General features: G+C 41.2%; 2 protein-coding genes and 1 long non-coding RNA gene across 7 annotated transcripts in view; all 3 read right to left on the reverse strand.

The window, feature by feature from the left end:
- Nucleotides 1–4,647: 4,647 nt before the first annotated feature.
- Nucleotides 4,648–16,316, reverse strand: NPY2R (neuropeptide Y receptor Y2). Of its 5 annotated transcripts, none has more exons than XM_048510104.1 (5): nucleotides 16,183–16,316; nucleotides 15,088–15,188; nucleotides 14,009–14,132; nucleotides 5,826–6,985; nucleotides 4,648–5,476 (listed from the first exon to the last, which is right to left on the reverse strand). In XM_048510104.1, the coding sequence occupies exons 4-5, from the start codon at nucleotides 6,978–6,980 to the stop codon at nucleotides 5,471–5,473; spliced, it is 1,161 nt and encodes a 386-aa protein (XP_048366061.1). In that variant the 5' UTR covers nucleotides 6,981–6,985; nucleotides 14,009–14,132; nucleotides 15,088–15,188; nucleotides 16,183–16,316; the 3' UTR covers nucleotides 4,648–5,470. The 5 variants fall into 5 exon arrangements, with proteins under 5 accessions (XP_048366061.1, XP_048366059.1, XP_048366060.1 ...); XM_048510102.1 differs by having other exon boundaries at nucleotides 15,084–15,188; XM_048510103.1 differs by lacking the exon at nucleotides 16,183–16,316 and adding an exon at nucleotides 15,271–15,383 and having other exon boundaries at nucleotides 15,084–15,188.
- Nucleotides 16,317–41,628: 25,312 nt separating this feature from the next.
- Nucleotides 41,629–58,037, reverse strand: LOC125439780. The gene is made up of 3 exons (XR_007245581.1): nucleotides 57,928–58,037; nucleotides 47,819–47,823; nucleotides 41,629–41,639 (listed from the first exon to the last, which is right to left on the reverse strand). It is a non-coding gene; the product is annotated as an uncharacterized LOC125439780 (long non-coding RNA).
- Nucleotides 58,038–133,671: 75,634 nt separating this feature from the next.
- RBM46 (RNA binding motif protein 46) overlaps nucleotides 133,672–144,179 on the reverse strand; it is an 11,987-nt gene continuing 1,479 nt past the window's right edge. Inside the window, exons 3-4 of the mRNA XM_048509854.1 lie at nucleotides 140,872–141,654; nucleotides 133,672–133,940 (exon numbers count right to left, since the gene is read on the reverse strand). Coding sequence (XP_048365811.1) covers nucleotides 133,741–133,940; nucleotides 140,872–141,654 — 983 coding nt within the window. The 3' untranslated portion in view covers nucleotides 133,672–133,740. The remainder of the gene's footprint in view (nucleotides 133,941–140,871; nucleotides 141,655–144,179) is intronic.

Genomic DNA, 144,179 nt, shown 5'->3' on the forward strand with positions numbered 1-144,179 from the left:
AGCTTCCTTTTTTCAGATGCTGCAGCTTAAAGAGGAAAGCTTTTTCCTCACATTTTTTTTCTGGCTGGAGATTGTGCATTGGGGGCACGAATGAATTCATTATTCATGCTTGGATATTCTGGAATTAGAAACATATGGATTGCTTCGGATGTTCCATGACAGGGATTGCTCTGAGTATATCTGCTCTAGGAAGGAAGGGGGAAAACTACATCTTCAGAATCTAACCTGCATTCTGTGTGTATAAGACTGGGTGTCAAATAGTCACTGAGTTTCTTCAGCTTCCTAAAATACATGGGTGCTGTGTGGTTTCCGGGCTGTATGGCCGTGTTCTAGCAGCATTCTCTCCTGACGTTTCGCCTGCGTCTGTGGCTGGCATCTTCAGAGGATCCTCTGAAGGAGAGAATGCTGCTAGAACACGGCCATACAGCCCGGAAACCACACAGCACCCAAGTGATTCCGGCCGTGAAAGCCTTCGACAATACATTCCTAAAATACAGTTTAACAATTCCACACCAAGTTGTTCTGAGCTTTAAGAATTTGGGTTCTTTTGTCAATTAACATCTTATAGTTCGTCATAGGAGACTAAGGGCTTCCCTCCCGCACTCCCACAATATATGCAACCTGTCTTTTAAGCACCACCTGTGGATAAATGAATGGAAAAATGACTACCACCTCTTCAGAATATCCATCTTCATATGAAGGTGTGTCGTCATTTTTAGTTTGTTAACCCGAGAACACACAGCAGAGATTGGAATATCTAATTGCTGTTCTGTGTGGCTGTGAAGACTGATAGTATAAGGGTGAAAACACATAGGCCCTTTCCACACGGGCGGTTAATGGCGCCCTGGGGACGGCAAAAACGCTGTTCCCAGGGAGCCATTCACACAGGGGGCGCAGCTGCTGCGCAGCCGCGCTGCCCTCGCGCTGCCTGACCGGCGCGAAGCCGGCATTTCCCAATCTCGCTTGGCAAGTGAGGTTGTTGGGAAACGCCAGCTTCCAGGCGCCTTCCCTCCCCCCCGACCGGGCGACTCACCTGTCCTGTGGCCCTCCGGCGCGTCGCTGAGGCCTGGGGACACGCCCCCTTTGCCCTTCAACCCTGGAGTGGTCGCGCAAAGCAGGGGGGCGTGTCCCCTGGCTTCGGCGCCGCACCGCAGGGCCGCAGGACAGGTGAGTCGCTCTGACGACAGCACAGCTCTGCGCCGTCGTCCCTGCAGTTTCTGGGACCGTCCATGCGAACGGTCCCAGAGGGGTCGGGTCGGCGTGGATTGCGCTGACCCGACCCCTTCCGCCTCCGTGCGAAAACGGCCATAGTCTCTGCCCCTGAAAACTACCACTTCAAAATGCAGTGAAAGTGCACTCAGTCTGTTTGCAGCTCACTTCAAAAATTATATCTTATCTCTAGCCTGAATTTTTCAGCCATCAGGATGCAGAAACAGAGATATTTTCCCAGCTAATTAGGAAAGGCATTATTTTCTGAGCCCACGTCCACAACTGACAATTGTAACAAAGCTTACCAACTTCAATTAGAGGGCTGGTGAAGTAGGATGCAAGTGTGGCTTCACGGAGGCCTTTATGGGAAGCTTCCATGCTTTTTTTCTTGTGTCTAGAAAAGGTCAGTGTCCCAAGCACCAGAGAGACTAGGAAACATTCTTCCACAGCTCCTTGTGACAGGGATACTAGCGCAAGAAACCCTGGGACATGTGCTTTCCAGGGCACCTTACATCCATAACATGGACTTAGTCACTGTGGACCAGTCTGCTTCCTAGTCTCCCTGGCATGTAGGGTGCTCCCATTACAGCATTCTAGATATATTGGAGAAAGAATGGAAAGAAGATGAAGTTTTCATGGAGGCTTCCATTGAACCTCACCACCTCCACAACTATCAGGGTATAAGTGAGAAGAGAAAAGGGTGGCTGTACAGTTGGGGTGATGGTACCAGTGGGCTTTGTACAAACAGCCTAGAACTTCTTTTGATTCACGGCACACTCATAAAAAGCTAGGAGGGGAATTGGCCGCTTTCCTTTATAAGGTCTTCTTTTTTTTTCCAAATTGCAGCACCACCACTGTAAAAGAGAGGAACTGCCCTATGACCCAAAGCTCAGGGCAACCTTGAGATCTTTCAGCAACATTATGGATCATCAATAGAATCCATGGAACAATCAAGAAGAGAATATCTCTGGACATGAGATTTGTGCAAAGGAAGTAATAGAAGAAGAAGAGTTTAGATTTATACCCCACTTTTCTCAAGACTGCTTACAAACTCCTTCCCTTCTTCTGTCAACAGCGGACACCTTGTGAGGAAGGTGGGACTGAGAGAGTTCTGAGACAACTGTAATTAGCTCAATGTTACCCGGATTACTGTTTATGGAGAAGTGGGGGGAATCAAACCCAGTTCACCAGATAAAAATCCACCGGCTGTTAACCGCTACACCATGCTGCCCCCATACTTGTGATGAAAATGAATGGCTTCTTTGCCACCCAGCCCTGAGCCCCAGCATCTCACATTTCAGAAATGAATCTTGGGGGGGGGGGGGAATCATACGACTGCTTCAAAGGATTCTGTGCATAGCCCACATATGGCCCTACATTGTGGTGTACTTACTGGGTTATGTGAATGGCTTCTTAAGGTGCTACTAGATGCAGCAGCAGCCTTTCTGAATTACTGACCCACCAATCATATCTCAGCTGCCTTATTTCTTCAGCAACTTTTCCACAGCCAGGCTCATCTGGCATCAGTGTCCAGTCAAGGCACAGATTACAGGGAGGGGACTTTTTGGAAACTCTTGTTTCTATATGCCAATAAAGGCTTGTGTTGTTGTTGAAACTCTTGTTTTCGGGGGTCTTTTTAAGTGGGCAAGCCTGCATCTTGCCTGGGTGGGCAACAAAAAAAAACTGGCCATGAATCTTTGTTTTGTTAACTTTAATTATTTCACTGGGGGCATGTCAAGCAGAAACACTGAAAAACTGTGCATTGACATTTACAGCTGTGCATTTACCAAAGAGCTAAGCCGATACCTGAGCAAAAGGAACATCATCACTATTAGCAACACACATGCCAATGTGCTAGAGTACGGAAACAGAGCTGTTGTCTAGTTTATATTCTGTTCAGAGGTTTGCCATCACAGGGAGTGCGACGATAGGCATAGACCCAAGGCGAGACGTGTGACATAAAAGCACAAACTGCAAAAAAGCACATCACAGTTGTTGAGCGGCATTTCCATAGGATGCAAGCCTGTTCCATTTTCTGAGTGAGCAGTAAAGCAGGAATGGTTTCAAGCTTGATGAGTCAATGAAACTACAGCTCAGCCTGCAGCCCATTTAAGATAAATCCATTTCAGATGGAGCTGAGTCAACATAGTGCCACTGGGAATAAGATGGATTGAACTCTAACTGCTGAAGTGTGGATCAGGCTGTAAGATACCTAAAAGTTCAAGCGCACACACCCTATTTCTCCACTCCAACAAGTACATGAGCCGTGTCTTGTGGCTAAAAGCATTTGCATTCCTTGAATTTCCATTAAGCTCCGCTCCCGGCTCTCCCCATGTTAATCTGTGAGCATTCTTCTACTCAGGGGAACTGGAGCTCAGTCTCTTAATCTATCTAAAAGAGATGAAGCATTGGTCCCACCACACACTAGGCACAACCAACTGCAATTAAGATGGCATTCTGGAGAAAAGGAAGGGGATGAGAAACTTAAGTAAGAATAAGAAAGTGTTGGTCTCTGACGTTGTGAAATAAGTAGGTTTTGCTTCTTCTGAAATAATCAGGAGGAAAATGTCACACAAACTCTGTAAGGGGAGAGACTATTTTTGGTTACAAGTAGGGTTGCCAGCTCTTGGTTGGGAAATACCTGAAGATCTGGGGGTAGAGCCTGGGGAGGGTGGGATTTAGGATAGACAGATCTCAATAGTATATAATGGCCAACAGTCCCACCCTCCAAAGCAGCTGTTTTCTCCAAAGGAACTTATCTTGGTTGTCTAGAGATCAACTGTAATAGCTGGAGATCTCCAGGTGCCCCTGGAGGGGGGCAACACCAGTTATGAAGGAGGAAGTGGGCTGATGGCCAGAAAGAGGCTCCTGTCCAAACCCATGGCAGGAAATTTTAGACCATGAGGTATCTATCAGCTTTTGTGCAGAGTTCTCTCCGCTTTTCCCTTCCAGGACAGAACTGGCAGACATGATGCTAACAAGGGGCGTTTCCCCACTTACCTTTGCTGCCCTTTGCTGCGCACTACTCTCAGCGCGCGGCATCTCTGGTGCGCGCTGGGCATCCCCATGATCCCGCACTCTTTGCTGGGTCATCAAAAAGCGCCGTTTCGAGGAGCGCCAGGGATGCCACGCGCTGAGGGGGCACGAGAGCAGCAGCGTCGGGGCAGCTGCGTTGTCACCGCCCCTGTAGTGGGGAATGCCGGAGGACCCCGCGCTACTTTAGGAGAGTAGCGCGGGGCTTAAGGTAAGTGGGGAAAGGGCCAAGGTTGAACAAATTGGTCAGCATGGAAACCACTTTAACTATCTTTCTAGGCAGTCCCCTGGGCAAGCACTTGGTCATTACTGACCCATGGGATGATGTCACATCATGATGTTTACTAGGAAGACTACGGTATATTTACAGGGTGGTTTGCCATTGCCTTTCTCAGCCATCTACACTTTACCCTTAGCAAGCTAGGTACTCATTTTCCCAACTTAGGAAGGCCGGAAGGCTAAGTCAACCCTGAGCTGGCTGCTTGAAACTGACTTCCATTGGGACTGAACTCCAGTGGTGAGCAGAGCTTACAAAATTTTACCATGGGTAGTTTCTGAGTTTGGTTTTCCATCCTGTGAACTTAGAATAGCTTCTGGAGGAAGTTTGTCTTTGGCCCCTTCTGCATATGCAGAATAATGCACATTCAATCCACTTTCACAATTGTTTAAAAGTGGATTTTGCTATTCCACACAGTAAAATCCAGCTTCAAAGTGCATTGAAAGTGGATTGAAAGTGCATTATTCTGCATGTGCGGAAGGGGCTTTTGTTTACATCAAGAAAAAACAAATAATGTTCACTGTCTGGAGGACACCCTCTTCTTATATGAAAGAGAGAGAGAGAGAGAGAGAGAGAGAGAGAGAGAGAGAGAGAGAGAGAGAGAGAGAGAGAGAGAATAGGGTGCCTGAGTTTCAACAGCAATTTCCATCTTTGTCACCAGAGGGCACTTTGACCACTGACTGTAACTGTATACAAGCAGTCAGTGTTTATTAGTAGCTGAATGCATTCATCTTTCCTTCTCCCCATCCCATTTTTTGTCAACAATGGTAAGACTTCAGTCTCTGCAGTGCTAATTTCTCTATGCATATACCAACAAATGGCCACTTCCTTTGGAAATATAAGAGATACTTTTCCAGCTGTTCAGTCTGTAAGTTTAGGACATACGTGCATCAACAATACATCTCCATCAAATTATTCTGCCTCTTTCTTTGTCCGGCTTTACTTTTTTGCTTAGACATTAAAACTCAGGTCTTGCAACTTTGTTGTTCCAACCCGCAATGTTCCAGGATACTAAACGAATTTGGGAAGGGAAATTGGCATCGAGGGGCTGGCGTCAGTCCAGTTCTATAAGTTTCTCCAGGGATTTGTTGGCATCTAAAAAAACGCAACAGTTATTTGTAGCACTGGATCTGGAGTCTCCATTATTGTGCACTTCAATGATCTCCGTTCCTTCTATATCTCCATCTGGTGAAGATCTAATTGCCGAAGAAGCTGAGGGGTGAGGTTTCTCCATCAGTTCGCTCAGCTCTTGGGCCCAGGTTTTTCCCTTTGTATCCTGTTGAGATCCCAATTGCAAGGCTTAGACATTAGTAGGCTGTGAGAATGGGGACCCATTGCAATTTTTCTCTTTCACTTCCAGATTCTTCTTGGTTTTAAATGCAGGTGATGATTCAGGATGGATAGAATCCAGCCGCTGTTCACACTGGAAAGCTGTCAGAAAAACTGTTCTGTAGTTGGTGTTCATCCAGCCATAGAGGATGGGATTGGCAAAAGTTGAGCACATCGCAATAACATGAAAGAGCGTGTAGATCAGTTTGTACTCATCAAGATCCAACACTTTGCTGTAAATGTCACTGACAAGTTGAAAGAGGTGAAAAGGCAACCAGCAGAGCGCAAACACCAGCACCACACAGACCAGCATCTTGGTCGTCTTCTGACGTCTCTGATGGTAGTGATCATTCCCTGCTCCAGGACTGACATGATTTTTTAGCTTACTCCAAATGCGGATATAGGCATAACTGATGATGACCAAAGGCAAGACATATTGGATCAGGAGCATTGAGACACTGTAGATCGTGCCATAATTTATCTTCCCTTCTCTCTGCCACCCTTCTGCACAGACAATCATCTTGACATCCTGACTGATGTCAATGGAGAAATATTCCCGGAAGATGGCCAAGGGGCTTGCCAGCAGAGCACTGCCAACCCAGATCACCCCAATGATAACGAAGCTGATTTGCTTAGAGATTTTGCTTTCCAAGTGATACACAATGCACCGGTGCCTATCCAAGGCTATCACAGTCAAAGTAACTACAGATACCTGCACGGCAAGACCTTGGGCATAAGGCACTAGGTGACATAGCACTGGACCAAGCTTCCATTCTCCCTGTAATGTATAAATTAAGGTAAAAGGTAGGCAGAGTGTGTTCACTAGCAGATCAGCCACAGCCAAGTTGGCAATGAAGAAGTTAGTCACAGTGCGCATATTCTTGAACTTGATGACTACGTGAATCACCAATGTGTTGCCCAGCAAACCTAGCAAGATAATAGTACTATAGGCACAGATGAGGATGATCTGTACCTCCATCATCTTGGTGCTGTCCTTCAGTCCTCTTTCAGAGTCCGCGGACAGATCACTGTAAGGTATGGTGAAGTCCAACGAGTTCATTCTCGCATATAGCTCCATTTTAGATAGGTTTGTTTGGTTCCCTTTGGTCTTGGCTCCATCCATTGGCCCCATGTTCCCTGTAACATAGTTAAGAACATGTGTTAAAGATTTCCCTTCAAGGAACACCAAGATATAAAATCAATATGCTTACTAAAAAGGCTTTGTCAAAAAAACTGTAAATAAAAATAGTAACTAAAATGCAAATTGGGCATTTACATAATCAGGTGAATTCCTTCCAAGGTAATTTATTTTTTGCTTAAACATTGCATATTGCTTTTTAGTAAAAATAATCCTCTAAAGGTATTTACAGTAAAAGTGTAATTAAAAATAAAAAACAGAAATAACTGAACATGTGATATATGTGTTAGGTGAGACAAATTATTCAAGGTACTTCAGGAGAGGTTTTTCTGCATCTCTTAGCTACATTAAGAGAGGCTATCAAATGTTAATTACGGTGTACATGCCAGTTCTTAGATGCTTTCAAATGTTGACTGTTGTGTGTAAAGAACTATTAAATGTAGACTGCAAAATAACTGAATGTCAAATGCTGATTTGTAATGCAGAATATATCTGCAGAATATTTGGAGAACGTTTTCCTAAAATAATAGGAAATCTCTGAAGACTGGAGAAATCTCAGTTCACAGAGGAAATCTCTGAAGACTGGGGAAGCCAAATCATTTCAGGTCTGGCTGAAACCATGTGGAAATATGTTTGGACTGGTTAAGGCAACCCGGTTTCACATCAGCACCACTGTTCCTCAACTGAACAATGCTATATTGCCTGGGAAAATACAATTGTCTGAATCCATCCTTGAATTTCTACAAATAACATCCTTTCTTCCAAAAGCATGTACACAAGAAACCAGGTAAACACAGAAATCTAAGCTCTTTAATTTTGGGCTCTGACCCAGTTAATGCTTCATGTATTCACAGAAATCTGCCCAACTGCCATGCTTAGGTAGGGATTCTTTCAGAAATGACCTTTCATTTAAACCAAAGGTCTAGGAATAAAAGGGTGATTCAATATGGGCTCTTTCCCCACAGACACTTTAAAATCTGGCAGAAAAACATTTCTCCATGGAGTTCCACATTTTCCCCCAAAAACGTTTTATTTGCAGCCTCAAAACCTTTTAAATGAATCCCTCTTGAAAATGATTATCTGGCTGAAAAGTTTTAAAATGGCTTCATTTGCCTGTGTGGTCCTTTTAAGACATTTCCCTCACCTCTCTGCCTTCCTTGCAGTTTCTCATTGGCGCCTTTTTGTGAGCTCACTCTTTGCCCTTCGCCTGTTTTTGGAACATTTTGGAGCATTTGAGCAGAGTTTGTTCAGTTTTAGGAGGGAATGTAGAAGGCACAGAGAATTCACCCTGCTGCAAAACACTGTAACAGCGATTCTACATTAAGAACTCAAAATATAAGGCAAAAATCATAGAATTGCAGCCAGGAATTGTTTGGAGGGGGTAAATGCAGACATAAATGGTTGTAAAGCAAGGGAGGATTTAACATGTTTAAAAACATTTTCAGGGATTTGTGCAGAAAGGGTCATAGCATGGGTTAACTGAAACAACTAAGACATCATGAATTTTAAGTCCACGTAACTGTATATCTTGCATTCATTCTTGGTTATATTTTATTTTCCTCCCTACCCTTCCCCTCAGGATGGTTGGGGGGCCTTGATCAGATGACAGTCATGTACCCCTCCCTCCCCTTCCCCTCAGGGTGGATGTGCCATGACAAGATGTCGATCCCTATCCCTAACCCTGACCTTCCTGCCTCCCCCCCCCCCCCGGTTGGGTGGGCCATGACCAGGTGACAAGCCCCCTCTCCTCTCTCCCCCCTTCCCCCAGGGTGGGTGGACTACGACTAGATGTTACCTTTTTCTTTGTTAGCCCTTTCTTTTTCCTAACATTCTTTCTTTCCTTGGTTCTGTTGCCCACTTTGTAACTGAAATTGCAAGCTCAGCAAAAAAAAATTGTGCTCTGTAAATTACTGTGCACCATTTTGATTGCATGGAAAACAAGAGTATTAAATAATATGGATCCATAACATTAGTATTTATCAGCATATAGAAACAAAAGCATGCTGCTCTGTACTGTACATTAAACAATTTAAACCACATATTTATTTATACTTTCCCAGTTTGCTCATTCATTCACACAAAAATTTCCATGATAAAGCATTATGATTTGAGAACACCCATTTGTCATAAATGTTTAGCCGTGTTGGTATTGATATTTGCAAAGAACAGCTACAAAAGTAAATTGGGGAGTTTATGTTTAGATCAACGGCACAAAACTTAAGAGTTCAATTGTCTTCCAGCCTGTCATGGAAACAGTGATGCAGGATTAGACATCATGTTCAATAGGCTATAAAGCACAGACAGCTTAATTGTGGTTCCTAATGATAGTCATTATTTCTTGAAGGTGGCTTGAAGAATTTTGCTTTCCAGATTTCCAACAGCTGCTAGTTATATTCCTCAGATATCCTTCATTTTGAGAGACATCTTTCACATCTGGTTTTATCTGACAACAAGTTTCCATTCCTAAGTGGTATGTGGCATGTCTCTCTTCTCAATTCACTCAAGGTGAAACTTCCCTCTCTTCAACAGGCCAGTCCTGAGTCTAAAAATGTGAAAGTGACTTCCTAGCAATTGTAAAACTTTTAGAAGTCAATAGAAGAGGTAATTACTTTTGATTTTTATTTAACACTACATGTAGAATTTGGTTTCGTCTCTTAATCTTTGGAACTAACTGTAATTATGATTTGATTCCAGTTTTTTCTTTTCTGTTTTGTTAATTCCTACCTATAAACACATAAAATATAAATATAAAATAAAAAAAAGAAATTGGACACAGCTCTGCTTCAGCACTTATTCCTCTAGCTGACTCTTGGAAACAAACAGACTGTGATCTGACAAAGTTACATCTATTGCCATCCAAGAAATCTAAAAAAATCCAAAACATAAAACTATTATAATCCAGTAGCAATATGTGGAGTTTTATTCCTTTGAAGGCCAGAATAAGGAACCAGCCATTTGCAACAGCACAAACGGCACCTTAAGATAAACATTAAAAGAGAAGAAATCATATTTAAAGCTGTTGGATGTTTCTGTAATGTTAATTTTGAAATCAAATCAAAAAACCATTTAAAAATAACTGGAGGTGTTGTTCCTTTGGCTTTGCAGTGAACTGAAAGTGTTGAGTGGAGGAGGGGAAATTGCCTTTTCAGTTTGGACATTTGGAATAAACAGAATTTTTCAAGGAATGGCACAACAGAAGTAACAGTCAGATCCTTCTTCATGGAATTTTCTGCTTTTTTCATTGAATAAAGACAGTAATTGAGTGAGTGCTGTAAGAAAACGTGAGACGTTTATAAGTCCTGTCAAATATTTTACTGAAATGATCCAGCTTAATTATTTAACATTCAGGATTTAAGCTTAATAGAATGCCCTGAAAGATAGCAGTGGAAGAGGGTACCATACTCTTTGCTCATGGCTGGCAAGCAAGATTTGAGCTGAACCAACTGGTACTTGAATATGTCTACTAGTTAAGACAGCAGAAATAGAACAAGACATTGTCTAGTTTAGACAGTAGACATAGAACAAAAAGCATTTTAACGTATGGTGTTAATATGGTACACGAAAAGGTGGTTTTGTTAACAATTCCTCTGGTTTTCACTTGTGGCAAGTGATTCTGAGTGTCAAAGACCTGGAATAGCTAAGTACTAATTGTGTACTAGCCAAAAACTTAACACATTTCTTCTGAGAATGTTTCCACAAAACCAGAGAAAAGTAGAAATGAAGTTTCCTGTATGGAAGTTTGGGATTGCCATTAGTTATTGAATACAAATGGATATCTCTCTGTAGTTAGAACTGCCATTGTTTTTAAACCATTGCCATAAGGTTATCAACCAGCTGTTTATGACAACAGTGTGTTGATTCTATGAACTGCTGTAAACTGTAAGCAGAGCATGTTCAAGCAGACTGAAATGTAGCATCGTAGGTTAACTCCACAACCATGTACCTAGCTATACCTAGTTATAGTCAGAAGCTATATGGGGAAGCTGACCTCAACAGGGCTTTGCCACCCTCATATGTCTGCAAGGGAGCCAACAAGATCTAGGCCAGGGGTAGGGAACCTGCGGCTCTCCAGATGTTCAGGAACTACAATTCCCATCAGCCCCTACCATGGCCAATTGGCCATGCTGACAGAGGCTGATGGGAATTGTAGTTCCTGAACATCTGGAGAGCCGCAGGTTCCCTACCCTTGATCTAGGCCAAGCTTTACCACATGGTTTGTCACTGCAGCTAACAAGTTGATGGCACACTTCATAGAGTGAGATTACAAATAACCACTATGTGTTACTATGATCCCTGGATCCACCCTTTGGGTCAGATGAACACCTCTTCCAAACAGTTTCTCTAAATGCTTCAGATGCTCCTGGCACTTTCTAGCCCATGCACTCATCTGTTCATGAGTGCCTGCTCATTCTGCTAGCAGTGTGAGAATGGGGGACAGCATCTTTTCTATGAAAGCATCCAGGACAGCACTTTAAGCAAGTTCTGAATGGAGCCATTTTGATTCAACAAGATCAATAAATCAATTATACCTCCCCCCAGGCGAAATCAAATGTCCTGGTGCTCTCCTCTGCTTGCTATGGAAAGCATAAATATTTTAGCTTGAAAATCTATACAGCCTTTCGAACTAAAGTGCCAAGCAACTCTGCTGCCTGTGGAACAGATGCACAGATTGCGGAGGATTGTAGATATTCTGTATACACAAACTCAGGCATTGATTAGCCTGCTTTAGAACAGGCATGGCATACTGAGACATTGTCTTTCTTCCCTACCTTCCCTCACACCAAGGCCCTGCCAAAGTTTAATAAAGGCATTCTAAGAACATTGCCACCCATTTCATTAAAAAGGACAATTAAATTTTTGGAAAGGTTCTGCTCATTACATATTATTTCTCTAATAATTATCTCTCTCTTTTGGTTGTACTTTTACTGCATAATTGTAAGTCAAACTACCAGTTTCACATAGCTGAGCGTATTTTCCCCTTTTCTTTCTCTTAAAAGTCAAATGACTCTCCAGAGGTTACACATTTCAGGGGAGAACCAGCAGAAAGGAGAACGTCTACTCAGCCTTTCTTCCATCCTCCTTGCTTAAAATACCTCTGTCCCTGAAGCCATTTTCTCATCCATTTGAGAAGTACAGAGTCTTCATATTTTGCTCTCCTTGGGAGAAAAAGCAGCAGCAGTGATTTTAAGCAGAACAAATGTCAAGAAGTGAAAGGGTTAAGAATCCTCCTCTTCCCCACCCATATTATGCATCCACTCCTGATTTTCAGCCTTGTAGTGGGTTGATTTTTTAAAAAAACTTGCGTGACTGCGCAACTCTCCAAAGAAATGTCTAATTTGTGAAGTTGGATGTCACTGAATCTATTACTGACTCGGATTAAGCATGAAGGGGCAATTCCCTCCCCCAGAAACTGTATGGAGAATGACATAGCCTCCAAAATTCCAAAAGGCAGCCACCCTTGCCTTAAAACATATATATCAGAGCTGTGACACTTTTGCACTTAGTCAATGAACTGAACTGATTAAACCAGGAAACAGCTGTCTGTTGATTAAAAAGAGGCCTGTATCTAATGGGGAATCACTCTTCCTCAAGGCAACTAATAGGTAAGAGTGGGACTACTCTGTGTTGGGAACCGTGTTTGTGGCTCTCCTGTGCTTCATTACCAAGACCTGTCTGGCAGAAAATAAAGCCAGACTGGCTGAGATGCTCTAGAATAGCAAGCTTCTTCTCTAGTTTCTCCTTTGTGGGGAAGACTAGGAGACTATTCATTCTAGAGAAGAACAGCATCTCTGCCCCTCTCCCTCTCTTACATACAGGACTCCAGCCTCTGTGTGTATACTTTTCCTGGAAGAGAATCACAAAGAGTCACAGGGTAAAATCCTAGTATGGAATAAAACTGATTAACATGCATCTGAGTATGGCCATTAGTTGAACCCACTTTCTTCCCTTGCTGTGCCTTGCCTTATAAGAGCAGCATGGATTCCCTGGCACAAGCGTCTCTTACTTTACTGCTGTTGGCAGCATGACCTGAACCACTCCCCTGATCAAAAGCTGATGTGGCACAGCGGCTAAGAAAAACGAGCTGGGACCTAGGAGGTCCACAATTCACATCTCTCATAAAGTCATGAAGCAAATCACTCACATTCATTTCTCATCTTTCCTGCACAAAAAAAAAACCCTAGCCTACCTCACAGGGCTGTTGGAAGAATTACACTATGATAAAAAATATAAAAAACTTTGAACACTGAAAGCATGTTATAAATGTAAGTATTAATATGAAAAAGAGGAGACCTCTTATATAGCACCTCAATCCTTGGAGGCTAGAAATTCCTGGTTTAGGTGGTCTGCCTCTGCAGACATTCAACAGCTATATGTATAAAAGGAATAGCCTTAATGGACTGCAAATTGCAATGCAGTATTTGATACAGAAGATTTAAAGCAGAAGAGCCTGAATACTACTGATGAGAACTATATGTGGCATTACTGCATTCCTGTTATGTCACAGCAACCATTTCATTAATGGGCTAAAAATAAAGGGTTGTTTTTTATCATTGGAACTCTGGGTTTTATGAATGTGCACATTTATTAAAATGTAAACGACGGCTCATGGTTAAGTGGTTGATTTCTTTAAGAGACTGAACATCCTGCTGTTGATACAAGAATTTTTGAAGAGTGGCTGGACCAGCATACAGTGTATGGCCAATCCCCAGTTTGTACATATTCTTTTATTATTATTGTTATTACTCTCAGATTTGGCTTGCTCTGAGCCCATCCCCACTACTAGTAACAGTAACTGTAGCATTGCTTCTGCTTGCCTGGCTAGAATCAGGTTTGTAGGCTATTAAAAAGGATTCCTATTTTGTCCTTCTCCCTATACTTTGGTTTAAATCATAAGCACCATACTAAGAACTCAGAAAGCTATGAGATGAATGCTCCTTCAGAATGTTTTCTCAAGGGACTTGAAAAATGAGCATTCATTTTCTTCTGGTACATCACCCACCACTCCAGCCGATTTATATTACCTTTGTTGAGGCTTTCCAATCTGTACAGCTTACATCTCTGTACACAAAGTGGTACCTCTGTGGCAAAAATGGCAAAAGTCTTTGGGCCAAGAATGCACTTTACATGGACGGTATCTGTTTACACCTGAAACGAAAGCACAGAGTGGTTGAAATGGAGATCTAAATCCACTGTTCCACCTTGTGGAAGTAAAGTGCTGAGCCTCTGAGAACTCAGAAATGTGCTGGTGCCATTCACACCTGCAACCGCGTAACATAAAAGATTCAGTGAAATACCTCTGAAGCCTGATCCAAACCACCTGCACTCAGAATGAAATTCCATTGAAGTGAGGAACCCATATGGGGGAAATGCCTCATGTACAACTGAGGAATCCTAAGCAGAGTAAAGTCAGTGGACTCAGAAGGATGGCACTGTTACAGTGCAATTGAAACAGATGGTGGAGAATCTGTGATCAGAGTTCCCATTTAAAAAAAATACTCAATAACAGCAGCCCCGGGGGGCGGGGGAATTGGGGGTGAATACAATCAGGACTGCAGTGCCAGGAATGCTGGCTTACCACCCCCATCCCTCCACTTGAGGGTCAGAACTGACACTCTGGAAAGGAATTTTCCTCCATACCAGATTGGCCCAGGGATCCTTGAGGTTTTTTGCCTTTCTCTGGGCACAGAGCAGGGGTCACTGGGAACATGGAAGAGGGAGGTAAGTTGTAAATTTCTTGCATTGTGCAGGAGGTTAGACTAGATGACCCTCGAGATCCCTTCCAGGTCTTTTGCCTGCTGTCTCTTCCCCACTGATTTACCAATTTAAATTGCCCTCTGAAGTTGCTTTTCTTCCCCCTGGGAGAAAGAAGGGATGATTCCAAATCAGGAAAATGATAGAAGTAGAAGAATTAAGCCTCCCTCCTCTAGCACTACAGATCCAGGTACACCCGCTCCTCCAGATTCCATTCCCCTGTCCCCCAGGAGTAGGACATCTGATCCTAGATTTCTTGCCTTTACACCCAACTTGAAATGTGACACTTCAGGCCAGCCACTGACACACTGACATGCACACAAACACATAAACACTTTGTCTCACCTACTTCCTAAAGTTGCTGAATTTCATACTTTCACATCAGGAAAGTTAAGAATCCCTCCTCATACACTCTTTGAGGGAAGGCAACCTGCCAGTCAGCACCATAAACTGTTGAGAAAAGAAAGAGTTAATTCAGAAAGGCTACGATTTTTATCTGCAAAACAACCCAATCCATTATTAACAAACCAACCTATTTTAAAAAGGCATTGCATTCAACGGAGATCAGCGGGAGTTCAAATGGGCTTGATGCATGCAAACGCTCTAGTCAAAAATAATCTGTGCCGCTTCCTTGGAAAACCTTCCCATTATAAATTGAAAGCCTTCTTAAAGGGGGAAGCTGAGAGAGACCGGGGGAAGCTGAGAGAGACCGGGGAAGCTGAGAGAGACCGGAAAGATGGCAAGGCAGGCACGCACCTGCAAAAAGGCTGCATGCACTTCATGGAAAGCTTGCGGAAGCTGTCCTGGTCAGTCCCGGAATGAGAGACCTCCTGGGAATTCTTAGGCTGCCTTAAATTCCATCACGGAAGACCGGCTGGGCTATAAATTGAGCAAATAAAAATTAAGGAGCTGCATCCATCAACCCTTTCCCCGATGCAGCCGACAGCAGATTTCCATATAACTCTCCCAGAGTCAATATTCTTTTGACTGCCAGCCGAGGTGCCCACAGCACGAAAGCTCCACCTTTAGGACCTCTCCGCTGAATTCCTTCCGCATCAGATGCTGCTCCGGCGCTCATTTATTAATTCAGGAGCATTAGAGAGAAATGTTGAGTTGCCTTAAAGCTCTTTCCTCCCCTCGTGGCTGGGCAGGAGCGCAACGCTGCTGTCACTGAAGACACGACAGACCCTCGCGGTCTCTTTGCCTCCTACACGAACGGGGCATGAGGTCCAGCAGGGAGTTTGGGCGGCACCTCCCCAGACTGGTGAGCCAGTCGGAAAGAGATGGCCAGAGGGGTTTAAGTTTTCAAGGATGAGCAATGGGAGGAAGAAAACACGCGCGCACCAAAGGCTGATGTCCCGCACGGCCGCACGCACGGATCGGGAACGAGAGGCTCCCGCGAGCATCCCTTCCTCCCCTTGGACCGGATTTCTTCGGGGCTTACCGATTCCCAGGCTGCTCGGTCCCTTCTCTCGCTCCAAGTTGGAAGCGGACCTGGCAGGCAGCACAGAAGTCCGGCGGCCGGCGAGGCAGGGCAGGCAGGGCTGGGCACCTGGCGGAGCGCGCCCTGCTGCGGCTCGACTCTGGGGCTGGCAAGGGCGGCGGGGCAGCCGAGCTCGTGGGGGCGCTCGGGGCGGGGCTTCGGGGGCGGCCACGTGTGATCAGCCCCCCCCCCCGCCCCGGCAGCTGTTCGAAGCAGATTCACGCCTCGCGAATTAAGTCACGATCATCTCTGACCATGGGCAGAGTGCATCTGCGCCGCGGGCTATCCACAGCTATGTCAGCAATGCATGCTCGCTGGAAGACATAGTTGGGTGAGCTGGCTTTCAGAAGGAAACCCCATGAGACCGATTTTGTGGGAGGGAGATCGAGAATCAAGAGAACAACTTGATATTACGCGTGAAGGGCAACCGTTCAGACATCAAAGGGGAACTCGCTCTGCTGAATTTCGAAAAGCCATGTTTTGAAAGCACAAAGTCAATCCACCATCTTTTCTTCTCTGTCTCTCTCAGCCCTGTCAGATCACTTTTTTTAAAGGAATGAATTTTTACTCCATCCATAGCTTTAAATTAGCCTTGGAAGCCAGCGGAGTCACTTGGCTTCCTATTGTTCGTAGCATGCTGCTTTTCTGCATGCAGTGAGCTCCTTTAAAGGGGGGGGGGCACCAAAATAAGCAGGATAATCCCCCTTCTTTCTGAAGTGGCATAGTCCAGCAAAAGCACTTACCACTTCATTCTCCTGGTCCTTACCAGGGATGTAGTCCTTGGGACCCAATCCCATTAAGGAAGAATTCCTCTAAATTATTTCAAGAAGTGCAGGCCAAACGTGCAGTTTAGTACTGTATCTCATGGGAGCACAGGCGGCCCCACTTCTGCCTTTCAAACTTTATTGAATACTACTTTCATGGTTCCCATGAAACCAGCCAAGTGCAGAGCTCTCTCCAACTCACATTAGCCCATCCAGGCTGCTCAGACTGTGCCTTGAACTTTATATCTTCAGTGTGGAAGGAATTTAAAAATCAAAGACACTGACAGATATATGCAAAATGAACTTTGAAGGTCTTCACAGGTTCTGAGGCTAGAAGGGCAGCCAAACCAAGCGGCAAGAGAAACCAAGCTATCCTTGCTGATTTCCACAAATGTCAGCTTTTCAGCTAACCCAAAGAAAAAATTTAAATGAATTGTTGTTCACAGCAGTTGCTTTTTGAAAAGAAATACTGAAAAGTGAAGGTAAATCTATGAATCTATAAATATATCTCTGCTATGCTACTATTGTTATTTTCAACAGGGGAGAGGAAATGAGCCTTAATTTTTGCCCATATAATATCATAAAGAACCAATACTTTTCATGCTAGTACTCAGGTGTCCTTTTATCCTGTCAGACAAGACAGAAGACTCTCCCTTTTTTCCCCTTGCGCACTCAGCATGGGAAGGTAAAGAATCTTCATCTCTTTAAAGCTTTCCCCATAAATACAATGATTTATGTAAATAATAAGTATACATCTTCGCAAAGAATTTTGGCCAATGAACACAGGTTTCTCTATTCTTGGCTGAATTCTGGTGTTCTAGCCTGTGAAGCCACATATATCTGTTCCAACTTCTCCCCTTCTTACCAAAATTAAAAATTTATATTTCTTACCTCATATCACTTCCCCCAACCTTTTGCCTCTCACCTTACATCACTTGTAAGCTTCTATATGCAAGTGACCTATATGTCAAACTAACACTTTGAATCTAAAATGCTGTGCTGTTATAACTCACTGCTATCCAGTTATGTTATGCTCACCTCTTTAAATCTGTTTTTTTTTGTCTCAGTGTTAAGGAGAAAGATTACTCTGAAGACCCATAGAAGCACACCAACCACCCCAGGACCTTATTGTCCCCTAGATTATCTGGCATGACATAGACCCCTTCCGCACATGCAAAATAATGCATTTTCAAACCACTTTCACAACTGTATTGTCGAAGGCTTTCACGGCCGGAATCACTTGGGTGCTGTGTGTTTTCCAGGCTGTATGGCCGTGTTCTAGCAGCATTCTCTCCTGAAGTTTCGCCTGCATTTGTGGCTGGCATCTTCAGAGGATCAACTGTTTGCAAGTTGATTTTGCGATTCCGCACAGCTTCAAAGAGCACTGAAAGCAGTTTGAAAGTGCATTATTCTGCATGTGCAGAATGAGCCATAGAGTCTGAAGCTGTTGTTTCTTTCAGGAGAGCTGATCTCTGTTGCGTGGAGATGAGTTGTAATTCCAGAAGAACTCCAGACCCCACCTGGAGGTTGTTAACCTATGCTAAAAAGGATTATGCCCTTCTGAGCCCATTGACTTCAACAGAACTAATTCCAATTAGGCTTGCATTAGCTGCCCCTAGAACTCAGGGGAACTTCAGAAGTATGGCACCTGCCTAATAGTTGCTGTCGGAAGGAAACAAAAGCCCAGTTCTGAAGCAGCATCATGGTCAATATGTTAGTTTGTCTGGAGTTGCAAAAATATTTTGTACTTATTTTTCGTAAGCATTTGTATAAAAAGCCTTTAAGTACAATACTACTTTTGCAGGTCATTTTGTTTGCAGATATTTTATTCTTTTTTCATAATTGCAAACATTTTTGGTCGCACATACAGAATTTTACAGACTTCAAAAGAGAGCCATTCAACAAAGTAGCCAGAATGCAAGTGATTCATAATGGGGAAAAACAGGTATTTTTGATCATGCAATGCAACATAATCTTCAAACAATTATCTGAGAAAATTACTTCAAAGAATAGAGCTTATTCTGTTGCTGCCTTAAATGCCTTTTGCAAATAAATACTCTTTAATTAAAGTAAATCTAAAACATGCTGTTATGAAGACACTTAGTGCTGATGCAGAAAGCCCTTTAACTGACTTTTGCCTCATGTTTTGGGGGAAAAATAAGCTTGGGTCATATGTCTTTCTGTCTTTTCTGGAAATAATAAAACATCAGATCTGTCATGTCATGAATTTTTTTTCCTTGGGTCTGCCCTTATCTCATGGATACAGCAGGAAAAGGGGTTACAATTTACATTTTTTCATTCATTCATTATCCTTTATTAGCATAAAATAATACAAAAAACAGAATATATGTAACAATTTGCAATGTCCAACGCTGTGGGAGTCCTTTGGAAGATTGAATCCGGGCAAAAGAATGTTAGAATGGTTACTGGGTGAGTTGACTAAAATGAAGTCAATGGCATGTCTCATTATGAGGCTCAGGGCTAGGAAGGTAGCCACAGTAACCATTGTTTCATGGTTCCTATCAGTTTGTAAGAAACAAGTTATTGGTTGTAATTTTGCAATGACCTTACAGAAATCAGGGAGTTCAGTAATCATGTTCGTAAGTCTGTGCAAAGTGGACAGTTCAAAAGAATATATGAAAGACAATCTGGTATATTGTTCCCACATATGTAAATTCTTCCATGGAAGGGGATTTTCCTACATTGTCTGTGAGATACCAGAATGTAAAACAAATGGTACAGAACAAAACTATTACTTTAACCTATGTGGAAAGTGAGGTTAACCAAGCTGACATGTTTACTAAAGCTATACCTGAATTGAAATTTGAAAGGATGTAACCATTGTTAGGAATTGTAAAAATAACTGAGTGAATTGTATGTGTATGTCTGCTAACTAGAATATGAGAAGGGGTGTCATGATATATAAAAAAATAAAGGTTCACAAAAGGGTCATTTTCTAGTCAGCAGAAGTTTGCCCAACTCAAAGGCCAGAGACAGTCAGTCTAGGGACAAGAAGTAACAACAGTTGACCTTTTAGACCAATGGCAGGGCGGGGGAAAGTATCTGGTTGAATGTATAAGAACCATTGCATTGTATATGCTAAGTTCTGAGAAAGTCTAAGTTCAGTGTGTGTTCAACTTTGTTCTTGCTGAAGAGTTCTGTATAGCTTTATAGTCTTGTATAGTATAGACTTGTGAAACCTTGCAACTGCTAAAGTAAAACCTTCCTATGGAAAGAACATCTTGAGTGGAGAGTATTCTTTTCCAAGGTGCTAGGAGGCTGCAGTGAGTGCAAGAAGACTACTAGACCTTCTCATCTTACCAGAGTAGCTCCGCTTTAAACTCTGCTGATATCTTCCATCAGTAACTGAGGAAGGAAAGATGCTGAGATGAGCCAACATGAAAGCTCTTTGTTGCTGCTGTGTTATTGGAATGGTAAAATGTTTGGCCTTAATCCATAAGAGGTGTATATTCCCAAAGTTCTCACATTTGTAAGCAGCAGAGCTGAAGCAGAGGCAGTGTAGGATGGGAAGGCCTAAAGCTAACAGTAGTCTGAAGCTTGTGCAGAATCCAGCTGGGTGTAAGTGTCTTGGATGAAAGGCTGTTGGTGGGTGTGGCAGGCATCTTGAGGGACTAGCCACCACCCCACAAACAAGGTTTCAACTCCAGTCACAATTTTAGTTCCTGCCTATACAACTCTGCTGGGATTTCCAGCAGGAAACCAAAAAGAAGACTGGAAACCCAAAAGACTTGGACTGGGTTTAAGGGGACAGGATCCAGGCCTTAGGGTAAATCCACTAAAGCCTGGAAAAATCACAATGGTTATATAATCACGCCTACATGTGGGTATTTGGGTTGGTTCTCTATTGGTTCTGGTTTTTCCATGGAAACTGATTGTGGTAAGATGCAGTATTGTAGTCAAAGCTCTTGCTCACAAACTGAGTTCAATCTCGCTGCAAGTCAGTTTCAGGTAGCTAACTCAAGATTGACTCAGTCTTTCAGCCTTCCAAGGTCAGTAAAATGAGTACTGAGCTTGCTAAGGGTAAAGTGTAGCTACCTGGGAAAGGTAATGGCAAACAACTCCATAAACACAGTCTCCCTAGTAAATGTCAAGATGTGATGTCATCCCATGGGTCAGTAATGACATAGTGCGGTACCTTTTTTAGAAATTGTTTTTAAGATCTGTGCTGAAGGCTATGCTGGAAACAACTTGGAAACCAATAGCTCTGAGAGGGTTTCTGTGTAAAATGAATTAGAGCAAAATTTATTTCAAAACGTATGAACTGAGGTGGGAAATGTATGCTGATTAATTTTATTCTGTACATGCCTCAGGGAAACATTGTCTCAGGAAAGTTTATATCCCAGCACCTTGCTGCTACTTAGTTATGCTCTCAACCCAGCAAAATTCTTCTGAGCTACAGCAACACTTCAGTGCACTTAATTCTCTCAATGAGGAAATTTAATCACAGAGCTGAAATCCCATAAAATCTTTAATTTTTACTTGAGAACCAGTAAGGCATAGTGGGTAGGAGCAGGTGGACTCTAATCTGGAGAACTAAGCTTGATTCTCCTCTCCTCCACATGAGTTACAGACTCTTATCTGATGAACTGGATTTGTTTCTTTGCTCTTACGCATGAAGCCTGCTGGGTGACCAAGGGCTAGTCACAGTTCTCTCTGAACTCTCTCAGCCCCACCTACCTCACAAGGTGTCTGTTGTGGTGAGGTAAAGGGAAAAGAGGTATGTAAGCTGCCTTGAATCTCGTTCAGAAGAGAAAGGCAGGGTATAAATCCAAACTACTACTACTACTACTACTACTACTACTACTACTACTACTACTACTACTACTACTACTACTACTACTACTACTACTCCTTTTCTTCTTCTGCTATGAAAAGTTACTCCAACCAGGAGTGCCAACTCCAAACTGGGAAAATCATGAAGATTTGGGAGTTGAACTTTTTCAAAAGTCAAAGTTTTGTTTATTTTTTTTTAAAAAAACCTTTTTACTATTACTTGTCAGCAATCCAAAGCTAATTCATGATGAATACTATTGCAATGTATTCATCAGATGCCAGCAAACATAGTACATCACAGCTTTTTAGTCTACTATCTATGGCCGTTTCCGCACGGCCCATTAATGGCACCCTGGGGACCGGATAAACGCCGTCCCCATTCGCACAGGCGGCGCTACTGCAACGCAGCAGCGCCGACCTGACTCCGCTCCCTCCCCCCCAGGGCGGCATCAAGCCGCCCTGAAAAACAACCCTTTAAAGAGTTGTTTTTCCCCCCACAGCGTGTTCCCGGCGGCGCGGTGCGAACAGCACCGCCGGGAACACGCTGTTTCCCTTCCCCGTTCCACTCACCGTGTCCCCGTCGTCGGCCTGCTGGCCGTCGAAGCCCCGCCCACGCTGTCCTCCGACCCCTGGAGGTCGGAGGGCAGCGTGGGCGGGGCTGCGACGGCCAGCAGGCCGACGACGGGGACACGGTGAGTGGAACGGGGAAGGGGGAAGAGGCGGCTCCATGCGGAGCCGCCTGCCGTCTGCCGGCCTCTCTGGAGGCCGCCCGCATGCTTGCATGCGAACGGCCTCCGCCTCCACGCCGGCAGAATTCTTGCCGGCGTGGAGGCGCCAGGGAGGCCGTGCGGAAACGGCCTATGGAACATTGGGTTCTTTAAATGCTTGCAATGGATTTTGTAATTATAAAAAAGGCAGTTAAAAACAGCTTTCCCACCCTTCTGATCCACCATTGCAATATAAATCTCTCTATATAAAAAGCTAACAATGTTTTTGTTAGTGGTAGTATAACTCAGTAACTGCTGGGCCAATTCCTCTGAAAATTCCCAGCCACTATATTCAGCCAGTTGAGAGTGTTTTTAGATGTTCACATACCTGAAATTTCACACCTGGCCCAGGTAAAACACCTTTTTCCTGGCGCGCCATGGTGAAGGACATGCAGCTGCCTGTGTGTAACTGTCACCCTTAGAATGTTCATGCAGCTTAGAATGTTCACTCAGATGGCCAGATATGAGCAGTGAAAACAGTACATAGGCAGTAACTCAAGTGGAAGTGAAACACATACACACACATACACATGAGGGAGAGGGAGAGGGAAGGGAGGGAGAGGGAGGGAGGGGTGGCATGCAAGGGAAGAGAGGGAGGGAGAGGAAAGGGACAGAGGGGGAGGCATGCAAGGGAAGAGAAGTGAGAGTGGGGAGACAGTGAGGGGTGGCATGCATGGGAGGGGAAGCAGGGGGCCCACATCATGATATGACCCATTCACCCTAGTGGAGGGAAAGGGAAGGGAGGGAGGGGGAGAGGTGGCACGCAAGGGAAGAGATGTGAGGGAGGGAAGAGAGTGAGGGGCGACAAGCAAGGGATGGGAGGGAGGGGCCAGGCACCCTAGATTCCCTGAATACTGTGGTTACAGTTAAGAAAACCAGGCACGCATTACTCAGGAGTAAGCTCGGTAAAGCAACCGTGACATACTTTGCATGGCTGCGTTGTGCCCCTCAGAGGGTTTCCTCAGAAGCGACACCCATTGCCACCAACCAAACTTACTCCCAGGTAAAGAATCATGACCAGCCAGTCTAGATGTGTGGGAGAGGTGCCTTTCCATTCCCCTGCACCCCAAGGAATGCGGGCACACACATCAATTACATCGCACAGTATCAGGCTGCGTGTTTGCATGAGCACGTACTGCTGGCCTCTGCAATTGATTTGCTGCTACTGTTCCTTTCCCATTTCACCACAATAAGCCACAGCAACGCGTGGCCGGGCCCCGCTAGTATTATATATTGAGGGGGAAACTAAAAACGTGATCCATGGGTTTAAAAGGTTAATCTAGTATAAACATCCCAAAATCAAAGGAAAGAGGACAGTATCTTTTACCTTTATCTTTATCTTTATCAGTACCTTTATCTTTGAACTCTGTGCATCACTGCGTGAAAGGTCAGGATACTCCCTCCTTTTGAGGCTGGGCAGAAAGTTTGTCCCAGTGGACTAGTGATCCTCTAGTCGCACAGATCTTTCTTCCTCAGCTGTTCTGAAGGCTGGCAAATCTGGTTTCAGTGGGGGAATGAAAGAAAAGGGATCACAGAAGAATGCTAACAATTTCTCTGCAGGTATGACCTGAACACTCTTACACAACAACCTTTTTTGCAGAAAGCTACAGAGACTTGTGCTCAGCAGACACATTAATGAGTGCTGACTTTGCTTAGGACTACACTACATACTAGAATGTCATTCATAAAGAGTTCTGGGTGCAAGATGAGTATGCACATTTGCACTGTTTTTTGCCAGAAGCAATGGAATGGAAACAGCCAAAATTGATATCATTTTCTCCTACTGTCATTTTTTCCCACTAGCCTTTCAGGTGCTGGCAGGAGAAAAGGCGAAGTTTGTAGGAGGTTTGCTGAAAAGCCTAGTCTGAGGCTACGCAAAGAGAAGCTTGCACAGAGAAGGTCACAGGCCTTCCAGCCTCACATTTAAACTTTTAAAAAGCTTTTAAAGCTTTAGCTGTCTTCCCATAGATCTTTTCCCCTCCCTGCCCCCCTCCCCTGCCTCCCCAATCAGCAGGTCCCCAACTGCCCTGCAAAGTAACCCTGCCCTGCTGTGCTCTGGTGAATAAAGTAACCTGAAGAAAGTCTCTTTCTTCCCTGCTAGATGGTAACTTTCTCAGACCTGCCATTCTTTAAAGTCTTGCATAGTCACATTTTCAGCTGTTTCTGTGCAGCATTTCAGAAAGCCAGTGTGGTATAGTGGTTAAAAGCGATGGGCTCTAACCTGGTGAACCGGGTTTGATTCCCAGCTCCTGCTGGGTGACCTTGGGCTCATCACAGTTCTCTCAGTGCTCTCTCAGCCCAACCTACCTCACAAGGTGTCTGTTATGTACGGGGGCAGGGACAGAAGACAATTGTAAGTCATTTTGAGACTCCTTTTGGTAGAGAAAAGCAGGGTATAAATCCACACACTTCTTCAGGCTAAGGCAGGCATATACATAGCCTTCAGTGTTATTCACAGAATTGCAGACACCAAGTTCTTGTGAAGGAGTTCTTTTGCTGGCATTTTTTTTTTTTGCTCCTTTTCTTCTTAGATTTCTTTCCAGTTTTTTCATCTGCGCCTCATCAGAGGAGTGATTGTGTGCTGCTACCAAGGGCCATGCCAGAGTAATCATCATTTTGCTTACTGCTGGGGATTTGTTACTGACTTAGTGTGATTAAGTGTGGCAACATTTTCCTGCAACTATATTAAAATGTTGAGCAAAAAAAGATTTCAGCCCCTTGCTCCCCCAAAAAGAAAGAAGGGAAGAAAATCCTCATAACAACAGCCCACGTCCTGCACAGTCTATAACTGATTTCTGGGATCCTGACAGAATGGCATACGAGTTCAAACCCCCACTGAGGATCAGGGAGTATCCTGAACAAAACTCTCTGTCTTTTTAAAATTCAGTTATCAAGCTCATACGGACCCTTCATACTACAGATTGAAGGCCCTGCGCACTTCATAGTGAAATAAAATTAATGCTGCTGACCCCTTTTACAAAGCTTTTAATATTCTCCGTGGTTCAGTCTTCATACATGAAGCTTGCTGGGCAATTTTGAGCCAGACATTCTCTCTCAGCCTAGCCTACTTACAGTGTTGTTGTGCGAGTAATGTAGAAGAAGGGGAACTAAGTTTGACATCCTAAGTTCTTTGGAGGGTGTCTGGGATAAAAATTATGTGATGTTGCACAAGACTCTGGATCTAACAGAACACAGGAGGCTGTAAGGGGAGAGTCTTTCCTTTAAAAAATAGCAGCAGCAGATCATGTGAATAGCTGCTAGTATGCCCCGGACACAGATCCCCCTCACTCTGCCCCTGCAACAGTGTACTTAACTTAAAGACATTGATACCAGCTGTGACACCACATTTTTTCATTAGCATTTTTAGGGATGCTTTGGCTCCATCACTACTTTAAAAAACTATGAGAACCCCTCTTTCCCTCCCTCCCTCTCTCCCTCATGGGAAACTCCTCTTCCCCTCCCTTATCTGCTAGCTGGCCAGCCCCAGCATTCAGCTCTACTCTACCTGCTGCCTCTGGGACCCACATAGAGTTTGAAGGCAGCTGGAATTTTTCAGGTTTGGGCTTAATAGACTCAAAAAATTTCAAATTCCCAAAAAAATCCAGTATCCAGATGCAGCTTTTTTCAGGTTTTTGGAACATTTCTGGGACTAGGACACCTGAAAAATACCCTCCAAAAATGGCACACCACTAATATGCATCACTATTCCAATATTATAAAGCAATATACTTTTCTCAGCACAGTAGTCATTGTTCAGATAAGAAATCTCAGTCCTGAATGATCTAAGATTTCAAATTTTACACATCCTTCTGTATGCCTTTTATTTTTCTTTCAAAAACGCCTGTAATTATAGAATGACCTCTTGAAAGGGAAAAAAATCTTTCAGATTACTAAAGCTTGATATTTTTGCCCATTTGGTAAAGATTGGAATTAAAATTTTATGACTGCCACACACACAACAGCTGCAGAACAGAATACTTTCTTTGCAGGCATTTCTGCCTCAGACTATAGGTCTTTACTTCTGTAAAACCAATTTAATCAAATGTGTCCCTATTTCCTACCTCTCTGCTCAGTCCTAAGGTTCCCCTTAGTTTTTAGCATTATTTTCATTGTGTATGCTGCTGCATTCCTCGTCTCAGAGGGTTCACTCGAGTCTTAATCCTTTCAGTCAATGTGGTATTTATTAGGTCATATTTTCTCCAAGGGTAACCTTTGTGTAATACCAATTGGCTGTAACAATGGCTTGTTGCGTTTAAGCATTAATGAGGGATAAATTCTGCACTGTAAAGCACAGTAGTGAGTGGAGCAGATTCTTTTCTATCTTTGAGGTTAATGCTGCCTTTGTAAATGTTGAGAAAACACATAGTCACTTCAGCATACCTATTATTGTTATTGCTCTGGAACTATGTTATACATATTGAGCTTCACTGTGGCACCAATGCCACAGGAGCACAAAATGAATCTGATAGTTTCTCTGCATCCCAGTTCCAGTCAGACTCATGAGGCTGAGAAATAATCGGGTGCCCCAGACAAGCAATGAGGCTATGACTAAGTTTCGCCTTCTATTTAGGAGTCTATTTATACAAAATATTTGTGTCAGGTTTTACATCTATGCAATTTTAATGGCTTCTCCCAAAGAAGAAGTGTAGTTTGATGAACATGCTGAGAACTTTCTGATAGATATCCAGGGACTCCTTGAAAGATCAAATTGCTTTAAACCAGTTTAAGTATACAGTGTGGGCATGCCCTACCTTTCCTCACAGCTGATAGCTCTATGGTATCCTCCTAATCAGTTCTGTACTAGAACTATTATTCAGCTGAGGGTCTGTGTAAGGTACAAACCATGTCTCAGCAGGAAAGCACTCATTTTGCATGCAGATGGTCCCAGCTTCAGTCCTGACCTCTTGAGCTAAAAGCACCAGGTAGTAAGTAACATGAAATACCTCTGCCTGAGACCCTGGAACACTATTCCCAGTCAGAGTAGACAACACTAACCTTGAAAGAACAGTGGTGTGACTCAGTCTGAGGCACCTTCCTATGTTAATGCAGATGCTGATTTACTTATATTCAGATAAAAGCAGCATGGTTATGTTTTGCTTTTTTGTTAAGAAATCACTATTGTTGCAGCCCAATTATATTCCATGCTTTGTTTTTGTGGTTAAAGGAATAAAAATAGACCAAGAGGCTTTTTCACAAATTTTGTACATTTGTTAGTAAATCAGGCTGTCACAACAAAATTGTTTTTATGCAAAAATCAATTGTTTAATTGAATCTGCATTCCAGGAGGAATAAAATAAACAAAAATGAAAGTCCTTGTATGCAGCTCTAATTCCTTGACCAAGAACCTTGCTTTGTATTTTACACTGCATCACTAAAAACATGTTTTAAAAAGAACTCTGATTGTCTCTGGCTTATTATACGCAAACTTACACAGTGGGATTTTAATAAAAATTTAGAAGTCCTGGACACCAACTGAAATTTAATTAGAGTTAGGCGTGTTACTGAATTAGCCCTTTTGAAGATCAAATCATTTTATGATTTGAAAACTTTTATATAATACAGGCTCAGGTATGCATTATTTTGCACTATTCATCTTCTCAAGACTCATAGAATGAGTTAGAAAGACACATGTCTTCTTTGACAAAAGCCCCTTCTCTAGATAACTTCTTTTCATAGGAATCCTTAAGCAAATTTTGATGTTGTACAACAGAATCGAGTGCAATGTAACTAATGAATACAACAAGAAAAAAATGCATTGCACTCTGCTGCTTCCCGTCTTTTTAAAAGGGGAAGCACATCCAATGATGTATCTGATATGAATCGGAGATATTCCACAACTTGATCTAAGTCGTTCTGTGGGCAATGTTTAATCATATGAGGATACTCCACAAAAATGCAGGTGCCTCATTACAGGAGAATAATATGTGGCTTACCACATCACTTCCATGTGATGAGGTAGGACTGTCTCTCTAAATACAGCCCCTTCCACGTTCCACCAGAAGCAATCTGCTGGTGATCTGTGGCCCTAGAAGAGTCCACTGTCCTCAACCTCACTGTCTGGCCCTGGATGAGTGGAACACTCTGTCAACTGAGGCCCAAGCTCTGCAGAATTTAGCTCAACTTATGTAAAATAGAGATGTTCCCCCAGCCCTATGGCCTATGACTGAGGCTGTCAAGGACCCGACCTGGCCTTTAGTATGAGAGCAACACCGAGCTGTGGGTCCTGTACTAGAACTCCAAACACAAATGATTTTTTTAAAAAATTATTAAGGAAAGTAGATTAAAGGATAGATTTAAAACAGAACACAGAACACAGAAATCAAGATGCAATTTAGATACACAAATAAAACAACAAACACTAAAGTCTACATACCAGGAAAATTCCTTGCAAGGAAAGGGAACCAGATATCTTCAGCACATGTGCAAAGTTGTCAAGCAAAGTAATAGCAAAGCAGAACAAAGAAAGAGGATAGTAACAGCGAACACTGATAGAACTAATTTATTGTTTTGGCTGGTCATGTCAAGTGATATCCAATCAAAGTCTGCCTTGATGAGAAAGTTCTATATGAAAAGTTGATTGACCCATCCCTCCTGAATCGAAACTTATTCAATTAGCCCTTAGAATAATAGAATCTTACAGCTGGAAGAGACCACAAGGGCCATCAAGTCCAACCCCTGCCATAAATGAATACACAATCAAGGCACTCCTGACAGATGGCCATCCAGCCTCTGTTCAAAAACCTCTGAAGAAGGAGACCCCATCACACTCCAAGGCAGTGTATTCCATTGTCAAGCAGACTTTGCTGTCAGGAAGTTTTTACTGATGTTTAGATGGAATCTCATTTCCTGTACCTTGAATCCATTACTCCTTGTCCTAGTCTCTGGAGGAATAGAAAACAAGCTTGCTCCTTCTTCAACATGACATCCCTTCAAATATTTAAACATGGCTATCGTGTCACCCCTTAACCTTTTATTCTCCAGACTAAACAACATAGACTGCTTCTGGCAGAGGCATGGAATCACCCTACATGACAGCAGGAGATGAAGTGATCCAGAATATCATAAGGATGATGGAACTTTGAGGTGGGGGTTGACATAGGGCTTTTGGGAGCTGCAGCCTGCCAGTGGGGAATCTGGGTTTCTGTGGCGTATCTTTGTCCTTGCATCATCTGCTTAAGACTTTGAGGGGGGGAAACGCTATCCAGTAGCCTTTAAAAAGGTAGTTTAATTTCCAGGCTCATTGTAACACAAAACAGAGGCAGGTGACAGTCCAAAATACCCACTCTTTAAAAAGCCTGGACATAAGATGCCATTGTGTCATGTTCCAGTCCCTGATTTTTGTGCTGATAACAGATCCTGAGGCTCAAAGATCTAATAAAGCACAGCAGTATACCTCCACGCTACACTCAAAATGAAGGACCGTTTTCTTTTTTTTTCGGATCCCTTTGTATAGCTCACCTCTCTTGAGTCCAGCAGAGAGTAGTCTCCAAGGAATAGGGAATGATCATTCTGCTCTAGAAGTGGTCAGATACGGAGTTTATTTATTTATTTATTTATTTATTTATTTATTTATTTATTTATTTATTTATTTATTTATTTATTTATTTATTTATTTATTTATTATATTTGTAGACCGCCCCATCCCCTAAGGGCTCTGGGCGGTGAACAGTAAGCGTCATAGACAATTCAACAATAACAGTTACATTTAAAATCAATAAATACATAAATTACATAAAAATTACAATACTGCCTTCCATGCAAAGTGCCACATGGCGTCAGTATATGAAACCTATCAATAGATAAAAAAAGACCCCTCCTGGAGAGGAGGCAGTGCATAGAAATGCTTATAGGCTCCCAAGATGATAAAGGGAGGACACAGGAAAGCTTACACCATCAACGGCGGGCTTCCCCAAAGGCCCGGTGGAACAATTACGGTCTTACAGGCCCCTGCGGAACCTCTCCAAGATCCCGCAGGGGCCAAATGCAGATAGTGGGAGAGTGTTCCACCAGGCTGGAGCCAGGGTCGTAAAGGCCCTGGCTCAGAGAGTGGAAGTGGCAGTCGTATCATTGAGGGGCTGGGGACCACCACCAGTAGAATTGGCCTCTGCTGAACGCCAGATGAAGGCCATGCACAGGGACATATGGGGTAGGGCGGTCCCGAAGGTACGAGGGCCCCAGGCCGCGCAAAGCCTTTAAAGGTTAATACCCATACCTTGTGGATGATCCGAGATTCCACTGGAAAAGCCAGTGCAGCGCTGGCGCTAAATACACGGAGGCTGGATATGGTCACGATAGAGCACCCACACTCTGTAGTAGTTGGCGGCTGCATGCATGCTGGACCAGCTTCAGCTTCCGGATCCAGGCGCAAGATGGTAGGCCAGCCGATAAAGCGAATTACAAATAAGTTCCTTAATACCTGGAGGTGACCATTGCATGGATCACAGTGGCCAGGTCGAAGCTTGGGAGAGGAAGGGGGCCAGCCGTCCGGGCCTGGACGGAAGATGGAAAAAAGCGCAGCCCAGGTTGTATGGAGCCACCTGGAGTCTCCATTAAAAGAGATCGAATCCAGGTGGAACCAGGCTGCCTGCCGAACAGAGGGGCCGGGTGCCAATGAGGCCCCCCTCCCACCTAATCCGGCGGCTGGAAATCCCCAACCTCGCGCTTCGGGTCTTCAAGCCAGAAGGATCTCCGTCTTCGATGGGTTTAGTTTTAACCTGCTCTGTTGCAGCCAACCAGCTGACCCAGCCTCCAGACAATGCTGTAGGAAGGCTGCAGGGGCGATGTGCGGCTCTCCCCTCCGCATCAGCAGAATGAGCTAAGTGTCATCAGCGTACTGAGGTGACAGAGATCAGCCCAAAGCTCCACGTACCAGCTGAGCAAGGGAGTCGCATATAGATATTAAATAATAGCCCGGAGCATAGAAAGGCACCTGGGGCACACTGCACTGAAGGCGAGGGCACCGTCCGGGAGGACTGATCTCCGCACCACGCACCTTGCTGAGTCCGGTCGGAGAGAAACGAGACAATCCAATTTGAAGGACAGTACCCCGCACTCCGGAAACAGCCGAAGGAAGCGGTGGCCCAAAGGTCGCGTGGTCGAATTCCCGTCAAACGCATTCGCGGTAAGATCTAACAATACTCAAAGCTTGAGCCGCCCGATCCGCTCTCGGTCCAGCTGTATATGGAGCTGTATCCTGTGGACGGCGACAAGAGCGGTCTCCGTCCCATGCCCAAGCATACGGAAGCCGGACTGGAAGGGGTTCAAAGGCCGATGTGTCCTCCAGGAAACCCTGAAGCTGCTCCAGCACCACTCTCTCAATTACCTTCCCCAGAAGCGAGAGAGATTAGAGACGGCAGGCGAGTAATGGTGGCCAGATCTCCAGGATCTAACGGTGAGATGCTTTTTTTAGAGTGGAAGGACCACTGCCTCCTTCAACCCACCTGGAAAGACTCCTTGCTCAAAGGGAGCCATTGATGATATTCAACAGGTGGGGTTAAACGTAGCTCACTCCCGGCAGACTTTTTAACAAGCCAGGAGGGAGCCGCGGATCCAGAAAGGACAGGTAGTAGGTCCTAACAGCAGCCAGGGCCAGCCTGTCAGCTTAGCTGACCTCAGAGAGCAGGGCAAACCGGGCCAAACAAGTGGGCCTGAAGGTGACGGCAAGGGAGCCTCCAGTTCACTAATTGTAGTCCAAAGTAGCCCGGGGAGGTCCTGGCGGAAGTGACGCGACTTTATCTCGCGAAGAAGCTCTCATAAATGCCTCACAGCTTCTATAGCCAATTGATCATTTGCAGACCTCTGAGGTAGTAGAGGTCAAAGAGCCGAATCACACCCAAAACAGTTGTGCCGGGCGAGCTAGCTAGCAGACGCGAGAGAGGAGTGAAAAGAAAACTCTCTTTGCCTCCCTTCATCGCCAACTCATAGGCCTTCATAAGATGTCCTATAAGTGATGTTCGCGCCACTCCGTCACGAAGTTTTCCTCCACTTTTGGCTCTAGACGTCTGAGTTTCCGCTTTCATCCGGGCGTAGCTCCTCGGTATACCAGGGGGCCAGCCGGGAACGTGAGACGCAGAAGGTGCGCCGGGGAGCAAATAACAGCTTACTCACGATGGCATCGGCTAGACGGGAGTTCCAGTCAGCCACCTGCTCATCGAGTGTGACGGCAGGTTCAGATTCCCGTAGAGCAGGGGTAGGGAACCTGCGGCTCTCCAGATGTTCAGGAAGCTTCGCAATTCCCATCAGCCCCTGCCAGCATGGCCAATTGGCCATGCTGACAGGGGCTGATGGGAATTGTAGTTCCTGAACATCTGGAGAGCCGCAGGTTCCCTACCCCTGCCGTAGAGCATTCAGGAAACCAATTGGATCCATAAGTCTCCGCGGGCGGACATAAATCAGTCCGTCGCCTAGACAGGGGCGGTGGGGCATGTCCACCCGAACCTTCAGGGCATAATGGTCGGACCATGGCACTCTATCAATAGAGGATACGGCCATATCAACCCCTGAACCAAAGACCAGATCCAGAGTGTGACTGGCCTCATGAGTGGGGCCAGAGTTCACCAAGGAGAGGCCTAGTGTCGCCATGGATGACACCAGGTCCGCAGCCACTGTACATGAGGCGGTGTCGACATGGACATTGAAGTCCCCCAAAACAATAAGTTTGGGAAACCGCAATGGCCCAGTCGGCCACCACCTCTAGCAGCTGTAGCAGGCTACCTCCCGGTGCGCTAGGCGACCGGTACACCAGGAGGACAGCCAACCTCTCCGAGGCCAACCACTCTAGGCCAACACACTCTATACCACTGATCTCCGGGACAGGGGCAGCCCTGAAGGGTATAGAATCTCGGATGAACATCGCGATACCACCCCCCCGGCCCTGGGTTCGAGACCGGTGGAGGCACGCGAAACCTGGAGGGGCGACCTCGCGCAAGGCAACAGTCTCGCCTTCACGCACCCAGGTTTCGGTGACACAAGCCAGGTCCATCTGCAGCTCTCCAAGGAAATCCCGGAGCACTGCGGTCTTATTATTGATGGACCTGGCATTGATCAACACCAGGGACGAAGCAGGGGATGTCTGAACTCTGCCACCATCGTACATTGGGATAGGACGGAGGTCAGAAGGCGAGCGAGCATAGCCATATCTCGTCTGCCTTCTCTCACATGGCCGCCGCCTACCGTCATACTTACCCCGTCCCACCAACACTGGGATCCTCAGCCCCATAGGTGGCGCCCCCTGTCCTAACCGCCTCCTCTATCTAAAAACCCCACTAAATCCCACTATTAGTGGGCCTATTCTTGCCACTAAACTAACTCTACTCTAATACTAACCATTAAGCAAGATAAATAATTCACTACACCTAGTCTACACCTAATAACTTCACTTAATGTTAAACCATACTCCAAACTACAGTTCAAGGGTAACTCCTATCCTTCTGAAGTAAAAAATCAATAAACAAACCAAATGAAGAGGCTTTAAAGCTTTATATCAGTGCAAATGCACAAACTGAGTTCATATTGTCTGTTCCTTGCCTGTCCACATAGATGATGTCAGAATGCTGGACATCTGCCTGTTCTGTGGGGATAGGGATAAAAGCAGGCTTAAACATGGAGCTACTGGTTAGTCTCTTTTAAACTGTGTATCTTGCTGTGCCTGAGCATCACCTTTTTGATTGACAGGAGGACTGAATTGGAGCGTTGCCCAGCAACAGTGACAGTGTCTCAGCATGTCATGGGCATAGATCCCCTTCCCTCCCTGAGAACTCATCCCCTGTGCCACACACAGACTTTGACAACTGAAAGAGCGCAGGCACAACTGAATGATGTGACAAAAACTGAGATTTGTCATCTTTCTTTTAAGGGGAGGATGAGGTAGGGGTCGAATATTTTGGGAAGGACAATTAATTGAAAGTGCAATGAATTTGGGAAGAGAATTTAGGGGATGAACTGGAAGGGACCTATGTGGAAATTTACTTTGGAACTGAATCTGTTGGAGAAAATATTCTTTGTATGCTTAAGGAGAGTTAATCTGGAGTTATTACTGCATGGGAACCTAAGAAATTCCCTGCTGAATCACATCAAGATTAACATATATTCTTGAGCTAACCTATATTTTGTTTCTGAGTGCTACCCAGTCAGACACCTCTTGGAGAAGAAGTCACTTGGGATAGGACACTGCATGAAAAGTCTACCAATTGTAGAAAGGGGAATTTATTCTGGATAGTTGGTGTTTGGGGCTCAGAGTCCAGCTCAGTGTAGGATGTTCAGCGAGTCAAATCTCTTTTACATCTAACACCCTAACAATTGCCAGCCAAATTCAATTGGAAAACTTACAAGCAATGCATGAAGTCAAGAATATTCCCCTGCTGTTTGTCCCCAGCATCTGGCATTTAAAAATATCCTGCCTCTCAGAACATGAGAGTTTGATTTAGCTATCATAGCTAACTGAACTCTTAGCAGAACTAGGGAGAAGGAGGTGTACATGCACACGTGAAGCTACCTTATACAATCTTCCCTCCCACATCATGGGGGTTAGGGACACAGCAGCCCCCGTGATGTGAGAAACCACATAAAATCCCCCCTTGCTTCCAGTCCAAACCCCACCCCCAGGGCCAGGTTCTTCCCTCTGGCCCTTCCTTTCCCCCTCTGGACTCAATTGGCTCCTGCCAGATCCCACCAGCAGCCCTGCTGCCTCCTCAACCCCTTTCCTGGCCCGGGCCTCCAGGTAAGTATGGCTTTGAAGTTCTGCTATGGGGGTGACTTTCCACCCATGGTCAATCAAAACTGCAAGTCATGATGTGGGAGGGAGAATTGTACTGAATCAGGTTATCAATCCATCAAGGTCAGTATTCTCTATTTAGGCTGACAGTGGCTCTCCAGGGTCTTTCACATCACCTGCTGCCTCATACTTTTTTAAAACTGGAGATGATGGGGATTGAACCTGAAACCTGCTGCATGTCGAACAGGTGCTCTGCTCCTGAGCTATTGCCTCTCCCCAGGGCCAGAGGGAGGGGGAACTGCATTCTGGGCACACATGCACACTGCATCGCTTCCCCATCCCCACCTGCCCCATCACGTCATGCCACACCCAGAACGCCCCGCCATGCCCCCGCACCGGCACGTGCATGGTGCATCGCTCACCCCTGCTTTCTTGGCGCTATGCCACTGCCTCTCCCTCTCCTAAAGGGGAGGCTTTAGGAGGGTGGGAAAAGAAAAAGTCTCATGGGATGGCTTATTCAGATGGGTGGCATCCAGAGCACTCCAGTTTTATGGACAAGCAAGAAATGGTGGACGGGATGTTCATCTGCATGGCAAAGGAGGAACCTGTTGTGTCAATAGCAACTTAGAAAAAAGGAAAGAAAATGTGAAGATGCCATTTCAAATATGTACAGCTTTATGGAAATAATGAAGAACTAAACACACACTTCAAGTAGTGTGCAGTTAATAAAAGAAATCAAAATATTGATATGTAACTAGATGTTCACTATCCCACGTGGCCCTCAATCAATGTAAAAATTGCACATCAACAATGGGAGAGAAGCTGAAGAGCTTTAAGATACATGTGAACTAATGGACAGACTATTTACAACTTGTAAGTCTCACATATGAACTGGGTGCAGATGACAAGATGCCTTCATGTCATTTGCTCATTTCCTATCCACAGAATAAAGGAAATGTTGATTCATTTTAATATACCCTGTCTTTCATCTCAAAAGAGGCTGAGGGCTGCTTTCCTCATTGTCTTCTCCTCCACTTTGTCCTTACAACAAACTGTTGGAATAAGCGACTTCTGCATGCCTGGACGCTGGGGGGTGCTGTGCATCTCACTCTGTGATGTTGCCTCTCTTGTTTGCCCTCCTGATCTGGGCCAGGAGACCGCCCACTAACTTCCTTTCTTCCCCATGCTGGTCTCGCTTCTGTCCTAGCCTTTGACCTGAGTGCATGGTCACAGTGGGGCTTTTCCCACTGTAGCATTCTCTCACCTGCACACACGTGATGGTGCGGTAGTGTGCCCACTTGTTCATAGGGAAAGTATTTCTTTAGACTACGGTTTCTTTCTATCTACCTTTTTCCTGGAACAAAGCTGTGAACTGGAGATGCTTGAATAAATGTAAGTTTTGCCTTTTACATTTATCTCTTGAGAAGTTTCTACAAACTGCACTCACACACACTACTGGGCAGATCCATGACTCTAAACTAAATCTAACATGGTAGCAATCTAACACAAACGTGTGAGGAATGTTAAAGTGAACGACTGGTCCAAGGTTTCTCAGCAAGAATCTGAATGCCTGAAGATTAGAACCTGGGAGCCCATTGCTATTTTTCTCTTTTGTAGGGCCAATTGCATCTCCCCAGCAATGGGCTTAGCTGCTAGTAGATTGTTCGGTCATGGTGGGGAAGAGCGGCCACTCATATTAGGGGGGGATCAGATTTTGCCCTGGGCTCCATTTTTTCTAACTATGCATCTGCCTGGGACTTCCAGATTCAAAGTCAGCACTTTAGCCTCTACACCACATATGGCACAAAGAAATGAACTGCCTTTCCCAAAGAAGAAGAGTTTCTTTTACTAGACTATGAAGAAGTGATGCCCCACGCTGAATTTTTAAGATTGAATCTAAACAGCTACTTCCTGCACTCCAAACTGTGTACTTTATAAAACAGACACAGAATGTGGTATCCAGAAGAAAAGAGTTGCAAAATTAAACAGGATTCAGCTCACCAGTCTCTGAGCAATCCCTTGTTTGGACATTGCCGTTGGGTGCTGACTCTACAAGTAACCTCCTGGTCATTTGGACTTACCAGCCATGTATAGTCTATGAGTATCAGCATGTCTAAATTTCTCAAAAACTTTTCAATGGAAGTGACTTCTTTATCTTCAGAACTTCTTTTCTTGGACATATTTTGAAAGAGTTGCCTGTCGTTTTTACGTTCCTTTGAACTTACTGAGGGTTTAGAGGTCTTTCTCGGTTTCAGAAACCAAAGTTGGTACATTCTTTCCAACTCAGGAGCCTTACCCTTTGCAGCCAGGTGATGATGTATTGTTGTATAAAATGTATTAGAACATGACAAGTTCAGTGTTTGATGGAGTTTAAACCAGACACACACGTTAAGGTAATTTCACCTCATTTAATTTTGATTGCCTCAGAAGGCAGTAAGCGAGGAAGGGTATTTCTTCACTAAAAGATTTTTGCTGTAATTATCAATGACAGTTTTGATGTTTACTTGTTTTGCTTATGTGATTTTTAGCAGTTAGAATAACATTAGGGATTGTGTCAAAACCCCCGGAACAAATCACTTTAAATAGATATGTTTCTTTTTGAAGAGATAAAGCCAGAGAAACAAGACCCATAACTGCCTTCTCATTAATCAGCATTTAAGGTACATTTCACTATCTGTATACATATTAAAATAATGTTTCACAACTCTGCTCCCCAACAAATGAGAAATTACCCACTTACCCACCCTCTCCTGCACACAACATATGTGAGGGGGAGATACTGCAAATGCACCAGTATTTCATACTGCCACCGCTGCCAAGAGCATTGTAGCATCCCACACAAAGGGCTGTTGAAACAAACTACTTCTCTGCAAGCCAAGAACCCATTTTCTTTCTCCCAATGAAAAGATAATGGTAAAACAAAAATAACAATAAAGTGGAGAACTGCTCTGATCTGTCTTCTAATACACTGTAATTGACTTGCATCACTTGATCGTGGACAGTGAATCCTAATTGATGGGCCAATCTTGCAGCATTTCAGGAATTTGCATGATTATTTATAACCACCTGTAGTGTAGAAGGAGATTATGACTGGGTTTAAGTGGGGCATAAATGATGTCTTCGTGTAGATGTTGCATAATTATAGGAAGTGTGTACCTTTTGCCTGAAACATGAGCGAAAAAAATATGACTAACTTTAATCACTGGACTCCTTTTATGAATAAACTGAAGTTTGGGTGCTGTGTGGTTTCCGGGCTGTATGGCCGTGTTCTAGTAGCATTCTCTCCTGACGTTTCGCCTGCATCTGTGGCTGGCATCTTCAGAGGATCTGATGTTGGGAAAGCAAGTGGAGTATATATCTGTTGGAGTGTCCAGGGTGGGTGGAGAAACCTTGTCTGTGAGTAACAAAGAAGGCAACCAGGTCAATAGTTGAGGGCGTCTGAATAGAAGTATGAGTAACAATGACGACTATAGCATGGGCATAACACTGGAGATAGCAAGGTCACTGGTGGGAGCATCTGAATAGAAGTATCCTGGCCTTTGTTTCTTTTGTCTATGGTCATCCTGTGTTTGTGTGGAGCTGGTTAGACACTGTCTTGACTCTAGTATTTTTCAACACTGGCAGCCTGAAGTTTTAATTCTTATCAGAGGATGCAGTAAGGAAAAATGCAACCTGTGTTACAGTACCCTACATTTGTAAGTCAGGAGAAGGGAATCCAAAATAGACAAAAGGTGAATTCATATAGGGCCATTGCAGCATGTGAATGGTTTTTCAGTGGCTCCTCCTTATGCTATCTATCTAGTACATGTTTATCCTATCTGTCCTCCATGGTGCACATACATTTTTTTCTTCCTCATTTTATTTTCCCAATCACACTGTGAGGCAGGTTAGTCTGAAATACCCAAGGTCACCTAGCATCATGCTTGTGTAGTCATTTTTCTCCAGATCTTAGCCTAACAATGCAATCCACTGGGGAGGGGGAAGATTTGTGGAAGTGAGGAGAGGGCACGCTGGCATGAGTGACCCATACATCTGCACAAGGGGCAAATACGATGCAGCAGGGGCACCACATGGCTCTGGAACACCCAAATACAGAAACTGCCATTTTGCCAGTGCTCCTCCACTGCAGAAGCATGTCAGCACTGGTGGAGGCATACTGGTAACATTTCTGAGGGTGGAGCTACATTTAGTCATCTTCCTGTGGCCTTTCATACCAGAAATTCCCCCTTTGGTTGGCTTATGTCAGCTAAAAGTGTGGTACAGCCCATTGGACTGCATAGGAAATTTCACTTCGAACAAGTATTCCTGCTATTTGTCTTGCCTCCTGGGCCACCTGAAACCCCTTTGGAGGTGAGACTGTTGTGCAATGCTGGCACTGTCCCCATTCACCACAAAACTACCCCCCCCACACACACACCTCATGGATTGAACTGTCTCTCTCTAATCATTGAATCACACAGGTTTTATGGATATAGAAATAAAATGGTTGGAACCAATTATGTGACTCCTTTTAAGTGAACTTCATCCAGTCCCTGCTGACATGGTTGTTTCATCCATACATCACTGGAGCATCCAGTACTGGAACCAATAAACAATGTGGGAATAGAAGGTGTATATTTCTTCCTAGGGATTTGATGTGCCCATCTAATTTTTAAAATACTGGTTACTTGGATTGTAAGATGGTAGCTTCTATTTATAAAACATGATCTTGTTTTTCTTCTGTGTCTTGTTTTAACACCCGCTCTGTCCCTTATTTTCTTTTCTTTTTACTGATATGCCTAATAAAGGTCAGTTGAAGTTAGATCTTGTTTTCATCAGTGAAATTACTGTAGATTTAGCCTATTTGCTCCAGATAATTGTATCGAAACTCTGTTGATCCATAGTAAAAAAACAAATTACTATTTCTGATTTCTTTATGAAGTCTGCAGTGCTGTTGTGTCTAGAATGAGAAGGTATTTAAATTTAAACATTTTCAGTGATGTTTTATGATTTTAACAGCAGGATTTATTCATATTGAGTTAGTAGCAATAAATATTAATAACAGATAACTGGGTGCCAGTATTTCCTTATGTATATGTGCAAAATTGAAGGACTGAATTCTCCCCATTAGTCTGTCTGTAAGCTCTTGATGTTTGCATCTGAATCTAGACTCTATCTTTTCCTGCAAACCATTCTCAGATTGCCAGGGCCTCTGTAACTTGGGACCCTGATGACTGCAGTAAAACCCCTTTCTCCTATAGAGATTTGTAGCCTACATTTCTGGCTGGCAATATTACAGAGATAAATAGTTTGTACTGGGTTATGCATCAAACAAATGTAACTATAGTATCATTCATTTCATATTCATGATCCACTTGGTAACAGCAACATTTAAAACTAGAATATTTTGTAGTTGCAGACCAGAGTCCATTCCTTTGGGTTTAAATTAATTAAGGGCAACGCTACTGTATTGTAAATATATGTTCATTGCATGCAGTGAGTAACATTTCTTTCTGAGAAACTCTTCCAGTTTATACGCAGCAATAAGACATTGTCCCTTCCCCCCGTAATTAGATTTTACTACTGTTTCAAATAGATATATTTAAATATAATTTCTGTTGGTTCTTTCTACACATCTAATTATAATAATTTTAGCAGGTTTTCTTTGGATGCAGCAGAGTTGCATCAGGCTGTAGGCAGATATGCTATCTGAAAAGCTGTGACTGCAAGTTCTTCTCTGCCAATGCCTGGTGTATGAAGTGTTGCTTTTCCTGTGAAAGATGTGGGATGTCTGCCTGTTAGTTTTGAATAACAAACAAACATACACCCTTCAACAACTGCAACATGTAAAAGAAAGGTGGAAAGCAGCTCCCAGAATTGAAGAAGGGAGTGCTTTTATGATGGGGATGGGGCGGTATAAAAATCGAACAAAATAAATAAATAAAATAAATAAATGATATCACTGGCCAAGGGCGTACCGCCCATGGGAACATGGGGTACCCCATGTCCCTGGGCATACATAATTTTGTCACATGGGGCCACTGGGCGCTGGCTGGCTCCCTGCACCTGACTTCTTCCACAGTGTGGCAACCTGGCTGGTGCCTGACAGCTCCCCCTATGCCAGGGCGCTGTTTACCGGGTGAGCTGATTGGCATGGCCACAGGTTGTCTCCTGCCCCCCCAGGCCCTGGGGAGGGCAGCCAGCCTATGGGGGTGGTAGCAATAGCAGTGGCCCAGCCGGCCCCAAGAGAGTAGGAGCACCCACCTGAGCTACCCGCTGCTGAGCCCAGCCCCCCCTCAATGAGCCCTGCCCACAGGGGGGCCATGCTGAGACAGGCAGAGGGGGCACGGGGAGTCGGGCAGGGCGGGTTCAGGGAGCCGGTCATGCCCATGCCATTTAGGCCTGGTATGCCTATGCCAGTGGCTTGTGATGTCTCTCTTTCCACTGACAGGTGTTCCTCATTCAAGCTCTGCTATGCTGAAAGTCTACAATAGATAGAATATTGGACTTCCACCCCTGGGACCATCCCTGCTACACCCTGCCAATGCAGCTAGTGGCAGAGTGAAAGCACTGATGTGGCGGAGCCCAGTGTCAGCATTTCTGCCCCTCTGCTAGGTTAAACACCCTGGGGATGGCAAATCCATGTGATTCACTTCCGGCCCAACTTTCAATGGGCTGTATGATAGTAATTTGCTGATCAATTAGAGCCACCAGTGGTAAATTAGGAGAGCCACTGCTATTAAACAGTTGTGGTGAGGGTTTTCTCACTTTGCAAACTTCACGGTGCAGTAGAGTGGGAAATGGGTATGCATTTTACCAATCTCAGAAGGATGGAAGGGTGAGTCAATCTTGAGCTGGCTTCCTCAAGTGGATTCTGCCAGAACTCAGATTGTGGGCAGAGCTTTGACTGTAGCACTGCAGATATCATGGAGTGCTACACGTTGGAGTAGATGCTGTCAAGTCAGCTTTGTTGCAGTGATACAACTTTCAATGCATTACAGTTGCTTTCTAACGGTATGCATCTTGATCATTATACTTGACTATCTTACAGCTCTCAAAAAACAATTAAAATATAATACAACTCAATTTTAAACATAGTACATATGCATAAAATGAACAGTTAAAGGTTTGGATAGTGATATCTGTTGGAGGATTAAAGTAGTTGTATCAAGTTATTCAGAATTTTTATCACTCAAATCATAGAACATATGCAACTGATTGTATTTGGTTGAGAAATCATTCATTCAAATATTTAATAAATAAAATCAACCTTCCTTGAAAGTTGCTTAAAATACTCTACAGATTTTATTATAGTGTGTCATTTTTATCAAGAATGCAACCATTTTGATTTTTTGTACCACTGTAACATAGTTGGAGTGTATATTGTTCTCCAGTTTCACGTAATGCACATTCAAGCTCCTGTCTACCATCATTATCTCTTTTATGTAATTCAAAAGCATGACCTTGTAGTTGATAGATACTAAGTGTCCAGTAATATCTTTGCTACTTATAGATATAAGGATCTGGGTTTTGGACAGCTATATAATAAGCCAACATCATTCTTTTTCTATAATCCACACTTTTCTATCATCCACACTCTGTATCTTCTGCATACATGTGTAAACATGTATACTGATCATAAAGATCAAACCAGATTTCAGATTTTCCCCCTATAAATCTATGTTAACTAAACATTTTATAGTACTGTCTTAGATCAATTGCCAGTCTTCACTGCAGCAGAGAGAGAAAGTGAGACCCTAGAGAGGCAACTATTTAGGTTAGTTTAGAGAATTAGAAGCTAGAGTGGTTTTACTGCTCTTCCCTCTTTTTGTCTTTGACTAGGTTTTGCATAATAATTATCTTTTCTACTAACTGCCACCCTCACAATTCCCATCTCCCATACCTCCTTTCCACACCCAAATAAACACTTTGCTTTCTAATGGAGTTAAAGCAGCAACAAGTTTTGTTGAACTTTTTGATCTTCATCAGTTAATTTTTGCTTGTTTCCATAATTACTCACTCTTGCAGATTCCTGGGAAACTTTCCTGGATTATCTAATAGCTAAAATCTCACCTCCAAACTCAGACAGACTGCCTGGCTTGCAATTCTCAATTCTACTGAGAAAGATGATCAGGGAAAATTTATCTAATGCCACCCAGAACTGATATCACATCATCCCCAAATGCTACTTCCAAAGGCTTTTCCCTCAACATTTCCTGGCCAGGCAATTTTGAGGGAGGAGTGGTTGGATGAAAACTTAACAAATTTGGACCACTCTCAACAATCTGTCATTCAATATTCCACTTTTAAAAATAAATCTCCAAAATGTCCCTTATCAGAATAAAAATAGAAAACGTGAAAAAGAGAAAGAAAAAGCCAGTGATGTGGGAGTGAAAGAAGAAAAGAAAGTCAGTTATTGACAATGTCATTAAAAACAAGAATGGTTTTTATATATTTGTCCTACAAAAACATGTTATCAGGAAATACCATTAATAAATGCCTGTTAAAACTCTGGAATGTAGTGGATGGTTATATGCAACTAGAAGGGAAAAAAATCATTCAAGATTTCTAAGAATGAAAGATGACCTGTTATGAAAATAATAGTTATCCATGGTAAATGAAAGCAATAGAAAAATGCTGAAAACATCAGGGTAATTTCATTCTTACAAAAGAAGAAAAGAAAATTGTAGGCTTACTACTAACCTGCTGGGGATTTTTAAAGCAGGAGAAAGCCCCCTTGATGTTAAAAATTATGAATCCATATATGAAACATAGCTTCACTCTACATCCCGCCTTTTCAAGAGCCAACTGTCCTTCATGTCCCAAATCTGGGTCACTCATGTCCTGTAGAAGCACATTTGACATAAAGCAGAAAGAAAGAAAACCTCCATTTCCTGTTATTGCTAAACATATTCTTTATGTATAAGATAACCTGTTCCACTCTTCTTGCTTGTGAAGTTATCTTTGCATCCCATGAATGGGAAGGCTTGGAGAAGTCATTGCAAACACAGATGAGTTGAAAATAAAACAGCTCACCAAAATGCATTTTTAATTGATATCTTCATTTAACTTTTTAAATCTGAGTGATCATCCAAAACAAGAAATACCAATTTTGGTTCTAAAAATGTCAATATAATGATTTTCCCTCAGTCAAGGTTGCTCCCAGTAGTTGTTTTAACATCTACTGATATGGGGAATATTATATCAGAAAAGAAAATCGGTTCATCCTGTGTGTGGTGCCAAGTCGGTAGACCATGTCAAGCTGCGATGCCAAGCCAAAAGCCTGTAGCGAACCAATCACCTGTAGCAAGCCAACAAGCTCTCTGGAATAAATGTTTGTTTCAATCCAAATCTACACTGGGCTGGATACATCAAAAGTTTGCCAAAAGCATTATAGCATTCTCTAAAACAAAAAAACATCAAGTATATATACGGTTGATATGCATGAGTAAGTGCAAAATTATATTTCAAACAAAATACCTGACATGCACATCATGTTACACCTGGTGATCCATGTTGCCCATACACATATTCATCTGGCTCACATCAGCCCTAAACAAACAATGACAAAGTGCTCAATAGTTACAATCAAATTACCTTCACCTTGCAAATACACTCAGCTGGGCCAGAAAATGTAAACAATCATGTAAATACTTTAAAAAATCAGGATAAATCGATTTGGGAGTTAAGTCCCAAAGGTTTCATGATCTGTAACTTAAAAATATAGAAAGCCACCATTTGCAACAGTCTCTTGGGAAGGTTAATCCCACAGTTCACAGAGCATTCCAACTTTGAATATAAAAAAACCCCACAGTCCATCAGGTGTGATTCTTTGCTAAGAAATGAAACATGATAGGAGCCTCAAGATGTTTATGTTGAATTACGTTTTAAAATTCAGAGGCGGGAGAATGACACCAGACACAAAATGGTGCCTGGGCCCCACTCCTGCGTCCCCGTGGCACCCCACCCCCCATGCACCCCCCTGCATCCCCATACCTAAGAAAAAGAAGGCCCGGCTGGTGGGGCTGTGCATTGGTCTGCAGGTAAGAACTACACTTCCCAGGAGACCTTGTGCAGAGGCGTAGCTAGGGGAAATGGAGCTTGTGATAAAAACTGAGTTTTGTGCCCCCCACCCCATATGGGCGGCCACCCTCCCCTACCACAATCAAACAACATTTTTAAACCAGGTCATCTCAAAGTCACCATCACATTATATAACATGCCCCAACACACAAATCAGAACACACGCTAGTTTAAACAACATTGAAAATGATGCTATTTTTGAAGGGGGGGTCAGTTTGAGGGCTATGGTCAGTTTTAGGTTGGGGTTTTTGTTAAAATTTTGGGAACAATTTATGACTGAATAAATTAAATAAAAATAATTTTAAAAATAAAGGGCTCGGGCTTGCCTTAGTGTTACGTTGAGTTCTAGGGCACAGTCCAAGAATAGGGCTATGGTCAGTTTTAGGTTTTGGGTTTTTATAACAATTTTGGGAACAATTTATGACTGAATAAACTAAATAAATAAAAATAATAAATTAGAGTTAGGGTTAAGGGAAGAGCAGGGGCTCAGGCTTGCCTCGGTGTTACGTTGAGTTCTAGGGCGCAGTCCGACAATAGGGCTGTGCTCCGTTTTAGGTCTCGGGTTTTGTAACAATTTTGGGAAAAATTTATGAATGAATAAATTAAATATAGTAAATTAGGGTTAGGGTTAAGTCAAGGACAGGGGTTCAGGATTGCCTTAGTGTTATGTTAAGTTCTAGGGCGCAGTCCGAGAATAGGGCTATAGTCAGTTTGAGGTTTCAGGGGTTTGTGACAATCCCCCCCCCAAAGGTTAAGGCAAAGGCAGGGGCTCAGGCTTGCCTTAGTGACACGTTCAGTTCTAGGGTCCAGTCCGAGAATAGGGCTATGGTTTGTCACGGGTTTTGGGTAAGAGTTTATGTTTTGTTTTAAGGTTTTACCTCACTTGAAAAGCTGGATGTGTGGGTATTGGGTGAATGTACCTAGCCTATGTTAGGACCCCACGCCAGAACATCTAAGCAAAGGAACTGTACAAGCTGTGAAACATCATAAAAATATCTCTGAAACTACCATATAAGTAATCTTAAGTGCTGTGCTCAAGAAAACCAAAACTATATGCCAGACTCTCTAGGGTAATTAGTGTAAATATATGCCTCTTGTTTGCTCCAGTCATCCATCTGGAAGTGTAAATACCCTTTCCTTACCAACTCCTCTATCTGTTAATAAATCTGAGTTCTTGTTTAAGTTTACTTCTGCCTCAGTATATTTATTTTAGTGTGCTTAATGTGAGGAGTGTCTGTGTCGGAAAAAAAAGTAAAAGTCAACGAGAATTGATGTATTGTCGAAGGCTTTCACGGCCAGAATCACTGGGGTGTTGTGTGGTTTCCGGCTGTATGGCTGTGTTCTAGCAGCATTTTCTCCTGATGTTACACCTGCATCTGTAGCTAACATCTTCAGAAGATGATCCTCTGAAGATGCCAGCCAAAGATGCAGGCAAAACATCAGGAGAAAATGGGACTAGAACACGGCCATACAGCCTGGAAAACCACACAACACCTCAAGGAGAATCCCTTTGCTTTCTTGTGTGTGTTAAGAGGGCTGAGGAAAAGTGCTACCTATCTTACACTACCATTATTAGAAGCACCTCAGATCCTAAAGTGAAAAGGCAGGAAAAATCAGAGTCTGTGGTTTCTCTGCCTTGGTGATATGGAAAACTGAGTGGGTGCCTATGTATATTAGGAAGCACATAAAAATGCGGGCAAGAGGATATCGATCAAAAACTTGGACATAAAATCATCACTGCTTCCTAAACTGAAACCCATTTAATGTTCTTAATATGGAAAGTTGGATCATAAGTAATCGGTTTATAAAAATTCTTATTAGCCAATGAACTTATTCTAAATACTCTGGGGTGTTTAATATCAGTGTAGTACCTCCATTGTCTTCCTGGTTAATAGTCAAGGATCTGTCTTTAACAAGTTCATCTATGGCAAACACATGTTCTTTTGAAATACAGTGGAACCTTGGTTTTCGTTGATAATCCGTCCGAAAAGAATCGATGAAGACCAAAACTGATGAAAACTGAGGCAAACTTTTCCATAGGAATCAATGTAAATCCAATTAATCCATTCTAGCCACTCCAAAAAACATACCAAAAACATATTTTTTGTGAATAAACATAGTGTTTAATGCTGAAAACAGTAACAAACAACAACACTAGGACCAGTTTCAGAGCCAGTGGACCAATGTCACACCATAAAGCTGTCCAAAGAGGTCTGTTTCTGACGCCTCTTTAAGATTTGTCTGAAATGGGGCAAGACGTTGTCATTGAACAAGTTGCAGACACGGCCTGCAACAGCTTTGTCCAGATGTTTTTTCTCCACAAACCCCTGCACCTTACTGCAAATTGATGAAAACCGAGACAAATTTTTCATTGAAAAAATCGATGAAAACCAAAACCAATGAAAACCAAAGGCCAGTCACAAGCCTTTATTGGCATAAAATAAACATACAAAATCAGCATACAAAATTTGCCCATTATTGCTCACAATTATAGACACTGGTACTAAAATACTAAATACTAAAATATATACATGGTCCTTCTGTAACTATAGGACATTCCTTCAGCTAAGTTAACTCACTTAAACGTCATCGGATACTGACAGAAGCTAGAAAAATTACTGCTGGCTATATGTGGTCATAATACATAGACATTGGTTGGTATTCATCTAGACTTACGTCTATTATTGTTAGCAGAAATTTTGCTATATTATTCTCACACACTGTGGGATCCATGTTGTTCAAAAGCATAGGGAAAACCAAAGGCAATGAAAACCGAGGTTCCACTGTATTATTGTAAAAATTGTAAGAATTCATAGTAGCTTCCATTTTCTTCATTTCTTTAAGTACCACTTTTTGAAAAATATTAATTGCAGGTACTTCAGTTTTAGGAGAAAATTTGATTTCTGTTGAAAGAAGGCACATTGTATGTTCAACTTTCATAACTAAAAACCTTTTCAACTTGATTAACTGAATCAGCTTTTCAAAAATCCACATAGGTTTGGAATGAATTATAGGCAGGTCTAGAAACAAACCCTAAATCAGTGTTTTAATTAGTGACAGGGGCAGATTCCGCATGGGCCAAAACCAGCCATATCAAAATGGTGCAAAATGATTTAAAATGGTGTAAAAGGGGTTACACTGTTTTCACACCGTTTTCACACCGCTGTTTTTGGCCCATATGGAATCTGCCAGATACAGGGTTTTTGAAGACAAATTAATCACTATATAGTTTTTCCTGCACCTTATGGAAGGGCGTGATGGAAGAAAATTTTTCTGAGGACACCATTTTGTGGCTTAGTATGTGGCTCATATTCATATCCCAAAGTGGAGGATTCCTCTGTAGAATCATGCTCTGCAGTAGATCTGGACTGCTCATGAAGGTTTAAGGAGACCTTGCATTATTGAAATCAGTCTCCCTGCACAATTATCAACATTTGAAAGGGAAACAATAGGTTTGTTAATAACATATCTTTTTACATATTAAAACTTTTATGAACAACATGGAAAGGCTGATTTCAAACAGCAAAATCAACCCTCTTATCTATTCCCATACAGTCCTGATTTGAACCATTTGCTTGTACATGCGCACATGAACAATATATTTTTCACAAAATCCATTATCTCTATCACTCATGTTTGAAGTGGCACTGCAAGGAGCAATACCTGGTAAATGGACTCTGATCATGTGATGCATGAGCCACCATTCTCGGCATTCAAATTCAGCACTTGCTAGGCAGTTACAATGGTCTTCTAGTTTTTTGAAGAATAAAACATTTCAATGAGCACAAGAATAACCGAATGTTAAAAAATGAACAATGCATCAACACTGTGGGGACCACTGTTAAACAGAGTTACAGTAGGTGACTGTATTGGAATGTTAATCCTAGTTCTTCAACTTAGACTAAAACTTCAGCTATTGAATGATAGTTGAAAGATAGCCTACCACACACATACATCTCTTGCATTGGTCATCCACCTCAAAATCCAGCCCTGCAGCTAGGTAGATGCAAACATTCCACTAAAATTGGAAAAATATTAGATTGTGGAAGAATTTAATACTGGTGGGGACTTAGATGTGATTATTCAGGAAGTATCTTTGACATTCAGTTACTGAACAATCAGTTTTCAGATATGAGACTGAGGAAAGAACTTGGTAGCAGGATGAAAGTCTAAATTGCCCATGTCAAGACAAAACCAACCCCCCCCCCCAGAACCTTAAACTGCAATTACAGTTAAAGTTCACCAAAACTGGAGAAATGTAAGGATTAAAGCATTTTACAGGGCAAACTAGTTGGAATCAAAGCCAAAGGTGGGAGGAATTACAGCTGAAAGGGGCAGACCAGTGAAGATGGAGAAAACATCGTTATAAGAGTGGCTCCAGGTAGTGAATTTGAGACAATACATCAGCAATGCACTGGGCCTACAGGATTATTCTGATAGTTAGTTTTAAATGAAGGACCAAACTATTCATGTTTTCCTTGAGAAAATCTTAGAATCAGATCAAGAAATAAGTTCTGGAGTTCTGCACTTCCCAGTTTGAATCAAATCCCAGCACCAAGAGAGAGCAAGTTTAGACATTTTCCCTACACAATGTTTTGACCAACAATAGCTTCAGGGAACTGCTATTTGGGGCTCTGCAAATAGTGACAGGCCCAAAATGTGGCAAGCAGCAGCCCTGGGGCTATTTCTAAGCTTTTCTCCCTGCACACAGCCCAGATCCAAATTGGGTCAGCACATGCCTGGGAAATGCAGAACTCCAGAACATGGCTTTTGATGGGACCTGGAGATGTTATTGGGTAAACTCTGAGAACAGCAAGAGTAACATATGAGAAAAACAAACCTGGTAGAATATTTTAATATTTTAATGTGTACTAATAGTAATGATAAGTAGCAAATATAATCTTGGTCCAGAAGTGATCCATTTTCCAATGTTCCTCCATGCTGAGAAGTGTTAAATTATCATTTGCAGCTTCTAAGAATGAGACTATGGAAAACATATGCAATAACCCTTCTACCAGCATGAAATAAGATGAATGATGGCAGAATTTTAGCTTTTGCAAGGATGCCACTTGAAACCACAGCATTGTGCTTCAGCACACATGCCATGTTCCAAGTACTAATGTTTACACTGGGAATATTACATTAACAAATACATAGGAAAATATAATTATGACTGGGGAGTTGTGTGGTTTCCGGGCTGTATGGCCATTTTCTAGTAGCATTTTCTCTTGACGTTTTGCCTGCATCTGTGGCTGGCATCTTCAGAGAATTCTCTGAAGATGCCAACCACAGATGCAAGCAAAACATCAGGAGAAAATGCTACTGGAACACAGCCATAGAGCCCGGAAATCCCACAACACCCCAGTGATTCCGGACATGAAAGCCTTCGACAATAATTATGACTATCCATCTGTTTTGAAAATCTGAAGCAGTAAAAGATGTAGCCTGTCAGTTGATATTCCATGTTAGGAACAGAACAATGTTTTATTCATATATGCTTTTTATGTAATCTTCCCATGGCAGGGGATATATAAAACAGGGGGGAAAAGACTGGCCTACATATTCCATGTGCTATTAGAGTGAAAAGCAAGCTTTGTTACTTTTGAGAATGTTCTTTGATTCCATGTTGACTTTATGCTGCTAGTGATAGAACCATGCTTGGGGTTGAATGTCCCACAGAAAGAAAGAAAGAAAGAAAGAAAGAAAGAAAGAAAGAAAGAAAGAAAGAAAGAAAGAAAGAAAGAAAGAAAGAAAGAAAGAAAGAAAGAAAGAAAGAAAGAAAGAGAAAGAAAGAAAGAAAGAAAGAAAGAAGGAGGGAGGGAGGGAGGGAGGGAGGGAGAGAGAAAGAAAGAAAGAAAGAAAGAAAGAAAGAAAGAAAGAAAGAAAGAAAGAAAGAAAGAAAGAAAGAAAGAAAGAAAGAAAGAAAGAAAGAAAGAAAGAAAGAAAGAAAGAAAGAAAGAAAGAGGGAGGGAGGGAGGGAGGGAGGGAAAGCCAGCCAGCCAGCCAGCCAGCCAGCCAGCCAGGCTATTAAACGCTTTTTAAAAAAATGTTAGAGTTCATTCTTGGTCCTTGGCTACACCATCACCTTCAGTTCAACTAAGGTTCATTTCTCCAATTCTCACGAGAATGTGTGACCAACGACCACAACCAACACAAGTACATTGCAGAAAAGAGTCACTTGGCACATGGGAAATAACACCTTTACTAGAAAATACTAACACACATCTGGTGCACCAAAGGCAAGGAATGGAAAGAAATCACGCACAAAGTGTTTTGGAACATCAGGTTAATTAAGCAAGTGGTGCATAACACTGCAAAGAAAATGTCTTTACAGAGTTCTACCTGCATCAGCTAGCCTACAATGTACATTGAGAAATTATTGATTTTATACAAAGCAAAGGAAAAGTCACAATTTCCCCCCGCTACATTTTTTAAAAAACTGGTTGAATTATCTTCTTCGATGTTATTGGTGTAGCAGTAATAATGAGATAAAAGTGACCACAATAATATATATATATTTGTAGGAAACACAATTTCATTTTTGGTAATGAAGCAGCCTATACGCACCTATTCGGTAGAACCGGTTACTAAAATTTTCTCAGTTCAGAGAACTGGTTATTAATGATTAATGTTCCACTAGGGACAAAGGGGTAATCTCTGTCCCTGGGTACAACAAATCTTGTCAAGTGGAGGATGGCACTCCCCCCCCCCACGTGTGTATGAACTGTATGAAATAATACAATATATAGTAATTCTATTTTTTTTGTTGTTCTGTGGTATAAAGGTTGGAAAGTATTATAAGTAAAGATTTTTCATTTTCTTTTTTTCCCTTGAAATTTATATTGGAAAGAGAGGAGTTTAAACTACTCTTTTTGATTAAGGATTTTGGATCTCTCCCTCTGTTAATTTTCTTTCAAGTGGAATAGATAAAGTAGTCATAGGAATCTGAAGGGGAAGTAGAAAGTAGGAAGGGAGGGAAATATGGGAAGGAGGCAGGCAATATAGGATGTTTTAGTTGGGGGGGGTTGAGAGAGATAGACAATTAGATATGTTTGTAATATGTTAACAATTGTAAACAGTTTTTGGTTTCTCTCCTTACTTATGTTATTATTTAAAATCAATCAATATAATTATATAAAAAAGAAATAATACACTACATTTCGGTATTTTTTAATACTTTAAACAGTCATTATACTGTCATAATACTTTAAACAGTCATTAAACAGTCATAATACTTTAAACAGTCATTATTTGAATCTAGAGGCGGGGTGAAGGGGAACTGCACCTGAGGCACATGCGCCCTGTGTCCTTGCCACAGTCCTGCCCAGGAATGCCCCACCCCCAGAATGCCTGGCCACGCCCCCGTCGTGCCCTGCCCAGCCCCACTAGCGCTACGCAATTGTTTGAATCCCACCACCGTCGGAACCTGTTACTAAAAATTTTGAATCCCACCACTGTAATGAAGCATACTAAATAAAAGCCTTGCTAATTGGCACTAAGATCTGAATTATTAATATCTAGTCTTCTTGGGGCTATTAGACAGGTGGTAATTTTTAAAAAAATAAAATAATGACAAACAGCAAATTAAGAACATAAACAAAGGGATGCTGTATCAGAATAAAGGCCCATCTAGTCTAGCATTCTGTTCACACAGTGGCCAACCAGATACCTTTAGGAAGCATACAAATAGGAAGAAACAGCATCATCCTGCCTATGCCCCCCACCCCGGCAACCAATTTAAAAAGGTATACTTCTTCTGGTACTGGAGGAAATAGATAGTTATCATGATCAATAGGCTTTGATAGTCCAGTTCTATAAGAATTTGTCCACTTCCCTTTAAAGGTTTCCAAGTTGGTGGCCATGACCACATCCTGTGACAGAGAGTTCCACAAATTAACTATATGCTGTATGAAGAAGCACTTCCTTTTGTCTGTCCTGAATCTCCTATCCTTCAGCTTCAGTGGATGACTTGGGTTCTATTATTATGATCCAGTTTGAAGAGATCCCTTTCAGAGCTCTTTACAGTCCATTCTTGTTTTAACCATTCTAAATAATTTGGGGTCATCTGCAAACTTGGCCACTTTGCTACTCACCTCTAGCTTCAGGTCATGTATGAACACTGACAAATACCAGTCCTAACACAGATCCTTGAGGAACCCGGCTGCTCACATCCATCCACTGATTATGACTGACTGACTGACTGATTATTTCTACTCTCTTCTTCCTGTTTTTTTAGTCAATTTCCATTCCAATAAGAGTGCTTATCCTCCTATCCCATGTCTCCAAAGTTTGTTCGGGAGTCTTTGCAGAGGAACTTTGTCAAAAGCCTTCTAGAAATCCAAATAAACAATGTCTATCAGCTCATTCTATCCTCATGTTTATTGACACAAATAACTTTTTCAAATAAATACTGAGTGAGGACTTAATTTTGCAGAAGCCATGTTAGTTTTTATTCACCATGACTTGCTCTTCTATATATTTGACAATTTTATCTGTAATAAATTGGGAAATACATCTCCATGAGAAAGATGTATGAATAAGTCAAATTCTGTTGTGTACTGCTTCTTGGCTTTCCTACAATGCAATCCTATGCAGAGTTACTCAAGTCTAAGCCCACTGCTAGAATAACTGCACAGGATTCAGTTGTTAAACTCTAAAGGTATAGACTGTTTCAAGAATATTTGACTATGAGTTTTCTTGTGTTTTTGTCTGATTACTAACATATCAGCATTTGGCAGACCTGTACATTTTTCTTGTTGATCTGTTTATTACCCTCTATTTTAACCTGTTCAGAAGGCAATAAATGGAGTGGAAGAGTCTCCCCAACAATAACCATGCTTGAGATAACTCAGAGTAGGGAGCCTGAGAAAAAAAATGTAGGCAGAAACACCCACAAAAGCAAAATCCACGAGTGTTCATCCTGTTGGACTGAGGCTTTTTAATTGGGATACTTAGTCATAGCGGGAATGCCCTAGCTGACTCATTTTAAAAGAGAAGAATGTGGAAAAAATTTTTTGTAAAAACAAAAAGAAAGAGTTGTATAAGGAAGAAAGCACTATACTTACACATAGCTATATTTAATATAAATTATATGTATATTGTAAATATATTATATATTTAATATATATAATATTTAATATAGCAGCAATTTGTTTATTTAAATATTCATATCCTGCCTTTTCCCAAAAGTAAAAGCCTTGAGAATATATTAAAACTTTGTATACACTTCAAACTCAGACAGGGTGCCTACTGGGGATTTAGGCAGCCAGTAAATAGGAAGTATGCTCAGTCTATCAGTAGTCCCTAATGTAAGGAACATGCAGTCAATTCCAGGGATAGTTTGCAGTGGGAATTTGCAGCAGTTGAAGAACTAACAGAAGATAATAATCACCCTCCTGCCTGGCCACCTATGCAGGGCTGATGAAGGACTGCATAACCATTTCAGGCTAGTTGGGATAGGCGCACAATGTAATTTTCCTCCAATCGGGTTTTTTGTTATGAAGACAGAACAACTTTCTGTTTGTGTAACATCCCAGACAAGTATGCATTTTCATGCTTCACCAATCTGACACTGCGCAATTTCAGGGAATGAATGGAAGAAATAGGCAGCCATGCACCATCAACTCTAGGGAAGTTACAGAGGTTAGATAGGCAGTGAGCATTCTTGCCAGACACTGGACATGTTAAAAAAAAACACCTACTTTTGTATCTATTAGGTCTCATCTGCACTGAAATAGTTCCTTCATCAAACATCCTGTTCCAGGTAAAGACTGCCTCAAATACAACTAGTAACACCCCTCCCACAATCAACACACTATCACCCTCCAAAAAACCATGCAGCAGTCAAGAGCTACAGCCTTGATATGTAGATGTTAGTTCTGACCAACCACTGTAGATTCTATGCCAATGCTTCTCCTGAGCAACTGGTATCACTCTAGTTCTGCAGTACAGGTGGAACATCTTCCACAAATGGCTGGACACTGACATTATGTCATAGTCCAAAAGTCACAGGTCACGTTGCTTGTACTCTCACCTTCCATCTCTGCCTAGAGGCTTATACCTCTGTTGAAGTGCTGGCCTTTTGAAGCTCACGAAACTTCAATTGTAATGCAAAAAGATGAAGGAAGCAAACTTGGAGAAAAAACCAATGGGGATGTCTCTCCTTCCCCAAATGTTGGGTTACCACCTCCAGGTAGGAGATTCCTGGAGGTCCAGGGGTAAAGCTGGAGGAAAAAAGGAATCACAGCAGAGTATAAAGCCATAGAGTCCAAACTACTCATTTTCTCTAGGTAAACTGATCTGGAGATTAGTTGTAATTCTGGGAGGTCTCCAGACCCCAGGGAGGTTAGCAACCATAATATATGAGCTGTTTGAGTTTACGACTAAGATAGTTCAGTCTTTCCTAATGCCAAAAGCAACATAAGTTGCCATTACAGACAAAATTGAGAAACATGACTGTCATAAACCTGCACAAAGGCTGGCATAAGTATATTTATTGATTCTGTAAAGTTTAGATTAGGCAGTGCAAAGAATTCCATTTTCATGTTTTTATGTTACTTACAAGCTGTTCTGTTTATGGTTACTAGAGATAACTGTTCTACTGTGGAATGCATAATCAGATTACAGTTTGTGTTCTGAGAAAATGTATTTGGATTCATGGAACACATCTGCTTGATAAAATGATCGCTAACAAATCCGTTTGTCCTTTGAAAAAAATCATGCCAAGTTCACCAATAAAATATCTGACATGACTATAGGCAGTGTGATCTCTGGAGGGTTTATAACATGCTGCAGAGATTTTTACGGTTTGCAAGAGAAACCTAGAAGGCCATCAGTAATCTTTCTCAAGATATTGACTTGAGACCAAATTATAACACTCTCCTGTGAAATACTTGTCAGCATTTGATTTTAACTGCAATCACATCTTACGTTAAAGTTGTTTATCAGTTTGCTACCTATTAGGTTCATGTTTCAATCATGGTAGCCAAGAAAGGAGTGGCCATTTAGGTGAAATCTCAGTGCTGCTGTCCTGGAGGGCAACCTGTCCTAGATAGGCTGCTTGCCATCTGGAGAAGTGAAGAAAAGAAGTATGACAGCGCCTGTCTATGCCTGGTGCTGGAGTGGATAACAAATCAGCACCAGCTTCATCCTGTGCTGGCTAAGATGTGGTACAGCTGGTGAGGAGCACAAGTTCAGGGCATCCAGTTTCACCCTGCCAGCCTGAGAGCAGCATGTTTAAAAAGATGGAACACAGTTGCACCAGGTTTGCCTTGTGCAGCCCAGATGCCATGTAGCTGCTGGCAAGGAGAAGCAATATCGGCCATGCTTCTCATAATTCGCTGTACTGCCCCTGGGCCAGCAAGGAAGGCCATGGGCATGACAGCACTTGGCTTTGCCCAGTGCCAATTCAGATATGGTGAAGCTAGTAAGGAAGAACATGGCAGGATGTCCTCTCCTCCTCTCCTCCATTAGCTCTGTTTTTTGCATGCAAACTCATGGCAAGACAAGGGGGCAGTTTCTGAAATGTCGCCTACCACTCACTTCTCTATTAGAGTAATGGCCAGTTCAGGCTAAGATGGATGAGAAATATTTTGATACTGTTGAAGGGGAGGGTTGGAGGGTTATCCTCTGCATGCCACATTCCTTTCCATTCCACTCCCTAATCAAGTATACATAGCAGCAAACAAAGCATTTCCCGAAGTCTCTGCCATTTCAATCTGGATAACAAAAGCCACAGCTAGACCAAGTGCTGCTCTGCCTCAACATAATCAGCTTTCCTGATTTCTTTCTTCCCTGGCCAATTCAATCATAACTTTTCCTGTCCTACTACCAGAGGATTATCAAACCTTACTTTAAATTAGAATGCCATGACTGGTAAATTCATCAACGTTGCCTAAATGGTCAGGAACTAGACTCTCTTCAGTTCTGACTCATTCAAACCATTTCCCACTTGACCTTTCTCTCCTGAGAATGAAACTCTGTTTTGTCCAGGAAGATGGTCTTTCTTTAGCATCATCAGAGGATCACCTTTTCCTATACCTAGTCCTCTCAAAAAACAATAATTGTCCTGTGATAATTTTGTGAAAAAAGTAACACAATTCTATTTAGGGTATGTTCACAACTCCAAGACAAGTTCCTAATATCACAGATATTGTGTTGCCACCCAGAATGCAGTGGATGCACATGCACACGTTCCTATCCCTGGTTTGGGATCAGACTGTGTGCACTCAGGTGTTTATTTTAGGTAATATTTGGGAGAAATAGAAAAGAGGTTGAAAGAGAGACTTCTAATTTAACTAAATCAATCTTTATTAAATTCAGAAATAGACAGAAAGGCAAGAATGCCTTGTCTGGAAGCTGTCACATTAGCAAGATGTGCTTATCCATTGCTAATCCAAAAGGAGCTCACCTATGAATTTGTGTAGTTTCCTCAAAACAGAGGGAAAAGAGAAGGAGCAGAAGGGAATAAGTTTTGCAGCTAACAAGACATAAGTGGGTCAAGTTGCTCAGACACAAACTGGAGAGGGAAAAATTAACCAAATGACTGATGGATGCTTGTGGAACAAATAACTTAACATTCTACTCTGCCTGGGAAAATCCAGAATACAAAACGGCTGAGATTTACCTTGGCCGTCGTTGCTGCCCAGGGGTGTGGCAGGGAGAAGGGCAGGCTCAGCACCAGCATCCAACCCAGCATGGGGCTGGACTGCCCAACTGCCGGTGCAAGGGAGTGACATATCTGGAGGAGATAGGGCTGCAGCCTTATATGGGCAAGTCGAGCCATTTTGCTCCTCTTCTTGCCCAAGTGCTAATGGCTTCTACCTCCCTCCCTCCTCCCTCCCTCCCTCCCTCCCTCCCTCCCTCATGGGCCTGAGTTTTTTGTTGTTGGCATTCTGGTTACAGTGATTATTGTTTTTGCATTCTTTGCTTCTGGGGGCGGTGGTGGGTTGAGAGAGTTCTGAGAGAACTCAGCTAGCAGGCTTCATGTACAGGAGCGGGGAAACAAAATAAGTGTTCTTGGGGCCCATAAAATCAAACCCTCCCAGAAGCAAAGTTCACCAAGCCTGGATGCTATTACCAAGAGGGCCACCTGAAGCCACCTTGAAAGTCTGGTGCCTCTATCTCCAGAAATGTGCAGCCTGCTTATACACTCAGAAATTCCCCAATGGGTACAATGGATCCAAGGCACTGCAGTGCAAAGAACCTGGGCAAATTTCTTGGAGTGCCTGTCAGGTATGCATTTTTAAAGCTACTGTTACCAAACTTTCCAGGGCTCATCCAGAGACTGTCCTGATGATACCGTCTGAGTTTGCTGAAGTTTGGTTCAGGGGGTCCAAAGTTATAGACCCTCAAAAGGGTAGCCCCCATCTCCTGTTAGCTCTCATTGGAAACAATGGGGGATGGGGGCACCACCTTTGGTGGCCCATAACTTTGGGTCCTCTGAACCAAACCTGGGTGACATCATCAGGACAGTCTCCAGATGGGACCCTGAAATTGTGGTGTCGCTAGCGCCCCTTGCAGGCCAAAACACAAAAAAACCCCCAACAAATACCCCTCCAAAGCCCGAATGCCTTGCATTCGGATTCGTACATATTCAGGCAGGACATAATCGGCCAATTTTGATCTGAATATGCCCGAATGTGCCCAGATTCAGCCTGAATCTGGGATTCAGTTCACCCGAATCTCCAAGCCTAATTTATGGTCACTTTGTGAAGCAAGGACTAGCTCACAGATGATCACTTACCGGTATATCCCAGATTGCTTCTACTAATACCAGTTTCATTTCCTTTGTTCTTGCCAGGAAACAAGCCATTTTCAAGTTAGGCCACCCACATTCAAAACCATAATTAAGAATATGTTTAATACATCATCTTCAAACTATGAATTTAAATCCCAATTTGAATACTATTAATTAACCATTATTAGTGGAATAACCACGTTTGGATAATCATACTACCCAAGGCTCATTTAATGAAACAACATTTCAGGCTATGTCTAATGATTTTAATCATGAAGAAAAAGAAGAAATGAGGAAAACGTTTAACTGAAATTCTCCCGTCCTTCATTTTCCTGCACTGATTTTCAAATGTCTGGAGCAAACCTGTGATTTTACTTCAGTGAGATTAACTGAAAGTAAATCCCAAACTGGAGAGTCAGGTCTAATTGTATTTATGTAACACATGAGAAAAATCAAATGTTTGAATTAAAATGAGCAACTGCTGAACTTTGCAGATGAATGCATCTTGCATCCTGCAGTCTACTGCTCATTTTAATTTCTCAAAGCTACACTTGGGCATGACATTTTGTATACTATACAAGATTTCCAGTGTTTCCAATACTGAGACACAAATAGTTTAAGAAGGCCACAAGTACCAACACTTCAAAAGGCAATAATTTTGTATTGTACTTTTCTAGTATTTGTCAGCTTCCAAAAGCCTGTGAGATGTTGCAGTCAGACTAGCCCAAATTAGCTCAAGCTCATTCAAATTTGGCTGCTAAGCAGTGTTGACCATGGTCAGTACTTGGATGGGAGATTGCCAAAGAAGGCTGGTGTTACTATGCAGGGAAAAGTAATAGCATACCACCTCTGTTCATCTCTTGCCTTGAAATCTCATGAGTTCACCATAAATCAGTTGCAACTTGCCAGCACTTAATTATTATTATCAGTTCCACTGCTTGCCAAAAGAACTAAACCAGTGCCAATGACATACTAATTAGATACCTGTAATTCTGAACTGAAAATAGGACATGCCTGTTGTCTGAAATAATAGAGCCTGTTGTCTGAAAGAAAATGGCCAAATAATGGGATAAACAGTAACCTGCTTTTTCGCCATCTCTGAGGACTCTGTGTCAGTTAACAGCAACAATATATAGACAGCAAGCATGGAGAAGTTATTAGAATGTCGGACTAGGATCTGAGGCACCCTGGTTTGAATCCCCACTCTGACATGGATGACCTTGGGCCAGTCAGACACTTCAAACCTAACCTACTTCATAAGAATAAAATAGAAGAAAGGAGAAGGATGTAAGACACTTTGGGTCTCCCATTGGGGAGGAAGGTGGGGTCTATATATATGAAGTAAATAAATAAATATAGATATATGTTAACTGAGCAGTTCAAGTTTTTTATTATACCAATAAAAGGCATGGGGAATTAAAGGATGGCCCCTCCTTCAGCTTGAGCTGTTGACAGTATCCTGCTAAAAACAGCTTAATTTGCCTGAAATAATCATAAATACATTTTTCACATTCACACTAAATAACGGCCCTAGAATCATCTAGGCCAGTGATGGCGAACCTTTTTGAGACCGAGTGCCCAAAATGCAACCCAAAACCCACTTATTTATCGCAAAGTGCCAACTAGGGTTGGAGATTCGGACAGTCCGAATCTGGATTTTTACCGAATCTGCACTGATTCGGACGGATTCGGACGAGCAGGGGCCGAATCTGAGCTGGCCGAATCCTAACAGATCCGAATCCATGGGATTCGGATCACCAGCCGAATTGCGTTTTTATTTTTTGGTGTTTTTTTCACGTTTCGGCCTGCAGGGGGCGCATTTTTAAACATATCGGCACCAAAATTTCAGGGTATCATCAGGAAACTGTCCTGATGATACCCTCCAAGTTTGGTGCAGTTTTGTTTAGGGGGGCCAAAGTTATGGACCACCAAAAGGAGTGTCCCTATCCCCCATTCTTTCCAATGGGAAGTAAGGAGATGAGGCTACCCTTTTGAGGGTCCATAACTTTGGCCCCCCTGAACCAAACTGCACCAAACTTGGAGGGCATCATCAGGACAGTCTCCTGATGATACACTGAAATATTGGTACCGATACATCTACAAATGCACCCCCTGCAGACACCCCCAGAAATTTGCACAAGATTCTTTGTTCTGCAGTGACTTAGCTGCATTGCTGTCAATAGGGAATTTCTGATAGAGGGCTGTGGAGTGCACATTTTTCATGGTAAACCCACAAAACTTTCAGGGTATCTTCAGGAGAGTCTCTGGATGACACCGTCTAGGTTTGGGGAACTTTACTTCAGGAGGCAGTGGGAGATGGGCCCTACCCTTTTGGGGTCCCATAGAATTAAACCCCCTGAAGCAAAATTCCTCAAACCTGGATGGTGTAATCCAGAGACTCTCCTGAAGATACCCTGAAAGTTTTGTGACCATACCTTCAGAAATGTGCACCTCACAGCCCTCTACCAGAAATTCCTCATTGACAGCAATACAGCTAAGTCACTGCAGAACAAAGAATCTTGGGCAAATTTCTGGGGGTGCCTGCAGGGGACGCATTTTGAGATGTATCGGCACCAAATTATCAGGGTATCATCAGGTGACTGTCCTGATGTTGCCCACCAAGTTTGGTGCAGTTTGGTTCAGGTATGGACCCTCAAAAGGGGTGCAACTATCCCCCATTGTTTCCAATGGGAGCTGATGGGGGATGGGGGCTACACCTTTGAGAGTCCATAACTTTGGCTCCCCTGAACCAAACTGCACCAAACTGTGGGGGTATCATCAGGACAGTCTCCTGATGATACCCTGAAAGTTTGGTGTCACTAGCTTTGAAAATGCTGGTTTGCATGTTTCACCGCTCACTCACTCCAGCAGGCTTCATGTGCAGGAGCGGTGAAACATGAAAACCGGAATTTTTTAAGCTAGTGGCACCGAATTTCAGGGTATCATCAGGAGACTGTCCTGATGACACCCCCCAAGTTTGGTGCAGTTTGGTTCAGGGGGGCCAAAGTTATGGACCCTCAAAGGGGGGCCCCTATTCCCCATTGTTTCCAATGGGAGCTAAGGAGATGGTGGCTACCATTTTGAGGGTCCATAACTTTGGCCCCCCTAAACCAAACTGCACCAAGCTTGGGGGTGTAATCAGGACAGTCTCCTGATGATACCATGATATTTTGGTGATGATATGTCTAAAAATGCTCCCCTGCAGGCACCCCAAAAAATTTGCCCAGTATTCTTTTTTCTGCAATGACTTCTGCATTGCTGTCAATGGGGAATTTCTGGTGGAGGGCTGTGGGGTGCACATTTATCAAGGTACAGTCACAAAACGTTCAGGGTATCTTCAGGAGAGTCTCTGAATGACACCATCCAGGTTTGAGGAACTTTGCCTATGGGGGCAGTGGGAGATGGACCCTACCCATAACATTGAACCCCTTGAAGCAACGGTCACCAAACCTGGATGGTGTCATGAAGAGACTCTCCTGAAGACACCTTGAAAGTTTTGTGGGTTTACCATGAGAAATGTGCACTCCACAGCCCTCCCACAGAAATTTCCCATTGGCTGCAATGGAGCCAGCCAGCCAGCCACTACAGAGCACAGAATCTGGGGAAATTTCTTTGGGTGACTGTGAGGGGTGCACTTTTAGAGCTACTGTCACCAAAATATCAGGGTATCATACAAGTACTGTCCCTATGATACTCCCCAAGTTTGGTGAAGTTTGGTTCAGGGGGTCCAAAGTTATGGACCTTCAAAAGTGTAGCCCCCATCTCCTGTTAGCTTCCATTAGAAACAATGGGGGATGGGGCACCCCTTTTGAGGGTCAATAACTTTGCCCCCCCGAACCAAACCGCACCAAACTTAAGGAGAATAATCAGGACAGTCTCCAGATGATATCCTGAAAGTTTAGTGCCTCTAGCTTTAAAATTGCGTCCCCTGCAGGCCAAAATGTGTAAAAACACCAAAAATTCAAAAAAATAATAAAACGGACCCGAATTTTTCAGATTTACCCGAATTTTCGGGCATATCCGAATCGGCTATGATTCGGATTCGGGTATACAAATCATTTTATGCCCCAAAATACCCAAATCCGAATTTTAACGAATTTTTTTAGTATTGACCAACCCTAGTGCCAACATGGCAATTTAACCTGAATACTGAGGTTTTAGTATAGAAAAACCAGTTGACTCCAAGGCGTGCGTTACTTGGGAGTAAGCTTAGTGGTGGTCAGTGGCATTGCTTTCAAGCAACTGCAACGTTTCGAACAGGTGAATCTCGACCCTAGGAGGTTTACTCAGAAGCAAGCCCCATTGCCAGCAACCAAGCTTACTCCCAGGTAAAGGATCACACTTTCGTTCTTCCCATGAAAATCAGTAGGGTTTAACAGCGCTTAACAGGGTTACCTACATTCCTTCCCCAAAACTAGGTCTTAGGTTTAATGCTAATAATCACCCTGAAATAATTACACTATTATCACATGACGAACTCTGTGCACGTGTGCCCACAGAGAGAGCTCTGAGTGCCACCACTGGCACCCGTGCCATAGGTTCGCCATCACTGATCTAGGCCATAATTGTGATGGGGGCAGGGCACATGGTGAGCTCTGGTGGGTAAGCATGCATGCCCTGGGCCAGCCGGGCAGCTGAGCCAGTCCTGGCCCTCATCGCCTGATACACACGTGCTGGAAGGGTGGAGCATGCTCCCTATGTATTAGGCAGCACGCGGTTGCTCCGGCCTCTTCGACGCCTGGAGCAAAGTTGACCCATCCACCCTCTCTATTTTTAGGGTTGGGTTGGGCTGCTCTGTTCATCGCAGCCCTGGCGCGAGCTCCTCTGCCCCTGAACCTCCTCGAGTTTGGGGGCCTCCTTAAAAGGCTTGAGGTGGATGAGGGTAATGCGGGAAGTCAATCGAAGCTTCTTTGTGTTTTTTGGGGTTTTTTTGGTTGTTGTTGTTTTTTATTTAGTTATCTTTTTAATTGTTTCTGTTATATGTAAAAGGTAGATTTAGATTTGGAAATAGGACTGTGTAGAATATAGAGGTAGTTTAGATAATTGATAGTGTAAATAGATAATATTAACAATAATACGTACAGAGAGGGAAACAGGAAATTTGTAAAGATAGTAATCTATGAAGTATGAAAGGTAAATAACCTAATAATATAATTTCTAAACTTGTACTTATACAAAAGACCTCTTTGTAATACTATATGCAAGGAAAAACCATTGTTTTCCTCTAGGAAAAGGTAACCGGACAGTTGTATACCTTATGTTTTCTTTTTTCTATTATGTTAAACTGTATATATTCAATAAAAAATTTTTTTTAAAAAAAGAGGCTTGAGGTGGGGCCGGGTCATGGACATGCCACAGAGGCCTCTGTGAATTTGAGCCTAACACCCGAGCAGTTAGGGAGCACAAAGGGTGGGTGCCTCAGTGGCCCTGACCTTTCTGTCCTCCCCAAGATGGATTGGGGTAGTCCTGGGGTCAGCCAGGGGCACTGACTGGCCGGTGATCGGATGTCCTTCTCTTGCGCGTCCAGCTTCCGCCTAAAATGATGTAAATATAATAAAAGGGCTGCGGCCCAATTTTATTCCAAGAACGTATCCTGTGGTTATTCACCAGAAAGCATCTGCACATCTGGATGCAAAATAGAAGCTCTGATATAGATCACCCAAGCCAGCTCAAGCTTCTATTGGGTCAGCCCTGGTTATTGAGTGGATGGAAGACTGCCAAGAAAGTCCATGGTTGCTATGCAGAAGCAGAAAATGGCAAAATACCTCTGAACATCTTTTGTTTTGAAACCCCCATGAAGTTGTTATAAGTCAGCTGTGACTTGTTGGCATTTTTAACCACCACCACCACTGAAATGGGACATCCAAAATTAACGTACAATGGGTGTGAGGGCACTGAATTCTATTAGATTTCAAAATGATATGCAGCACTGGAGTCTCATGCCCGGCCCCACCCCCTGCGAACCCCCCACAGATCAGCATACCAGTTCAGACCAAGGGATCCACTCACTCAGTATTGTCAGTAGCTCTCCAAGGCCTGAGACCAAGAATGCCGACACCCAATACCTGTGATCGTTTAACTGGACATACCAAAAACCAGACCTGCGACTTTCTGCATTCTACCACTGAACTGCAGTTTTTCAGAGGGTTTTCTGTACAGTAAGTTGTAGGCAGATGTAGAACACCAGTGTTCATCTAAGCAGAGCTGTTACCAAGTGGAGCATTTCCATCATACAAGTTTATTAAGGTGTTAAAATCTATTGTAAAAAACATTATTTTACCATCTGTAGAAAAAACTAATCAGTCCCAGTTCCAGACATCACTGCCTATTGGGTATCTCAGCTAACAACTTCGGGGATCGGGCGGTATATAAATTTAAGAAATAAATAAATAAATAAATAAATAAAATAGAAAGTATTTTTAGGTTTTAGGAACTAAGTCTATGTTATTAAGAAACCTGATTTATATTTTATTAAATTTAATTGCTTCAAGTCAACTGAAAGGACTTTTTTCTTTTCTTTTACAAATTAAAAAATCTGCAGGCTATTTTTTTTTCTTTTCACAAATACAGAAATAAAACTGGATCAAGCTGAGATTTCTTCCCATACAAATTCATGCAAATATTGTGGCTGGCTTTGATCCAAATATCATTTGAATTTCTCTGCTTTCTCTTGAATTTTACCTTTTATTTGAGTTAACAAAGAAGACTTAAATCTACATCATGGTCAAAAGTCAGCAGCTTCATTTAATTTCCCATCAAAGGCATAAAATGAAGCAACTAAACAAGTACTTCCAAAATAAAATATTTTTAACGTTGGAGAATAACATTAACGAAACAGCTTTCTCTTTAAAAAAATAAATCTCCCATCCATGTTGCTTTCCCAATATTCAGGTTACCAATAGTAAAGGTGATACCAGTGGATTTTTTTTTGAACTGCCACAAGAAATATAGTCTGTCTCTACAGTGTCTCTTGCCATCCACAAAATCTAGACCTATGTGTGGGCTTGCTCTCCTTTTTTGCTCCTTCTCTGGTATGTGGTCACACGGGGACATATATTTTTATACGAATGTCTTTACTGACATGGTCCACAGCCTCAGTATACATGAATGTGCCCCTTGAAAAATCTAAGAGTCAGCTGGCACTTTCTGAGGACACATGTCCCTTTCCTCAAACCATAGCAACAGTGCATAGTGGGAGGACTGTGAAGCACTGCCATTACACATGGTTGGTAAGCTTCCAGTATGCATGACTGTAACTTCTGAAAAGGTCTAATGTCATTGATCTAATAGTTGCAAAGGGTTTTAAACGTGACTAATACTAAATTTATCAGGGCCACTGGATGTCTCCAGAAGTAATTTTGTTTTACAGGTGGAAAGAAACATATGAGTTACATGGACTACAATAACACTTTGTTATAGGATAAGACCAGACATTCAGCGCTGGAGATGCAGGGCACTATAGCCCTGTGTGGAACATAATTTGAAAACATTGTGCAGATTTACCTGTTTCATTGCAGGCAGAAGGAATGTAGCACAAAACCAGTTTTCTCCTTGTAGAACACAGTTAGGTACATTATAAATAGTTGATAATACAAATGGGAAGGTCTTCAGGGTGTCATAATATCATGGCATTCTGTAAAAAAAAGAAATTTGAATTTTAAAAGCTGGTCTCTGGTTCAACTTTTTGATTAAAAGGAAGGTACAATTTCCTCTATTTTTATTTAAGTTCTGCCGATGCTAAGAAATCAAGCACCTAATCCAAATCTACAAAACATTTATTGTCGATTTTTCTCATTTTTCATTTTCTTAGCAGACTAAAATGTTTTTAAAATTCCAGGGCAAATCAGTACTTGTTTACTCCAGAGTAAGACTATTGTACTGTAATTTGTTTTAAGTAGAAAATTAAACATTTACCCAAGCTGAAATGCAAAATGCAAATGTCTGTTTAAAGTTCAAGATTCACTCACAAAAATATATACCTTCTCTCTTGGGATAACTTATTTGTTTACTGACAGAATGTGAATTGTGCACCTGGCATCATGTATTTCTGTCAGTTCATGGCTAGCTGACAGCTTGTAGCTTAGAGAATTAGCAGACGGGAGGAATTATTGAGTTTCCTACACTGGTAAGTCTGAGGATATCTTTAAGGGACAAGATATTTTCAAGTTGTTTTTGATACCCTTTCCCAGAACCCCAAGGGTTTGAAGTCAAAGGCCCATAATTTCCAACAAGGGATATGTATTACACAAGTTTGCAAAGTACTTTGCCCTGAAACTCTACAGCACAGCACAGAAACTCTGTGGTCCCCACACAATTGCCTCTGGAAGTTCATGGAGTTTTCAGCAAGTTCATGGTCCGTAAGGGACTACATGATGATGCAGATTGCCACTTCTGTGCAATCCCCACTGGGCCAGAGCCTCAGCAATGGCAGCAGACATTCCCATAAGCAAATTGCACTGGGATCGCTTCTCTCCTGGCCATATTTTACTGATATTTTGCAGCAGATTTTCCAACTTCTCCTTATCTATGCCAGCAAGGGAGAAGCAAGTCTTGGTGAAGAAGCTATTCCCTCTGTTCCTTGTGTGGGTTAGCGAATCTGCTCACACAGATATCCCCACTTGTGTCAGACACATTAGCAATGGAATGTGGAAAACTACTGATTTTAGATGCATTCTTATCAGGGCATTTTAGCTGCCAAATTGCTACCTGAGTATTTCATTCCACATAAAATCTGCTGGTAAACAAAAAAACCTAAAAGTTTTCTTATCTCTATTTATCTACAATGGATGTCAAGGTAAAGAGCAGCAGTGGCGTAGGAGGTTAAGAGCTCATGTATCTAATCTGGAGGAACCGGGTTTGATTCCCAGCTCTGCCGCCTGAGCTGTGGAGGCTTATCTGGGGAATTCAGATTAGCCTGTACACTCCCACACACGCCAGCTGGGTGACCTTGGGCTAGTCACAGCTTCTCGGAGCTCTCTCAGCCCCACCTTCCTCACAGGGTGTTTGTTGTGAGGGGGGAAGGGCAAGGAGATTGTAAGCCTCTTTGAGTCTCCTGCAGGAGATAAAGGGGGGATAGAAATCCAAACTCTTCTTCTTCTTCTTCTAAAGCTGACAGTTGTTCAGTTGAAAGTCAGTGACCACAAACACTTTGTGTAACATTGGAAGCACTTTTTGTTCCATTCTTCCAGTGTCTCAAGAATAAAAATGCACACGTTGGTGATTCTCTTATTTCTACTTTGTGTGCAAATCTCCCACGGATTTCAATGAGGATACTTCACATTTTTTTTAAATTAAAAAGCTATTTTTATTTTTTTTAATCTATGTCAATTTTACATATTATGCATATATACAATATGAATGCTGTTTTAGAATACTTATATGTAAAAATAAAGTACAGCTTATTGGACTGCAAAATAATAATAATCCTGCTTACTTATTGCATTCTCAGAGTCAGGTACTTGGGAAAAGGACAGGAGAAATGCAAACTGGGTAGCACCGACTGCTAGCTTACAAATCCTCCCTGGTCATTACGTGTGCTGCTGTGATGTCACAAAAGACTGAAGGTCAATCATGTAAGGAGCAGCAGTGGCATAGTGGTTAAGAGCAGGTGTACTCTAATCTGGAGGAACCGGGTTTGATTCCTTGCTCTGCCACATGTGGAGGCTTATCTGAGGAATTCAGATTAGCCTGTACATTCCAACGAACGTCAGCTGGGTGACCTTGGGCTAGTCACAGTTCTTCTGAGCTCTCTCAGCCCCAACCTACCTCACAGGGTGTTTGTTGTGAGGAGGGAAGGGAAAGGAGATTGTCAGCCACTTTGAGTCTCCTATAGGAAAGAAAGGGGGGACATAAATCCAACTCTTCTTCTTCTTCTTCTTCTTCTTCTTCTTCTTCTTCTTCTTCTTCTTCTTCTTCTTCTTTTCTTCTTCTTCTTCAGAGCTGCTATATTAGAACATCTGAATTTAGAATATTTAAAATGCAGTAAACCTTTCAATTTTCACTTATAATTGTATTCATTGGAACCAAACTCCTTATCCTGATACAAATTAATACAATATTTCCCTCAGTGTCTTTTGCATTTAGTCATGTTCACCATCCAGAAAGAATCATACATTGTTATGATAGGATTTGAGGAAATGAATCATTGAATTAATGAGACTGAAAGAATTAAATATTAGACCCGTTTGCTTGTTCGTATCTTGTGCTGGAAAAGCATTTCAGTGTTCACTTTTGATGCTGTGGAGCAGATAAAAGCACTTCAGAATTCAATGAAGTAGAATAGGTCATGCTACTCTAAAAGGAATTGTCTCAAGAGAATTCTGATCTCAAATCTGGCATCTGAAAATGAAAGGCCTTGAATAAAAGCTAAATGTGACCTCTGACTCCTTTTGTAACCCTATTTGATAGAGTTGGTAATGACCTAATGTAGTCTAAAATGATTATGAACATAGATTGGTGGTCTCAAACTACAAGAACTAAAGATGGAGAATACTAATGTGAGTGAAGTTCTTTTCATAGACATTTAGAGTCTTTGTTATTTAAAGGGAGGCATAACATAGGTAGAATACACTTTATTTCTAACCTTTAGCTAGAATTCTCCATATTCAGATTCAATGCAGGAACACAATCCTAACTAGGACTAGACTTGGGTCCTAGCTTCTCACCAGCCTTGACAATCCTTGTGAGATGTAAACTGGTTCATAGTTAAGTAGCTACTTATCAACAACGCCACTAGAACCTGCCATGAGGCAAGCAAGAAGAACATGGAGATCACTGAGGTTGGAGTTGTATATAAATAACAATTTGCAGGTAGGTTTTAAAGAATAGATGAGCAGCACAGGTCTCCAGAATGTCAAAGGGGACCTGGTTGAAGCTCATAGATTTAAGCTAGTTATGGCTTCAGAGTGTGGCTTAAATTCTCTTTAATGCTGGGACTTCCGGTGAGTGCGCAAGAGAAAGGTAAGCTACCGAAGTAGTGCTGAGAACCCTCCGAGGGAATTTGGCCCCAAAACTTCCCAAAAAAGCTCAGCGTGCAGCTGAGGGGGGGATAGAGGTGGCCCTAAGGGTCACAGTCCTAGTCTGACCACTCGCCACCGCGAAACAAACCGTGGAGCGGGAAGGGGGCAGACTGAAGGAGCGGCCGTCCGGTGATCCCTTGGAGCGGCCATTACTCTCTATTCCTCACGCTGCGGTTTTCTGACACTAAAATAACTTTAAGAAACTAGTTTAACAGAGAACCACCAACCGTATTATAAGCCTAACACCTGAAAGAAATGCGAACCGATGAAATAGAGAAATAACGAAAAATATAAATTTAAGAACTAATCACCTTACGGCTCGGGGGAGATCGAGAGAACGGTGTAGTGATTGGGCGGAGCGGAGCGGATTAGACGAGGAGAGCTGACGTTGCAGTGACGAGGGAGGTCGGAGCCGTGCTGCTGCGATCGAGTGAGTGACTGTTGATGTGTGCTGCCCAAGAACTGAACCGCAATGCCTAGTTCTTAGCCCGAAACCCGGGTGAACGGAGATAAGAGCTGACGGAGATCTGGGACCTTTAACACCTTAGGAGTTTGAAAGCCCCTGTATTGGGAATCTCATCTATCGTCCTCAACTACTCTATCCTAAGAGTGAATCAGAGAGTGGGAACAGGAGAAATAAGGGGGAGTAAGGAAAAAGAGATGAAGATTACCCCCCCTCATAGAGGAGAGGGTAAAACGATTATAGAGCTGTGTGGGAGGAGTTGAAAGAAATATATTAACGAAGGAAATAACTGCCCTCTACTCTGTGAAATTACTACTGGCAGAAGAGCACTGATCGAAGGTCTTTAAGATAACAAATAAGACTGTTGTGAATGGCGAACAGGAAAAATAGAACAAATACGGTGATAGAAACAAGGGCACCTGATAAGATGGCACCAGAACCAGAAATGAACCAAAAATTTGATCAATTGATTGGAATACTTACAGCTTTTCAAGCAGACACAAAAACATTCCAGACAGAAACAAAAGAAAAACTGACTAATATGGAATCTGGTCTCCATAAAATGGAATCAGAACTAACCAAAATGAAGGAGGAGATGACACAAATCAAAAAAATGGAATCAACTATCAAACAAATAAATGAAACAGTCAAAGAAAATTCAGAATACTTGGAAGAACTGGAAGGGAAATATGACTCAGCACAAAAACAAATCAATAGTTTGAACAATCAAATGGCCATAATGGAACTGAAACAAAAAGAAAAAATGCTAAGAATTCATGGACTCAAAGAGACAAAAGATGAACGTCTACCGGAAAAAATTGCCCCACTACTAGCACAAATCTGGAGTATACCTGAAGAAGAAACTTATGGAGAATACGATATGCTGTATAGAATTAGTCCAAGAGGGTCAGATGAAGATAAAAGACTAACACGTGATGTATTGATCAATTTTCTACGGAAAGACAGACGTGATGAAATACTAAGATTTCACTCACGGAATAAACTAGAATTTGATGGCCGCCCCCTAATAATATTTAAAGAAATACCAGCATCCATTAGGAAAAGAAGGCATGACTACTACCCGCTAGTGGATATCCTAAAGGGGAAAAATATTATATATAGATGGGCCCCTATAGAGGGTGTGTCTTTTATATATAAAGGCAAGAGAATCTTTGTCAACTCAACCTCGGCAATACAAGAAACTATGGAAAAGTTTAAAAATGAACTGACTAAATGAGGGTAAGAGAATAATAATATTTATTTCTGTGTACATAGTATTTTGCATATTAATAATTGTTATTGTTAAGTTTCATTTCATTATGACTTGTAAAAATTTTTCAAACAATATAAATGGACTGAATAATCCGAGGAAAAGAAAAGAATTTTTTCACAAGCTAAACAAAGATAAATACGACTTAATATGTCTGCAAGAGACTCATGTGAAGAGAACAGACCTAGATATTATTAAGGTTAAACAATTGGGTATACCCTTCTTTTCAGCATGTACGAAGCTTTAAAATTAAGGTATATCAGACAAAATTTTCAGCAAAAATTCACGAGATGCATAACTCTCGTTTTATAAGCAAACTTAAAACAGGTAAAAAAAAACTACCAAACCAGAGGAAATTAGAAGTTTATTTAATAAATATTACACTGAACTATATGCAAAGAAAGAAACACCTACGACAGATACAGAAAATTACTTAAAAAAACAAAACATCGTTAAAATCCCAGAAGAGGATAAAGAAAGATTAAATTCTGCCATATCAGCAGAAGAAACAAGTGTAGCCATTAGAAAACTAAAAATAAACAAAGCTCCTGGTCCCGACGGATTTATTTCATTATACTATAAAAAAATTGAAAAAGAAATTATCAGTCCATTAACAGAATTATTAAATAAAATAATGTTAGGTAATAAAATACCAGAATCATGGACTGAAAACTACATTTCACTAATACCAAAAAAAGAAGATGAAACTCTAGAACCAAGTCAATATAGACCCATTGCACTATTAAACACAGACTACAAAATTATGACATCAATACTCACTGAACGACTGAAAAAATTTACAGGACAATGGATACATAAAGATCAAGCTGGCTTCTTACCCGGGCTACAAGCCAAAAGTAATACACATACGGTCATCGATGTAATCAAAGCTTTAAACTACAAACCAAATTAAAAGATGGCATTAATTTTCATTGATGCCGAGAAAGCCTTCGACAAGGTTAACTGGGAATTTATATTAACAACACTTAACTATTTAGGCTTAGGAAGATTATATCTGAATGCTATCAATGCAATATATAAAAACCAAATAGCCTCTATAAAAATCAACGGTTCTTTATCCACTAAATTCAATATATATAGAGGAACCCGGCAAGGTTGCCCTCTATCCCCACAACTATTTATCATTGCCCTGGAAATATTATTAAATAATATCAGGAAAGATCCAAAAATAGAAGGATTAAAATTAGGCAAATACTGTTATAAATTAAGAGCGTTCGCAGACGATCTAGTAATATTCTTAGAAGAACCACATAAAAAATAAATTACTTACTAGATAAAATTATGGAATTTGGCAATCTTGCAGGATTAACAATAAACAAAGAAAAAACAAAATTACTCACCTTTAACATGACGAATAAAGAAAACAGAATGCTTGAATTGAGATCCGGGCTAAAAATAGAAAAAGAGATAAAATATTTAGGAGTAAAATTAGGAAATAACAATCAGAATATCTTTGAAAAAAACTACATTCCATTATGGAAAAAAACCCAAATAGGCCTGCAAAAATGGAGTAAAATGCATCTTTCGTTAATGGGCAGAATCGCATTAATTAAGATGTCTGTCCTACCCAAATTTATACATCTCTTCCAAAATATTCCCTTCATCAATTTGATAAAAACCCTCCAAAAATGGAATGCAGATATCTCCAAATTTATATGGGGAGGGAAAAAACCAAGAGTCAGATATAAAATCATGACTATGGATAAAGACAGAGGAAGATGATCTCTGCCTAATTTATATATATATTTAGTTTCAAGTGCCTGTGTCTGGATAAAAGAATGGATCACCTTACAAGATACAGAACTACTACAGCTTGAAGGATTCGATATGCAGATGGGTTGGCACGATAGGTTATGGCCTAATCCGAATAAAAAGTACAAACTATTTAACAACCATTATGTAAGATGTCATTTGATAAAAATCTGGGACAAATACAAAGATATACTATACAGAAATGTTCCCTTATGGGTATCTCGCATGGAATCCCTGCAGATAAAAGATACAAATAATAAAAACTGGCCAACCTATAAAGAGATACTAACCCACCATAATAACCAAATTACTCTGAAAGACAGAGAGCAGATTGTAATAGAAGGCAGAACATGTCAATGGTATACCTACAATCAATTATACCATTATTTCAAAAAAGATAAAGAAACATGGGGTTTCACTATGAAACCATCCACCTTTGATGTTATAATACAAACAAATAAAAAAACAGTAGGTAGAATATATAGACTACTTCTAACATTGGAACTAATAAAAGATAGTATGATAGAGTGGAGTAAAAATCTAAAAAAACCCCTATTATTAGAAGATTGGGAGCACATTTGGAAAAATGCATATAACCAAATAGCCTGCATAGATATTCGTGAGAATACAGGAAAAATGATACATAGATGGTATATCACGCCGCTAAAAATATTTAAAATAAACAATAATTACTCACCGTTGTGCTGGAGATGTGGGAAGGAGGTGGGATCTTTCTACCATATGTGGTGGTCGTGTGGAAAAGTGCAAAGGTTCTGGAGAAAAATACATAAAAAGATACAAGTTATTTTAAAGTTTAATTTCGAAATGTTACCAGAAATATACTTGTTGGAGCTATACAAAGATAAAAAACTTATCTGTTTTTCCAAATTATTGACTTACCTAGTAGCAGCAGCTCGTATCGAAATAGCGAAGTACTGGAAATCACCAAAACTTCCCTCCTTAAACGATTGGTACGTTAAATCATGGAATTACATGGACCTTGATTTATTGACAATTGCATTGCAAAATAAAAATACGCAGGAAAATAAAGAAGACAGCTGGTCTCCGTTGAAAGAATTTTTCGTAAACAGATTTGAAACTACTTGAATTAAAGTATATACGAAAGTTGTATTTGAAAATTTTAGTTTTTTATTTTCTGGTGTAAAGGATAGGAAGATGTTATGTTATATCGTTTAAGATAGATGGCTAGTAAAAATTAATTAATAACTTCCAAAAGAATATTATTACGATTGGTGAAGTCAAACTTATGTTTAGTTGTATAAGTTAATCATTATGGATATGACAATCCCAAATAGGGATGTATGTATTGGGAAGGGAATTCATCTTACCCTTTTTAAAGTAAACTTCATGTAAAATTTTAATTGTGAGACAATGTATGTCTATTCTGTAATGTTGTTGAGTTAAATAAACATTTATTAAAACCAAAAAAAATTCTCTTTAATGCTTACTGGTACAAACAAGCTTTTGCAGACTAGCCACTAAGTTTGATCATTTTATACACACAGGATTCCACCTGCTCTTTTCCAAGAGCCAAACTAAGGCCCTTTCCACACAGCAAATGTATAGCAGATTGCAGTCAGGTTAAAGTAACACATTTTCCTGTTTTCGCATTCACATGCATCTGTACAGGCAGCAATTGGAGCCCACAGAAACAATGTGGGTTGGTGTTGTGCCTTTGCATGGAGGCACATCTATTTTAAAAATTTACCTCCCACCAATGCGCAGCTATGCAGGCATGCACAAATGAACCCCCACAGCCATGCTGATGTCTCACGATACCACCCTTTACGCCTGCATGTCTATTCATATGTAAGCCGGGAAATTTTTTCAAAAGGAAAGCGCAGCTGAATAAAGTGCCTCTTGCCTGTCCATTCGCTCACAAGTGACTACAACCTGGGATTTTAAATAAGACTCGCAGATAGTGTGATTCTCAAAAAACCTGGTTTGGGGAAAATAACACAGGGCAGACTCGCTTTAGGGGCAGGATCCATGTGAAGTCCCCCCCCCAAAAAAGTTTTTTTTACTGTCCTTAACCCATGTTTATTGGCCCATGCAGAACAGGCCTAAATGGTACAAGATCTGCTCATCACCAGAGATTGGCCTTACTATTGGATATTCTATTCTCTGTCAGAGATAGAATTAAACCCCTATGCCATGCTTTCAGGTAGAGATACCCTTCAAAGATCCTCTGAAGATGCCAGCCACAGATGCAGGCGAAACGTCAGGAGAGAATGCTGCTAGAACACGGCCATACAGCCCAGAAACCACACAGCACCCACAGCACCCAAACTGGTTGCTCATTTGCTGAGGCTGATCCAATACAATCACTCCACTTTCTCTGAGGTAGATCTGAACTAATTTCTCTTGTGCTTCCCTCAAATAGTCCACCACCACCCCAAAAGGTGATTGGGTGCTAGAGCAGCAATCACATAGTCTCTTGGATGATTCAGCTGAGTGACTGTTTTTTTCTCTCCTGTCCATCTTGTGACTCTACTGTTTTGCTGTGTTTCTACAGAAGCAAGAGAAACAAACAACTACATTGGGCATGACATTAAGTTTTTCCCTATTTTTATTTGCGCCTTCTGTTCTACACCTGCACTTTTCAGAATCCAGTCCATAAGAAGAACCTAAAATATAAGAAATTTAATCCAATGTGGTGGTGGTGGTGGTTGTGGTGGTGGTGGTGGTGGTGGTGAGTATCATTTAGTCACAGGGTTTTCAAGGCAAGAAACATTTAGCAGTCCTTGGCAATGTCCTATACAAGCGTTAAGTAGGACAGACCCTGCTTAGTCTCCAGGATCCAGTGGGCTAGCCCAGCCCATCCAGGTTAGGGCACGTTAAATCTACTAAACCTTTGTTTAAAAAAATAAAAAAGACCAAATGGCAGCCACTGTGTCAAGATTAGCAGGGGGGTGGATTTGGGAATTAGATATATAGATTTAACAAAAGGCTCTGCTTTTTAAAAGCAATTGCTCTCCTTTGAAATAAGTTGCATTTTTACCAACTCTTGAGATAAATTTACTTTTTCTGTGCTACTGTAGTATTGGTATCTTGTTTACGCCTGGAAAATGTAATACTAAAGTAATACTACTTGTAACACTACTGAAGAAATTAACAGTTTTATATCTGGTAACTAAATTCTTTTTAGGAGAGCTAACTAAATTCATTAGTATGTAAATCAGTAGCAGCAGATGTCTTGGAGAGCAATACACTCTATCTTTTTTTTAATCCTGTGATTCAAAGCAGCAAATTTTGTAGTGGGTGTATTAACAACTGCCTACTATGGTGGTCTTTCTATTTAAGGAGCTGATCTAATTCCCTTTTGTGGAGTTTGTGTTAGCTTTTTTGAAAGAGCAGAAGGGTAGACCATTTGGTTATATTTTAAATTAGAAATACTTTAATTAGATCTAGATCTATTATAGTGTGTTCACAGTTTTGAGAAAAGAGAATTTTCAGATTTTAGTCTAAAATACTGGTATAGTATGGATGGCAGATTGCAGTCAGGTTAGTCAAAGATGGCGGAATTTCTAATACTGCAGCTAATGATTTTACTTATATATTTTATACAAATGAAAGTTACTATGCAATAATAATTCCCAGTTCGCAAGTACTGCTTCAAAACACTGTCAAGTATTAAAACGTTCTAATGAAAAGCCAAGCGCAGGTGGTATCAATAATTCCCTTTTATAGCTTACAAGAGATTTTGACCCGTTTTCTTACAGCATGAGCCTAGCAATTATGAATTGCTCAATCACAGAATCAAAAGTGGTGATCTAAGAATACAGCTTTTCTGAAGGTTGTGCTGATTATCAGTGAGCTGGAATTTTGCTGGATCAGCTAATATGCATCAGAAATAACTGAACTATAATAAGCCGTATATCTGGATTTCCAAAAGAATGACTCTTTCTGAAGGGAAGGAAAGGAAGGGAAGGGAAGGCCTAACCCTAAGGTCATCCTTTGCTTACTGTCATTTCAGGACCATGGACAGTGCAAGCAGGCACAGTAAAGGATAGCAAATGGAAGGCAGCAAAATAAAACACAGACCTGTTTGGCACAAATGAATGTGTATTGAAATACAGTAAGGAACCCAAACAAAACAGGACAGACATTAATTTGATATGACCCTGTAATCTGCAGAAATGTACAGCAAATTCAGTTAAGAGCTTCATTTGTTTCTTTCATTTTTACGCATCAGCAAGCATCCCTGTTAATGTCAATTTTGCTATTGTGTTTATTTTTCATCAGGAAGCAGGTGACTGCAATATTCTTCAGAGTTCTGGAAAACAACAAAAGAAACTCAACCATCAAATCAAACCATGACAGTCACAAAAATCAGTATCAGTCCTACCGTGCAGTAGGGTTTTTATTTCCCCTCTCCTTTGAACAGCAGACTTTTTAAAATTGAAATGCCGTTTAGAGCTGATTTTCCATTGCCTGACTCTGATATTCCTTGGCAGTCTCTCATTTAAATAATAGTCAGGACCAACTCTGCTTAGCTTCTGAAATCATAGGAAATCAGGCTGTAGGACGATCCAGGTCAGGACAGCCAAGCCATCGCACAAATTACTTATGAAAGTTCCCTCAGCTCAAAAATAGTTTTGCAGCATGCGGAACTGTTCTAGAAAGGCAAATCCTAAGTCCACTTGAGCATGCAAAACAAATCTTCATGGTTCCTTGGTTTCTAATTAGAAAGGTTAAAAAAAGTCCTGATCAAAGAAAGAGTAGTGAAAGGTCTATATCGTTTACAGTTTAAACTTGACATGCTTCTTTCCCATTTTGGGTCACACAATAGTCTTGCAAATAGAAACTGAGAAGAATTTTTTTGGAGTCACAAATGAATACTACTGTGACCATTCTCTTAGTGGCAGAGTCCGCAATAGGGACTACAACTCTTTCAAAAATGGCATAAGAAACCTGGAAATCGAAAGATAACTTGGACTGCCTAACAACCAAGCTGGTTAGACACAAGGGAATAATGAATGGATCTCTAAAGTGCTTTGATTAGTAAATAGCAGCTAGGGAAAGCTACCCAGTTTGTCTCAGATCTGGAGCAAAGAGAGAATGAGCTGCAATCCTTTCCTCCTGCAACATTTTCTCAAGGTCAAATGGATTCCTGGAACAGCTATCACAATAAATACGGCTTCTGTAAATTTTATCTGTACATTTCTTACAGTGTGGCTGTGATGGACTGCAAGGAAAAGTGTAATTTTATTGCAGTTCTTTTAAAGAAAAGGATTCTTTACCTTCAGAGTGTAGCACAGGAAGCCTAGGAACAGGAGAACAGGCTGTAGTCTCCTCCACTTTGATTGGGCAAGTAACAGTGTGATGCAGAGGGAGGAAGAGGATAACTCCCTTGTGAGGACAAACTGAAAGGCTTTTGGTCTGGATCATTTATGCTGCTAAGAACTGTCTGTCATAACTGAGTGAAAACTAAACATCTCTGAGGGATAGGCAGAGGTACCATGGGGGAGGGAGGACAAATACCCTGGGCGCAGGCATGTGGGCAGAGATTCACTCTCCCACCCCTCCCCATCCCTTTCCTCAGGTCACCTCAGGCCACCTCCATGGCCCCGGATCGGAGCAGGCTGCTCTTTTAGCTTTAAAAAGGTAAGTGAGGTGTGTTGAGGGGGCATGGGAGGGCACAGCCACTATTTCACCCTGGGTGCCATTTTTCCTTCCTACGACACTGGGTGGGGGCTACCCCTTTGAGGGTCCATAAAATTCGAACCACTAAACCAAGTTTCACCAAACCTAAGTGGCCTCAACAAGAGAGTCTCCCTAAGCCATCCTGAAAGTTTGGTGCCTCTACTATAAAAATCCACCCCTATAGGCACCTCAAGAAATCCCCCAGATTCTCCTGTTGACTGACTTGGCTCCATTGCAGCCAATGGGGAACCTCTGGGTGTGTATGCAGGGAGCACAACTTTCAAGACAGAGACACCAAACTTTCACAGTGGCTTCTGGAGACCCTCCTGGCAATAGCATCAAGGTTTGGTGAAGTTTGCTCTCAATAGAAGGCATTGAGACCAGAGTGGAATAACAGGCCAGAGTCTCTATCCTGGACAGCCAGTTCTTATATAGCTAAGCCAAAAGGTGGGGGGGGGGGATTTTTGTAGCCTTTTTGGAAAAGGATTTCTTGGGAAAATTACAAGATAACAGGCCATTGTGAAGGTATACAAAGTCATTCAACAGCTATGGAATGACAGCCCAGGTTGATAGTGTTTAATGTTACTTTTGTTGTGAGCCCTTTGTAGACTATTTGGTTTATGGGGTGCTGTGTGGTTTCTGGGCTGTATGGCCGTGTTGTGCTGCTAGAACACTGCCATACAGCCCGGAAACCATACAGCACCCCAGTGATTCTGGCCGTGAATGCCTTCGACAATATTTGGTTTATGTTTCTTTGTAATAAGCTTATGTAGAGATTGTTTATGTAATTCAGTTTAGGTTGTACAGTATAAAAGCTTATTTGTAATTGTTTAAGTATATGTATATTGAATATTAGAGACATTGGTTCATAAATACCATTAGCCATATATGTGCTTTTTGGATGGTTAACTCTTGAGTAACCTACCCCACTTTCATAATGGTTGATTCATCATCTGGAGGCTGGCAACTCTTCAAGGAATTTTCAGTGATGCCACATTCATCCCATAAAGGGAAAAAGAGAAGACTAATACAAATAAGAGAATGCTTTCTACCTCCATTTACAGCATCTTTTCATTCTTGGGAATAACTTTCAAGAGCAATGCTTCGGAGCTGCTGCCAGCAGCAATATGACATGTGCCAAACATGTTAACAGAAACAATACATCTATTCTGAAGGAAGGGTGTGTTTTTGCAAGGAAATGTCACGACTATAAAGCAAAATATTGAGACAATATATCAGAAAGACAGTTATATACTGAGGCTATAGCTGAAAACGAGTTGCCTGAGGATCTGGTCCAACAGGAAGTAGATGAATAAAACATGCCTTTTCACCTCTTTTAAGTATGTTGCTTTTAAAATTCGTATGCAGATGATAAATTATTTCTGTAGTCCAAATATTCATCATCCTGGAGCCATTTTTTTCTCAGTTCAGACAATTTACAACAGCTAATAATGAGTGTAATTTTTTATCTGGCTATTATACCGGCATTTGAAATACATCTTTGTATTTTGAGGGAGCATAACTATAGACTTACAAAAGATACAACATGCAGAATACACTAACTGTTTACTCTGGACTGCCTCATATACAGTTCACGTTCATGTGGTAAAGAAGGCACATCTTTATTAATTACGCATGATGGTGCACAAAAATCCAATAAAATCATGATAATGGGAATATTTTACAGATGTTGTTCTTGCTCAAGCAACAGAACTCACCCCAGCAATCATTTTTAGTACCTCTTTGTACCTTAATACCTGTTCAAACCGGTTGGTTTCTCAAAAGCAGATCTTCCCTCTTTTCATCTTCCCCTATAGCTGCCTGTGACCTACAAAAAGCACTGCTGGGGAGAGAGGACCCTTGTGAGAGGAAAGTCCATAAAAAGATGGGGTGGGCTGTTGTGAAGGGAGATCAGATGAAATCCCCCTCCACTTCCTTCTTCCCCTAGTCTCTTAGGCTAGCAGAAGATCTACCAGCAGAACAGGAAAAATACTGCTGAATCTCTCTTCCACTCTTCAACTTCCTGTGATTTATGGCATTTCATCAAACCCCAGCAATGCCTTTGGTGGAATAACTGGGGGAGGCCCAGGAAGAGATAGGCAGCGGAAGTCCTAGTTCTACCGTATATATTGTTTCCCTATTCACACCAAAGAAACTCCACCATCCCTAGCCACTGCCCTCAAATCTCAGGAATTCCCAAAGGCGAAGTTGGCAACCCTGGAGCCAATCCACCCTCTTACTGTATCACAATCTTTTAAAGTTAAAAGTAGCCGGCTTCAGTCTGAGCTCAACTGCAGGTTGCTGCTTAGAGCTGGGTCCAAACCTGACCTTAGCTGGGCTCAAATGGATCTTGCTACTCCCATCTCCACATGGAAATTGGATGTGGCACACCTGACCTCCGCGTGGAGATGGGTGAGGCAAGCCTGACTGGTCCCTTTGCAACTTCCATGTCAGGATTGCGAGTGGGGCAAGCCATGTTTGCTGGCATTATCAACTGTACTCCTGAATGGGGAGTTCACAACCAGGGTGCAATTGGGGTGAGGCAGGCACCCCCAGAAATGGCATCTAGGGCTCGATACACTTCCCCATCATCGCCCTGTAAATATGTTAGCCAGGGCCCTGTCATATTTCATTCAGGGTCAGTCTTACAGGGCAGCCTTGAGAATTGTTTGTCCTGAGTCCAGCTTCTGTCAGTCTGTCTCTTATTTTGTTTTGTAAGGGTCTCTGCACCTGGGAGTGTGGGGGAGAGAGGATTTGGATGTCTGTTTCTCCCAGTTTCCCTGCTCCCCCAGATACACTGCTGTATCCTTCCTTCCTTCTCTATCTCTCACAATCACCTCAATTCACAGAGTCCACCATAGTAAAGGAATTTGGGGGTTAATGCACCAGTAGCAAGACAAAGACTTTGCACTGAATATGGACTCACTTGTAATGCATCAATCACATCCAGGAAAAATGACTGTATATTCATAAATATTAAACTCAACAATATGCACCACCATGGTTTCAGTGACAAAACTGATAATGGAATGCAATTTCAAATACACACTCAGTGTTGTCCAACAGCATACATTGGCATAATAACAATAATAACAACAATAACATTGGAGTAATAATAACAAAAATCACATGTATGTTGTTGGACAACATTGAGTGTGTATTTAAAATTGCATTCCATTATCAATTTTGTTACTGAAAGTATAGTGGTGCACATTGTTAAATTCACAGAATCAGCGTTGCTGTCAGATGACTGTCTACTTAAACTGAACACAGTACTCCAAGTGAGGTCTAACCAAAGCAGAGTAAAATTATCTTTAGTAGACCCCACCATAATATCCCAATTATTTCTTACTTCTTTTACTTTTACCCAGACCTTCCATGCTCACATTCACATATTCCCTCACAGAAATATACATTCTTTACATGTATTGCTATACTTTCCCCTGCCCTCTTCCTTATTGGTCTGTTCCTTCCTTATTGATCTATTCCTGTCATACTGTTTGACTTTCTCTTCCTACCTTTATTAAATATTGATCATACTTTTTTCTCATAGTTATACTTCTATAACTACTCAGTACTGGAAAGGCCTCCTGTTCTGGGCACTCAGCACCACAGCTTCTCCTTATGATCATCTAATTATGGCTACATCTCCCAGTCCTGCTTTTGGCCACACACACACACACACCCAGCTCACCAATCTTTTTTTCATTATTGTGGTAGGCTGGGAGCAGTTTCTGCATTGGGTTGAGGTCCTGTTGCCTTCTTCTCCAATGGTTCAGCAACTTCCTTCTCCTCACAGGTAGGTGTATGGTTGGAGGTGCCAGTCCTCAACAAATCCTTTTGTCTTGTAGTAGTTTTGTACTAGGGCCTTTCAACTGAGACTTAGCAGTGTTGACAAGAATAGACTCACCAATGACTCTTCTAGTGCCACCAGCTGGGTCTGAGCCAGTACACAGGGCTGCAAGCTTGCTCTTGGATCATTTAACTTCCCAGTCCATTCCAAATTCAGCTGAGTATCTCTTCTTTTTAATGCTAGAAAAGTGTATATTGTAAGAGTACACCTTATAGTTTCGCAGTCATATTACAGCCATCTTCTCCGAGTCCAGCAAAACTGTGCATTAGCTCCCCCCAAAATTTCAGTGTAGTATATCCCATGCTGTACTGTCAATATATCTCCCTTTAATATGCTATCTTGAACACAGCTACAGAATGGAATCTGTCACTTCCACAAGTCACTGTCCTGACCAAGGAAACGTAACAGATTTACGTTTCTCATTTCTTCTAAGCAATGACTTCAGCCTCTGCCCTGCCAATAACTTCCAGCTCAGATAGAACTGCCACCAGAATATCTCCCAATAAGGCCAGGTGTTTGTAGATAAGGCTCATTATCTAGAGCAATATAAATATGCCTTCAGTTTGTTTTTAAATAGATATTGCATTGATCACCGTGATTGATGATTAATCTGGGGAAAGATAGGAGATGTGACTCTGCTGGCCCTCCTGGGCCCCCATTAATGCTTCTATGAATGGTCAGTTGGAAACAATGTTCTGAATTGGTTCTACTGCTACCAAGGAAAACAATTCTAGAAAATGGTGCAGGAAAATTATCATTCTTCCTTGGATAAAATTATCAGGGGATAAGGAGAATGGAGACAAGGGGCGAATGGCTATCAGCAATAGTGTGATGTCACATCAGTCTAGGAATCCAAAGAGTTTCCAACCATTTCCAAAAAGATGTAACACCATTGGCTATTTATTATTATTATTATTATTATTATCAGCACTAAAACCATTATATTTGGCAATAAAATGGGCTCTAGCAAAGAGTGGGGACAAGAGTTGCTTTCTCACACTCTGTCCTGGCCAAGTACAAGACACCTGAATTTTAGTTTGCTTGGGGAACAGAACAATTTTTACAAAACAAAGATCAATACTCATTAGGTAAAGAGCATGCAAAAAGACCAGAATAAAACAAAGCCACATCTTTCTTTCCTGTTCTACATTTCTACCAGTTGTGACTTCAGCTGGGAAAGCACAATTTAGAACTTAGGAATGTGACGGGAGTATTTCTATAATGGAGTAACTACTTAGAATTGCACTATTAATTATAGGAACCTAATAGGCCAACACAGATGTACACACAGCCTCCCCACACCAACACCCAGAAAACAATGCTGGAAAATAATAGAAATCCCAGAAACTTTAATCAACACAATTGTCTTCAAATTCAGTAGTGCAAATTATAAATGAGTAGTAGTAAAACCCATTGTATGAACAGATACAACAGGCTCTAGAAAACTGTTGGTGAGTAAACAGTGCCCACTGAGGGGGCCAACCCCCCCTCCCCCGCTCCCCCGCTCCCCACCTTCTCCCCTCCCTTGGCCCTGTGTCATCAGCTCTCTCCCTGACCTCTTCCTAGATGCCTGCATCAGCATTCAAGGGTTAATTGCACCCATCAAGCAGGGCAACCCCTGCTGCCTTTCCTCCCTGCTTGGCCCCATGTCACCAGCTCCCCCAGATGCCTGTTCCTCTTCCCAGTTGCCTGTACCTCCATGCAATAGTTAATGGTGAACCTGTAGCCACCAGCAATTGCAACCCTCTCACAGGAACAGGCAGTTGCAGATGATACAATGATTGTAATTATTCAGCAGTGGGGGAGAATGACAAGTTCTGAAGATAGTGAGCAACCATCACATTCTGCTGTTCTGTGTTGTTTTTCACCTGTTCTGTGTAAACCCCACCCCCAAGCCATATACACATGGCAATTGGCTGGAAGAGATTTTTTGGTGGCAATTGGCTGGAACTGAGTAGTTGCCAACATGGCTAGCCTTTTATATAATAGGATACTGTCAGCTGAATAGCAAATATTGGCCTCTTTCTCATGAGAGGTTTACATCATTTCATGCCATCAAATATCTTGTGTGTGTTTTTAAATCCATACATATTTTCTTCTGCTTAATTTTTGAAACTTTTCTCTTAATTTTTCCTCTCTGTTTTCTCTGAGCACTTTAATTGCGATTTTGCCACATCAGTTTCGGAGCTAGCTTTCAGAGCTTCAGTGAAATCACCCAAACTTTTTTTTGCTCCATCCCACCAAATATACTGCCCTTGTCCACACCCATGTTTTTAGATTTGCTCTGTGAGACACCAAAAGCTACATTCAACATTCCCTCTGGCTCCCTTCCCTTTCCTCCCCACTCTCTCTTTTTCAATAAAATTGCCAATAAAATTTCTCACATACATTCCAACTCTACATTTACAACAGCAGGAATGGATAGTCACCGGGTACTGATTTTTCCAGTTAAGTGGGATAATTTCAGAGTACCCATACTGGTCTATTGTTGCAAAATAAAACAGAAGTCCACCTCTGAGTCCTGGTTCTTCTAGTAAAATTAGGGACTTTATAAATATCCTGTTTTGGTTCTATGAAAACAGAGGGTGGTTATTAAACACTGATTTAACTTGGTGGATTACATGTTGCACAGGCACAATGTTTTGAACTGCACACAGTTTGTAGTTAAATCATATCATCACTTAACTTCTCTCTGCTTGGTTGTTTTTGACATCTTGGATAATTTGAATTATCTATAATTCCAAATGTCAACAGAAATGTCTTTTCATACTTTTAAATGACAGCAGTAATTTCATAAACAACATGAATAACATTTTCCTTCTACCTGCTTCTAATTTTCCTCATTTAGTTGTATTAGAGCAGCAATGATATAGATTAAAAAAATTCTATTCCCTTTAAATGTATTTTTCCATGAGTAATGCCTCTTTGAAGCAAGAGCCTCACTTAGAAATTATGATAAATATTCCATAATCAAAGTTAAGATTTTTGTTTAGCATTACACAGATGTTAAATGAGGAAGACCAACTCTAGTTTTGGTTCTCTGCCTTTTCCATTAAGCCTGGGATCAGCAATAAGCACTATATGAATCTGTTCTAGCCTGTGGACAGTAATCCTATATCTATACCTCTTTATATGCACAGGTAGACTGCATAGATACCCAGACGGAGCAGAGGCGCAGCTCCAAGGAGATGAGGGGGCAAGATGCACCAGGCATGTGCCCCTGTGGGGATGTGGTGAAGGTGTTCCAGGGATGGCTCAGGATGGGGGTGGGACGTGGGCATTCTGCGGCGGGGTGGGGCAGAGGACACACCGGTTCACTGGGCACTTTTCACCCTTGAAACGGAGCATATGCATAGCATAGAGTTTGCTGTTCCTATATTTAGTATAAATTCATTTGTTATCCAGTAAAGTTCTTACAAAACACACTTGAATCCCAATTACTTTATGGGGTTCCAATCTGGATACAGGCTGTCAATCATTCACTCAATTCTATCCAATCCATATTTTTCCATAAAATTATGGGATTACCTAACTGTGTCCCCTATGCAGCCCTATGTTTGGAACTTGGGCAAAATTCCTTGGAACTCAAAGCCTGGATTAGAGCCTTTAGATGTTGTCTGCGTCTTCATTACCTTCCATCTGAACAGTCCCTTGTTTCCTTAATACTTCCAGACACATAGGCTAACCCCTGGTTTTCTCTGATTGAAAATAAAATTGTATCTATTGGATTGCCTCTTAAATCACTCTACTCTCTTTCCTGCTCAGAAGCCTGCAAATTACTCAAAGACCAACACTTAGATTTGGAATTTGCAGAATTATATCTAGCAGCTAAACGAACTTGCTCTCCCACACAAATTTTAATTTCATTTGTGCAGGGTCGCATGGCCCATTACTTATATTCTCTAACTAACCCTTGCTCAAGGAGAGCTTTCACAATTGCTAGATTCAATGTCATGCCATCTGCCTTACTACATGGCAGGTTTCATAACCGGGAAAAATCTAAAGGCTATGTAGCTGTAATTCCAACGTAGTTGAAACATTGGCTTACCACATTGAACTAAATTTGCCAAAATTAGATCTAAATATGTCAATTTATATCCTCTCTTCCAATCTGAGTTAACAGATTTGATTAGATTATTTCTCCTGTTGAATAACTCTGATTCTGTTTTCTATGAAGAGGTTGCAAGCTTTGTTATGGAAATAATTCAGAGCCAGTAACAATATGTATTTAGCTGAGGTTATCCTTTTTGCCTTTAAAACTTTTACGTTTGCTGTCTTTTGCTGTTGTTGTTGTTGTTGTTGTTGTTGTTCTATTTATGCCAATAAAGGCTTGGCTTTGCTATAACTCCTACAAAAACAACACACTTGCATCTCTGCTATATTGTTTACTCTGCTAATTAATTGCAATACAACACAACAGGAAAAAACAAACAAGAATTCAGTTAGCAATGGACAAACTTTTCTGGGCTTGACCTAAGAGTTGGGCTCAGTTAACAAAGGCTCATTCCGCACACGCAAAATAATGCATCTTCAAGCTGCTTTCACAACTGTTTTTGCCATTCCGCACAGCTTCAAAGAGCCCTGAAAGCAGCTTGAAAGTGCATTATTCTGCGTGTGCGGGATGAGCCAAAGCTAAAGTGTTAAAAAAGCTCTTTTTCTGCAAAAAAAAATTGTGAGCCAACTTCTGACCTCTCAGAGGACCTCATCAAGATAGAACACATCCCTTCAAATCTCCTGCAAGTTCCCATCCCTCGCATCTTTCTTAGGTAGTTTCCAAACTTCCTACCTGGTTGCTGTAGCAACAGCAGAGCAGAAAAACAGATTTTCACTCATTCTCTCAATCACCTGCTCATGAATCAGAAGAGAGAAAAATCAAAACTTCCCTAGCCACAGATCTCCAATCTCTCTCACTGCTGTTCCAACAGAAATGGAAATACAAACTTCGGTTTTCTATTCCAATGGTTTTATTTATTTATTTATTTTTATTCATTCAGTACAACCTGTCAATTCCCATAGCTCAGGGTGGCTCAGAAATTATCACTTTGGCCCCCAGATTTCTAGACAATAGAACTGTATAAGGGTAGGTATCCTGAGTACTGAACTGCAATCTGAAAAATTAGTGTGGCCGGCTGCTCCTTTTGTAAGGCTAATAGCTTAAAATCAGGAATAGAATGACCATTTATCTCACAAGGAAATTTCCTGGTGAGCTGCTGCAACTCTGCCAACACATCAGGGGCCACATGGCTCAGACCCTTCTCTGATCATCAGTATTACCCTGTTTCTCTGAAAATAAGACATCCCCTGAGAATAAGACATAGTAGAGGTTTTGCTGAAGTGCTAAATATAAAACATCTCCCGAAAGTAAGACGTAGCAAAGTTTTTGTTTGGAAGCATGCCCGTCGAACAGAACATCAGAGCATTCAGCTGTGGAGCGAAAAAATAAGACATCCCCTGAAAATAAGACATAGCGCATCTTTGGGAGCAAAAATTAATAGAAGACACTGTCTTATTTTCAGAGAAACACGGTAGCTCACCAACTGTCTCCTCTAGCACTGTTGCTATTTTGTGGGATGAGGCACAGATGACCCAGTGCTGATTGGCGGCACCACTGAGGTAAGAGGCTCCTGACGTGCTGGCTGGTACCACTACAGAGGCTGCTCATCTGGGCTTCTTCCAGGGCCATGTTCACTTCTCAGTCCATTCCAGGTCAAATTGATTAGTAGGTGTTTTAGCAATGACAATTATTGTCTGATTATTGTGTTATCAGTATCAGAGCTTAGCAAAGGGACACACATAAACTCTGCATAGAAGACAATGGCTGATTCTGCATAGGCCAAAAACAGTGGTGTGAAAACAGAGTGAAAACGGTATAAACCCTTTTACACCGTTTTAAACCCTTTTACACCATTTTCACACCATTTTCACACCACTGTTTTTGGCCCATGGGGAATCAGCCAATGAGAAGTGTGAATGAGAAAAAACTGCAGGTTGGCTGAAAGTGAAACACCTTAGGATGCTCACGGTTTGGCGATTTGATATGGAGTAGCAGACCTGCTGCCTTGCACAAGTACTTTTTGGTCTACATTTGCACTCCTTGGTCTCCCACAATGCTCTGCAACACAGGCTTCCAGCAGACAAATTCAAGGAAATCAAACCCAGACAGTGCTGTCCCTCGGTGCTCTGTTTTGCCATTGGAGGAAACCAGTACTGAGTGGGGTAAAATAGAGAAATGTTCATTCCTGCATTAAATTGAACCCTGAGCAAATTGGAGACTTATTGCATGTGTCACATATAACCATACTTAAGAAGAAAATCTTTCATTGAAGGAATGTATCTCAAGGTCTTAACCTAGAACTATAACTCAAGGATTTTACTGAATTGTCTGTTCAAATTACACAGCAGACCAAGCTTAGAAAGTTCAGTAAAGGGTTTTTTTTAATTAGCTACCATTTCATATCAACTTCATTATGAACAGAGTATAATGTGTTAGGCCTAACAGGCAATTCCTCTGTCAGAATCCAAATGAATCACTAGGCGCTGAAGATGACTTAGGCATTATTAAAACCATTTGTGCTCAGCTATTCCACAGGTCCAGAGGCATTAGTCTTGTGCAGCCAAAATCAACCAAAGCCTTCAGCACCTTGAATGCTAACATATTTTATTCTACATAAACAATGCAAAAATGCAATTAGTATCCAAAAGGCTATCACCGCAACCACAGGGTATATTTTAACAAATAGATCAGTTTATAAATGAAAGTTTACAATAAATCATGTGTTTTCATACACCTCATATATACATTTCATCATCCAACATTATATCATATCAGAAATAAGTACATAATGTTACATAAACAATTCAAAGCTGTGAAACTATGAGGGGGAGCTAGTTAACCTTCTGGATTTTTAATTAACCTTGTATAGCCTTCGAAGGCCCCTCAAAGGGTTAACTTTTTGAGACTCAAATCCTAGGAAATTTACTAAGGGGCCTTTATACATTGCATGACTAGGACCCTTTATACATTGCATGATGGCTAACATATTTTATTCCAACATAAACTTTTGTGAACTCAAACCTACTTTCTCAAATGTTTTAAATTCCTCATTCTTGCAAGAATTTTGTAATCTTCTATGGAATGCACATGTGGAGGTGCAGAAAATGTTTTAATGTTCCTATTGATCACTCCTATGGAAGTTGTTTACTTCATCTTTTGTCTTGCTATTTTACTCTGTTGTTTTACTGATTTTATTGATTGATTGTAGTGATTTTTATAATAAATTTTATGTTTTATCTTGGATGCTATTTCAGGCATATTTGTATAGACAATGGGGCTAATAAACAAAACAAGATGCTCAGGGTACTAAACTCTACTGTAAGTGACTTCTAAATAGTGTTTGATTAACGTGGTGTTCAGAAATATTTTGCATCTAAATCTCATGAAAGGAAAATACTTTTTAAATACAATAAGATAATCAATTGGATGCACTGCTAATAGGTATTTTGTCTGTCTGGAAATGGCAGACACCAAACAGACAAAGTCTACCTTTGATGCTAAAGTACACTCAGTCTACATATCATGTGGTACCAAACAGAATCAAAAGAAACTTAATTAGATGAATGATCAATAGTATTAACTTGGATGAGAAATTAGGCGTCACACTGCAAGCCATCTCTTCCTTTCAAAATGAGACCACCAAGTCACCATGTTGAATGAAAATAAGTCCACTGTTTCAACTTCTTTTCCAACTTCTTTTCCTTGAACTATTCCATACATAGTGAAAATCAGAGCACAGCAACTTCTGGCAAAATTACACATTGTCAGAGTAGAATTAAAAAAACTCTGAAGAAAGATGGATTAAGTTACATTTGCAGAATGGCACAAAACTAGGAAACATCAGAAATCATTGAATGTTGGCTGGTTGCTGTTGTTTGGAAGTGGGTGGGGTATAGGTTTATTAATAATAAATGAAAGAGACGTATATTTATATTGTTAAAGTTCAAGGGGAAAATGATCAAAGGAAGGAATAAGTAATGTTATTTGAACTGGAGATCACAAATGTAATGTGTGGCACAAGTGTTAGAATGGTTATTATGGCATCTAAAACTTTATTGAAGACATTTATAGGGCAAAAAGATACAATCAGTTGTGACAGATTATAGACAACAATCTTCTTCCTTAGATGTTTTGAAGTGCCACTCAGAGCTACTTTGTGATATGGAACAGAACCCGTATACAAGTCTCACATAAAGATAACATTAGAATAGATTGAGACTAAATCCAGCAAGGATGGAGATCCTGTGGGTAGGTTGAGGAGGGGAACCAGTGGAGCTCCAGCTGCCAACCCTGGAGCTCCAGCTGCCAACCCTTAAAGAGGCCACCTCAGTCAAGGTCTGGGGGGGTCTATCTGGAGGCATCCTTGTTGATGGAGGCTCAGGTGGCTCAGGTGGCATGGGTGACATTTTTTCACCTTCTCCAGGCACGGTGGCTGGCTCTGTTTCTCTCCTGTAATGACCTGGGCACAGTGATACATGCAACAGTCACCTCTAGGCTGGACTATTGTAACTCTGTACACTGGTCTTCCCTTTTCCCTGATTCAGCATTTAAAACTGGTTCAGCACGCAGTGGCACGGCTCCTGCCTGGTGTTTCACCATGGGAGGATATCATCCCGGTGGTCTGCGAGTTAAATGGACTTCCAGTGGAGTTCCAAGTCATGTTCAAGGTGTTGGTTTTAACCTTTAAGGCCATTAGAGGGCTGAGAACAGTGGTGGGATTCAAATAATTTAACAATTGGTTGTTTACAAGCACCATTTTAACAACGTTCTGCCGAAGTGGTGCAAACCTGCTGAATCCCACCACTGGCTGGGACCCTCTTATCTTAGGGACCAGGTCTCCCCTTATTGCCCCCCACGTGTCCTCCAATCAGTGGAGGCAAATCTACTGGTGATCCCTGGCCCCCCGGTGGTGCGACTGGTCTCGACTAGGACCAGTCTCTGGCCCCAGCCTGGTGGAACGCTGTACCTACATCCATCAGGGCCCTGCAGGTCTTCAGTTTCACAGGACTTGTAAAACAGAGCTGTTCCATCAGGCATTTGGTTGAGGCCTCCTACATAACATCAGCCAGTCTCTCCTCAGGAAAGGGTGGGGAAGGGTTGCGAGGAATGCCCAGCTGTGGGTTTTAGTGGACTGTATTTTAATGTATTCTATTTTAATCTATTAAATGTAAACTGCTCTGAGTCCTATGGGGGAGAGCAGCATATAAGTTTAATAATAAACATTTGGGAATGAATATACCATTATTTACATTCAGGGCATGCTCACAAAATCTGAACAGTGCAGATGAAAACCTAAGGATTAGATCCAGCCAGCTCTCCCCCTCAGTCTCACCAATTCCTCTCCTTATTATAGCCTCCATGGCTTTTTTCAGTAATGGAGAGGCTTATTGGATCCAACACTATATTCACAACACATTCTTGAAAAACTAGAAATTTGGCTGAAGCTACTGTTGCCCATTCCATTTCTCAGTATATCTTGTCTTAGAGAGACCAGTCCAGAAAGACTCAAACATTACGGTAGCTACAACGTTGTTCAGCCATACTCAAGATGGCACCAACTATATATTCAGTGGTCAGTCCTAATCATGTATGTAGTCAGAAGTCACAGTATATAAGATACAGTATAACTTCTGGCTACATATAACGGGATATTTAAAAGAACAATCTTGAACATATTCCCTAGAAGTAAATCATATTCAGCTAAGGACTTACTGAGTAAATGTGCATAAGATCAGGCTGTCCATCTCCTTGATATTAGGACTGACCAACATGCCTAGTTTTCAAACTTCTTTTGCTAAGACAATGTAATGAGGGATATAAGAGAGATATTACAGTACCTCTGGGGAACTCTCACAAGAAGTAGCTTCAGATGAAATTTTCTAATCCCAGATCCAGAGGCGTTCCTCCCACTGGGCAAAGTGGGCAGTTGCCTAGGGCGCCCCCTTGTGGGGGGCACAAAAACTGCAGGTTCGTTTGTGGGATTTTTTGTATTTTCAGTGTTTTTTCCATTTTTGCCCTGCAGAGGGCTCAGTTTTTAGGCTAGCAGCACCAACATTTCTGGGATTTTTTGGGAGACTCTCCGGATGATACCACCCAGGTTTGCTGAGGTTTAGTTTAGGGAGTCCAAAGTTATGGACTCCCAAAGAAAGTCCCCATTCCCCATTGTTTCTAATGGGAGCTAATAGGAGATGGGGGCTACACTTTTGAGGGTCCATAACTTTGGACCCCCTGACCCAAGCTTCACCAAACCTGGGTGGTATCATCAGTGGAGTCTCATGAAGACACTCTGAAATTTTGGTGCTGCTATCTTAATAATTGCACCCTGACAGCAGGCACCCCCTAAATTTCTCCAGATTTTCCTTTTAAATCCACCACCTTCCTGCCAATGCTTTTCTTTCTTTCTTTTATTATCTCAATGCCTAATAAATGTTGTTATTATTATTATTAAATCCACCCCCTTCAGCATGGATTTAAAGGGAGAATCTGAGGTCCCTAGTTTAAACATTGAAAGTGATGCTGTTTCAGGGTGGGGGATAATCCACCTCAAAACAGCATCATTTTCAATGTTGTTTAAACTGGGTACCCCAGATTCTCCCTTTAAGGTGGATTTAAAAGGAGAAACTGGGCTCCCTAGTTTAAACACCATTCAAAATGATGCTGTTTGGGGGTGGATTCCAGCATCACATGTTTAAACTAAGGAGCCCAGATTCTCCTTATAAATCCACCTTAAAGGGAGAATCTGGGGTCCCAACTTTAAATAACATTGAAAGTGATGCTATTTCCCCCAGTTGGGGGGACTGGATAAACATTTTGAAAGCATTTTGAAAAAAATATTTCTGCTGTGTGGCATGGCCCATTGCTGTGTTCAGATTTGTGAGTTGGGGCTTGTTCTATAATGTGATGGTGATTTTGAAACGACCTGGTGGAAAAAAATCATTGTTTGGTCATGGTGAGAGAGGGTGGCCGCCCATGGTGGGGGGGGCATCAAAAGTTTTGCCCAGGGCTCCAGTTTGACTAGGTACGCCACTGCCCAGATCACTTCTAGTATGAAATATTTTTATTATGAATGTTCTGAAATGCAGGAAAGGACTATGAGTTCCTTGAAGAAAGAACAGGATAAAAATATACTAGACATATAGACAGAAGACAGTCTTGACTTTAGCCTTCTTTTGGTTCAACTTCTTTTGAAAAACTCCATGGCTAATTCATTCATTGGTACTCTGAAATGAAAGTGGCAATTTTGGCAGTTTAGCAAAGAATCTGTTTCCAGTCAAAAAGCTTGTTGGATATTCACATGCTAAAGACACCATAGTTATATATTATCTGCAAAGTGCACCTGTTGCTTCTCTGATCTTGCCACCCACTACTGTCAGACCTAACTAAACTACTGTGAGAAACTCTTTATGACAGCTTTTTTCATGCAGAAGTTGGAAAGCATGATGTTGAATTCAACCATTAAAGGAAATGAAAATGAAAATCCAGAAAGAAAACTGCATCCAATTAAAATTCACTGTGTGTGAACTCTGATGACCTCTGATGAAATGATTGCTTAATTTCGTTCGGTCAATTCTGCATATGTGCATTAAGATAAATGAAGCCAAAGCAATAATTTCTACACAATACAGTGGTGTTCAGCTGACTGTACTGAATCAAAGTAAATATCAGGATATTCATTATAGCAGAAGATAAATAAAAACAAAGTAAAGAGGCTGGAAAATGTATTAAGGACAATGCCCTAGAGGGCCTATTTATCATTGTTCAGGTAAGACTAACATACATCTGAGATTCTGAAACGTTTTGCTGCGCCAGCACATAGTGCTGAATAAGAAAATATATCCACAGCTTCACCAGCATAAATATGCCAACAAAATATTATGCCAATCAAATATTGACAGGAAAAGTATGGAAAAATATAACCAGTGGAATCACCAACTCTGGAATGGAAAATTCCTGGAGATTTGGGGGAGGAGCCAGAAAGAGAAGGGTTTGGGGAATAGAAGGATGTCAACTGGGCATAATGGACATAGAATATTATTTGAAAAAACAGAAATTCTGGACCACTCTGAAAGTCACTACGTCAGACTACACAGAGAAGCCATTGAAATCCATAAGCACATGGACAATTTTAACAGAAAGGAAGAAACTATGAAAATGAACAGAATTTGGCTGCCAGTGTTGAAAAATACTAGAGTCAAGACAGTGTCTAACCAGCTCCACACAAACATAGGATGACTATAGACAAAGGAAACAAAGGCCAGGATACTTCTATTCAGATGCTCCCACCAGTGACCTTGCTATCTCCATTGTTACTCCCATGCTATAGACTTCATTGTTACTCATACTTCTATTCAGATGCCCTCAACTATTGACCTGGTTGTCTTCTTTGTTACTCACAGACAATGTTTCATCACCCACCCTGGACACTCCTACAGATATATATACTCCACTTGCTTTCCCAATATCAGATCCTCTGAAGATGCCAGCCACAGATGCAGGCGAAACATCAGGAGAGAATGCTGCTAGAACACGGCCATACAGCCCGGAAACCACACAGCACCCAAAGATAGTATGTTTACCTAACGATACAGTGCATGAATGCAACGTTTACTTGCAACTATCAGATACTCTCATTGTGAGGTAGATATGACCAGTTTCAATTTTTTGATCAGTAATATGTAGCAGCAAACATTGGCTTGTCTCTGCATTAAGTATAAAATGACTTATATGTGTTGCTATGAAGGCCTCGCATTGCACATAAAGTCAATCTGGGGAAGGAACAGCCTTTCCCACAACTATAGACTGAATTCTTCTGTTTCTTCTCTGTGCACACTATCAACCCCGGGCAAGGAGAAAAAGTTGTGAGAAGAGAAGCCAGCATGGTGTAGTGTTAAGAGTGGTGGACTCTAATGTAGAGAACCAGGTTTGGTTCCCCACTCCTCAACATGAGCAACAGACTCTAATCTGGTGAACCGGGTTTATTTTCCCATTCCTACACATGAAGCCTGCTGAATGACCTTGGGCTAGTCACAGTTCTCTCTGAACTCTCTCAGCCCCACCCACCTCATGAGGTGTTTGTTGTGGAGAGAGGAAGGAAAGGATTGTGTAAGCAGCTTTGAGACTCCTTTTGGTTAAGAAAAGCAGAGTGTAAATCAAACTCTTCTTGTACTAATGAATTTCATCCTCTTTTTTCTAAATTTGTCCTTTAGTTCCTCAAAGCATTGCTTATCTGGATTTAACAACCAGTGGGCTTCTCTCATCTCTAGGCCCATCCCTTTCCACAAGACATCCAGAATCTAGAGCCATGAGCCCATTGCCAGAGTGACAGTAAAGAGTCCTTCTAGTCAATTGTTGCAGCCCCTCTCTTGTTTCCATTCAAGATCCCTACTTGCTTTGACAACCCATATTTCAGCCATATTTCAATTATATGGGATCTAGGCCCATATAATTATGTCAAAGATCAAGGTTCCTGCTTATATATGAAACAGCTAAAAAGCACAGAGTAATAATCACTTTCTAAAATCATGAAGTACTACAAAATGAACTGATTTTTTTTTACAAAATCCTGATCTAAAACCTGAGCTATAAAATAGTTCCAATCTGGGGTCTCACAAATCATTTCTTTACCATGACAATCTCTAGGTTGTAAATGTAAAAGAGTAAAATGCTGAGAAGTGAGTCTGAAGAATAGTATGAATAGATAGAATACTTAAATCTCTCTTTCAGCCCAGAAAGCATTCCAATGTGGAGTATCTTTTCACTTTCATGTTAGACTGTATTTAGAAATATGGGAGTTTAGAAATATTACCTCGCAAGGTCTGTGAAAGGATCCCAGGTCTTCTTTCAGAGGAGCTCTGCTTATGCCATGTGCAAAAGGCAGCAATTTTACCTCCTTCCCATTCCAGCCTCCTGACTCACACAGCTATTACTCCATGAGGATCCTGGGATCCTAGGAATAAAATTTTCCATAGCTGGAAATAACTGTGGAGGGAACAAGAAAGCCAGAAAGATGAGCAACTGTCAGCTCCTTCTGATGACAAATCACAGGATCAGCAAGTCCATAATCTGCACGACTATAATATAGCATTGTGACATTTGCACATTTGTTTCCTCAGCATCAAACAGATCACTCATCTCTTAACACTCTAACTTCTTCCCATTTTCACAATTAGGATAGATAAAGTGTACATTTCAACCATTTTCATCCACTGAACTTTGGTTTCCAGTTCCACAGCTTATTCATCATAACAAATATCAACATTTTGCTTATTACGTAATCACTAGTAGCTTTGCCCCATGAAGAAGAAGAACCATGAAATATTGCTCTGTGCTGCTATAACAAGCTTAATGCTAGAACATTCCACAAAATCAGTCATTTTAGTATTAGAATTATTTCTTAGAAATTATTTGTAAATGTAAACAAAGACACTCTACCCATCCATGCCTTCTTTAAAGAAATAAACATTGAACTTTTATCAACAGAAAGTAATTATCAATATTCTGTCATCTGGACTATTCTGTCTCCTTTTATTGCCTCATTATTGCCTCACATTTCATGGTGACAATGTCAGCCAGTGCTGTGTATTCCTGAACAGTCAATAAGAACATTGCTCATTCCCCAAGCCTGTAACATGTCACATTTCAAGCAATAATTTCCCACTTACTAGGACCTTGTGGGCATCTTGAATTTACTACCATGCCTTTTCAAAACTGCCAGAACAAAAATTAATGCTGGCCTTTGCAATATTCAGGAGAGATTAGATATAATTTGCACTCCTCACTAATAAAGAGCCAGTATGTGCTTGCTATAGCTTAGAAGATTTCATAGTTAAATATAATATGCTACTCATTACTGTGTTTCTTTATAAGCCTCCAGACTCATTAGCGCCATGGTTGGATTTCATGTAGCTTAACAACTTTGATCATCAAAAACTCTTTCAACTTCTTCCAAATAGGACAACAATCTGATTTTATTTTAATGAAAGTTCAGAAATACTTCATTAATTAATAAAAGTTAAAATAGGCACTGTCTCCCAGAGTATATTGGATATAATATTCCATGAAATATATCAAAGTGTTATGAATTTTGCACTATCAAACCAATATTGACTGAGAGTTTATTAATTTCCCCAAATAATTCATCTGAAATTATCATGTATCAGATAAGATTGCCAAATCTGGATTAGGAAATTTGGGGGTGGAGGCTGGGAGGGTAAGACTGGGGAGGGACCTTAATGAGGTGCAATGCCACACAGACCACCCTGAAAATCAGCCATCTTCTAGGTACACATAAGGAGATACAAACAACTCAAAAGGATTACTCATTTAGCAGTTTTTTTAAAATCCCGTATTGAGGGAAATAAAACAGGGCAGACTTGTTTTGAGGACGGGACCTGTGCGAAGTCCCCCCATTCCTAAACTGTTTGTACACCCATTAAATTTGTCCTGTGTGGAATCCATCAATGACTTGTGTGATTTGGAGGCTCTAGAACTCTAAGAAAAGGATGAAAATACCCATAATGGGAAAGTTTTTAAACAACAAAAACAAGATTGGTTTCCAGCACACTGTATAGATTACATTTGTCAAAATTAGCACTCATACTTGTCAGACATCATGTCACCACCAGGAATGAGGTACCATGTAGACCAGGCCTCAATCTGCCTTTCTACTTGCATTTCCCTCTGCCTACATTTTATCTTGCAGTGTACTGCGTTAATTGAGGCTGTATATTTGAGTTTGCATAAAACGAAGATAAACATGAAAAATGGTTAAAATCATCCGACAGGCAACACTCTTGTGGTGTCTGTTTACACAATAGGCATAATATGCACATCAGGCATCTTTAAGCAGAACTGTCAAATCTCCAATTATACATTCTTCTGTGATGTAATCCCAAAAGGCATCTTGCATAAAGGCTTTGATGAAGTAATTGTTTGAGCTGAAATATATGAAACAGGCTTAAACCTTTCTTTAAAAAATTTAATGAAAAAGTTTCAGTGTAGATTGGCACCAGGGATCAAAATACATGGCAATATCAAGAAAATCAGTAAACTGTCAGACCCATTACTACTTTTCCTAGTTTGAATTTCTGGATTTAAGTTTTATTTGCAGTACAGAGATCTATTTGAAAGTGCTAACTGCCACATTCAAGTTTGTCTCATTAAACTGGTATTTGGGGAACACATAGGATTAAAAAACAGAGGCGAGCCTTGTGCTGGTTCTACAATAGTATGTCCACATGAATCATTTTATCTGAGCCACCAAGCATATCTTATGTCTGTCTCATTACTCCCATTGCACATTAATTTGTATGATCATTCTGCCCTCTGTCACTTGCTAGTGATCATTGTTTTCAAACAGCAGAATGTTCAATGTATTGTTGAAGGCTTTCATGACCGGATTCAACTGATTCCACCACTAACAGCAGAATGTTCATCTTTCTGTTAGGAAATGGGTAGAGGGAAGGTCTATGTTTTGCAAAGATTCTGAGGTTACACAACAACAAGAGAGACCTGGCAGCAGAGCCAACATGTGGCCACCAATGTCATTTCAGGGTCTGATCTTGATTGGTCCTGCAGCACAGCAGAAACAGTGAACCTGTTCCCCTCCCCCTCGTGCATTTTAAAGTGTTGAAAGATCTTCCTCCCCATAAGTAATAGAGACTAATGCCTGTAAACCCTAATTGTCCAGTCTGGAACTTTAATTCTGTGGCATCCAGAATGGATTATTTGGATTTATGCAGATTGGGCTCTATGGATCTTCTGTCAGAATTGCTTTTCTGTCAACAGAGAACTGCAAAGTGATTTTTGCCAATTTCCTTTTCTTGCTGCAGACTCATAATTCCCCTGCCCCACAGTTTCTGGAGGTCCACTGACTTGCAGAATTTGGAGGGACATAAATGATGGTAGTGACAGGGGGAAGACAGGGAAGTGTGCAGTGGTTAAGAGCAGTGGATTCTAATCTGGTGAACTGGATTTGTTTCCTCACTCCTCCACATGAAACTTGTTGGGTGACCTTGGGCAAGTCACAGTTCTCTCAGAATTTTCTCAGCCTTACCTACCTCACAAGGTGTCTGATGTGAAGACAGGAAGGGAAGGAGTTTGTAAGCCACTTTGAGACTCCTTACAGTTGAGAGAAGCAGGATATAAATCCAAACTCCTCCTCTTCTTCCACTGAGGATGCTTCAGATCCAAGCACTTATATGCTGGCCTTATTCAAGGGATTCAAATGCTGACAGAAAAGTTTCTACAGTGCTCAGCGGTAGAATTTGTGCTTCATATTATTAAATCACCAGTTCAGTTCCCAGAGAGCTAAGGCAAGAGAGTTTGCACAGATTCTCAGTGCTTCAAGTTTATTGCTACCTATCAGTCAAAAGGCTGGTTAGAAAAGTAAGTTTGTTTAGAATGAAAAACCAAGCAGTCTCTTTGAAATGCAAGACAGTTGCCAGACTGACACCTATGTGCACTTACATTTTTTAAAAGCCCCAAACTTGGCTGATGTTTGGTATTTCTTGGTGAGCCTTCATGTATTATGAAAACCTCCACCCAAAATCATAGGAGACCTAGAATGGAGATTAATTGCTGTCAGGATTGGTTCTACTTGATTAGATCAGATTAGAACCCACCTTTCTGCTTCCATTAAAGCCACCAAGAAGGATACCAGACTAAAATATATGTAATAGCACTATATATTAAAAACCAGTAAAACAAACAAGCACACCTAGGCAGTGCATTTTTCACTTATCACTTATTAAAAGAACACTTTCCACTTTAGTGGTTTATGAATCAAGACCATGTGGTATGGTAATTTTCTAATTTGCAAAGACCAGGAGGGAGCTGATGCCATGGCCATGCCCCTTGCCTGCCTCACTATGCTGGTGGCGGCAGCAGGGGCCATGTGACACCTTGATAAATTAGGTGAGTGGGCTAAGAAATGGCAAATGCAGTTCAATGTAGCAAAATGTAAAGTGATGCACATAGGGGCAAAAAATCCAAACTTCACATACACGCTACAGGGGTCAGTGCTATCAGTCACAGACCAAGAAAGGGATTTGGGCGTCTTAGTTGATAGTTCTATGGGAATGTCAACTCAATGCATGGCAGCTGTGAAAAAGGCAAACTCTATGCTGCGGATAATTAGGAAAGGAGTTGATAATAAAACTGCAAGGATTGTCATGCCCTTATATAAAGCCCATTGAGTGCGTGACCCGCACTTGGAGTACTGTGTTCAGTTCTGGTTGCCACATCTCAAAAAGGATATCGAAGGGATAGAAAAAGTGCAGAGAAGGGCAACGAGGATGATTGAAGGATTGGAGCACCTTCCTTATGAGGAGAGGCTGCAGAGTTTGGGACTCTTTAGTTTGGAGAAGAGATGTCTGAGGGGGGATATGATTGAAGTCTATAAAATTATGCATGGGGTTGAAAATGTTGACAGAGATAAATTTTTCTCTTTTTCTCACAATACTAGAACCAGGGGGCATTCATTGAAAATGCTGGGGGGAAGAATTAGGACTAATAAAAGGAAACACTTCTTCACACAACGTGTGATTGGTGTTTGGAATATGCTGCCTCAGGAGGTGGTTATGGCCACTAACCTGGATAGCTTTAAAAAGGAATTGGACAGATTTATGGAGGAGAAGTCGATCTATGGCTACCAATCTTGATCCTCCTTGATCTCAGATTGCAAATGCCTTAGCAGACCAGGTGTTCAGGAGCAGCAGCAGCAGAAGGCCATTGCTTTCACCTCCTGCATGTGAGCTCCCAAAGGCACCTGGTGGGCCACTGCGAGTAGCAGAATGCTGGACTAGATGGACTCTGGTCTGATCCAGCAGGCTAGTTCTTATGTTCTTACGTTTCTTATGACACTGGTGCAGCATTCAGCACTGCATTCCAGTGTTGGGGGGGGGTGACAGCTGCATGCCAGCGAGATCGTCTCTCTGACAAGGTAAGTGCCTTGGGAAGGGTGAATCTGCCGACACTGTGGCCACTGCTCCACACAAACACCAATTTGGATGGAGCTCCAAATCAGTTTGATGTATCTGGTTCCCACTGCATGCTTTGCCATATCTTTGTGAAACAGAATTTCATAAGTAAATCAGGAATTCTGGTAAATCATACTATGGCCTATAAACCTAATGTAGTGCAGCTTTAGTGACATCCATTTTTCATGTTTCTTTTATATACTTTCTGGGGAGCAAAATTAACATGCAGCTAATCATTCTGAAGTTAAGTGGCGTATATCTGCTGACAGGTCTTAAATATCAGAGTCAGTAAAAACAATATGGGGAATTATATCAAGTTATGATGATGACTGAACATTCCAGATTTTTCTGAAAATGTACTGACCTTTGATGCACCTCAAATCATCTTCTCAGCCATTGCAATAGAGTCATTTTTTTCAAATTAGAAATGTTACATAGAACTTCTATAGAACATTGTTCTGCATCTCATTTTAGCTTAATATGCCTGACCTGTGAGTTCTTGATGATTTCTAAAAGGTTTTGTGTCAGCTTTTTCTTCTTTATCTCATTCTCCTTTCAGAGGAATGTCAGTGTCATTTGTTGTGCCTGTGAGAAAGCAAAGCCAATATTAACCAAGGGCAAATATCCATAAGACAGGATATACTTCTGAAGCTACTCAGACCTCAAGGAAAATATTTTAACTATCTTCACATTCAGTTATTATAATTTGCCATCACTGATTTTGCCTCTGCAGAAAAACTGTGATCAGCTTTTCTTTTTTTAGTAATTAAGCAGTTAGAACAGTTGCCTTTTTATGCCTGAAGACATTAAAATGGATATGTATCTCTAAGGTATTTTTAAAATCCTGAAAAAAATATTTTCAATGCAGTCCTGGTTTGTCAATTATTTTTAAAAAATATGCAAGTACATTTTACAACACAGTTGGCACAACTCTGCCAATATTAAGGGAGATTCCATTGTAGTTAAGAACAGTTGGTTTGTGTCTTATTCAAGTATTCTGTAAATAGGAAATGGAAATAGGAAATGGAAAGAAGGAAACTATTTCTCAGCAAGGGACCAGGAGATCCCACTATAGTCTAACTGTCCATCACTTCATTGTCATTGATGTGTTCAGTTGGCCTCTGATAAATACATGGACTTCTACATGCCCAGTCTCTTGTAAGATACCTTCTATGTGTACAGGGAATCTACTGAATGCAACCTGAGCAACTGAAAGAAAACAGCAGAACTCAGTATTATTTGCAACCATTATGTTGTCATTAAAGTGTCAAACTAGGACAATGATGGTGAACCTTTTTGAGACCGAGTGCCCAAATTGCAACCCAAACCCCACTTACTTATTGCAAAGTGCCAACCTGACAATTTAATCTGAATGCTGTGGTTTCAGTTTAGAAAAAAATGGTTGGCTCCCTCTTCCTCCGCCCCACCTGCTTGAGCAGAAGCCAGCATGCTCTAGCCTCCAGCAAGTCCCGCGCACACTGCTCTGTGTGTTTCTAGCATCTCTGTCTCCTCTGTGCCCCTCCCCCCCTTCGGGCAGCAGCCACCCGGAGCACAGGCACCAGGCCCGCCAGCCGAGTCCTCCCTGCTCACCATGGTGCGCGCACGTCGTGCTCAGTGGCCCAGGCCAGCCTAGATAAGTGTGTGTGTGTGGGGGGGGTGATTTTCCACCCCACATGACAAACTCCGTGTGCACATGCCCACAGAGAGGGTTCCGAGTGCCACCTCTGGCACCTGTGCCATAGTTTCGCCGTCACTGAACTAGGATCTGGAACCCCTGGGTTAAAACCTCTAGTCTGCCACAGAAGCTTGGAGGGTGACCTTGAACAAGTCATACGCTCTTAGGCTAATCTATCTCACAGGGTTGTTGTGAGGATAACATGGAGGAGAGGATACTGATGTAAGCTGCATTGGATCCCCATTGGGGAGAAAAGTGGGGTTTATATGAAGTATACAAAATAAATATATGCATGCTCAGAGCACAAGGCTCATAGAATAGGTCGGAGGAAGGAGAAGAAGAAGGGTTTGGATTTATACTCCACCTTTCTCTCCTGTAAGGAGACTCAAGGTGGCTTACAAGCTCCTTTCCCTTCCTCTCCCCACCACAGACACCTTGTGAGGTAGGTGGGACTGAGAGAGTTCTGAATAACTGTGACTAGCCCAAGGTCACCCAGCAGGAGTGTAGGAATGTGGAAACACATCTCGTTTACCAGATAAGCCTCTGCCACTCAGATGGAGCAGTGGGGAATCAAACCCAATTCTCCAGATTAGAATCCACCTGCTCTTAACCACTATACCACACTGGAGAAGAGCAAACTGGCCTGTCTACATGGGTTCCCCTCCCATGGGCTGAGCAGTTTCTAGTATATAATTCATAGTAACTAGAAAAGTTAGCTTTTGATAGTTTGTGATCATAGGGATTGAAGGTAGTTTGTATACATGTCAGAACTTTTAGTATGTGCAGAAGTGCACATAGGCAGGGATGGCACTGCTATGTTTGGTCACCAGCAGGGAAAGGGATTGGCACCCTTACACATACTCCTCCTTTACATACACCAGCCTAGTACACACAGATGTCATGCGTTCAATGCTGCCATAGAATTCTGAGCACATCAAGGCTCTACAAAACTTTGAATCACAGAAAATCTCTTACATATATCACGTATACAATGTTTTCAGTGAACACAATGCACTGAAATCAATGAAATTGATTGCTTATAGAAACAAATGTCTTTTTCATGCTAATTTTCTCATCCAGTGTGGGAGAGATGCTGAGAGATAATGACTTGCCCAAGGCTTCCTTGCCAGGTTAAGACTGAGTTGGGACTGACTGATGTTCCAGCTGCAACATTCCCCCATGCGATTGCTATGCTGCATTATGCAACTGGTTCCGAAGATTTAATCAGTTCTGCAATGAACACCACATACTAGATAAGCAAATCAAGGCAAATTCCAGAAAGCCAAAGTTTTTTTGTTTCTTAAAAGGTAAGCTGTCATACATCAATAGCAATACATCTTTTCTCACCATTTGTTTTAATTTGCGTTATTTACCAGGTTGCTGTATCTTGGCAAAGCAGTGCTAGCCTCCACCATCCTACGCTCAAGCTGTCTTCATAGTTTTTTATATATCTTACAAGGGAAGTGAAAAGAAGCAAATGAATCAATATTTAACCCACATAGCAGATTTGTAAGGCAGTCTTGATACACGACAAATATTTTAGATGGAGAGCTACCAGAGTAATAAAGTGTCTGTGTGACTAATTTCTCTGAGAATAATTTTATACCTAATATGATTTGTAACACATAAAGCTTGATATTTTGGTAAAAAATACTTACCAAAATCCACTGGTAATTTTGGACCATTCTTGTCATGGTTGACATTGTTCACTATTTTAGCAAAGGTTTGCTCATATTCAAGGTCCCAAGTGTTTTCAGTCATGAAGTTTTACAAGTCCAAATTTCATGAGCCAAGGACTTTGTAGCCTTAACGTTGAATGAATACTCTTTGTTCACTTTAGTTCACATGTCCTAGATTTTGTAGTCTCAGCTTTTGTACATGTTTATAGCAAGCACAGTATGACCCCAAATCTCTTCTAAATACTATGCTATATGTTCACCCCAGTCCATTAAATGCTATTCTACATAAGGGTGTCAGCACAAGCTCCCAGACAAAATAGAACCCAGAATGTAATCTCATGTGTCTCACTTTAAAAAAAAAAAAAGACCTCTAGATATATACAAGTTAGTTTGATTCCATGTTCCCTCCATTCATGAGACGATGCCTGCAGCAACTGGATAAAATATTTCTAGTATCGCTATAAAATTTCGATTTGGCGAACTGCCCGCAGAATACTTTTCTGCTGGATCAAACTGAAACTGGCATATTCCAGATAAAAGTTTACTTCTCTGTATATCTCAAAAGAGGTTTTAACTTTTCAAATCAACCAAAATAAAGCATGCAATGTATTTTTCTCCCAGCTTGCCACATCAAGAAATGCTGGGATTTAGCTTGAAGTAAGAGCAAGTTAACTTGCCAGTTATTTATTTATTTATTTATTTATTTATTTATTTATTTATTTATTTCTTTCTTTCTTTCTTTCTTTCTTTCTTTATTTTTGGAACTTTTATACCGCCCCATCGAGAAAATTCACCAAATGGGGTCTAGGTGTACCAATGGAAAGTAACAGTGTGTACAACACTGGGCGGTGTACAACAGGTAACATCCCCGAAGGGCTCTGGGCGGTGTACAACAGTTACCATTCATGATGTAACTACATGTGTTGAAAAATACTTTCCTTTTGAAGGTTATCTATTGGGTATTAATTCAATGTAGAAACACATGTTCTGGCTTGATCTGTTACTTGGCAAGTCATTCCTAAAGTGTATCTATAAAATGAGCTCTGTTCCCACAATTAAGACAAGAAGGACCTTCTTTTTCTTAAAGATACTTATGGGGCTGCATCCTTCGTTACCAATCAGGATTTTATGATAGTCACTCATGTCTTGGTAGCCTTGAGGGTGGGTTATTTCAAGATTCTGTTGATGGGGGCTGTCCACAAAGCTTATTTTGATCTCTGGTTGCTGCCAAACGCAACCTAAGAGGGATCTTGAGGATCATCATCAGGATGATGTCATTGATATCAGTGCTTTGCTGCTTGCAATAGCTACTCATATGATTCTGTATGTAATTGCTGGCTAGTACTTACTTGGCATGCCTTCTCTTTTATGCTAATTACTCCTCCCCAGGTTCCGCAACCAAATCGCCAGGAATTTCCCAATGTGAAGCTGGCAACCTTATACCCCCATCACCCCACCCCAGTGGCCAGTGGGGAGTAGGCAAATATATTCAACATACAACCATAAGCAAAAACAGGAACCACTTACTTCAGGCACTCCACCAAAATGATAGGCACTGAACAAGTCCAAAACATCGCAATTAAAAGGCACAAAAGTCTCCTGACATACATAGCTGTACCAAAACAGTCCATTTGCCACTGCAGTTCATCTTGCTCTCTTCACATTGACCAAGTTTGAAACTTTGAGTAACAAGTATTTCATGGGATCTTTAATTTGCTTGAAATAAACAAGACATGCACTACATCTTACCACCTACACTGATGGGCTTGTGGAACATTTGTATCACACTCTGGCATTTGTAGAAGCCAACCAGAAAAATTGTGACAGTTTGCTCCCATATGCTGTGACAGCTTACAGATCTCATGTACAGATCACTCTTCCTATAGAACTGTTCAATGAAGCAGCTTCATCAGAAGATTATACCAACAAGATTATACCAATTAGAAGATTATACCAACAGAATCAGCTGATATTAGGGACTTCCAGATAAAATGGCGGAGTAAATCAGAAGGCACTCTCTGTCTCTCTTGTCTCTTTCATATCATGATTTGGGCCTATTTTGTTTGATATTGTGGCTATTTGCTCTCACTTTACTATTTTATTGTAGCGTTTTTGTCCTGATAAGCAGGCTTATAATTTCAAAAATATGACCCAAAAATGGAAAGAAACCAAGATATCTGCTGGACTTCTGCCACCAACATTCAAGAAGAAATAATTCTCTGGATGAAAACAATGGTTGTTCAGCTGGAAAAACAATCCAAACAACTAACAGCAGTCTGAAGAACTAAAACTAAAACAAAGAATGATTGACAATTCAATTCAACAGCTTTGAGGGCTGATCAAGTCTCTAGGCACAGAGGCTCAACAGATTGAATCAAAAATAACTGTTTTGAAAAATCAAACCGGGACTCATGAAACAGTGGTCTCAGCTTCACATATTGTCCTGTATAACCAGATATCCTAGCTCAAGAGATATACTCATCGATTTAATCTTCACATCTTTGGTCTTTCAGAAGAATGTGATAAGGCAGCAAAAGGTGGTGGAATTTATGGAAAAGTTTTTTCATGAGCTTGTGCGGTTTCCATCTGATTTTCAGCTGCATACTGAACAAGCTTATCGGATCTTGTATGTGCCTAGCAATACTAATAAAACAGCTGCTGTTAATATGCAGTTTTTGAGAGCAAGATCTCCTCCTCTGCCTTGCAAGAAAGAAAAGGATCTTTGTGGGGGTCCTAATAAAAACAGATGTATGCTCTATCCAGATTACCCCAAAAAAAGTATCAATGCAACTGTATCTATTGACAAAAGCACAGCATTTTGCAAGAGATATGAACCAAATATTAGATTAAATATTACACTAAATTTCCTGCCATTTTCTGTGTGCAGTATCGAGGCCAGATCAAAAAGTTTCAGATTCCAGCAGCTACAAAATTGTTTCTCTACGAGTCTGGAATATCTATGCTCTGCTGTTCGAAATGCTTAAGACCTTATTGCAGAGAAATAAATAGCCCTCTACTGTATCTTGAAGAAAACTGCTACTTGTAATAGTGTTACCAATATATCTAATTGATCCAAAGGTGTTTCTATATACAAGCATGGTTCTTTTCAGGTCCAGCAAGGGATTACAAATAGAAATAGTCACTTTATCATTTTAATAGTGAAAAGCTGCACTTCGATTATTGTTATGATTAATGTGAACAGTCCAAACATGCATCCTCCGAACGCATTTCATCAATGTTTTATCCATCTGGAAAATTTTACACATGACTATCTTTTGGGTGGGGGGAGATTTTAATGATATGCTAGATACAGCTTTGAATTGGAACACTCCCCTAAACAAAGAATAGTGTTTGATTAAATCGACACTTATACTTGTATGACTGAAGAGAATTGATTGATTCCTGGTATACATTGTACCCAATGGACAGAAATTGTACTAGAAACCATCATGATTTTCAGAAGAAATAAAAATGTAATCTCCACTGTTCTTTTACCCAGGCTTGCTTACTGCTTCCACACCTTTTGAGCTTCCATGGGCCAGACTGCAAAGACTGCCCTTGATCCCAACCTGTCTCACGCAGGTGAGCCCTGCTGCAGGTCATTTATTTACAGTTAAACTGCCACACACTCATATCAGTTTTGTATTTGGCTGTTCACTGATTTGAGGATTTCTGTGCCCTTACTACATTTAAAAGACTCATACTACAACATTTGAAAGATAAAGCCCACCTCCAGTAAACCAATGGATTGAACACCTTAGAACTCTACCAATATTTGAATGCATAGCATATAGATGGCAATTGTGAAAGAACTTACTTTTAGATATTTGGAAGCTGTTTATAGACAACTAGCGGGGCCCGGCCACGCGTTGCTGTGGCTTATTGTGGTGAAATGGGAAAGGAACAGTAGCAGCAAATCAATTGCAGAGGCCAGCAGTACGTGCTCATGCAAACACGCAGCCTGATATTGTGCGATGTCATTGATATGTGTGCCCGCATTCCTTGGGCGGGGGGAATGGAAAGGCACCCCTCCCACACATCTAGACTGGCTGGTCATGATCCTTTACCTGGGAGTAAGTTTGGTTGGTGGCAATGGGTGTTGCTTCTGAGGAAACCCTCTGAGGGGTGCAATGCAGCCATTCAAAGTATGTCACGGTTGCTGTACCGAGCTTACTCCTGAGTAGTGCGTGCCTGGTTTTCTTAACTGTAACCGCAGTATTCAGGGAATCTAGGGTGCCTGGCCCCTCCCTCCCATCCCTTGCATGTCACCCCTCACTGTCTTCCTTCCCTCACTTCTCTTCCCTTGCATGCCACCCCTCCCCCTCCCTCCCTTCCCTTTCCCTCTGCTAGGGTGGGTCATATCAAGATGCTGGGCCCCCTGCCTCCCCTCCCTTGCATGCCACCCCTCACTGTCTCCCTTCTCTCACTTCTCTTCCCTTGCATGCCTCCCCCTCCGTCCCTTTCCTCTCTCTCCCTCTCTTCCCTTGCATGCCACCACTCCCCCTCCCTCCCTTCCCTTTCCCTCATGTGTATATGTGTGTGTGTGTTTCACTTCCACTTGAGTTACTGCCTATGTACTGTTTTCACTGCTCATATTTGGCCATCTGAGCGAACATTCTAAGCAGCACGAATATTCTAAGGGTGACAGTTACACATAGGCAGCTGCATGTCCTTCACCAGGGAGTGCCAGGAAAAAGGCGTTTTACCTGGGCCAGGTGTGAAATTTCAGGTATGTGAACATCTAAAAACACTCTCGCCTGGCTGACTACAGTGGCTGGGAATTTTCAGAGGAATTGGCCCAGCAGTTACTGAATTATACTATCATCAACAAAAACACAGTTAGCTTTTTATATATATAGATTGTGTAGATTCACCACTGATGTTACATTGATCCATTCTGCACAGCACAAAAAAGACGTCTGGGGACATCTTGAAAAGAGGCAATTGCCTCTTTTCACCCCACACACCCAAAATAAGAAGTCCAGGAGACATCTTAAAAATACACACCTTCTGGTGACACACCTTCGAGACAGCAAAGGCATCAGAAGGGAAAAGAGGCTTTTCCCCACCCAACTTTCTGGTCAACTTTCTGGTCAGTAGAATCCTCTGCTTTTGCATGACATTTTGCATGCTGCAGAAGGGATTCTCCCTGCCTCCATTTGCTGACAGCTGCCCCAGGACATTTGCTTTGCAGACTCCAATCCTGCATACCTTTTCAGTCTGAAGAGTACTCAGTTGTACTCAGTTGTACTCAGTTGTACTCAGCTCATCCTGCCAAATCCAGCAATATACCATTTTCCTTTTTTTATGAGCTATTTCCGTAGTTCCACAGACACATATTCATGAATCTTAGCCACTCAGAAGATTTGTCCCCCACCATTTAAAAGCATTTGGTCGACTTGCACTCTTCAGACTGACTTGGTTTTTCTTACTGTTTCCCCAGAACTGAGCACAATCCGTACCATATGTTTTGTTCAGTACTGCATGCTGAATTGATGCACCTTGTTCCCTGAGGATTTTTCTTGGGCAATGAAGGGGAGGGTCAAAATGTTCTATCTGTACCTGATTGGCCAGAGTGTGGGTGCCAGAAGGTTTTCAGAACTGCTTCGGACTTTCAAGACTGGAGAATATGAATGAGTGGGAAGGGCTGCTTCATGTGGGTAGGGCAATACCTGTGGGAGAACGTGGCTTTCTTCCTTCATCACTGCCTACTGTTAGTTTCTTACAACAAACTTTGGAAAAAAAGGTCTTAAAACAGTCCCAGGTCAGCCCTCAATCACCACTCCAATCCACAGTGCTACAACAAGACTGAGTAGTCAACTGTATCAAAATCCATTAAAATATCAAGTAAACCTTGCTTAGAAGCATTCATCTGAAATGAGCATCATCTATGAGAGCTACCCAAGTCTATCTCTGTTTCATACCCACAATCTGAAGCCAGGTGGAAAAGAAACAAGAGCAGATGTGTTGTTCAGGACTTGCTCTCTTATGACCCATTTAAGACTTTTCCTTAGGAAAGACAAATAGCACCTTAAAGACTAACAACATTTATTCCAGCAAGAGCTTTGTGAGTCAAAGCCTGTAATCAGTCAAGTCCTGAAGAAAGTGTTCTTCAAAAATTGGTTAATTATTGCCTCTTTGGAGGCTTGAGGGAGTCCACCTCTGATACTAATAATTTTCATCAGTGGAGCCCTTTTGGCACACCTATAAATTTTTAATAGGCAGGAAGGGCAAGGGTCCAAACTGCATGCACAGCTTCTCAGGACCCTATCAACATAAATCAGGGATACCAAGCCAAAAACATCTATAAAAGAGGAGCCAGGCCGTGCTTCAGGCACCTTTACTGTCTGATCTATACTCAAATTGCTATCTAAATAAGAATGGAACAGATTGCTTTTCCAGTAAACAACTGAAAAAAATGTCATCACTAATAGTCACATTACTATTACTCTAGGACTCAGACCCTGAAGTATTCAAACACTTAATTACACTAAATAATTGTACTGGTTGTGATGAAGCTACTGGTAGCAGAGAAATATTGTTTCTTTGATACTATCACCAACAGCTGATAGGTTCTTCAGTTAACTGTGTAGCATGTTCTCATAGTCAGCAAGAGGTTTTTGGGATAGGTCTCCCAATAGTCTCTAATTACTCCAGGTCCAGAATAAACTGCAGGCATTTGGTCCTATTTGGCAGAAGAATAAGGCACCAGGGAGAAAATCTGGCTATTGTCTCATACCAGGCCCCTATCAAGGCTTCAACAGTCACCACTTAACTCTTGAAATCCCACAAGGATTCATGAAATCTTATTTCATCAGTCTTTAGAGGCAAACAATTCTAACCAGTCCACCAGCCTTATAGAGAGAAGGTGGTAGCCATAACCAACCACTCTTCAGCAGAAATGGTTATCTACTCACTACTTTTTAAAAATTCCTAAAGAAAAATTAATCATCACCCAGTCTCTAATCTGCTAGGTCAGGGGTCTGCAACCTGCGGCTCTCCAGATGTTCATGGACTACAAATCCCATCAGCCCCTGCCAGCATGGCCAATTTGCTATGCTGGCAGGGGCTGATGGGATTTGTAGTCCATGAACATCTGGAGAGCCGCAGGTTGCAGACCCCTGTGCTAGGTGATCATGACAGGAATGGCAGACTGCCTCCATCTGCTTTGCTCTGGATGCTTTTCAACCTGTTTTGAAGCCAGGCTATAGGACACAGACAATGCTGGTGGCCTCAGTTGAGGATCTCCATCGACATGTGGAAAAAAGCCATGCCTTCTTGCTGCTCCGACTAGATTTATTTGCAGCCTATGATGTTGGTAGAGTCTTACACAACAGATATTCACAAAATTGGTCAACATATAGAAGTCCTGAAGTGCATAAGACTTCTAATTTTTGGTGGGATCCAATTGACAGTTGCTGACAGTTAAAAGCCTAGGGTTCATAGTGGATCCAGTATTCCTGTTGGAGAAGCAAGTTAATGCAGCTGGAAAAACACTTTCTTCCAACTTCATCTAGCCCAGAAGATATCCACCCCAAACTCAGCTGATCTGGCCATATGGATCCATGCCACAGTAATATAGAGACTATACTTCTGTAATACACTTTTGATGAGTCTGCCCTTGAAGTCACCTTGTAGACTTCAGCTGGTACAGAATGCTGCAATTTGGTTATTATCTGGAGCTAGCAGGTTAATGCATATTAAATTAGTTCTGCAGTCACTTCACTAGCTGCCCACCAGTTACTTGGCTCAATTCAAGGCATTGACCATTAAATGCAAAGTGCATATCTACATGACCAGCTCTTCTGCCAAGCTCACCAAAACAGTTTTGCTCATCTGAGTAATGTTTGTTGCAGATGCCACCCTACAAATGGCAACACTATTACCTGCCCATGCATGTGCATTTTCTGCAGTAGCCCCCACTTTGTGAAATAGGCTGCCTGTGATGGTTCAGAAGGCTCCCATGCTTCTGTCATTTTGAAAATTATGTAAAACATATGAAAGAAACGAGGATATATGGCGAAAAAATTGCACTGGAAGGTACTTTTATAAAGGAAACAAAACTGTGAACTACCCCACTGTGTATAGCAATTATAGTACATTTTGCTTGTTAGGAGCATTGTTATCCTACTTATGTAACAACATTTCCTACATTGTTTAGCATATCATGTCTAATCTGTGTTTTGTTCCAGATTGCTGTGGTACTAATCCTATTATATTGCATATCAGATGTCTCACCCTATTGATGGCACTGACTGTTTGTAATCTGCCTTGAGATTCAGTGAAGAAAGAAATAAAAAATAAAGTTAAATAAAACTGCCAGAGTTTTGCTCGGCAAAGAAGGTTAAATTCAGAAGGCCTTATTCCCATGACAGGTTGAAAACAGCTTAGACAGACCAGTGATAGCTACAACAGCCATAAACCCCTGATCACAGTTGTTCAAGAAATTATCTAGATGAACACTGAAATTGACCAGAATGGTAGTTTCCCCACTCAGGCTGGAGACCTCTTGCACCAGTTCAGAGGGCATCTGTTGGTAAGATAGGCAGATGGTGCACCAGCACAATACCTGTTCTGTTCTGGATTCAAGCATAACATACGGTCAGAAATGGTATCTATTTGCTAATGAAGGAGAAAGACTGAGAGCCCCATCCAGGAGGGAGGGGATGTATCCGCTGGTGGAAGTGGCATGGGTTTCTGCCAGCAGAAATGCCCTCCCCAGAGCACTTATCCCAGTGCAGTAGCAAAACAGCCAGTGTGTGTCTGCTGCCAGCCTCCCCCAGTGATAGGACCCAGCACAGGACGCTACACTAGTGTCCCTATGGATGCAGTGGTGGTAATCCAGAGATGTGGCTAGGGGGAGGAGACAACATTAGCTTTTTCCCAGTCAGTCTCTGGTTTATGCTCACGGTGGGGATGCTGGACTTACATGACCCTTCAGTCCCATTGAATGGGACCCTTCAGTCCCATTGCTTCTCGGTGGTGAGGCTGTTCTGTTTTGCAAGCTTCCCCACAAGAGTGGCAGGGCCGTTCAGTCGCAGCCCTGGTGCCTCCCGCCTTGGCACTTGGATGGGGCTGCCACGGTAAATGATGTTTTTAAAAAAACTTTCCCCAATTCATGGATGATGAAAGGTAGTGGATCCAACAGAGACTATTTGAGATAGAATTTTTGTTATCTGAGTCAACCAGCCATATTTAAGACTCAGGTGCCAGATCCATCTTTCAGTCTGAGGAGCAGCAAGGACCAAATCCTGAAAGACTCATCACTGCACTCTATTTCTACAAGGGAAGGGTGGCTGTGGACTGCCAGGCATGCATGCCTGAGCCTGCTCTTTGTCGGTGATCTTGGGAATAGGATTGCCAACCTCCAGGTGGTGAATCCATAATCTAATAAATTGGGGACAGGTGAACCATAAGATAAAAAAAACCTCCACTGAACCAACTTAGCTTTGGGTCTGAGTAGGCCAATAATATTTCAAATGTTTACAAACAAATGTATATTCCAAAATAATTGCTGTCAGATTTTCCAATTAAGCACTTATGCAAAAATAAGTGTTCATAAATTAACCAAACGTTTGTAGTCTCTTTTTTTCATAATTTAAACACAGACCCTTGCAAGAGGGAATTAAACCACTGGTTTTAGGTTTAATTTCATTTCCACTTTTTCTAAGCCCATCTGAAAAGAAAGGACAGAAAATCCTCATAAGTATATTGTACCTCCAGCTTACAAATGCATTTTTACATGCTCTTCCCTTTTTATAAGAGAGCTTGCATCTGACTTTCATATGTACAAAAAATAGAAAACTTAGTTACAAAGGATCTTTAGTGTTAAATATGCAAAATAATTAGTTCCTATTCAATAGCATACCAGGACTACAGTGCAGCCTTTCCTCTCTGAAGTATAGACCTCAGAGGAAAGCAACAAGCTTGTCTACATTCCTACTTTTAAAGTGACAGTATCTCTTAATTGCTAACACCTGATTTTCACACAAACGTTGCAAGTCCAGACTCTGATTAAGCCCGCATGGATGAATAGTGTTAAGGGTGAACATGTATCTTGATTCAAGTTGTCTACCAATGTGTTGCATGTCCCTGGAGCCATCCTGCTGTTCCACCACTTCTAATACAGTGAACTGGGTGCTTCTTTGGTCTTATTCCTGTTCCTTGACATGTGTTCTTGGATTCTGATGATTACCCTCCTAGTGCTTTGACTCACATATAAGAATTCACAACTGCACTTTAACAAATACACAACATTCACAAACTCAGAAACATACCTTCATTTATTCCAGATCATATCACTGTAATGTTGCAGCTCAGTGTAGCGCTATGTCAACACCCAGACTTGATGAAGGTAATATGAGAACAAATCTATTCTGGTTACTTTTGAAAGGTTTTGCACACTGGACAATACCCTTGCATTATTATTAGCAATTATAATGTACAACAGGAGCTTTGCTCCAAAGCAATTAAGCTATTCTGATCTTTCCCTAGATTAATAATAATTACTCAGAAATAAATGCTTGTTTACATGCTCCCTAATACTCCCCAGACTTTGTATGGTTGGCAGATGGTTGATTCTACCTCCTTCTGCTCTTGTTTGCACATATTGGCACTTTAAAACCCACACTGTTTAACAAGCTATTATGTTCTGGTCCCTTTCACATTGGTGACCTCAGTCATGACAGGCAGTGGATTGATTCTGACATTAATCCTTATTAAAACAATATATATGACAAATGATTTTAAAGGACTGGAAGAACAATTGCCCTGGCAATATCAGATCTTCATTTTTCTTCTAGTAAAGCTACCATGCCCTTAATAGCAGTGTGGCAGAATTCCACAGGTGAGATCTGTGTGGCAAAAAGAGGCAGCAGTTAAAGAAGTTTTGTATGTTGAATTTCAACCTGCTATGCAGCTAATATGAAAATCCTTTAAGGAAAAAAATCCTTAATGAACCCTGACCTATTCCTGACCTTGATAGCATGTTCAGCCCAGACGTAGAAGCTAAGCAGGGTCAGCCCTGGTTCGTATTTAGATGGCAGATCACCAAGAAAGTCCAGGACAGTGATGCAGAGCCAGGCTATGGCAAACCAACTCTGAAAGTTTCTTGCTTTCAAAACTCCACAGTGTTGCTATAAGTCAGCTGTGACTTGATGGCAAATAGAAAGAGAGAGAGAGAAAACAGTGCAGATGTGGAATGGTATAGTATAGCCAGTGGCATACCAGGCCTAAATGGGGTCATGACCACCTCCCCGTGTGCCCCACTCCCCACTCAGCTCCCCACATCCACTTATGGGAGCCAGCAAGGAGGCCAGGGAAGGCTTGTGGGGAAGGGCAGAAGCCAGCCTGCAGAGAGCCCTGGAGGGCAGGGTGCTGCAGTGGGCAGCCCAGGCAGACACCACCGCCACCCCCCTTGCATCCCTGCAGGCCAGCTCCTGCTATCCCCAGGACCTGGGGAGGGTAGAAGTCGGCCTGCAGGGAGCCCAGCAAGGGAGCAGGTGCCACGGCAGGCAGCTCAGGTGCACACCATTTCATCCCATGGGACGAAACGGCAAGTGCCTGGGGACATGTGATACCCCATGCCCCCATAAGCGGTACACCGCTGAGTGTAGCCCTATCTTATCTGATCTTGAAAGCTAAGCATGGTTTGGAAAGGAGACCTCCAAGACAGACACTGCAGAGGAAGGCAATGGCAAATTATCTCTGTTTAATCATTTACTTTGGAAGCCCTATGAGTTCTCCTTATGGTAGCTGCAACTTGACAGCCCTTTACACAGACAGTGTGAAGAAGGCTGAAGCCTTAAAGTAGCTTTTCTATGATTTATACTTCTTGTATCTTCTTTCTTGGGAACTGGGCAGCCTTCTGCTGACAGACAGGAAGGAGGAGGGCAGGTGGACCTGTCTGGTTTTCAACAACCAGGAAATTTCCACTTTGATTGGAAAATATAAGGCTCAGTGCTGATGTTCCAGGGATGCTAATATAATCTTCAAAGGTAACAATTTTGCCAAATAAATACATACAGAAATGACACAATGATTGGAGATAATGGGAGAAGCAAAACAAAAGGTCAGCTCCTTCTGATGTATACAGATGCTGTAGACACCATAGAAATGCTCAGTAGCAAATGAGAGAATTAATTAAAAGGCAGCTCTAGATGAGGCTAGGTATGAAAGCTATTTAATATTCAAAGACAAAGTACCCTTTGTTAATTGCAGAGACATGCATAATTTCTCCATATCTGGTATGAGCAAATTACAGTTTATGCAAACAGCATGCAATATCTTTGTATTAATTATTATGCAAAATTACCTGTCATATTACTGACTTTCTACAAGCCAAGCTGTGTGGAATTTGATCAGCAAGCTTGTTAGTGAGTCAACGTCTTGCCCACAGCTGTAGTGTTTCAAGTGAATCCTAATTTTTCTGATATAGCAGGACTTTTGTTTTTGTTTTGCTTCTTGGTCCAACCAAAGGGAAAAACCAAGCCTTTACTCAGGGTGCCAAAATTTCCGAAAGCACCTGCTTAGCTATTTCTTTGTTTCAAAGAGAGAGCAACTGTCTGCTCTCCGGAATTTATCCATATTTTCTTTTGAGCATTTGCTTATAGATGCAATGAGGGATGCGATCTACATTTGTGATGGTGTCCAGGAACATAGGACAGTATTTAACCTAGAATAACTAATGTAGATTGCAACAGTAAAATAGCAATAGTAAAAATATTAAAATAGTAAAAATATGAAAATTAAATATGAAAATAAGGAATTCAATGGTTAGAGCAGGGGCCTCCTATCTGTGGCCCTCCAGATGTTCATAGACAATGATTCTCATCAGCTCTACCAAATGACCACGATGGCAGGGACTGATGGGAATTGTAGTCCATGAACATCTGGAGGGCAATAGATTGGAGGCCCTGGATTAGAGTGTTGGGCTAAGAGACTAAAGAAACCTGAGTTCAAATCCCAACTCAACCATGGAGCTCATTGCTCTCAGTTTGACCTAGTTCACAAGGTGGCTGTGTGATTATAAATAGTGGAGAGGTGAATCATACATGTTGCCTGAAGCCCCTCAGTAGAAAGGTAAGATAAAATTGTGATAGGGAATCTCAACAGGGTATAATTCCATGGAGTACACCTTCCAAAGCAGCCTTTTTCTCCAACTACCACCTGGAGGCTGGCAACGCTAATGGAGTGCAAGGGTTTTTTTAATTATTCTCTTAACACATGCCCTGGGGGAAGCAGCAGGATAATGAGGTCACTCTGTGGTGGAGAGGATTCCTTCTTAGCACAGAGAGGGCCGTTGTCTTTTCCTTCCAGTTGAGAGCAAGTGTGATATAGTGGTTTGCAGCACCAGACTCTAATCTAACCAGGTTTGTTTCTCCACCTATCCCCATGAAGCCTGCTGGGTGACCTTGAGCCAGTCACAGTTCTCTCTCTCAGCCCCACCTGCCCTCACAAAGTGTCTCCTATGGAGAGAGGAAGGGAAGGAACTTATCAGCTGCTTTGAGACTTCTCAATGTAGATAAAAGTGGGGTATAAAGCCAACTCTTCTTCAGTTGGCACAGCCTGGCTTGCCCATTCCTCACCTCTGCTAATTGATTCTCCATTGCTCATCATCTGCACTTGCAAGACAGAAGCCTCTCTCCCCAAGACAGCCACTCAGCTTCTCTGGTTTATATTCCCTCATGTGCTTACCATATTTAAGTCCCATCCTGCAAAACATGGTCCTTTTCAGGGACAGAATGCTGCATGTTCCAGGTGAGGAGCACTAAATGACTGGTGAGGGTGATCAGGGAGCAAGAGAAGGCAAAGGAGAGCTTTTGCAGGGACAAGAAACTCTGAACCTGACAGTGCTGGATTGTTATCCACCATAGTTCACTTCCTGGAGCTTGTGTTTGTCCTTAGCTCCACTGGTAAGCTACCTACACACAATCCTGAGTAGAAACTGGCTACATCATAGGTATGGCAGCTCTTCTTCATATCATGTGGTTCTGATGTCACATGGCCTCCTATGCCACGGTTGTATCTTTATGGCAGCTATATTGCCACCTGGAGGTTATTAAGACTATTCACATAAGACACCAAGGATAGGATTTTAATTTGCAATAGGGCAGCCCTAGACTATATTCAAATATGCGCTTGTATATTCATGATGTTTTGACAGCAAAATTTTGAAATAGGCATGGTTAAGAGGCTTCTTTTAGGACAATTATTTTGTATAGTTACTTCTCAGTCTTTGGCATAGCAGATGTGTGATCTTTCAAGTTCATCTTGTAATTGTGAACATAAATATAACACAACATGAGTTCTATTTAGCTCTTAGAAAACTCTGCCAAGGGAATAGAAGATGGAGAGCAAGGCAAATGACACAGCTATAAATTCTACCCTGGTGTATCATTGTGTTTTGCTCTTGTCTTTAACATTATTGCTGGGGGGGTTTTCTGCTTGGAGATCAAATTTGCTTTTGGTCCACAATAAACAGATGACACTGCCTGAAACCAGTTGTACATCTTCATTCCCATCACAACACAAAGATCTGGAACAAGGAAATATCCCTCTCATAAGTCTCATTTAGCAACATGTTCAAATTCTTTAGCGGGTTAGAAATAAAAGAGATCTTAATCTCTTATAAGGCTTTGTTAACAAAATTCCTAAATGGAAATCACTTCAGTGTAGATTGTCCCACAATAAAATACAAGGCAGAATAGTGTGTATGTACCTTGGCCATTAGTGTGATTCGTGTATTTGTTCTGCTGCTTATAGTAGCTCCTTTGGTAATAGCAATATTTTGTCAACAAGATGGAGTGTGAGGGTTGAATAGTACATTACAAAGTCTACATGGGAGATTTATTGTAGACATGGATCAGATGTGCAACTAGAGATTCCTATCAGGAAATCACTTCCCAGGCATGCAGGGACCTGATTCAGATTAAGACCATGATATACAAGGAGAACAGTCTTAAGCTTCTCCCACGTGCCATTTTCCCAACCCGGAAAGGATCTGAGAGCTGCTATTTGCCCCACTGAGAAAACTTACCTGTTGCTATCAGGACAAATTTCTCTAGCAGGACAAACAGTAATAACAAACAGCCCTGTATGCCATGGTTCCAATCCAAATTAAGTCCACACAGACAAATTATGTCCCAAAATTCATTTTAAAACTCCACATGGGGACATATGGACTTCAAAATGGAAACAGCAGCAATTGTCGTTGGAGTGGGCAGGAACAATATCCATCCCGCTTTGTACCTTTCACAGCCACTTCCCGCTCACCTTTCCCTCCATAGCATCTTTGCACAAGCCCCAGGACTGTGATGATCATGCTGCACCTCCACTCTATGGCTTGGAAACCCTCTCTTCCCCCTTCCCAGCTGAACTACATAGGGGTCCCACTGGAGAAAAGAGAGGAAGCCCATTAGAGGACTAAAATGGAATTTGAGCTCAGTTCTGCCGCCTCCCATGTTGGCTGCAGGCAGAGGATCTACATGGGCATTCCTCCCACAGCCAGGACAAATTGAGCTGAATCAAAAGAGATTTGGAGAAAGCCTTGGGATGCCTGCAAGCCGTACTCACCATGAGAAAAAAGTTATGTGGAAATGGCCATTAAATTCAGGGGCTTTCTGCATTCCACATAGGAAAATTCCCATATGGAAGTGGGCTTTGTAACATGTGAATAACTGCTCCATTAATTTCTTTGGCCTGGAAACAAGCCCAAGAAATAAGCTTCATGTACTCAAATGGGACTGAATCTGAAGGATCGTGATTTTCCATCCAAGAAGTTTCTGGCTGAGCAAAGATTTGATTCCAGGCGATAAGCACAGGACTTGACAGTGGCCACAGAGCTGAGTGCTATCCTAGCATAAAAAAACACTGGTCTTATTCCAGCCTTAGAGGGTTTTGGAAAAAATAATTGCTGTCGCAACATGAGAAATAGCAGTATAGTTATGCTTTCAACTTCATTGTTCAAGTGTGAAAAGAAATTGCCTTTCTTATATTTAGTGGCAGATTAAAGAATCTGCCATTAAAAACTGCAAGGCGTATACATTGGTTTCACCTACAGCATTTATTATGCTGGTTGTGTTTTGATTCAATGTAATGCAGTTGTAGAACCAGAAGATACCAAAAGTTGAGAGGAAAACAAAACATTCCAAGCAGAAATTTCATGCACATTCAGCTTCCTTGTTCTCACATCTCTGGAATGAGTAATTCCAGTTTTCAATGCATGTTTCTTTCATGTGAAGAATATGTGAAGAAAGCAAACCTTTAGTGAGATCAAAGACATCCTACCAGCATATACTGCAAAAACAGATCTTCAACAATAACAATAACAAAAATTTTATTGGTATATAATAAAAATGAAAGGATCACATAAATAGAATACATAGGACACATAACCACAATATGTTTAGAATAGTAAAATCTCAAAGAAATAAGCTACATTAACAAAATCCCATAGAAATGCATCAGGAATTGTGCAGCCAATTCTATTATTGATGGATTCTGACTTGCCAAAAGAAATAATGTTCTAGCTTTATCAGATTGCCTGTTCCTTTTGGAAAGGAAGGGTTCAAAAATTTAACCCAAATATTAACAAAGAAAGGACAATGAAAAAGGACATGTGGAATAGATTCTGTGCTGTTATGCCTGCAGGGGCAAAGTCTAGTCTAGCTGAATAAGAATTTTAAAAAAAAATCTCGTATGCAATATGGCTGAAAAAAGTGCATTAAATCTTATACTTGGTTAAACTGACCTTCAGAAACCCATGTCAGAGGAAAATACTTGATTGCTGTTCTAAAAGTTCCAACCCATGTGGTGTTGATGTCTAGGGCTGAGGACTGAGTTATTATGCTGGGCCTTCATTAGATTGATGACCTTTATGAGTGAGGTCAGAGCTTTGGCATAATCTGGTTTTGGTTCCAAGTATGAAGGGATATTATTCCAGTATGAGTGAAATTATTTGTTGTTTATGTTAAAGAGGATGAGAACACAGAAGGCATGCAGGTTCCAAGATGCAAGGTGTGGGGGGGGGGGGAGGACAGCAATGTTGCTAAACTACAGAGTCCTGGGTCTTGTCAGTGTCTGGCTAGAATTTTCCACATGCTGCCCTGAGTTCCATGATGGAAGAAAGATGATCTGTACAATAAATAAATAAATTGAATCAAAATGAACAGAAAAAATCTATTAACATATTTCTACAACTGTCCAGAACAGTTTTGCTGAAGACATGCCACAAGGGCTAATGTGCTCACTTATCTTGTCACCACAGCAAGTAAGAACAGCTATAAGAAAAATCTTTGTTTGTAAATTAGAAAAAAAAATGGTGGTGGTGTTTTTTCTTCTTCTTCTTCTTCTTCTTCTTCTTCTTCTTCTTCTTCTTCTTCTTCTTCTTCTTCTTCTTCTTCTTCTTCTTCTTCTTCTTCTTCTTCTTCTTCTTCTTCTTCTTCTTCTTCCATGCCACTGAGACATCATGCATGACTAAAACAGGTATGTGTTGCCAGATGAGGTATTCAGGTAGGGGGTGGCAAGGTAGCTTTTGTGAACTTTTTTCAATGTTAGGTATGTTAGCTAACTTGTTCCCTTATAGTCCTTTGCACATTTGTTTTTCAAGCAAAGGGCTAGACCCAAAGAACTGTGCATAAAAGTAAAATAGCCACTAACACAATTTTACCAGCTCTCATATATTGCTAGAATAGCAAGGTTCTACAGCAATTCTCAAACTTCTGTTGTACAAGGTTGCCCAAATTCTTACACAAAATCTTATGCAAGTGGGGGAAATCTTTGGATGTTATCCCTCTATTCATAAAACCTACCTTTTCCACCTGTGCCATTTACAACGTTTTCAGGCTGGAAATAAAAAATGTTCTTCCATGGAGTTCTGCATTGTTCCCCCCTTTCTTCTTTGGTTTTGGAAATGTTCCCAAAACATTTTTTCTCCATTGTATTCGAAAACACTTTTACAGTGTTTCTTTCCACAGAAACATTTCCAAGCCAGTTTTCTTCACCCATGGGTCCCCTGTACAGTCACCAAACCTCATCTTTGTGCTTGCTCTGCCATTTTTTTTTTTTTGGGGGGGGGGGGATCCCATGCCTCACAGCTTTGCTCCATTCTGCTTAAAATTAATTATTTCTGGTGTTTTTCTGTTTCTCTCACATTTTTGGTATCAACAAATCATTACAGTGCATACATGGGAAAAAACTGATGGCCAAAAATGTTTTGAGAAGGTGAGTGCAGACAAACTGTGGCTCATTCCGCACATGCAGAATAATGCACTTTCAAACTGCTTTCAATGCTATTTGAAGCTGTGCGGAATAGCAAAATCCACTTGCAAACAGTTGTGAAAGTAGTTTGAAAATGCATTATTCTGCGTGTGCAGAAGGGACCTGTCATAAACATTGGGATCGAAAACATCTTCAAATGGGTTAAGTGGAAAAGGCCCTTAAAGCAGATATAATTTATGATGCAGTGTGAATCAACTTTTCTGCATACAGAATGGTACCTTCAGGTCTCAGCATATTCTGCTCAGCTAGGTGGATCTGCAATAACCCTTTCCAGAAAAAACAGACAAAGAGCTTTTTTTATTTTAGGAAAATCTCTTTTTCTGCACTCCTTTTTCTCTTACTTATTATGTCTTGATTTGAAATTAGTACTGTTCAGTGGTGGGATCCAAAAATTTTAATAACAGGTTCCAATGGTGGTGGGATTCAAACAGTGGCACTGCCACACACAAGCACCTCCAGTCCCTATTGGGCAGGGAGGTTGCTTTAGTAACCCCTTCTCGGCACTCAGAAAAAATTAGTAACCACTTCTAGAGAAGTGGTGAGAACTGGTTGGATCCCACCTCTGGTACTGTCCTTTTGTGTATGTTTGAAGAGTTTAAGTGTTCATCTGGTACATGATACAGAAACTGTGGTGGCTAGAATCTATGAATGATCTAATTGCACTGTTCTAAGCACTTTAGTATACTTAGAAGGGTGCAACTCTGGTTAGGATGGTACTGTTAATAAGTGCACCTACTATATAAAATGTGATCTAGAAGGAGAAAAGAGAAACCTAGAGATAAATACCTCCTTGGGGAAATGTTAGATACCTACATAGTCATTTTTTTAAAAAAAATTACTGAGTGGGAAGAAAGAAAAAAATCATCATTTTGACACAATGCATAAAAGTAATTTCTGCAACACTTTTCTTCAATTTGCTGTAACAATATATGTACTGTTTGATTGCAATTTTAATAAAAAGACTTTTTTGTATGTTGTAAGTATTCTACAGAAAATTCTTTGTCAGTGTTTGAGCCTTGTATAGATCTATAAAATACATGGTTCATAATAAAAGTATTAATAAAAAGTAGTTGGTGTAAAATAAAAGAAGTATTCAGTGCTATCCACTGTTATTTGAGAAGAATTTAGTATATACTTGCTTTGAATATTCTCCAAGCCATGTTTGTCTTGTCCTTAATAACATACTATTAATGGACTATTACTACCTTATTATAACTACAGATTAGAAAACAATTAGCATGATCCCAATACTGGCACAGAGCCCTAATGCTGGTATAAAGTACACTTATGCTGGCACAGAGCCACAACACATAAGTGCTACTTTTGTGCACTTGTGCAGCTGTGGGGCACTTAAGTGCTGGCGTACTTCTGATGCAGAGACCTTCATTGGCACAAGAGTGGACAAAAGTGTCTCTCCCAAAGACAGAGAGAAATGCAGGCCATTGCCTGAGGGTGGTGGTCACAGGAACACCCCCTGGTGTCATGGTTCAGGCCAGTGACAGTGAAAACTCCTTGGAGGCAGAGTGCCCCTTCTCAGCTACCTCACAGCTGACTGCAGATGACCAGCATGGAGATCAGGCCCATATACCCCAGGGTCACCAGCTCCCCTGGAAGCCTGTAGAACAAGGCATGAAGATGAAGTGCACGTCTGGCAGCTCAGCAGAACCAGCAGGCTGAAAGCAAAGATGAGTTTTCACACGATGGTTCCTGAAAGGTAGGCTGTATGCATGAGTACCTTGTGAGTGGCTATAAAACCTCCTGGGAAGGAGTTGCTAGACATGGACACCACTCCAGTTTGACTAACGCTGAACTTGCTGATACCATCCTGTTTGACTCCTGGGACTTCAATTCTTGGATTGTGCAGCCCCATCCAAGGGGCCAGGCTCCAGGCTGTGGGAGACCTCCCATGAGGCTTCCTAGGGATGTGGGGAGGCTCAAACTGCCGAAAAGCCTCTTTGCCACCAAGAAACTCCTGTTACAGTGGTGGAGAACTCAGACACAGTTACAGAGGTGGCACTCAGAGCCCTCTCTGTGGGCACACGCAAACAAAGTCACCCCCCACCCACCCCCACACATCTAGGCTGGCCTGGGCCACTGGGCTCAATTATTAGCATTAAACCTAATTCCTAATTTTGGGAAAGCAGTGTAGGTAACCCTGTTAAACACTGTTAAACCTCACTGATTTTCATGTGAAGAACTAAAGCGTGAGCCTTTACCTGGAAGTAAGCTTGGTTGCTGGCAATGGGGCTTGCTTCTGAATAAACCCTTCTAGGGTCGCAATTCACCCATTGGAAATGGGTTCATTGGAATCACCCAATGAACCCATTGGATTCACACAATTGCAAAGCAAAGCCACTGACTACTACCAAGCTTACTCCCGAGTAACGCACGCCTCGGAGCCAACCATTTTTTCTAAACTAAAACCTCAGTATTCAGGTTAAATTGCCGTGTTGGCACTTTGTGATAAATGTGGGTTTTGGGTTGCAATTTGGGCACTCTGTCTCGAAAAGGTTTGCTATCACTGTCCTATTGGGATGAATAGACTTTTGCCACCTTTCTGTCATCTTTCTGCCTTTTCGATGGTGTAAGTCTACAGTGCCAGATGCTGGCACAACAGGGCAAATGGCAGGAGGGAGCCAACTAAATTCAGCTCTATCCCCAGTCATGCCCACAGACTTCCCCACAGCACCAGCAGGTGTGTAGGGACACTGGTTCCAGGTTCAGTGCCATCTCCTGGGGAGGGCTGCGGCAGCTGTACAACCGCAGATTTGCCCTTCTACTGGGGCAAGTGTCCCAGGGAGGGCAAATTTGCAAATGCAGTCATACACTGTTCCAACCGTCAGATTCGACCCCCTCTCAGATGGAGCTCTTAGTTTGCATCTTTGTACAGTTTGGAAAAATCCAAATTGGATTACGAGACTTTGAAAAATCAGAATGTGATCTCCTTTGATGATTTAAGCTGGAATAATTTAAGCTTCCTTGTAAAACAATCTATAGAGCCCCATCTAAACCTGGAGGCACCTCTAAAAGGGGTTTTCAGCAGTGAGGGAGCAGGGGAAAGTCCTGAAACATCCCTGCTGCTGAAAAGCCCCATAGGACTAACAGGACGTACACTGCAAAAAGGCAGGCATAAGTCTGAGGGCCGGTGTGCTGCACTACTGGCCCTCAACCCTCCAGGAATGGCCTGGTTCATCCCCTCCTATGCTAACATCTGAGCAAGATGCCAATTCAGCCCCACCACAGCCCGTACTTCCGGCAGAACTGAGTGATGGGCAGCCGCCAGCAAGTTTCCTCTTCCACTGAAGTAAGTGGGCTGGGGAGGGCGAACACACTGCCAAGAGGACATGCTGCTCCCTCAAGCACTCCCTCCCCCTTTGGATGGGGCTCTAGGACTGAGTCATATTAATGTATTTGAAACTTTACTGGTACAGTGCCAAAATTATGCTTCTTCAAAATTCTATAGTAAGAATTTTAGCATTATAACCATACAAACCTCTACATTTACTAGTAAATAGGATCAAACTTTTAATTGTGAAATTATAGACATTTGGAAATTTGCTCAGACACAAGATTACCCGTATATACTCGTGTATAAGTCGACCCGCATATAAGTCGAGGCACCTAATTTTACCACAAAAAACTGGGAAAACTTATTGACTCGCGTATAAGTCGAGGGTGGGAAATGCAGCATCAATTGAGGCATCAGTAGGTTAAATGTTTTTGAATATTTATTTCAAAGAAAAACAGTAAACTGGCTCTGTAAGTGGAAAAGAGGGTCAACAAGAACAATATGGTATCAACAATAACTTTAAAAGTACAAAAACCTTAGCTCTACCAGCAACCAAGCTAAAACACAAGAGTTAAAATCCTTCAAAACTGGATTCCTCATCATCATCTGTATGTCCAAATGTAACCCAACTTAGATTTTAAGAGGGATATTATCAGAAATGGAAAATCTACTATTAGCTTCCATTGTAAACAATGGGGGATAGGGCATCCCCTTTGGGGGTCAATAGCTTTGGATCCCCTGACCCAAACTTCACCAAACCTGGCTGGTATCATAAAGAGACTCTCCTGATGAGACCAGCCAGGTTTGGTGAAGTTTGGTTCAGAGGGTCCAAAGTTATGGACCCTCAAAAGGGTAGCCCCATCTACTAATAGCTCCCATTGAAAACAATGGGGAATGGGGGCACCTCCTTTGGGGGTCCATAACTTTGGACCCCCTGAACCAAACTTTACCAAACTTGGCTGGTATCATCAGGGGAGTCTTCTGAGGGTACCCTGAAATTTTGGTGCCTCTAGCATAAAAACTACGTCCCCTGCTGGCCGGCAAAGTAAAAACACAAAAAAAAATTTAATGACCCGCATATAAGTCGAGGGGAGCTTTTTCAGCATTAAAAATGTGCTGAAAAATTCGACTTATACATGAGTATATACGGTAATCTTTTTCTGTGTGCTAGAACTTTAAAGAAAATGTTTGTTACATGTTCCATCAACTGTCTGTAACACCAAAACTGATTACTATGATTTATCATTCTTGTTTGGAGGACTGTGGTATTGCTAGGTCATTTTAGTAAACTTTGGTGGCTTTGTTTGGGAACAATGGAATATTGGAATAAGGTAGCAGTTTTACTAAACTATGGTTTAAATAGAAGTATCCCAAAAACTCTGGGAACTTTGTTATTAAACTATGTTCCTTTAATCCCAAATAAATTACAAGGGGTTTTTTTTATAACATCTGATTATAGCAGCAAGACTTCTGTATTCTAGGTATTGGAAGTTGAAGGAGATTCTAAGAATGGACAAGTTGAATTAAATCTATTTAATGATTAAACTTACATCTTGTTGGCCCCTTCCACACAGCAAAAGTACAATGGGTTGCATGCCTCCGTGCAGTCAGCGAACGTGCAGAAGCAATATGGGTTGCCATCGTGCCTTTGCACAGAGGTGGTTTTTTAAAAAAAAATCTACCGGCCACCAATGTGTGGCTTTGGAGGCATGCACAACTGGACTCCCACAGTCACGCTGATGGATGTTAGGACACAGATGCCAGGCAGGGAAGCGGCTGCAAACCATGTTAAAACAAAAGAATCATGGATAGTGCAATTCTTGAAAAATCCGGGTTAGGGGGAAGGCACAGGGTGGACTTGCATTAGGAGTGGGATCTGTGCAAAGTTCCCCTGCCCCCATGGGTTTTATACCATTGTTAGCCATGTGGAAGGGGCCCTTGAATGGTAAATACTTCGTTGAAATATGGTGATTGGAAGTGATTCCTTGCAAGTGATTACAAGTAAATAATTCATATTAATAAATTAATGGTTCATATAATTAATCATATTCAGGCAAAATCTGTTCATATTTCATGAGTTTGTGATTGTATGTTTTTGTACATAACAAAAATAAATACAATTTGTCAGCAATAAATCAATTATCAAGTCATGGCTACACAACTTTGCATCATGTTTAAAAACCACTGCACAGTGGGCATGCAGCATCTCTCAGATAGTTCTGATCTTAAGCAATCAGTATGAAATACATTCTCCAAATCTGGTACCTTCCTAAATTTCTCACAAGTGTTAGAAGGGAGAGTGACAATGAGCCAGGGGTTTGGAAACAGACAAGTGTTGAAAACAGCAGCTAAAAAAAATCCATGTTCAATATATGTTCCTCACTGTTGTTAATTGAATATTGCTGTTTTGTAGTGAGGTGTAGTGCAGTAAGTTTACTTCCATGCATACCGTATTTTTGGAGTTAATAGTTCCAACCATGACAGCAGGGGTAGGACCATTTGCCACCACAAGGTTCCTTTCAGCAGCACCCAATGGAAAATGATGTGTCTTCCGGCGTAAGGATTGCTCTGAATGCTTCCCCCACTAGCACCAGCAATCCCAGGGAAGGGGAGACTCTATTATAGGTAATCCATGTGACACAGCTTATAAATAATTGATGACGGTGAGGAGTCAGCCAAGGCTCCTGTTTTGCAGTTATAATTGTGAGCTGAAGAGGTGACTGGCATGGAACAGTTTTTCCCAGCATGAGATTAGGTGGATTTGGGAGACATACAGAACTGTGGCAAATTGCTGCTATTTTTCTTTCCTCACATTGTCAGGCAGAGGCTCCTATAACCTGCCCATCTACATTCCCCAGGTTCCAGTTGGTAAATGGGTGTTTTGTCGCTTTGCACTCAAAATGTGTTGACTGTCTTCTTTCCATGCAGTATATGCTTCAAGGTAAATTGGGAGCTTGACTGAATTAAGTCATGTTCTCTGTATTAAACTGGTCTCCTCTTACCTGTTTCTAACTTTTGTTCTGTTCAAAGGCGGAATATAAAAATAACAAATAATGACTGCAGCATGTTGCTGCCATCTACAGCCCAAGATAAGAAAAATCTGTCTCCCCTGAAAAGCAACTAAATCCAAAATTCAATGTTATTAGACCCTTAATGACCAACAAATTTCCAAGATTTAAATTTTCAAGAGTCAAAGCTCCAACTCCAGTTTTGACCCTTGAAAGCTGAAACCTTGGATCTTGCTAGTCTTTTAGATGTTAATGGGGCTGAATCTTCTACTGCAGATCAACATGGCTACTCACCTAAAACTGAATTCATAATATAATTCAAAACATATAATTTAAAATATAATTCTATCAAATTATAATTGGGCAACTATTATAGCCTGTTATATACAGAAATAATTGTAGTGAAACCCCAACACAATCTTCTGGAATGTTCCTTGAGGTCAAGGCTGCTGATTTGGAGATGCTAAAAAACACAGAGAGATGTGTAGATAGGTTCACAGACCTGCTAGAGTCATACCACCCCAATGCGGACATCTCTTCTGCCCACATGAAAGTGAGGATTTCAGGGTAGGATCTCATCAGGCCAACAAGGGACCTGTTGCTCAGATGATTAACTGATATTTCGTTGTGATGATCATACTCGTTAGTGTGGATGAGTGGGGCTTTGGGCTGGGGGTGACTGAATAATTAGGAATGGTTTTGGAGCTAGGGTTCTGGCTGCTTAGTGCAGAGGTTGTGAGCATTATATTTTGTCTAAATAGGCTGGGATATGCACTGTGGTAGCAGTCAACAATCATGGTCACGTTGGCATAAATGACATATGCAGTTCTAGAAAAGAAATTTAAAAAATGATGAAGAGGTTAAAATTCCAGATTCTCAAAGGTATTCTCAGAAATGCTACCTATTTCTCATGCAGGGCTAGTAAGGAGCGATTAGGCATGGATAAGACAAAAAATGTTTGCAGTAGCCATTGTGGGAACATACAGCTCTGTAACAGAGAAAACTTTCCCATTTGATGGCAAAATAATTATTGAAAAGTGATACTACTGAAGGTGTACAGATGGTCTACAGATACTACAATACAAAAAACGCAGTCTACGCACAATGCGTTCTATACATCCCTTGTATTGATTGTCAGACAGAAATTCAACTGGAGAGTTTTCCAACAGTTCTGAGGACGAATGTCAGAAGGGAACTCCGAGGATCATAGATAATATTTGAATTGGCAACAAACAGGTTATGGTGTATTATTTGATACTACAAAAGTGAGCACAGATTAGTGCTGAAATGATGAACGGACATGGACTATAGATGGCACTACACCTTTCAATTTCCCTGGTCACGGCAACCATTGAACTGACTCTGCGTCAACTGACTTGGTGTTAGTGGGTGTTGGTCATTCGATTGCGTAATGTTATTAGGATATTAAGAACAGTTGGCAATCCTAATTTATAATGTTTCATGACGTTATTTACAGGAAAATATGTATGCTTAAATATTAGAGTGTATATACTGAACTAAATAAGTTGATTTAGAATACAGAAGTATAAGAATTTACGTACTTAGATAACAGAAAAATAAGGGCAATAATACGATTGTATCTACATAGCAATTCAGTTTGTCATGGTTCTGAGAATTATCAGAAATACAGTTCTCTTATCAGCCTGAGTGCGGTGCGGTTTTGGTACAGTACATTTCACATTTCACTCCTATTTTGGTTTTGATTTTGGTGTCAGGAGAAAAACAAATTTTGTAGAAAACTGAAATATATGCAATACTTATTGTCCTATTTAACCTAATTGTATTGCTTTATCAACATAAAATGCATGATTTATAACTCACTGAGCATATAAATCGCAACAATTAACTTACATAAGGACTTCGAAGTTATGAATGCCTGCGTTTTCGATAAGCAAAATTGCAAATATACCCAATACTTGTGAGAAAACTGCAAGCTGATGCATCCTGTGCTATCTTGCCACATGTACTTTAATTTTTAATATCTGGTTAGAAAAGACTCCGTTCTCAATTGAACTTTCAGAGTTTTCCTCTGAAGCTTTGATGCAGTTTCTGCCTTTCCCTCCTTCTGCTCTTTCTTCTGTCCAGTAAAGTAGGGCAATAAGCTACTTGTTATCCAACCTGTGGGTATATGTGTCACAGCAGTTTGAGGGTAAGGCAATCAAGCACAAGGTCACCATGTCAGGGCAAAAGGACAACAGAAGGTATGCAACAGTTGAAAAGAACCAGCAGTCCAGCACGCTGTCCTATCAAAAGATTAGGTACACTAGGTCCAGAAATATATCTTGTATTGAAGAGTTTTGTATGTATACAGCAGGGGTCTTCAAACTATGGCTCTCCAGATGTTCATGGACTACAATTCCCATCAGCCCCTGCCAGCATGGCCAAGTGGTAGGGCTCATGGGAATTGTAGTTTATGAACATCTGGAGGGCCATAGTTTGAAGACCCCTGTTATACAACATGCCCATTCTGTCTTTGAAAAATTTTCACTCGTTCTAAAGGCAAAAATATTAGTGTTAACTTTGTGTCACTAAAAACAAGAACACTATGGAACTTAAAAGATATGGGATAAACAGAGGGCAATTTTCATTTCTTTGAGCTCCATCCAAAGGGGGCCAAAAGGGCTCTAGGGTGTGTTTGCACTCTCCAGGACACTTACCCCAGCGGCTGCCTATCCTGCAGCTCCAAAACCAAAGAAGCTGGACGTCCAGGCTGCAGAAGGGCTGCGGGGACATCGCACTTGGATGCCAGCCAACTCTACCTCAGAATTGAGGGCTGGCAGCACAACACCCCAGCCCTCAGACTTATGCCACCTTTTTGGTAGCATAAGTTCTGTTAGCCCCATGGGTACCTTGGTCTCCCCAAGCCTCCAAGAAGTTTCCAAGGGAGTGGCCCGTTGGATGGGGCTGTTTATGATTCTGCATATAGTTGCTGTCATGAAATTGTCTCAACATGGTTTTATTAGCAGTTCTAATAATCTTAATACATTTGATCTGCTCTGAAATATACTAATGCTTTCAAATATGAAGACAAATCTAACTATTCTACACAATAAGAATTTAATGTCAAAATTTTGCATCCAATTATGGAATTAAACACATGATATGAACATTAAAACATGTCAACATCAAATAGAGCACCTTTAACAAATGAAGCTCAACAATGTAAACAGTGGATGAATTAACAGAAAAATAATTTAAAATTATTAATGAAACAAATATTTACCATGCAGCTAAAAACATGCAAAATGATTTACAAGGACTACAATGTCTTTTATCTGTAGTTAGTTGTTTTTGTTTTAAAAAATGTTATTTTCATTTCTTTGCTACATAATAAGTTGATGTTTCCCCTCTCAAAAAAAAAGAGCAACAAGATTAGGACCAACATTTGCATGCACTTAAAATATGTTAAAGCTAATATTCAGAAAAGTAATTATTGAAAAGTAATCATTCACATTTAGACAAGAAATAATAAAATACTGCCACATTTGGGAAGAATTCCACTCTTGCCAAGTGGAACTGCATCTGAAACTCTTTATCTCTATAAACGAATTTATAATTAACTCATCAAAACTGTGGTGTAGACCCAATGTAAACTTAAACTACATTATAATGTAAAAAAAAAGGAATATTATAATCCAGATTTTTTTTCGGTTCCTCAATAGAATGAGGCCTGATTGGAGATGTACACACGCTGTCCAACATGGTTGGTATTAGCAAGTGGAACTGTTGGTGACAATGGATAACTTGGATAAGAATAAGGTCTTGATGTATATGGTAGCACACTTGTGGTCCCTGCGGAGAGAGTAGCACTAACAGGAGAAATTGTATTTACTGGACTTCGACGGAAACTGTAATCTGTTAAAAAAACAACCAGAAATACATTTATTAACACAATGCAGACATGACAGAAAGACAAGTTTTATCTGTAGTTCAGGATAACCAGGAACCTAGCTTGTTTTTTTCTGAACACTATTCTGCTCACCCTTCCTCACTTCATATTTATTTATTTATTGGATTTCTATCCTGCTCTATTGCCACAGGGCCAGTGAAAAATTTCTGTTTCAGAAGTGTTCAACCAAATTCCATCTTGTAATATGCATATTGTTGTTGTTGTTGTTGTTATTATTATTATTATTATTATTATTATTATTATTATTATTATTATTATTATTATTATTATTATTATTATTATTATTATTATTATATTGATACAAAACAGTTATACACAGCAAACAAGATCAATATGCTGGATTTTGTATTACATCACACGTCGGACACTTCCCAAGCATCTAGGACTGTGTGATGTATCGACCCAATAATCTTGCAGAGCCGAAAGTAGGGTAATGCGTTTGCAGCTGACATATGGTTGATTTTGTCAGCCGCAATTGTTTTTAAGTGTCAATTCTAATTTTATGCTATTATTACACATATTATTATTATTATTATTATTATTATTATTATTATTATTATTATTATTATTATTATTATTATTTCGTAGACCGCCTCATCTCCGGAGGGGATGTACCCCCTCCCCACAACACAGGGTTTTCATCATGGTTTATGGGGGAGTTTGGTCCTTGCTCTTCAACCAAAAGAGAGACATGGATAATTAACAGGTGGAAGGTTTCTCAGGTTTCTTTGTCAAGGAATCTGGATGTCTTATTTTATTTCACCTTGTCTTGGAGATCTCATAAACAATTGGCCACTCAGAAGTCCATGGCTACTACTATGAAGGCAATTATGCAGTTTTTCTTTTTGAATGGGGCACATTATATTTCAGCAACTATTAGAGTCTTTAACTCAATAGTGATTTCACAACTTTTGTACAGTGTCCCTACATGGATTTCTGCTGCACACAGCTCTATAAATAAAATGCACTATATGCCAAATAAAGGTGGTTGTTGTTATTTAAAATAAAATGCAGTCCTTGTTTCTTCGAGCAACTGAGTGACTACCCAGGTGCATTTCATCATTGACCTTTCGTTATGAGTTTGGCCTTAGCTCAACAGAAGCTTGTGCCTGGATACAAACCTTTAAATTCTGGTTCCATCTATTCTTGGAGACCCCAGCAGGAAGCTAGGTAAGCTTAACCCTCAGGGACTCTCATAAGGCTCTCTGGCTCCAGGTTTTTGAACAGAAATTTTCACTTATAAATCTGAAGGTGGAGAACCTTTTCTCTTTTTCCGCAGATCAATGTAAAAAACAAGTAGCCAAAAAACTTGGCCACCTGAAAAAAAACCATTGCTCAGAACAACTTACGCCACACTTTCTAATAGTATAAGTATGCAGCCAAGGTGGAAGGTGTTCTTAGGCTGAAAGCCCTGTGGAAACTAACTAAAGTCAGCTCTGGCCCTGGGAACACCCACAGCCCACCTCCTGCTGTGCTGACGTGGCCTCATGCATTGGCAGAGCTATGGGCTCTTCCAGGTTCAGGCACTGCAGTGTTGTGCAGCATCCACCCACTTGCATGTTCTTGCAGCACCCACCCACTTGCACCCTCTCCATTGGCATGTTTGTCCCTTATGCCAGTGGGGCGGGCAATCACATTGGCACAACTCTGCGCCACTTCCAAGACTCCATTCAGCCCCCTCCCACTGGATTGGGGATACACATTCAATAACTAATGAGGAAAGTTTTCTATACTTAAAAAGCACCCCCCCCCCCCTTGCACACACTTGCATCTTGGCTACTTTTGTTCTCATTACAGACAGAATAGTTACATGTTCTGTCTGGGGGTTTGTTATCTGCACAACTATTGAACTACTGCACAACTATTGAACTACTAAAAGAAAGTTTTCAATTACTATTTTAGCTAATGTTTCCGGTTCTCTTAGAATCTGGGCATTAGTCTAAATTCTCTGAAACTTAGTGACACTGAGATCTCCTCTTACTGTGATTTTTGTGGTGTATACCATTTACCATACCTGTCAAGATTTCAAAGATAAGAACATGGTCACTACTGTGTGTGCATACCATGTAGGAGCTCAAGTAGCGATTAGAAATCTACACTGCAGAAATATGGCTTGGCACAGAATAATGGGGTCGGAAATCGTGCCAACCCAATCAAAACTATACATGTACTGCAAGCAATTATATGCAGAGGACACAACTCAAAAACAAGGCCAGTGAAGATCTTCCAAACATTTTAAGGTAATATACAATACAGCAGCTTAACCAAAACTATATCTGGACAAGAGACTTCCTAGAAGCCTATGCAGACCACTGTTAGTTCTATGATGATGAAAGGAGGTACAGAAACATAATCCATAGAATACAGGGCAAGCTAACTGTAATCCTATACACATACAGTATTAGAAAATTAATCATTTTTTATTTTAAAGATATTGGTAACACTTTAGAGTTGAGCATAGACAATGTACTAGTCCAATGTGTCAGTGAATCGATACTACAGAATTTAGTAGACCAGACAGCAACTTCTTGTACACACAATGTGCTCACCATTTCACCAGCACAAGACATGCACCGAATCTGTAAACATACAGATGTTACACAATGTGTAACCGACTTTTCTCTGTGATACATCTCTGAAGATGCCAGCCACAGATGCAGGCAAAACATTAGGAACAAGATCTACCAGACCACAGCCACACAGCCTGGAAAACCCACCACAACCAGTTGAATCTGGCAGTGGAACCCTTCGACAATACATACAGATGTTTCGTTTTACAAATTATTAAACTGACAGTAAGTCCAAGCAAAGACAGTTGGAAAATGATTAGCTAGGGGGAAAAACTCATTTGACTTCAACACTAGTCACTGTCGGATAGAGATCAATGAGATAAAGGCATTTATGATAGCATTCTTTGGCTCAAATAAAAGTATGTGTATTACTGATTACTACCTGCATGGAGCTTCTGAAGGATGCTCTTGACTGCTAGCGACTGAAGCACCCATGTTTTCTTCCTTTTGGTTACAGTGATGAGAACTGTTTTTTAACAATATTACAGTAACAAATAGTGATTAGCTGCCCTTCCTGCCCAGCGCAGTGATTTAAATCAAGACATCTGCCTGCCTTTATAACATCTCACCACCTGCCTATTCTAACGCTACTTGCTTCTTTAAACTGCCAAAGCATGCCAGTATGCTCATTCTCCTATGGTACCCACCTTGTTAACTGCCAAAACCTCTGTAACTCCTCTATAATCCTGACTTGACTGTCTTAGAGCTGCCAAATGCCTGCTTAGCCATCTCTGTTCTGCAACTTATCTTCTAGGACAGGGGTAGGGAACCTTTAACACTCAAAGAGCCATTTGGACCCGTTTTCCACAAGAAAAGAAAACACTTGGAGCTGCAAATAATTTTTGACATTTAAAATAAAGATAGCACTATATATATAGGGGTTTTTTTACCTTTTACTCTGCTCATTCTGAGAAGCGCATGGATGCGTCCGCCCTGCTGCCTGCAGGGCAGGCAAGGATGAAACCAGCGGCCTGCCTGTCAGCCGCTGCTCTGGAGAAGCCCAGCCCAGCCCAATGGGAAGCATGAGAGGGGAAACTACAGCGGCGCGGCCCAGCCCAGCACCTGTGGGCAGTTGGTGCGCTTCTTGCTCCTGCTGGCATGCCTGCAGGGCGGGCAAGGATGGGGCGGGCGGCTCAGCTTGTAGAGCCACAGTGCAAGGGCAGAAGAGCCGCATGCGGCTCTCGAGCCGCAGGTTCCCTACCCCTGTTCTAGGAGATGCAAGTGAAAAATATCCATCCCTTTTTGCCTGCTTTCTTGGTATTTTCATTGCTGCAATATGCCAAGCTTTCCCAAGAGTGCCAGATGTGCTCTGTACCATTCCTTTCTTTACACCGTTTTTGTTATAATTTAAAACATAATAAATACAGTGAAAATATCTATGCTTGAAGAAAACTAAAGAAACCGTTTTCCCTTTCCACACAGTTGCTACTCTTCCAGCAAGCAGAAGCAAGTCATCTGCCACAGTTTATAACCCTGCCTGAGCCCTGGCACTGCTGAATCTTCCAGAGTCAGCTCCACACATTCTATAATCCTGGCATCCTTAGGATACCAGATTATTTTAAGTACTTTTCAAATACCTCCTTGTTCCCACAGGGCCATATTATTTGCCTTCTTGGGTTGTCAACCGCCTTCATGTCGACTAATTGCCTATAAAGCTCAAATCCTTTCTCCTATCTGACTGCAATTTGGCAAGGAAGCTCTCCTGTGTGGGAGTAGGCAATACAATTCAAAGTATTTAATCCACACTGAACAAGGGAAGAATGCTACAGATATAAATGTTTTGCCTTGAAATATCTATAACATGGGGCTCTGGTGATGGGCAGGAAATATATTTACAGAAATAAATAAAATACACCCCCTGCAGGCAGAATCGTGAAAAAACACCAAAAAGCCCAAATACGTTGTATTCGGATTCATTCATATTTGGCCGATTTTTGCCCAAATATGCCCAAATTCGCCCAGATTTGGCCAAATCTGTATTTGTCGCACCTGAATCTCCAAGCCTAATAATAATGAATTGTGAAGCAGCAGTCTGAGAAGTACCCCAGCAGTCTGAGAAGTACCTCCCACCCACACCCCTCAGTGAAATGTAACAAAAAATCAAAAGATACCCTATTGCTACTGATCTTAAAGGAAGAAGTACTGTTAAAATACATTTACAAGACATTTAATGAGGAAGTAATGTTACAATACAATCAAATAATTGGGGCCGTTGATGTGCACATCCCTTCTTATCTCTTGCTCTTTTATAATGACCACTGTTGGTTTGATTTGGAAAATTAAATCAATGCACTGGAGGTTAAACATCTCAAGGCACAAATAATAGTTTTAAGTAACTTCAATGCATACACTAGAAATGGTAGTATAAGGGTTAGGGGAGATGACTGTGATATTGAGACGCACGAGGAATACAAAGACCCCTCAGTTAATAAGCCTGAGGAAATTTCCAAACAAATGATAGATAAGCTCAATTTCATTATATTAAATAGTAATGCAGAATTATACAAAAAAAGGATAATTCACTTATAACCAGAATGGCACAAGTGTGATTGTCTAGCATATTAATATCACTGACTCCTGATGATACATTGCATTTTGAAGTAAGATCACTTCTGGAAAATGATCACCAGCCACTTATATATTGTGTATTCATTTTTGAACCCTTGTGGACTGTATCAATAACCTATGGTGAAAGTACAGCTAATATTTGTCTGAAATGTCCTTATTAACATAAATGTACTTATTAACATAAAATTCAACAGTGTGGGGCAGTGAATCATCCCTTAAACTAAAATTCTCACAATAAAAGACATTGAGACTTCCGTAACGTTATTTGGAGAGCTACTTAGAGACCTTTCTTAAGAATGTCAGAACATCAATGGCAGAATGTAAGTTAAGAATAACTGGTTTGATCATGAATGCTGAAACACAAAAAAAAACAACTAACCAGCTGTTAGGGTATGCAAGTGGATTCAAATTAACTGCCTACCTAACTCCTTCTTTGAATGCCATAAGTCTAATAATAAAAACAAAAACCTATTTCAATAAAAGGAGTGTTCAGTGGGCAGTGTACAGCAGCATTTTCCTAAGAAACTTTTAACCTGTTTTTAAGCTATTTTGTCCATTTTCCTTTAAAGATCAGTTCAATTTTAATTGCAATACTGTGCTTAAGTTTTATGAATCAACCTCATGATTACCATAAATGCATACATGTGTCACACTGAAGTTGTGATTAGCTTGGCCAGTAAATACACTCTTATTGTCAAACAGTATTATGCTCCCCAGCCTTTGCTATAATTTCCCATCTAATGTTGACAAGCAGCTGGTTCCAGATGACACACCATATTTTGAATGAAGGGATACAACTTCATCACTCCTTCACAAAACATTCACATTCCAGAGACGACTGACATGCAAAAGTGTGAACTCAAATCCATCACAAAAGAACTGACTACCCGATTGTTTTGCCTGACAAACAACTGCTTAATATAATGAGCACTGTTTCTATTTAATCATGGTGTGATCATTCAATTTAACTATAAGCTCTGAGAGGCATCTACAGGGTCTGATCATCTGAAATGACAACTACTAATACCAACTAGCATTTAATTAAGTTGTCAGGATTAAATTTTAACTTGATGCTCTTTACTTGGGTCATATACAAAAGTGGGGTTAAAAGTTTCCTAGATAAATACATAAATTGAACAAAAAAATAAAATTATTTACTTTAACATTGTTATTCTGTGTTTCTATTTCCAAAGAACAATTCTCAAGTGAAATATATTTTTGAAGTCCTCATTAGAGAGTGAAATATATCCTTAAACAAAACTCTAGGTTATTTTAATATTCTTTCTGAAAATGCTTTTCTAACTCCTTTTTCTACAACTGTATGTACATAGAAATAGGAGATATTGAAAACTATTCTTACATTTTCATTTGCATATTATTTTAATAAAACCAAAAGAATTCTTAATCTTTAACTGTTAAATTGCTTAGAGGCAAACAACTATCTGCATTTGGCAAAACCAGCAAAATAACTTGAGAAAATGACAGGCAACAGCTCTTAAAATGTAACAGAATGAATGTAAGCAGACTTTTAAATGTAGACATGTCCACTAGCATGCTTAAACCTACTAAAAATACTGTAAGTGATACCTTCAAAGAAGGTAAAAATCAGCACCACGTGTATCTCTGAAAAATTATATTTAGACACTTCTATATAGTTGCTTTATATAATACACATGACACTAAAACTATGAAAACCAAGAACCAGAGTAAAATTAACATCAAAAGATTAATAACTTACCCAAATGCAGCAGTGCAAACTGTGCTGCTAATTCTTTTGCATCTTCTACTGTTGAGCAGAGTTTGTCTGGCATAAAATAACTCTGAGATCCATTTGCAACAGCAGGAAGAACAATCTTATACACTAGCAGTATCTTTCCATCTTGACTTGTGGTTGAGTATAAGTAATATTCCGGAGGGGCCCAGTTATTATTGTTGCAATAATAATCTAATTGCATTACTGCAGAACTAAAATGGCTAGATTTTAATGAATACATACTAATTGGAGTAAGTTTTGTTCCTGGAAAAAATGGATAAGTACATCTTTCAATTTCCGGGGGACTTGGACTGTGCTGCCCATTAAATCGGACTGGAAGACTTGCTGGCTTTGCTAAGGATTTTGGATTAACATCTTCTTTGTTTGCAAAGACTAGAAGATTTTCAGAACTTGGACTAATTTGACCATTAAGATGCTGCCTCCAAGTGCCCTCTTTGTTTACAGGTTTTGCCAATGTTACTTCAATGCTAGCGCCATCAATACATTTCCCATTCATAACTGATATAGCAGCAACTGCATCATCTCGGTTGAAAAAATGAACAAATGCATAATCTCGAAGTTTTTTTACACGTTCAACAGCTCCTGGCTTAAATGTGTTAAATTCAGCTTTAATTGTTTCTTCTGTAGTGGAGATCATCAAGTTTCTAACATATAATACTTTGACCCTCTGCATTGTTTCTTCGTCAACTTCTTTTTCTGGGTCTGCCCAATCTACCTGAATAGTATGTCCCCATAACTGGAATGTTCCTATAAAAGAAAGTGAAATGTGACTATTATATTAGTTTTTAAAGTATATTTGTAATATAGCAATTATAGTTATAACTATCAGTTTATGTCTGTTTTTTACATTTAATGTTTAAGACCAAATGTACTCAACTTCAATCTTCCTGTCAGTACCAAAACCTACAGCTTGATGAAGTTTGAGCAGAACACCAGCAGTTTGAAAAGTTGTTCATCAAAACATTTAGCTATTCCATTTCTTCCGCAACTGCTAATATTTTACAGCTTTTCAATTTATAGAACTGCAACAGTATGAACATCAATTTTTAATTACATTTTAGTGCTAGGGCAGCCCAATCCAGAACCCTGGGCAGACTGGGACAACACCACTGCGGCATCACCCTGCCACCTCCAGAGGGCTTTTCAGAAGTGCAGGAAGAGTGAAAACCATCACCATGCCGCCGGAAAGCCAGAGAGCTTAATGGCCTAATACTACCCAAAAGGTTGGCCTAAGTGTAACAACCAGGGCTGCAACACAACTGCTGAAATCCTGTTCCCACCCCCCTAGAAATGCACTATGTCCCTATAGACATGCCCGTAGGGCTTAGAGACAGGGTCTACTCAGCTCCCTGGCATCATAGGAGAGCTACTGTGACTACCCATCAGGGTAAGTGTCTCAGGGGGGCAAATATGCCAGCACAGGCGCATGCCATCTCCACAACCCATTCCCCCCCTCAACCACTCTGGATTGGCCTGCAAGTATAGGAAAAAATGTTCATCCATGTAGGATGACATAATTTACTTTTTCACATAGAATCTGTAACTGCAAGGGCTTCCAAACACATACAGAACAGACAGATGTAGAACTGAACATATAAATGACCTAAGAAGTGTCCTGCTGGATCAGACCAGTGGTCCATCTAGTTCACCATCCTGTCTCACAAAGCAGACAAAACAGGTGATAAAGGCCAAAGCCTTCCTCAAATTTTGCCTCCTAGCAATGGTATTCAGAGGTTTATTGCCTCTAAAGGTGGAGATTCTTTTTAGTCACCATGGTTATTATTAGAGATGTTTGGAGGTTCTAGCAGGGGAGTGCAACTATCATATACCCTTGACTGAAGAACAGTACACTCCTATCTGGGATGGTCATCCTCTTCCACCAAGCGCACAGCTTCTGGAGGAATGCACATGGAGTGGTGAGGGAGGTAAGGGACACCCGCCTAGCCAGCCAGATCAGCCCAATCAACCCTGGTGATCAATGGGGTGACAGATGTCGCAGCCAGATTGCCCTCACATCCATATTAGAGATGTAAAATTTCCAGAAATTTTGATGATATAGCCAGGGGGGCGGGGGGGTTGTCCTCTCGAAAAAAAATGGAATTTTGGAGGGAATATGAAAATATGCAAAATGTATTTTCCTATCAAACCAAAACTTCTTTTACAACATAAAATGAATCATTTATAACTTAGCATATAAAACTGTACTATATAACATATTTATGGAATTTTAAAGTATAAAATGTCTTCATTCTTTAAGAAAAACTAAACGTATATGCATAGTTGAGACAGACTTGTAAACTGTCACGCTACCTATGCCAGCATTGCACATATGTTTATTTTTTGGCATCTAAGAGTTAGGAAAAAATAAATATTAAAGGTAGAAAACAAATTCTGAAGTAAACAAGATACATTATTTGTTCAGAAACTTTCTGACAGAGTCACAACAGGTGTAACTACCAGTATGTTTATAAAACTGAAAACACTGAACTCTTCTAGCCTAAAACACATTATAGCATATTAATTGTTGCCAAAATTATTTAAAACAGATTTAAATAATTATGTAAAATAATTTAAAATAATTATTTAAAATAATTATTTAAAATTAAAACAAAAAACCTTGAAAATGTTGTACATGTCTAGCACAACAGTTTTTCCAGTGCTTCTGCAAATTTCTCAATTTTGGAAAATTGAAGAAGACCCTAGTCATTTTCATGCTTTAGATCTGGAATGATTGAATTGCTTTATAAGACACTAGTAGTCAGATAGCTCATCTTACTCAACACAACTCCTTCCTATCAGGGCCATGTGCTACTACAGCACTCACTAAGAGTTAAACGCAAGCAAACTTCATATTGCCATCAGGGAATGGGCGGCTTAGAAATCTAAAAATAAATAATTAAAAATATAAACAATTTCCTACAAGAAAACCTCACACGCACCTTTGCCTTTTCCACTATTTGCTCATCTCCCTTACTTAAAAGCCCCCTCTCCACCACTGCCACAAACTGAGTTGACATCTTCACTGAACTCTGCATTTATAGAGGGGTTGTTTGAAAATCAAAAGTTAAGAAATAAATCCTTTGGGAGAAAGGGCTGAAGGAAAGTAAACCACAAATGGTGCACTTTGCCCTTAAAATTAGATTTCTCTATCCCAGGAACCTCCCACTTAATGGGGCATATCCAGATTTAAATATATCCATCTGCCACAACCACAACTAGTTTGGCGTTAGTGAAGCAGAAAGGCATGATTGGAGATTTATCACAAAAATATG

Source organism: Sphaerodactylus townsendi, linkage group LG10, assembly GCF_021028975.2.
Source record: "Sphaerodactylus townsendi isolate TG3544 linkage group LG10, MPM_Stown_v2.3, whole genome shotgun sequence".
Classification (NCBI taxonomy): Eukaryota; Metazoa; Chordata; class Lepidosauria; order Squamata; family Sphaerodactylidae; genus Sphaerodactylus; species Sphaerodactylus townsendi.

Bases quoted from the DNA above. Each gene is read 5' to 3' on its own strand.
- NPY2R (XM_048510100.1), bottom strand. From the start codon at position 8,218: ATGCTCCAAAATGTTCCAAAAACAGGCGAAGGGCAAAGAGTGAGCTCA. The intron at 6,986-8,130 runs GTGAGGGAAATG...ACTATGTTACAG, and splicing joins ACTGCAAGGAAGGCAGAGAG to GGAACATGGGGCCAATGGAT.